The following is a 144179-nucleotide window of genomic DNA, read 5'->3' as shown; positions in this document are numbered from 1 at the left end:
AAAGGGAAATATTCATGACATATAATAAACATTGTTTCATCACCCAAAAAGATCCTACGAGGTGTACTTTGTAGTTGTGAAGAAGAGTAACAATGGGTGCGTTCGTAAATACACTCGAGAAATCTGATCAGCACTCATGGAATGCCACTTGTCCAATCAAATTACTTGGTCGCTCTATGTTACGTTGAACCCAGTGTGCGCTCCGGCGCTCGTATTTACGAACGCACCCAAAGAAAAAGGATGAATTTTAAACAGGCTGAAGGCCAGCCCAGCATGACTATCAACTGTAGTCTAATTGAGATGCAGGCAGCTTCTTTCTTCTTGTCCTAGACAGCGATTGTGTGAACTTCTTTCTAACCCCAACACCATCACCCCCACAGCGTGGCGAGTACAGTGAAGCACGCCATGTCCATCTGGTTGAGCATCCTCGTGTTCAGCAACCAGATCACCATGCTGAGCGCCGTCGGCACCCTCCTGGTCGTCGTGGGCGTCCTGCTGTACAACAAGGCCAAGCAGGTCCAGAGAGACACTTTATGGGCCATGGCTACCGAACAGCAGGACCAGAAGAGTCCACTACTGCAGGACCAGAAGCGGAAGCCTTCCCAGTCGTAATAGACTCCATAGGAGCGGGCGTGGGAGGGAGGAGGAGGAGGAGAGGGCGTGGGAGGGAGGAGGAGGAGGAGGAGAGGGTTGGGGGCAGAGAACAAAGGGGCACAAAGGAAACAGCGTTTTTTTTGTGTTATTCTGTTTCGGTGTTTGACACTGTAAGGTCTCGGTCGCGCTCGGGAGCCACTCTGACTGATGTTGTTCTCCGGCATTCCGTCACGTTGGTTATCTCCATGGATACGGTCGTAGGATCTTCTTCTTCTTCTTCTTCTCCAGCGGGCTGCTGTCAGTGGAAACTTTCCATTTGAGAGGCAGTTCTTTTTTTTCTTTTTTTTTCTGAGGTGTCACTTCAATGGCCATCAATATTCATCTTAACGGTCTCAGAATAGCCCGGTGTCTGGTGTGTTTGAACTAGCACTCGACTGAATGCAGACAGACCTGTGGAACGCTTTCTTTTTCACGATTATCTCACTTTGTTTATGTTATGACATTCTTTATTTTCTATGTTTGAAAGGAAAGAACAAAACTCAGGATTTCTCTGTCGGTTATGTTTAAAAGAAGCGGTTCGGTTGCTTATCCCGTTCCCACACACTTCTTCTGCCTGATATGCTCAGAAGGTCTGGCGGAGCAACTCTGTGGGTCAGTGGGTAGAGCACGGCGCTAACAACACTTAGGTTGTGAGTTTGATTCCCGCTGGGACCATATATACTGAAACATGTATGCACTGCAATGTAAGTCGGTTTTGGATAAAAGTGTCAGCTAAAATGGCATATATTACTATATTTTAAACTGCATTTGTTTACCCCATCCAAATTGGGGGAAAAAACTCCGTACACACATAGCCATTGGCTTTACACCGCATCAGTCATCTCCCACAGCACATACATGCCAGTGCTAACGAATATTCTTTGTTTCTGATTCACTATTTGCTCAAATATAATAATAATAATAATAACAACATATACTTTACTCAGTAAAGTGACTTGTTGTTATTCCAGGCTAATACATGCTGTGGACGAGGTCAGTTTGAGGCCTAAATGTTGGGTTAAGGACACTCCTTTACAAAACATATTTTTTCTTGCTTTTATTTTGTTATTTTCTTGCACAATCACGTTGACTGAATTGGCATTGACATTAGCTTTCCATACCCATGTCTTAATCAATACTAGTGCCACATTCAATACTATTGTTTTCGAAGTGTCTGTTGAGCAAGCGACTTCCAAAGGGACTCTATGGTAAGGTGCCAATAATTTAAACCGGTCTTTCGTTTTTTTCAAGTGTAAACATAGCCCATTGTACTGTCAAGTGTCTTAAATACATTCCTTTAATTTCGTTTCGTCATGTTGTTGATCAACAATGAATGTATTGTAGTCATTTCAGACTGAAAGGTCCCAAGGCATCATCCATTTCTATAAATCAACATTTGATTAATGTATTTGACATTCTCCTATTAGCATGAGAGCAATACAGACTCTCTTCTGGGATTTTAAAAAGTGGGAAGGTTTTTGTTCTTTTCTTGTAATTAGACTGAATTCTACTTGACCCTGGGTAATGAGGTGCACCAAACACCAGAGACCCCTGGAGAACTGGAGTTGTGCACCCCTAAAATAGACTAATGTTACAGTACCTGTATGTAGGGCGGGGGGGTCTCCTCCTCAGCCCAATTATTCAAAACTTAATCTGGATCAGAATGATCTTTTGCTATCCAGGACCTGATCTGTCTGGCTGATTTCCCCATTAGGACTCAAAATCGTCCAGATAGATCTGATCCATTCTGATCCAGATTATACGTTTTGAACAACTGGGCCCTGGATATGCCCGGAACCAAATCGCCCAATCAAAGAAGAGTCTCCGTTGAATATTTGTAAACTCACTGGTGTCTGAGAAACTGGTCAATAGGATGCTGCCTGTCACGAAAATAAGACAAATAATTGTGTTTATTGCTTGTAGAACAGTTAGATGACTGACCGGTGCCTTGGTTGATACATTTGTGTAGCATGACTGATGTTTTATTTGTCTTCTTTCCCCTCTTTCACCGTCTCTTCTGAACTTCGGCTCAGTAAAAAGTGATCTTATTATGTTGCCACTAAGATGAATGGTCCAAAGCCTATGTAGCTGACCCCATTACATAAGGGAAGCTAACCTAAAGGATATGCATCTGTCTGCTTGTGTGAATGGTACTGTTATTTCCTTGTTTTTGTTATGCCATGCTTCTCTCAGACCTTAACATATATATATAATATTATATATATATATTTGTAAAATGTTCACATGTGATGCTGTATCACAATGGTTATGTGGCTATTGTAGATACAAATAATGTGATTTTTTACAGGCATATTGTATTTTCTGACAATTGCAATCAATCACTGTTTATTGACATCAGTTGTAAGTTGAAACACTTACTGTGCTGGTTTTAAATTTGTTACTTGTGCCACTTTACTGGGGCATGAGTTGTACCTCCTAGGGCTTTTTTCTACATTCATATACTTGCCAAAATGTGCTCTTCACTGATGGTCTGGTGGTGTTTGGACTACGGTGATCAAGGTATTTATTGTGGACTTAAAAATGTTAACCAATGAGGTGCATCTAACAAAACAGTTCTAATCGATGGCAAGACAAACTTTCGTAAATATTCTTAGCAACTACTGATTTGTTCAATGTAAGCTGGACCAGACTTCTTTTCTTTTTTTGGAATGAGAAAAAAAACTAAACCTGTGGTCTTTCGATTCATGTCGTCGTTTTTACACTGTGACCCCCCCCCCCTTTTTTTACATATTGGAATTGATATAGGAATATGTATTGAGAGGCAGATTCCCCAAAATGTAATAATTTAATTGTCTGAGACACCACAGAACATGAAAGGGATATGTATTTAAGGGATGGTAATATATAATTATTTACTACTGGAAATGGGAATGTTTGATTTAAGTCATGCAGTTCGGATCTCTTTAATTGTATATTTTGGAAAGTGAATGTGAATTTATTCCGAATTATGTTTAATGCATAATGTAAAACATAAACTTGATTTATGAATAAAATGTTTATTTCTGTGATTACTCTTACCTGAAAGTGACTAATTCTCTTTTTTTTTTCTTGTAAAGTTGCCTTCAAGAATGACTTTTCACTGCGTACTTGTTTTATTTAGAATCATCATATACCATATACTGGAGGTATATATGGAAAGTGGAAAGTATTTGGACACACTGTGTGTCTCTCTCTCTCCTTGTCTCCTCTCCTCTCTCCTCTCTCCTTGTCTCCTCTCCTCTCTCCTTGCCTCAAGGAGCAGGAGAAAAACACTGGAGATGGGAGGGGTAGAACACTAGAGAAGGGAGGGGGGGTTAGAACACTGGAGATGGGAGGGGTAGAACACTAGAGAAGGGAGGGGGGGTTAGAACACTGGAGATGGGAGGGGTAGAACACTAGAGAAGGGAGGGGGGGTTAGAACACTGGAGATGGGAGGGGTAGAACACTAGAGAAGGGAGGGGGGGGTTAGAACACTGGAGATGGGAGGGGTAGAACACTAGAGAAGGGAGGGGGGGTTAGAACACTGGAGATGGGAGGGGGGGTTAGAACACTGGAGATGGGAGCGGTAGAACACTAGAGAAGGGAGGGGGGGTTAGAACACTGGAGATGGGAGGGGTAGAACACTAGAGAAGGGAGGGGGGGGGTAGAACACTGGAGATGGGAGGGGGGGTTAGAACACTGGAGATGGGAGGGGGGGTTAGAACACTGGAGATGGGAGCGGTAGAACACTAGAGAAGGGAGGGGGGGTTAGAACACTGGAGATGGGAGGGGTAGAACACTAGAGAAGGGAGGGGGGGGTTAGAACACTGGAGATGGGAGGGGTAGAACACTAGAGAAGGGAGGGGGGGTTAGAACACTGGAGATGGGAGGGGTAGAACACTAGAGAAGGGAGGGGGGGTTAGAACACTGGAGATGGGAGGGGTAGAACACTAGAGAAGGGAGGGGGGGGGTAGAACACTGGAGCAGGGAGGGGGTCAGAGAAATTACGTCTCCCCTCTCCTTGACTCCTCTCCTCGTTCCCTCTCCTAGTCTCCTCATCTCCTCACTCCTTGTCTCCTCTCTGTTTCCTCTTTCCTTGTCTCCTCTCCCCTCATCCCCTCTCTCCTTGTCTCCTCTCCTCATCTCCTCACTATGTCCTAGCTATGTCACATCTCTGAGTCTACCTTTAATGGTCATTTCGGAGTGATACATATAGGGCTGGTTTCACAGACAAGGCTTAGGACTAATCCTAGACTAAAAAGCATCTTCAATGGAGATTTTACATTGAAAGTGTGATTTAGTCCAGGACTAGGCTTAGGCCTTGTCTGTGAAACCGGCCCCTAGTTATATAAGTCCCAGTGTCATGGAATGCCTCTTGTCCAATCAAATGACTTGGTCGAACTAACTGTTGTATAAAGTGCATTATATAAATGTAAACTGGAAGTATGTGGTGTTGCTTTGTATATTGCAGATCCCGATTGTCTTGACCAAGACTCTCAGCGGTCATCAGTACCCTGAAATCGACTAATATGCATACAAAGTGTTGTCATTTCTGAATGGTGAATCCAGTGTTTGATTTCAAATCCAAACTTTTGGAGTGTTGCGAGACGAGATAAGAAAACGTCCTTCGCTGTCCCATTACTTACACAGTTAGTCGTAATCAGGCATAGGGATGATGGGATAATGGCATAACAACAGACACAATCACCCAGATGTGCAATAACACTATGTGCAATATGACAACCCTTGTGTACATAAGGTTCAGAGATAGGAAATGTTAGGATATTTATAGCATAGCATAGAGTACAGCACAGTGTTTTATTTGTATAGTATAGTATAGTGGATAGTGTATATAGCCTTTATTTATGTAAACCAGCTCTTTTCCCTTCTTGTTTTTAGTAAAAAAATAAATAATAATCCTAGCACCAGGGGAGCCCCCCCCCCCCCCCCCCCCTCCTAAATGTCGTTGTATGGTACCTGTACTATATTAATGACAATAAAGACCATTCATTCATTCATTCATTTGGGAGATGAGAGTCCCCTCCTCAGCCATAACCCTAACGTGGTGGTAACAACAGGAAGTGATCGTATCGGAAAGCGACGGAAGAAGAAAAAAACAAACAAGCGTTTTCCCTCCTGTGTTGCAAAATAGCGCGGAGCATATTTCAGGTTTGTCAAAAAAAATATGAAAGATTCCAAATTTATCAATCGACCAACGTCCGATTTCGAGTCACGATGTCAAAGTATAGGTTAAATATAACTTTATCCTCACATTGAAACAGACGCGATGGTTGACCCGCACACGTTCAGCTAAGCTCAGATTGCTAAAACAGAGTCGGTTGTGTTCGTTAGCATGTTAGCATGCTACCGAGTTAGCTGGCGAGGAGCTACAACGTCAACACGTTTTTGCCAATGCATTAAACCATTTATAAATACAACATATATGTTAGCGACATAACCTCGGAGCGAAGTCTAACGTATGGTTACAACTTACCAGCTAGCTAATAACACGGACGGGCCTTTGACGTTGTTTCCTTGGCGACCTGTTCTTAGCTAGCTAGCTGAGCTACCGTAGAAAGGCGCAAATTGTCGCAAATCATTGGCGTTTGACGTGTGGCATTTCTGTCACATATTTCCCAGATGTAATTGCTAGTTAGCTTCTGGATAGACTAAACGAACTAACTGCTTATTATTGTATCTGTATCTGTAGCTGCCTGGCTAGCTGGCTTACTTGCTTGGTTAGGTAACGTAGCTAAGTAGGTGCAAGCAGCAGGTCTCTCCATTTCATAACTTTGTCAAGATTGGATCTCTCTCTCTCCCCCTCCCTCCGTGCTATCGATCAGAAAGTGTTCCTTCCATCATTTTTGGATTGGTGTTTTGTGTTTATTTCCACCAGTTTGGAAGTTACTGAGCTATGGATAAGATACGAGACACTACCCAGGTAACAACAGACGTTTAGGTTGTCTAACCTTGATCCTCCTTCTCCCCCTGACATCCCCCCTGTCAACTAGATGTAGATGATTGGCTTATCTCTCCCCCAATACGCACACTACCTACCTCTCAAATTAATATTCGTACAACCCTTCTCTTGCTCCCAAAGTCAAGTGCGACATTGTAACTTACAATGTAGTAAGTGTTTGTGTGTACAGTACACCGTTGTCCCAAAAACATTGCATTAAAATCTTAGCACTGATAAAGTTAGTGATAGTCTCAACATGAACCATGAAATAAACAACTCATATTAAACATCTTTGGACAACTCATATTAAACATCTTTGGACAACTCGTATTAAACATCTTTGGACATAATTCCCTAGTGATATATATCACAGCGCACCCTGCGTCTGTCTCTTGTCTTCCAGGCGGTGGCGAGTGGGTGCTGATGGGGGACGAAAAGGGAACCTGGAAAGTGAAAACACTCGACGAGATTCTCCAAGAGAAAAAACGCAGACGTGAGCTGGAAGAGAAGACGGAGCCAAAGCGAGTGAAAAATGTAACTAGCGAATAGCGTGAAACTGCTCTTCTTGTCTTTGTGTCTCACGTAATGTACTACACAGTCAAGTTAACCCACCTTGATAGACAAACAGCAATGCAATCAATCAGTCAGGCTGATGCATTTTTGTAGAGGATGATTACTTGTCTTACATGTAATGTAATACTTGTACTACATTACTGTTATTATAATATATATATATATATATAATTATGAATATTATTATAGAATTCAATTGAATGGGAAAGTGTCCAAACTTTTGACTGGTGCTGTATATATTGTATTATATATGTCATATACGCCACAGCATCAAAGTGGGGGAGAGAGAGAGGGAGAGAGAGGGAGGGGGGAGGGAGAGAGAGAGAGAGAGAGAGAGAGAGAGAGAGGACGGGGGAGGGAGAGAGAGAGGACATTGGAATGGGACAGGACATGTCGACGTCATCGACAAGGGACGACAGCAATGATGAGTGTGAGAAATGAATGATTTAAGCAACGTACGTTTGGTGAATGTGACATTAATGATTGGAGCACTTTGAGCTGCAACGTTTGCAGGAAAAGTGCTATACAAATAAAAAGTTATTATTATTACTACTACGTGTAATGTAATGTAATGTAATGTAACCTGTGTGCTCCAGTGCGCTCCATGCCCTGCGCCACAGACGGATGAACGGGAAGCCAAGCGGGACACTCCGGAGGAAGGAGAACTGCCAGATCAGAGAATGGAAATAACAATTCGGAATTCCCCGTACATACGGGAGGACTCTACAGAAGACAGGTACGGAGATGTGTGAGAGATCTGTGAGTGTCTGGGCCACAGATAGAGATCTGTGAAAGCTTGGGCCACTGATAGGGTTGGAAGTGAGATATCTGTGAGAGCCTGGGCCACAAATAGGGTTGCCAACCTTCTTGCTACCAAATACGGGACAAAAGATGGCGTGCCACCGCACGGGGCGGGGGGGTTTGCTGGAATTGGCGCATTTACGCTATACGTATACATGAGGGGGGCCTGTGATTGGATGATTTACATATTCATCCATCCCAAAATCCACGACATCCCGGCTAATACAGGACAGTTGGCAACCCTAGCTACAGATAGCCCTGGAAGTTTAGCCTGCCTACATTTTTTATTTAAAGATAATACTTTCTCTGTTGTTGCTGCTGCTTAATTTGCCTCAAGTATACATAAAGTAAAGCGTCTACCTGCCTTTTGTTGCCTCCTAGTAAGGACCAGACAGTCTCCGCTAAACCCCCTGTTCTGAATTCCAGGGGAGAGGAGGATGAGTCGCTAGCCATCAAACCTCCCCAGCAGATGGCCAGGAAAGACAAGTCACACCACAGGAAAGAGGAGAAGAGGAAGGACAAGAGACGCCACCGCAGTCACTCTGCAGAAGGAGGTGTGGGTGAGGGTGTGTGGGGGGGGTGTATCTGGGTGTATGTGTGGGTGTCTGTGTGGGTGTCTCTGTGGGTGTGTGGGTGGGTGTCTAGGTGGGTGTGTGTGTGTGTGTGTGTGTGTCTTGTCTGTGTTTGTGTGCGTGTCTTGTCTGTGTGTCTGTGTTTGTGTGTGTGTCTTGGTGTGTGTCTTGGTGTGTGTCTTGGTGTGTGTCTGTGTCTGTGTCTGTGTGTCTGTGTCTGTGTGTGTCTGGGTCTGTGCGTGTCTGTCTGTGTGTCTGTCTGTGTGTGTCTGGGTCTGTGTGTAGAGCACCATGCACGGTACTAAATCTCATGTTTGTCTTTGCCTCCCCAGCGGCGGGGAAACACCCACGACCCAAAGACAAAGACAAGGAGAAGGAGCGGGAGAGCGAGCGCAGGAAGCGGCAGTGGGAGGAGCAGGAGAAAGCCCGGCGGGACTGGGAGAGGCAGAAACGCAGGGAGCAGGCCCGGGCACACTCCCGCAGAGAGAGGTGACCACTGACCGCTGAGGCACACACATACTCGCATACTCACACACGCGCATACTCACTCACACACACACACACACACACACACACACATACTCGCACACATACTCACACACACACACGCATACTCACGCATATGCACTTTCACACACACACACTTGTGCGCATACACACACACACAAACACACACACACACATACACACACATATACCGTATTTTCCGGACTATAAGTTAGCAGATGTTACCATGTAAAGAAATATAAACGTCGAAATAGAACTTAAGAAACTCACTGTTAAATGTCTGTGTATTAGCCTGTCATATCAGAACATGTCCCCTAGAGTTTGGCAGTTTGATCACAACAGTTTGAAGAGCTTTGGCCACCTATCTGGCTTTGGCCACCTGTCTGGGTGGCCGCCATGTTTACTAAACACAGACAGAACAGGAGGGATGACCCTGACCTCTGACCTCAGGGTTTCTCCCTCCTTTTCTCTCTCTGGCTACGTTCGTAAAATACGCTCTGGAAATCAGATCAGCACACATTCAGCGCCCTATTGTCTCGTCCAATCAAATTTCTCGGTTGGTCGCTCTATGTTGTTGAATGAACCCATTGTGCGCCATTGATTCCGGCGGAATTCTCAGAGCGGAATTTTACGAACGCACCCTTTCTCTTGTCCAGGGTTCGACAGTAACGCTTGCCCGCTTGCCCGGAGTAAGTAAAATATTCGCCGGGTTTGTTTGCGAGAGCCCGACGACACTGCTGGATCCTGGATATGTTTACCTGTGTGCAGGAAGAACAACAGACGGCGCAGGCGCCAGACCAGACTAGATGATCGTGGAGTGGAGATATTATCAAAGCGTACGCGATGCGACGGCTGATCGACAGGCACGTACGCTTTAATAATATCTTCACTCCGCGATCATCTAGTCTGGTCTGGCGCCTGCGCCGTCTGTTGTTCTTCCTGCAACACCGATAAACATATCCAGGATCCAGCAGCGTCGTCGGGCTCGCGCAAACAAACCCGGCAACTGTTTTACTTGTTGCTCCGGGCAAGCGGGCTGCTAAGCGTTACTGTGGAACCCTGCCCTGTGATGTTCCCGTCCATCCCAGCAGACATTAACGGTGTGGGGGGGTGGTTTTGGGTTTCTGGAGAGCTCCTCCTGATTCCAGGGTTCCCCCGTGTTCTCCGGACTACAGGGACCGGCTGGAGCAGGTGGAGAGGCAGCGCGAGCGCGACCGCAAGGTGCGGGACCAGCAGCAGAAGGAGCTGCGTGACCAGAAGGAGCGGGAGAGGAGGGCCGAGGAGCGCCGCAAGGAGAGGGACGCACGCAGAGAAGGTTAGGGTGTGGGAAACACATATACACGCACACGCGCAGAAACACACGCACACACACACATACGTACACGCACACACACACACATACGTACACGCACACACACACTTTATGTTGTATTCCTTGTATGTTGTTGTTTTTTAATCGGCTCCTTTTTCTCTTTTTTGCACTGTTAGTTTGTTTTTAGCTAGTTCTCATGTATGAAAGGTGCTATATAAATAAATATTATTATTATTATTATTATTATTATTATTATTATTATGTGTACCTTATGGTGCCCTGACAGTAACATGTGTGACCCTGACAGTGCCGTCTCACCACCGCGGGCTGCCTGATGAGTACGGAGACAAGCCCAAACAGAGCCACCGCAGTCGCAGCCCCAACCCCAACCGTGCTCCCCGGGACCGCCCGGAGCACAGCGAACCGCGCAGGACTGCCGGCGAGTCTCCGTCCAATCACAGCGAGCCGCGCGGAAGTGCTGGTGAGTCTCCGTCCAAGGGTGCAAAAAACACAACGTTAATGATCTTTTATGTTATTATGAGTAAAAATGTAGTTTTTTTTATGTAATTATGACTGACATTTTTTCTTTTTTTATGTTATGAGTGAAATTTTTGTTTTTTTATTGTTATTATGAGTGACAAGTGTGAAAATATTTTTCTATGAATTATGAAACTGTAGCGGGCCTCGACAGTCTAGGTAATTAATGGGAAACACTGTTGAACTGTCAGTTGGCTGAACAAACGTGAAATTCGATGTGCATATAGTGTAATGTGAAGGCAACTTTAGTAGCTAGGTTTTAGATCATACTGCATTGGTAGTGGGTGGGTTGATGTATGAATTCAATGATGTTACTATCACAGGGTTCCCACGGGTCCTTGACATCCTTGAAAGTTTGTGAATTTGAGAAAAATAAATCAAGGTCATAAAAGTTTTTGAAAATAGACTGTCATTGAAAGTGCTTGAATTCCCCTCTCTCTGGGTCCTTGCATTTAAGGGAATTGAGTCTTGAAAGTCCTTGAAAGGTGCTTGAAAGGTGCTTGAATTTGATGTTTCAGAAGGTGTGGGAACCCTGCTATCACTTTTCTCTGCTCTTTGAGTAGACTTTGAGTAGACTTTGAGTAGAATTTGAGTAGAATTTGAGTAGACTTTGAGTAGACTTTGAGGAGACTTTGAGTAGAATTTGAGTAGAATTTGAGTAGACTTTGAGGAGACTGAGTAGACTTTGAGGAGACTGAGTAGACTTTGAGGAGACTGAGTAGACTTTGAGGAGACTGAGTAGACTTTGAGTAGACTTTGAGTAGACTTTGAGTAGACTTTGAGGAGACTGAGGAGACTTTGAGTAGACTTTGAGGAGACTGAGTAGACTTTGAGTAGACTTTGAGTAGACTTTGAGGAGACTGAGTAGACTTTGAGGAGACTGAGTAGACTTTGAGGAGACTGAGGAGACTTTGAGTAGACTTTGAGGAGACTGAGTAGACTTTGAGTAGACTTTGAGTAGACTTTGAGGAGACTGAGTAGACTTTGAGGAGACTTTGAGTAGACTGAGTAGACTTTGAGGAGACTTTGAGGAGACTGAGTAGACTTTGAGGAGACTGAGTAGACTTTGAGGAGACTGAGTAGACTTTGAGTAGACTGAGTAGACTTTGAGGAGACTTTGAGTAGACTTTGAGGAGACTGAGTAGACTTTGAGTAGACTTTGAGTAGACTTTGAGTAGACTGAGTAGACTTTGAGGAGACTGAGTAGACTTTGAGGAGACTTTGAGGAGACTGAGTAGACTTTGAGGAGACTGAGTAGACTTTGAGTAGACTTTGAGGAGACTTTGAGTAGACTTTGAGGAGACTGAGTAGACTTTGAGGAGACTTTGAGGAGACTGAGTAGACTTTGAGTAGACTTTGAGTAGACTTTGAGTAGACTTTGAGGAGACTTTGAGTAGACTTTGAGTAGACTTTGAGGAGACTTTGAGGAGACTGAGTAGACTTTGAGGAGACTTTGGGTAGACTGAGTAGACTGAGTAGACTTTGAGGAGACTTTGAGGAGACTTTGAGGAGACTGAGTAGACACATTGTCTGGTTTTGTCTCCCAGCAGTGAAGGAGGAGAAGCCTGAGGACAAGGACCTGCTGGCAGACCTGCAGGACATCAGCGGCAGCGAGAGGAAGACCAGCACAGCAGAGTCCTCCTTAGGTACACACACACACACACACACACACACACACACACACACACATACACACACACACACACACACACACACACACACGCGCACACAAAGTCCTCAGGTACGCTCCTCACACACTTAGAAGGCTAGGCCCGGTCAGGAGTCATGCTAATGTGTTTTTTTGTGATCTTTACCGTAATGTTGTTGTTTTTTAAAATGGGATTGGTAAAAAATGTGAGAGGCTGGTTAATCTTTTAATCCAACATATTTTAAAATAAATTTAAGAAAATAACCCCAGGATTTTTACAAAATGACCCAAGAAATTAATCAACAGAAAAAAGAAAACGAAAGTATATTTCCAACACTAGGTGGCAGCATTGAGTCAACCTCTCTTCCTCAGGTTCAGGATCGGGCTCTGAGGAGGAGGATGAAGATGATGAAGAGTCAAGCAGCCAGACGGAGGGGGAGGAAGAGGAGGAATCCGCTTCGGTTTCCGGTTCAGGAAGATCTGACCAGAGTGCAGGTCTGAACATACCGTACTGTACATACCATACTGTACATATCCTACTGTACATACCATACTGTACATATCCTACTGTACATACCATACTGTACATATCCTACTGTACATACAGGGTTCCCACAGGTTCTTAAAAAGTCTTACATTTAATAGGCCTTAAAAAGGTCTTACATATGATTTGAAAGTCATAAAAAATGTATTGGATTAGGAAGTTACTTCGATGTTGCGATAACTTGTCTGTATGTATCACGATTCTTTCACACTTTTTTGGCGGTATGGCTGTGAAATGGCTGACCCTGTGCCGAGAGCAAAAAACCCCAACAAATTCCAACAATTGACTGACAAGTCGAGTGCATGGCAAATAAAACATTCTTCTTCTTCTATGGTGGAAATGGTAAACCTGTATCTTTGTTGTTCTTCTTCTTCTGTGTTCCAGATGACGTGAGCGAGGACGAGCCGTCGGGGGAGGAGTTTATTGAGGAGGGGGAGAACGGAAACCACGGCAACCACATCCCTGCTGGTAGGCCTCTCAAACCCTCCTTCGACAGGTGTCAGTTATTTTGCGTAACAGTGTTGTTAACGTTTCTCATAAGACCTTGTAGGGGTTGTTTTTGTCTGGTGTTGTAGCTTGTTTACGATGAAAAGGTGTAAAGTGTAGATGTTTATATAGAAGAATAGAGAAGTACTATTTCTCATTTAGCAGCCAGTGATACGAGACTCTGGTCCCGCCCTTTTAGTGTCCTGGGCCCAGTGTTTCAAAAAACGTTTAATCTAGATCAGAATGATGCAGATACATTTTTGCTATCCAGGATCAGACCTATCTAACAGATTTCGAGTATAGCTTAAATCAGCCAGCTCGATCTGATCCTGGATAGCCAAAAAGAATCCGGTTCATTCTGATCCAGATTAAACATGTTGACCTCCCAGGCCCTGTTGTGTCTGTGGATGTTACTATGGTTACTATGCCTTTCCCAGAATGCCCTCTTTAATGAACCGTCTCCTTCGCTAAAACCCTCACAGTGCCCGAATCTCGATTTGACCACGATACAGAGGAGAGCTGTGAAGAGGAGGATGAGGATGAGGAGGAAGAGGAGGAGGCAGGGGAGAGAGATCGGACCCCCCAGTCCCCGACCCACTCCCAGTCAGCCACCCCTGAGGAGAACTACATCCCTGACTCTCCCCCCATCTCCCCCGTGGAGCTGAAGAAAGAGCTGCCAAAGTACCTGCCCGCTCTACAGGTGTGTACCTGCCCGCGCAACAGGTGTGTCTGTCAGGAAAGGAAACACCTGCACACACTGGCTGGTGTGACTACAATGCAGTTTATTTTGCAACGTTTTGACCAAGGTGTATTTTTTCTTTTCTTTTTTAATATGTTTTTCGGGCATTTCTGATCCATTGGGATAGAGACAGTAGAGATTGTCAGGAAGGATGGGTGAGAGAGAGAGAGAGAGAGAGGAGGATAGAGACAGTAGAGATTGACAGGAAGGATGGGTGAGAGAGAGAGGAGGATAGAGACAGTAGAGATTGACAGGAAGGATGGGTGAGAGAGAGAGGAGGATAGAGACAGTAGAGATTGACAGGAAGGATGGGGGAGAGAGAGCGGAGGATAGAGACAGTAGAGATTGACAGGAAGGATGGGGGAGAGAGAGAGAGAGAGAGGAGGATAGAGACAGTAGAGATTGACAGGAAGGATGGGTGAGAGAGAGGAGGGATGACATGCAGGATAGGTCGATGGCCTGAATCAAACCAGGGACCGAGGGTGCGATTTTGTCGCACCGCCGAATTCGATTCCATTGTTTTGAATGAGACAATGCACACGGCGTGCGATGCGATATTGTCGCACGACAACATTCGATTCTCAATTCACACCAATTGAAAGAATTCAAAGAATTGAGAATCGAATGTTGTCGTGCTACAAAATCGCATCGCACGCCGTGTGCATGTGCCTTAGTGAGCTGCACCCCCCCCCCGCCACCTTGAATGACACATGTCTGTTTCTTTATCTTCAGGGTTGCCGCAGCGTGGAGGAGTTCCAGTGTCTAAACAGGATAGAGGAAGGCACGTACGGCGTGGTGTACCGAGCCAAGGACAAGAAGACAGGTGTTTATTTAGTCTGGCACATCTGGGGCAGCAGCTGGTGCTGTGGGGAACAAGAACGTGCCGTGAATAGTGTCCGTCGATTGACAAAACCTTTGTTCCGTAGAAACTTTCTTTGTGGCTTGAGTCTGATTTCTGAATCATTCCAAAGATGTCAGTACAGTTCCCAAAACAAGCTCTGTTGTCTGCTGACAGTGATGTGGCTGTGGCTGCGTTTGTGAATTCGCTCTGGAAATCTGATCAGCGCTCATGAAATGCCTCTTGTCCAATCAGATTACTTGGTCCCTTTATGACGTTGAACCCAGTGTACGCTCCGGCGAATTTACAAACGCACCCTGTGTTCTGTCTGCCACAGCCACAGCGCCATTGTCCCTTCTTCACCTGACCCGTCAGAACACATACCACTGGAAAACGCCCCCAAACCCACTCGAAAACTAGCAAAGTTTGGTAACAAATTATAGGTAGTTACTGATCCTTAAACTGTTGTTTGTTATATCGAGTGGATACTTCACAACTTCAACTTCAACGAAAAACACATTTTGTTGAAAAGAAACCTTTTTTCATTTAATTTACGAGGTTCCACGGTCAACGATTTGTTCTTCCTTTCACCAGCCGCTGTCACATTTTAGTTTATTTCCCTTCCTTGTTTGTAGACAACACCACTAAAAATGTTTCCATTCCAGATGAGATTGTGGCCTTGAAAAGGCTGAAAATGGAGAAGGAGAAGGAAGGCTTCCCCATCACGTCTCTGAGAGAAATCAACACCATCCTGAAGGCCCAGCACCCCAACATTGTCACTGTTAGGGTGAGGAGCCGTGGTCTGATGTTTGAACCCAACTGACCCAGAGAGCAGTAGATGCAGCACTCACATCCTAGAGCCTCAAATACCCCCTTTCCACCAACGGGAACCTAGTTCTAATTCTGGGTGCTGGTGCTAGTGGACCTAGTTCTGGGTGCTGGTGCTAGTGGACCTAGTTCTGGGTGCTGGTGCTAGTGGACCTAGTTCTGGGTGCTGGTGCTAGTGGACCTAGTTCTGGGTGCTGGTGCTAGTGGACCTAGTTCTAGTTCTGGTGCTAGTGGACCTAGTTCTAGTTCTGGTGCTAGTGAACCTAGTTCTAGTTCTAGTGCTAGTGGACCTAGTTCTAGTTCTGGTGCTAGTGGACCTAGTTCTAGTTCTGGGCTGGTGCTAGTGCCGGTTCGCAGTTGGTTCAACTTGCTAACCTTCTAAGAACTGGTTTGCTTTTCCACGGACTAGAGAGCCACGTCATTATGCCACTGTATATGTCTCCGCTTCCCCACCGATGCGTGAACAGTTCTTTGTTCTAGACTGGCCATGTGTTGGCGCCACTCTGGAACCAGTTTTCCTGGCCCACAGACGGTTCTTTTGCTGTCGAAACGCAGAGAACTGGTTCCAGATGTGGCACCGGCTCCGGACCGGCCCTCAAACTGCCTTGGTGGAAAAAAGGGTTAAAAGTGTTTGACTTTTGTGGCCTGGGGTGGTCCAGTGGTCTAGCACCGCGGTCTACAGTGCACACATATGCCCATGTTGGCATGGGTTCGAATCCGGCCCATGCCCTGCTGACATGCCCTCTCCTTACTTTCCTGTCTATCTTCACTATCTCTATCCAATAAAATGAAAAATATGAGTGGGACTGCCCCACTCTGAAAAAAATAACCTTTAAAAAATAAAAGTGTTCGACTTTTTAATCGGTTATTAATCAGTTAAACTTTCACTAAATCATCTTACCCTTATTCCTTCTACTCACGGTAGGAAATTGTCGTCGGAAGCAACATGGACAAGATCTACATCGTGATGAATTACGTGGAGCACGACCTGAAGAGCCTGATGGAGACGATGAAACAGCCCTTCCTGCCAGGTAAAACAGGGTCTGATGTGTGCTTGTGGTTATGTATTTGGATCCGTTCCCCCCCCCCGCCGATGTAATGAAGGGGAAAAGGTCTGCGCGTGTGGATTGAAGTGGTGCTCTGTTTCTCATAAAACTCGCTCCGGTGGGTTTCTCTTTGCTTACCGAGCAAACATAGTCATGCTCCTGCGGTCGCCACGCTACCGCGACGTTAAGTCCTGTTTTTCAACGTGGTTTGGGGTTTGAATGCCTTTGACTGGCTGGCTGGCTGGCTGTCTGGCTGCTCTCTCTCAAGGCGTTTTGATGTCATGTCTCTTCTCTCTTTTATTTTTAAATGTTTTCGTCCTTCCTTCGCAGGCGAGGTGAAGACGCTGATGATTCAGCTGCTTCGCGGCGTACGCCATCTCCATGACAACTGGATCCTGCACCGCGACCTGAAGACGTCCAACCTGCTGCTCAGTCACAAGGGGATCCTCAAGGTACGTTCCGGAATGTTAAAACCACGACGTTCACTTCCTGAATGTCCCCCTCTGGGATCAATAAAGTGTCTATCTGTCTATCTATCTGCCTGTCTATCTATCTATCTATCTATCTATCTATCTATCTATCTATCTATCTATCTCTCTATCTATCTATCTATCTATCTATCTATCTATCTATGTATCTATCTCTCTGTCTCTATCTCTATTTCTCTGTCTCTATCTATCTATCTATCTACCTACCTACCTACTGTATCTACCTATCTACCTATCTACCTATCTTCCTACCTACCTATCTACCTACCTATCTCTCTCTCCCTCTCTCTGGTAACTTCAGTGTGAGTGCTCCAGACTTGCTTATGAACAGAATAATCGCTCTGAGTTATGTGCCTTTGTCTAGTTATGTGTCTCATATTCAGTCTTTGCCTCCTGTGTGGTTGCTGTGCTGTAGGTGGGGGACTTTGGCCTGGCCCGGGAGTACGGCTCTCCCCTGAAGCCCTACACCCCCGTGGTGGTCACCCTGTGGTACCGCTCCCCAGAGCTGCTGCTGGGAGCCAAGGTGAGGCGTGATCTAAGGGGGTAGTGAGTGGTGGTGATCAGAAGGTCATGAGTTCCAATCCCAATTGGGAACACCACCACTAGTGTGCCCTAAGTTGGGTTGGGCTAAGTTACTCCTAAATTACTCCCTGTAATATCAAATTCTAAGTCGCTAAATGGTTAAAATGTAAAGAAACGTAAAATTAAATGACACCATATCATCCAAATACCTCCACACAGAGACACATTACATTCTTTCAAGTACGAGCTCAGACGACGCACTTCAAGCACACTTCAGTCACACTTCAAGCACACTTCAGTCACACTTCCTATTCCACACTCGAAACGCTTCCACAACCATCTAGAAACCTTAGAACCTTCAAAAGTACAAAGCATCAAAACATGTATTTACCCAAAGTCCTAAACAACTTAATTCCCTAATCCCTTAATTCCCTCGTCTAAACATTTCCCCCAGCTAGACTACACAATCCTCCCTACTCTGTCCAAGTGTATCCACATCCAGACCAGACGATCCAAGGGCTGTCTGGTCTCTGCAGAAATGTGGTCGACGGCCTTGGCCGCAAATACCCTGGTAGTGTGGACAGGGGCCCTGAGGCTGTGTGTGTGTGTGTGTGTGTGTGTGTGTGTGTGTGTGTGTGTGTGTGTGTGTGTGTGTGTGTGTGTGTGTGTGTGTGTGTGTGTGTGTGTGTGTGTGTGTGTTCGTTCCCACAGGAGTACTCGACAGCGGTGGACATGTGGTCGGTAGGATGCATTTTTGGAGAGCTGCTTACACAGAAACCACTGTTCCCTGGAAAATCTGAAATTGACCAAATTAACAAGATATTCAAGGTAAATGCCCTCATTTGCCCTCATCAAGCATTAGTTGTAAAGTTAAAAATACTTTTTTTATGTATACATATGCATGCTTATTTATTTTTTTTATAACTTTTTTTTCCAGCATGAGTTTTTTTTGATGGTTTGCAGTTCTGTTTCTCTCCACAAGGTGGCGTAACCAGGAACGGCACACAGTTATACTGTATTAAACCCACTTTGACTTTGCTCAAATGTGTTTTCCTGAAACAGACTACATTTCTGAAACCCAATCCTACCATACGAAATGTATAGCCGTCATATTTGTGGCAGGTGGTTGTCTGACAGGGATGGAGCTATTAAAATCAAACATTTTAACTGCGCTCTTGACTTCACTCAAGTACTCAAGTGTGTTCCTTCTTAGTTAGTTAATAAAATCCCAGGGAACCCCCACGCTTCTCCCCCCCCTAACCCTAACCCCATTTGTCTGTGTTGACGTGCGTGTTCACGACAGGATCTGGGGTCGCCCAGTGAGAAGATCTGGCCTGGCTACAACGAGCTTCCAGCTGTGAAGAAGATGACTTTCACAGAGTACCCCTACAACAACCTCCGCAAGCGCTTCGGGGCGCTGCTGTCAGACCAAGGCTTCGACCTCATGAACAAGCAAGTGGTTTCTACTTCTTCTTAATCCACCACCCCCTAACCCCCTGATTGATAGATAGATAGATAGATAGATAGATAGATAGATAGATAGATAGATAGATAGATAGATAGATAGATAGATAGATAGATAGATAGATAGTTCATAGATAGATAGATGGATAGATAGATAGTTCATAGATAGATAGATAGGCTTTGACCTCATGAACAACCAAGTGTTTTCTACTTCTTCTTAATCCCCCCCCTCACTACAGGGCCCCCCAACTACAGCCCTGTGTGTGACCCCCAAGTCAAACCACAACATTATACCTAAGCTATACACCACAACATCTTAGCTGTATTAGAAAACCCAGACTATGATTGTGCAATTATGCATTTCAGCTAATCCTCTTACTGACTTAGGCCTTTAGTGTCTGTCTGTCTGTCTGTCTGTCTGTGTGTGCGTGCGTGCGTGCGTCTGTCTTTCTGTCTGTCTGCCTGCGTCGGCCTGTGTCTGTGAGTGTCTGTGTCTATACTATGGTGTTCTAACATGTGTGCACTATAGGGATGGACGGTTTCCAATTATTGAAACCGAAAAACCGTCAGAGAGTAAAACTGCGGTTTTCCGGTTAACCGAAGAATACAGTAAAAAAAAAAAAAAAAAAAAAAAGATAAAAAAAAAAAAAAAAAAAGAGCGCCAATTTCAAATAATTGAGCCCTACTGCTACAATACACTCATGTCGAACACCATTAAAACACCGTAAGCACAGTCGCAACACATTTAGGCTACTTAGTTTCACAAATATAAGTGGAAAGGCAGACTTTTGTAAGCTACACCATACATGAAAACACATGAACACTTAACACACCAGCTCCGCTGATCCAGGGTGCACGCCTGCACGGAAGATCATCTCTTGGAACAGCGTCTTCATTGAATGAACTGCTTTCTCAATATCTTGGTTCTTAGACAAAGTTTCAGCTGCTGCTCAATGTATTTAAATATTTGAATACTGCTCAATAATCACTGAAATATTAGACTTAGAATTATGCAGTGAACATACTTAAAGCTTTTCATAAAAACCACATGCCGCGAGACTGACTCGTCCTGAACTGTCGTAAGTCAATCAACAAAGAATGCCCCATCAAAATAAAAGTGCCCATGGTAGAGCTGTCAAAATAGAGCTTTCAAAATAAATGTACTAATACAGATAGAGATAAATACAGAACTACCTTTGCGTCACTAAGTGACCGCGTATCTTCTGAGACAAGTGTCATCACTTTCAGTAGCGCCTTCACACACAGTGGCGCTGTGCACAAACACTCTTGATCCGTATAGCTCTTGTTTTATTATATTGTGGTTTAGTAAATACTGCACTTGGAGTTACATTCAATGCATGATTTGTGCTATAGAACATAAATAAAGTTTGATTGATTGATATCAAATCAAATCACATTTTATTTCTATAGCGCATTTCTCACAAAAGTGACCCAATGCGCTTTACAGAGAGCAGCGAAAATGATCTTATTAAATGTAAGCGAGTAATTGTAAAAAACCTTTCCTATCTACCAATAACTGAAGGCAACTATCTTTCCCATAGAGTGATTCGTTACCCTTAAATATAATCCCAATTAGATATTAATCCTCAGTTATTCTTCACAACTGACCAAACCTCTCACTCATTGCGCGGCAGATTCAGACTGTATCATTGTTATTTTCACACACGACAAACATGTGACATGTTCCAGTTTTATTCTTATTCTATTTTATTCTTCAAAAAAAAAAAAAAAAAAAAAAACGGTTTCAGACGGTTTTGATAAAAAACCGTTTCTATTTTTATAAACCCCGGTTTTCGGTTTAACCGAAAAACCGTCCATCCCTAGTGCACTAGACAACATATGCTATATCTTGATAATTATCTGCGACTTCCCAGTGATATGCTTTCCAGGTCTTTTTCTTCAGTCACTGCGCTTTTGGCAGGCTGTCTAGAAACAATGACAGTGGGGTAGCCTCTTGGCAATCCATCAAAGTACTTCCATCCCTGTGTTAGATTTCACAGACAGACAGCCTTGCCCTGGGATTCTGAACGCCTCTGTCACACAGTGTTTTATCCCGACCATTGGACTGGATGAACACATTAAAATGTATGTAGAACTTAGAATAATTGGCCATTTTAGCAGACGCTTTTAATCCAAAGCGATTTACAATTACAAATTTACTGGGACAGTCCCCCCTGGAGTAACTGAGGGCTAAGTGCCTTACTCAAGGGCACACTAGTGGTGGCGTTTCAGGCAGGATGTGAACTCAATGACTAGTAATTTAAAAAATATAAAATGCTAAATTATACTTGACACAAAGCTCTAAACCAAGACTATCACACAGCTTGATTTAAAACCGTATGGTTGTTATGGCGTTAAACAACGCCCTGTTTACATATCTTCCACCTCTGTATGCCAAAACCTTTCCAGTTTGTCTATCACACCTGTATTACATCAGCACACTAACGCGCATACCACATCATCTCAAGGTCACACTGGTTCGAATCCGGCCATCGACATATCCTGCATGTCATCCCTCCCTCCCTCTCTCTCACCCATCGTCCCTGTCAATCTCTACTACTGTCTCTATCCCAATAAAGCAGAAATGCCCTAAAAAACTGATTTAAAAAAAGAAAGAAAAGATTGTATGCCCAGTGTATGCCCAAAAAGGGGCCGTTCTCTCAGGCCAGAATCATGGTATGCTAGTCTCAGGCCCCCTGGGAGAAGCACATGACCTCTGGTCCTCCACCCACCAGGCCCTGACCCCCCCTCCTCCTCCTGTTGTATATGCTTGGATCTTCCTGAGCTGTAGCAGCTGTAGTTGAAGGCCGCCATCCGGAGCGTAGTGTTGGCAGACAGAAGCGGTCCTGTTTGGAATATCACACTCCTGTGCGGCTCCGGTTTGTAGGTCAAGGTCTGACGCTGTGAACGGCCGTGCCCTTGTAGATGATTTAAGACCACCGGCTGATTTACGATCGGCAACTTTTAGAATTAAGTGTGTGTGTGTGTGTGTGTGTGTGTGTGTGTGTGTGTGTGTGTGTGTGTGTGTGTGCGCGCATCTCAATTGAAAGTGCTTACCCTGTGTTTTCAGGGGGGGTATTCCTTCCATCAACGCCGCTAAAGGGAAAATCCAGGCTTATTTTCATCAAATCTGAATCAAAATAAGCCTACATTTTCCTTTAAGTGACGTTGATGGAATACCCCCCCTAGTTTAGGAGAAAGTGAGGAAGCCACTGGTAAACTTTTGAGACGTATCCCCCCCCCCCCCAGCACACACGTACCCCCCCCCCCCCCCCCCAGCTTTAATCCGGATGTTTGGCCATCTGAGTGACCTCTGACCCCCCCCCAGGTTCCTCACCTACTGCCCCAGCAAGAGGATCCTGTCAGACGAGGCTCTGAAGCACGACTACTTCCGGGAGACGCCGCTCCCCATCGACCCCTCCATGTTCCCTACCTGGCCGGCCAAGAGCGAGCAGCAGAGGGTGAAGAGGGGCACCAGCCCCCGCCCCCCTGAGGGAGGCCTGGGATACAGCCAGCTGGTGAGGGGAAACTGGACACCTTCCCTGGTGGTCTAGTGGTTAGGATTCGGCGCTCTCACCGCCGCGGCCCGGGTTCGATTCCCGGTCAGGGAACAACATTTTAGTTTTACTGCATTTTCGTTGTCTGGTACTTTCTGGTACTCTGCAATGACAATGAAGTTTAATCTAATCTAAATAATCATAATAGCGATAATATAGGCCGTTTAGCTGACGCTTTTATCCAAAGCGCATACATTTTTCAGTATATGGTTTTCTCTGTGTACCACATGTACAAAAGAAGAGATTTGGTGAGGCTGCATTCTCATTTTATGCACCCACATTGTGGAATGCACTGCCAGTTTACATTAGGGATGCAACCTCAGCAAATATGTTCAAGTCAAGACTAAAAACCCATCTTTTTAATATTGCCTTTAAATGACTAAATAATTAAATAATGATTGGAGCACTTTGAGCTGCAACGTTTTCAGGAAAAGTGCTATACAAATAAAAGTTATTATTAACGTTATTAATGCGTGGCTTGCTCTCTCTTTCTCTCTCTCTCCTTCCCTCTCTCTCTTTCTCTCTCCCTCTCCCTCTCTCTCTCTCTCCCTCTCCCCCTCCCTCCCTCTCTCTCTCTCTCCTCTCTCCCTCTCTCTCTCCTTCTCTCTCTCTCCCTCTCTCTCTCCCTCTCTCTCTCTCTCTCCCTCTCTCTCTCCTTCTCTCTCTCTCCCTCTCTCTCCCTCTCTCCCTCTCCCTCTCTCTCTCCTTCTCTCTCTCTCCCTCTCTCTCTCTCTCTCCCTCTCTCTCTCCTTCTCTCTCTCTCCCTCTCTCTCTCTCTCCCTCCCTCTCTCTCTCCTTCTCTCTTTCTCTCTCTCTCCCTCTCCCCTCTCCCTCCCCCCCTCTCTCTCTCCCTCTCCCCCCCCCCCCTCTCCCTCTCCCTCTCCCTCTCCCTCCCCCCCCTCTCCCTCTCCCTCTCCCTCCCCCCCTCTCTCTCCAGGGTGACGACGACCTTAAGGACACAGGCTTCCACCTGACCTCCAGCAACCAGGGGGCGTCCGCCGTGGGCCCCGGGTTCAGCCTCAAGTTCTGACCGCAGACGAGAGGACGTGTTTGAGGTCGCATGTGTTGGAAAAACACAGGCAGCCCCACCTGAGAGGGAGGACAAAAGGAATCATGGGACATGTAGTTGTGATGGGGACTGGACTCACTCTGGGACTGTGTTCGTACTGCCCTTTACCGTTCAGCCCTGTGAAGGTAGAGACTTGTAGTCCGACGACGGAAAACAGACGGACCCGCTCAACCTCCCAGTGTTTCCTGTCCGTCGACATGGCTTGACCCTCCTCAACTGTCTACTACAGTGTTCTTTTTGTTCTTTTTTTTATAGGAGTTTCATCAAATGTTCGATATAATGTTTTAGCTTGTTCTGGAGACGGAGCAAACTCTCTACAACTCTACATCCTCTCACCAAATGACACCAAGTGCATACGAGTGTGTGCTTAATGTTTGCTGTCTGTTTTTTTTTTTTTTTTGCATTTTCTACGCCGTCGAATGAAGACCAGATTTTAAGTGGTTGTCATTTTCCTGTGTGTTGCTACTGTATAATCGCGTAGCATTAGCTCTTTATTTCGATCCATCATATTGGAGGGATTTTTACTGTGACCACAACAGGCTTACATACGTACATACATGCATACATACATACATACTGACATGGGACATTGTCTTTTGCTAGAAATAAAGTTTAAAACTTTATTTTTTTTGTCTGCCACTTTCCCTGTATTTTATAAAAAAGAGCGCTGTCTGGGCTACGCAAACACAGACACACTCCCGCCAGAGAAGGGAGAAAGAAAAAAAAAGAAAGAAAGAATGGAAGCTGAACCCAAAAAAAATTCTTGCCTTGAACCTAGCTCAATAGTAGGCTAGTCCAAGAGTGATGTCATTCTTTGCACTGCACAGTTTGTCTCAGTACTTTGTTCTCCCAGTCTAAGAGCCCCAGACTCCTCTCTGTCTTTGTTGTTGAAGTGGCTCGGCCGATATAAGGACTGAACCAATAAATTATATCATTTTCTCGGCCAGAGAAAAATAAACAGTACAGTCTAGCTCCTGTGAGACGGTTGGAGGTTGGCTGGCCGGGCTGCTTTGACTGGAACTGTCGCAACAAAAAGCTCCAACCTTCACCTCTGGACTCCTTGTAATGAAGACAAATGGAAATGTTCATCAATCAAGTTTAATCTTTTGACTTGCCTCTGAACCCCCTCTGGATTATTACACACGTTTGCTGAATAAGCGGGGGCGGGGGCTGATACTGAAACTGCACTGGCCTCTAGGTGTAGAGCACAGACCTCTAGACAGCATTGGCTCTCTAGACACAGTATTGACTCTCGACACAGAGAACAGACTTTGGTGTCTAGACAGTACAGACCTCTTTAGACAGAGCATTGGCTCACTAGACAGAGAGTACAGACCTCTCTAGGCAGAGTACAGACCTCTCTAGACTGAGTACAGACCTCTCTAGACTGAGTACAGACCTCTCTAGACAGCACAGACCTCTCTAGACAGTACAGACCTCTCTAGACTGAGTACAGACCTCTCTAGACAGCACAGACCTCTCTAGGCAGAGTACAGACCTCTCTAGGCAGAGTACAGACCTCTCTAGACTGAGTACAGACCTCTCTAGACAGTACAGACCTCTCAGTCCAGACCTCTCTAGACAGAGTACTGACCACTGTAGACAGAGTACAGACCTCTCTAGACAGTACAGGCGCTCTAGGCAGAGTACAGACCTCTCTAGACAGCACAGACCTCTCTAGGCAGCACAGACCTCTCTAGGCAGCACAGACCTCTCTCGACTGAGTACAGACCTCTCTAGACAGTACAGACCTCTCTAGGCAGAGTACAGACCTCTCTAGACAGCACAGACCTCTCTAGGCAGCACAGACCTCTCTCGACTGAGTACAGACCTCTCTAGACAGTACAGACCTCTCTCGACTGAGTACAGACCTCTCTAGACAGTACAGACCTCTCTAGGCAGAGTACAGACCTCTCTAGGCAGAGTACAGACCTCTCTAGACAGCACAGACCTCTCTAGGCAGCACAGACCTCTCTCGACTGAGTACAGACCTCTCTAGACAGTACAGACCTCTCTAGACAGTACAGACCTCTCTAGGCAGAGTACAGACCTCTCTAGGCAGAGTACAGACCTCTCTAGGCAGAGTACAGACCTCTCTAGGCAGTACAGACCTCTCTAGGCAGAGTACAGACCTCTCTAGGCAGAGTACAGACCTCTCTAGGCAGTACAGACCTCTCTAGGCAGAGTACAGACCTCTCTAGACAGTACAGACCTCTCTAGGCAGTACAGACCTCTCTAGACAGAGTACAGACCTCTCTAGACAGTACAGACCTCTCTAGACAGTACAGACCTCTAGACAGTACAGACCTCTCTAGACAGTACAGACCTCTCTAGACAGTACAGACCTCTAGACAGTACAGACCTCTCTAGACAGTACAGACCTCTCTAGACAGTACAGACCTCTAGACAGTACAGACCTCTCTAGACAGTCCAGACCTCTCTAGACAGTACAGACCTCTCTAGACAGTACAGACCTCTCTAGGCAGAGTACCGACCTCTCTAGACAGTACAGACCTCTAGGCAGAGTACCGACCTCTCTAGACAGTACAGACCTCTCTAGACAGAGTATAGACTAGACAGTACAGACCTCTCTAGACAGTACAGACCTCTCTAGACAGTACAGACCTCTCTAGGCAGAGTACAGACCTCTCTAGACAGTACAGACCTCTCTAGACAGAGTACAGACCTCTCTAGGCAGAGTACAGACCTCTCTAGACAGTACAGACCTCTCTAGACAGTACAGACCTCTCTAGACAGTACAGATCTCTCTAGGCAGTACAGACCCCTCTAGGCAGAGTACAGACCTCTCTAGACAGTACAGACCTCTCTAGACCGAGTACAGACCTCTCTAGACAGTACAGACCTCTCTAGACCGAGTACAGACCTCTCTAGACAGTACAGATCTCTCTAGGCAGAGTACAGACCTCTCTAGACTGAGTACAGACCTCTCTAGACCGAGTACAGACCTCTCTAGACAGTACAGACCTCTCTAGACCGAGTACAGACTCTAGACAGTACCGACCTCTCTAGACAGTACAGACCTCTCTGGGCAGAGTACAGACCTCTCTAGACAGTACAGACCTCTCTAGACAGTACAGACCTCTCTCGGCAGTACAGACCTCTTTAGACAGTACAGACCTCTCTAGGCAGAGTACAGACCTCTCTAGACAGTACAGGCGCTCTAGGCGCAGAGCACGGACCTCTCTAGACAGAGCCATTGGCTGCACTTTAAGGCGAGCAGAGCAAACTGCATGTCTGAGTCGTACCATGTGGAGAACAGTCCAAATGGGTCCCGTGACTGCAGACCATGTTGTTTCTGGCTCTAGAACTCTAGAATGCAAGATTGACAGTTGGTAAATTATTCAAACGGTATTCGTTTAGAGAGGAGTAGTTTTATAAGAGCAAAATATAGCCAGGATTACCAAGATTGTGTCCGTTCAGGCCAAGTTTAGTTTTTTTTCTATCACTAAGAAATGCTTCACTGTCCTGTTTATTGACGCAGGGCCGCTGTATATTCTGTGACAGAGCATGTTACTTTCTCTTCTCTCTCTCTCTCTCTCTCTCTCTCTCTCTCTCTCTCTCTCTCTCTCTCTCTCTCTCTCTCTCTCTTGAAATCAAACAATGATTATGAGCTCAGCTGTTGTTTGAGGGTGTTTGTGTATATCTTGATTTCACCATTTAGAAATGACAACACTTTTTGTATACACGGTATACAAGCATTTATATATGCTTGACAGGTGTTTCTGTTAAATTAGGTCTGTTCCGTCACATCTTTTGTGCAGGCATAAGAGAGCTGTCGATGTCAGTTATTACATGCAAAAGGATTGTCGACCAAATACTAAACATTAGTGCTTAATATTTATATTATATTCATCTGTCTCATTACCCAGTGCCTGGAAATAGGGGGACTGTGTGTACAAACTGTTATTTCTAAATGGAGAAATCTATATTTACACAAATACCCTCAAATAAAAGAATGTCTATTATTAACCTCAGTAATTATTCTATTGAAAATCCCAACTTTTGGAGTAGAGCCAAAATAAGAAAAATTCTTCACTGTCTAATTACTTACGCAGGGTACTGCAGTTCACCAAGTTCAACAAGAAACCTGCTGCTCGTCACAGAACAAACGTCTTTATTGTGTATACAAAAAAATGCATTTACAAAATAACAAAAAAACAAACATGATTGATTTTTAGGGGATTTTCTAGACATGGAATTTACGTACAATGAAATATGTGCCCAAGTGAATGAGGTCCCTTCTTGACAAACCAACATGTTTCTGTTGTGAATGATTGTATGTCTGTGTGGTCATTGTGTAATACCCAGTGCTTCTGTGCGTTCAGAGGGGTGTGGCCTATCCCTCAGAAGATGTGGCCTCTCCCTCAGAGGGCGTGGCCTATCCCCCAGAGGGTGTGGCCTATCCTTCAGAGGGTGTGGCCTCTCCCTCAGAGGGGGCGTGGCCTATCCCTCAGAAGCGCACACGTACTCGCCAGGAGTAGTTGGTGAGGACCTTGTTCTTCTTCTTGACCACGCAGGTGAACGTGCCCTCGTTGATGGCGTTGGCCACGATGCTGATGTGGTCGTCTTTCAGGGAGATGTACCCTGGGTGAGAGTACTGGAGGAGCTCCCCATCCTTGTACCAGCTACGGAAACACAAGTACAATCAACTGGAAAATAGTTCTGTGAGAATCATACTCCTACCTAGAGGACTCAAGGCCTCGTACACAAATTGGAAAATAGTTCTGTGAGAATCGTACTCCTAGAGAACCCAAGGCCTCTGTCTTATATGTGACTTCAAGGACGGACATAAGCTTCTATTGGTGAAGGTCAGTCATGCGTGAGCTCTGGCAATTTTCATGAAAAAATCACAAATTCTTCAGTTAAATAGGATAGTAAGACATACTCACTATACTTTGCCTTTCTTGGCTGCGATTTTCTTCCCGCAGCGGAAGGTGAGCTTCTTGCCCTCGGCTACCAGCTTGTGTTTGGTCCTGGGCGGGGTGGGGGTGGGGGCCACCGTGGGGAAAGGGAACTCTACAGAGAGGTGGCGACGACAACTCTTAGAATATAGACTGCTGTCAACCAGATTAGATTCAACCTTTTTGGTCATTGCACAGAGTACAACGAAATGTGTTCTTTGCTCTAGGCTCAGGGTCATGTCATAGTCAGCACCCCTGGGGCTATTAGGGGTTAAGTGCCTTGCTCAAGGGCACAATCTGCACTATTGGCACCTTAGATATGATGCCAGCAACCCTCCAGTCACCAGCTCACATGCAGCTCCCTCCTGAGGCGGGGATCGAACCAGCGACCTTCCGATTGCTAGCCGGCCTGTTTAGCCCCTAGGCTACCGCCGCCCCCTAAATAATAACCAGATACAATAATGTGTGGCTTTCTTTTACATTGATATGATTTACTAATGTCTTTCTTGGGATGACCTGTTTGGGCGTTTTGTTTATCTCAAACAATCCTAGTCTCGATTGATTCCCATGAATTTCTCACCCTGATATGTGTGCAATTAAGTGCGACTTAATAAATCAACTTACATCATTTACATAGAAAAATGCCAGTGGTAGAAGTGGTCGGTTACATCAACATAAACATCATCATCTGGCATCGAGAGAGGAACCCATCATGACGCCTCAACGGTCATATTTTATAACCAAGTCCCTCGTTAGGGCCACAAAAATCTAAAACGGACCTTCCGTGTCTCAAACCCTCTCTATCCGCAGTCTGAAATTCCAGAGGTTTGGAGTCGCTCAGGAATTTTCCACAGCCCGTAACAACTTCTCCCAATCAGCAATGAGGAACAGATTATTACGAGCCAGGGATCATATCCTCTCCCCTCTTGCCTTGTTACACACAGACAAATCAGACAAAAAACCCCACAACAATCTGGAGGGCTCCGAGGGCTACGGCTAGGAGTAGTCACATCCTGTTGTGTAACCGAAGGCCCTCCATTCCATCCACCACGCTGATGAAACCTACTGCAGCAGCAGCAGCAGCAGCTTATGACAATCCAAGCTGTGAAAGTGACATGGATCAGCTCACATGCAGTACAGTAAAAACCAGGCAACCTCTTGTCTAGCCCCCTTCGGTTAGTTAGGTAATTTCTCCTGAATTGACAGTGTTACGTCACTGCCTTTAAATCAAGACGGGTTGTCATTGATTCTGCATTGCGGGGACCGGACCTGCTGGCTGCAGCAGCTGTGCTATTGGCAGACGGTGAATCTGAACGATTCCCTGCAACGGTGGATTGAGAGTAATCTTTTTTCCTTGGGACTTTGCTCTCTTGCTCTTTTGCCGTTGCTCTTACCGTAACAGAAATCGCAGCTGGAGGGGCAGTGCTTCTGCATCAGCTTGCGCTTGCTGTCGCAATAGCCTTTCCGCGCCCAGGCTGGACAGATAAATAACCTATCCAAACATCCTGGATGAGAAGGAGAAGGAGAAGGAGAAGGAGAAGGAGGAGGAGGAGGAGGAGGAGGGATTAGAGAGCAACTTTCAGTCTTTCAGACTCAAGGAATTTAGGACAACGATCAGCCTTTTTTTACCTTTCAAATGACTTGCCACAAAATGTTCAATGTTCATGTTCAACAAACACCATAATGGCTTTTGAATTCACCATGGAATTGACGCCACCCTCCCCAACCCGAAGGCTGAATAACCATTTAATGAGCCCAAGCAATGTGATACCGTCAGTTCTTTGTGTGTTATTATCTCATTATTTCTTTGTTTACGGGTTGTCATTTGAATAGTTCACCGCCTTTTGTTTTCCCTAGCCTGTCTTGACGCCTAGAAACTCAAGACAATGTCGACCCACACCAGGGTGACGGCTCTGCCTTTGTTCACTCCTGAGCCCTCCCTCTTTACCTTTGTGATACCATGATTCCTCAGGGAGGGCTGAATTCACCCACATCACCTTCCTACCTCTTCCTCATCTGTGACCTCCCCTCAACGTGATTGGTTTGGACCTCACCTGAGGGGGTGGGGTTTGTGACCTGTGTATAAACATCCCTGTTGTCTGTCTGGAGGTCCCTTTTTTCTGAGGACCCTTTCACTGCCAGACTTGTTCTGACATGCTTGTAAACTGTTCTCCTTTTGCGAAAAGACAATTAAATACCTTTTTCTATACGATTTGAAGAAACCAGGGCTACCTATGTTATATTTAGATACTTAAATATTTCCCTAACTGTGCCTGTGTACCGTAGAGTCGGTGGAGTCCCCACACCTCGTCCTGTGTGATTATCTTGTGCCCGGTCAGAGTTGCGTTCAGGTGCATGATGGCCTTGGGGTAGAGGGAGTGCATGAGGCCCAGCGCGTGGCCGATCTCATGAGCAGCGACGTGGACCAGGTCTGTTAGCCACACTCCTGTGAAAAAAAAACACAACAACACAATTGCTTTGACTGCTTGGCTGCAGCTGGGGGGGTATTCCATCAATGTCGCTAAAGGAAAATCCAGGCTTATTTTTGGGATAAATCTCACGAGAGTTATCAAAGTTAAGCCTGGATTTTCCTTTAGCGACGTTGATGTCATTTCCTTGTCTTATCTCCAGTCATTTCTAAAAAATGTGAGTTATCAAAAATAAGCCTGGATTTTCCTTTAGCGACGTTGATGGAATACCCCCCCTGAATAGTCTCAAGTCACTTCCTTTCCGTATCTCCAGTAGGTAATCTCTAAACAAATGTGACCTATGAAAGCAGTCAAACATTTACACTTTACACCCTGTGTGCATATAAGAAAATGTAAAGTTGAGGCTGAATCTGGCTGCCACCGCTAATGAGAAAAATACACATGACAGAAGAGAACTGGCCTTTCTTCCAGCTATAGCGCATGTTTCCCAGAATCCAGTACTCATGGTCGTCGAAGTGGATCTCTCCGGTGGAAGGGAAGAAGGCGTGCGCTAGTTCCCCCGTGATGCCGTCGAAGCAGTGGTGCAAGTAGGACTGCAGACAGTCTGTGTGGTTGATGGGGTAGAAGCCTGCCAAGAGAAGATAGCCGTGTCTCTGAGCCAAGAGGGAAAACGCTCTCTCTCTCTCCAGACCCTCTCATTCCACACATACAGTAACAGTCTAGCGATGATAGAGTCCAGAAGGACAAACTTCCTCAAACCCCCCTCACCCCCCACTCCCCCCCCAAAGGACGACAGCCTCACAGACATTTTTCTCACTTCCACCAAAGAATTTATGCTGGAACAAGAATCCCATAGACCCCGGGACTCGATCCCAACGGGACGCATAAGGCATGATTTAGTACGATTCCAAATTACTACACACATGCTTGGAAGGTGGACAGCTCTTTTTTTTCATACAGAATAAAGGCATGAATCACGCTGGACATTCAACAGTAGGGGGGGGGTGATTTATGAACACATACATTATGCTGACAACCACGCACTAGGATTATGAGCTAATTGCCAATTACAGTGGGTGCGTTTGTAAATACGCTCTGGAAATCTGATCAGCACTCATGGAATGCCTCTTGGGATGTCCAATCATCAAATTACTTGGTCGCTCTATGACGTTGAACCCTCCTGTGTGCGCTACGACGCTCTCAGAGCGGAATTTACAAACGCACCCAGTACTGTTGTACCCACCGATCTTGATGTCTGAGTCTTGGTCAGCTGGTACCTCTCGGAAGCTGAAGGGTGAGACATCGCTCCACATGCCAAAGGCCTTGGCGATTCCCCTACGCGTGTCGCTGGCATTCATCAGGTTATTTGGGAAAGACAGCAGCCTACACAAGACACAACACAACCGTCATCTAGTTAAACCACCACAACAGCAGAAATCAATGGCCACTATTTAGGCAAACCTGGAATACACAAAGCCCTACCTCATGTTGTTCTTGACCTCCCTCCCTGTTTAATGTTTAAGGCCCATCAGTATCTCCACCAAGGGAGTTAACTCCCTTGCACAGCCGGTTTGTAAGCAGGAGGTTGTGAGTTCGATACCCGCTTAGGACAAGCTACTCTACTCTACCCCGCCGTTCACTACAAGTGACACATGTCATTATGTCACATTTGAATATAGCCACATTTGGTATGGTTTACCACTTTCTCATAAGAAGATCACAATTCTAGTTTTACTTACTTTGATCTTAGATTGGTTCGAGCAGCAACACACAATAATAAAAGCAAAAAAACAATGCTTTCGCCATACTTGTATGTCAGCTTGAACTTGTCCCATTTGAGTTTCTCGGGGGTGAGGGTGTAGCGCTTGTTTCTGGAGAGGTGCAGCACCTGGGAGCGGGCGTCTTTACGAATCCCAATCAGCAACACACTGGAACTGTGAGCTTCTTCCTTGGACAAAAAAGATCTTAGATTAACCATCTTTTGCTCAACACACTGGGCACAGACGCCGCTTCAACATAGACACAACACATACACATGGGGCGGCTGTGGCGCAGGAGGTAGAGTCGGCGTCTAATGATCGCAAGGTTGGCAGATCGGCGGTTCGAGCCCCGACTGGCCACATGTCGAAGTGTCCTTGGGCAAGACACTGAACCCTAAATTGCTCCCAATGAGTGGGGACGGCGCCTTGCATGGCAGCTTCACGCCATTGGTGTGTGAATGTGTGTGTGAATGGGTGAATGAGAAGCCATTGTAAAGCGCTTTGGAATAAGGAGCTATATAAGTCAGTCCATTTATATTAGTTGTCAACGTGAGTTCACTGTGATGATAACTGAGGTGCACTGTTGAAATTTGGTTTACAGCTGGGTTCAAATTATATGGAAACTGCAATTTGATCACTTTTTGCCAACCAATTAGTTTTCTTTGGTGATTCAACATAATAATGTAGACAGTGGTTTTTATTTTAAGTGTATTCGTCCACTTTCCATAGCTCTTCCCCAATGTTGTCATCCAAAATAAGTTATTGGACCACGGTGATTCAAACCTGACCACCTGCTTCACATAATGCAAATAAATACAGCCTAAAGCTTTGGGATTTGATTCTTCTGAATTCCCATTGGGAAATGAATGAATTTCTTCCTCATAAATAATATATACAGTACACATTCCTCCAAGAGTTCCCTTTTTTTTTCTTCTTCTTAATCTTTAGGAAAACAGCGGCGGACTTTGCCAAGATCTGAGACACGCTCAACAGAGAAGAAGACTTGAAGAATCCTGCCTCACTGATAACATAGTCACAGAACCCCCCCCCCCAAATTATTTTTTTTAAAGACATTTTTATCCTTGAAGCTGGAGTATGCATTCCACTTAAGTTGGAGCAACACGATAACTGTCCATGTACCCTGGCCCTAAATCATGACTTTTGAAGCTACATGTTGCTCTAAGCGGCCGCCTTGGCAAACTGCTACTCCGTTTTCTTCAGAGGGAAAACAAATGAAAATGGAAAGAGAATTTTAAGTCCAAAACAAGCTCTCTGGAGTTAACCTCAGAACTTGATCACTCAGTGCTCACAAACTCGCTTAGCTGCCTGTATTGTCCTCTGCTGGTTAAACATTCCCGGGTTTTCTCCAAGTTGACTATTTATATATAGGCCATTTAGCTGACGCTTTTATCCAAAGCGACTTACATTGCAATGAGTGCATACATACATTTCAGTATATACGGTCCCAGCGGGCATCGAACCGACAACCTGTTGTTCGGGTCAGGCTCTTCCAACTGAGCCACAGAGGACTACTATTTATAGATTCTGAGTAGTCTGTCCATCTTCCTATGCAGAGAGTGATTGGACAATATTCATTTTCACAATAAAACACCGCCAAAATAAGTACCCCCCCTAAATATCAATACACTTTCTCTGTGTTTTGATGTTTTTAAACAATGTTTATATTGTATAACAGATAATAACAGATTAACTTCAATAATATCAGTCAATACTGCATTCATTATTTTTGAAACCATACACATTATGTCATCTGTGGCATAGGCACACAAACAAATCTACTGTACTTCATACACGGAGGACATTATGTCATTATAACAAGCAAGACGTGTGGGACCAACAGAACTCTTGTCAAAGGAAATTTGTTGAATTTCTGCAACACCCTCCACTTTAGCCTACAGTGACAGAGAAGCTCTGATTGTAACCTACCTTTTCTGGTTGTAATCATATGTATTGCATGCATCAGCAACAACCCACAGCATGTCAAACAATTCTTACATTTATATTGAGCACGTTATGTCTCAGCTTCAATAGGTTAATACGTTTTCCTTTAGGACGTCACCAAGGCAACTAAAAGTCTTTGCTCCAAACACAGAATGAGATTTTCATATATTGACTTATGAAAAATGAATAGGACTTAAAATTGTCAAGAAGCATTAGGCCTGTAAAGCCACTAGATATATAGATGAACTTTGATGCACAGGCAGATGAAAGACTTGGGAAGGAGAAATGTACGTGCGTAAAAGCGCAAAAAAAGAGAAGAAAATAGGGTTTCAAAGTCCATAAAAGCTATATTATTCACGGCGTTATTGGTCTTCTCCACCTATTCGGTTTAATACATTTGAATGACAAAACGGCCCTATTCAAAACCCCGACTCAAAACGGGTCGGTGGAGGAGAGGAATTGAATGGTCCCACCATACCTCTAGTCTCCAGGTAGGGAACGCGGTGGTCCCCTGCATCCCGGCCAACAGGACCCCCAGCACCGTCACGGCCAGGAGCGGAGCGCCCAGGTCACTGATCTGTACACCTCTGAAGGTCTGAAACACCATCGTTGCGATGTCACCGTCCAGATTCCCAATTCCCTCAAAGAAGACAGGCTAAAGAATTTTACCACCATTTAATCCCCAATTTGGATATCATCAGTGGCCGTCCATTGCATCCTTTTTATTTCAAAATGTGTTTGAAAAGGATGTGGTGGTTTAAAGCCCAGTCCAGTGGACTGAGTCGTGGAGTCCTTGGTCACCCGCGCCGCCCGCACTAGGCTGCATGAAGGTTTAGTTTAGCACTTTTCTATTCAATCCTCGGCCCTGCGCAGCGCCGCTATTCCGCGCAGCGTGCCAAACGGTTTCACATTACTTTAAATTGAGGTCAGAGTTTGACAAGTTTAAATGAAAAGGAAACCCACAATACTGATAAACCTATGTTCTCCTTCTCCCCCTATTGGATCATTCATTCAACATAACTGGAATCTTTTTTTTCTTCTTTTTTTTTTTGAGTATTTGTCAAATAGGCCTGCCTGCATGATATCTTCTCTTTCAACAATTCTCCATTCAACTTGACCTGATAAGTCTGTTGAAAAAATCTATATTTTTGCATAGGAAGGAGATTTTACTAATGTTTTTTATATTATAGCATTTTTTATAAAGTAGGCTGAGGTGTGTCTTCAATTAGACAGCCTACACGAATGATTAAAAAGATGGCATTTAGTACGTTGTTTTCTTCATATTGATGTAAATAACACGCATAATATACACTCATGGACACGCACACGCACGCGCACACACACACACACACGCGCGCGCGCGCGCGCACACACACACACACACACACACACACACACACACACACACGCACACACACACACCACCACATGACGGAAATAGATAGCACCTGCCAACGAACCGAAAAATATGAAATGTCTGGCACCAATGCGAATAAGGGTCGAGGGTATGCTATAATTCACATTTTTATGTTACAACATGCGGAATCTAATCGCCTTGGCGCTAGTTTCCGACGGCGCTAAACCAAGTTGCACCAGAGGGTTGGGCCACAGAGATAGCAGGAACCAGAGGGTTCACTCCGCATCCATTTCCGTTCGCAGTCTGTGAACAGAACCTATCGCTGCCAATGCTGGAAAACAATATGAAGGCTGTGAACATGTGTGCACCTTGTCGTTATTGGTTTTAGCTTAACGTGTGTAATGTCTAGGGTCTTACGACCTCTTCGCCGCACAGGACAAAACATGTTAGCCTATCTGTGTGTTAAAAAAATCGTTTTTTTAGGGAGAGTGACGGCTACGCACATGCGCACTCTGGCGAGACCCGCTGACCTCGTGAATAATTGCCGATAACGGCTGAATAAAAAACGTTTGTGTCCATTTAAAATATCTTCCATCTTACTTGAATTCCGTTGCCCAGCAAGTTTCACACATTTATATGACCACATATGAATTATATATCTCTGACAAGCGATTTATAATATTATTTATGATTTATTATGTTCTTTTTACTATGTTTTTAACGTATTATTTTTTTATGCCCGTTTTTTTTCTTCTTTTTGTACTCTGTAGAACTGAGATAATTTTGAAGGAAAATTGCAATACAAATAAAATGCATTACTATTACTATTATTATTATTAGTTTCCGGAGTGGACGAACGACTACGATTGGATTTTGAGACACTCAACCATCTTGTGATTCTAAAGAATCTTTGGTTGGACGAAATGGCGCCCGTCAGGTGCAGCAGGGCGACGGTGTCCAGCCAGTGAAACATCATCATCCAAACTGACACGTCCTGGTCTCGTCTAACGGAGCAGGGTCAGACCCCAACCCGAGACAGCGGTCATAGAAAGATGTTGTTTCATGGCGTGGACTAGTTTGTCATAGAAAGGGATACATAACACAGGTATGGTCTTGACATTTAATTTCTCCCTTTCCAAATGTAGTAGCTAGCAGCTAGCTGGTTAGCATACTGCTGGCTGTGTAAACTGTAATCCGTTAATCTGGGTGATTGACTCTCCAGCCCTGTACCAGTGCCGCTAGCTAATGCCTTTACAATCCCTCTTTGTTAAGACTGTAGGTGCCACGTTATCTTGACAATCAACAGGTGTTTTTGAAAGATTTATCATGGGTTAGGGTAACTAAATGAAATGTAACTAAACTCTAACATGCTTCTACTAGTAGCTATGTTGCAGACTGAGCCAGCGATAGCTCCCTTCTAATCCAATAAATAAACAACTATGTTAATCAATTTAACATCCTACATGCTATTCATAGCTATGTAATAATATGTTTATGTTGTGCTTTAACCTTCAAAGCTCTGGTCCTGATGCTCTTGCTTCCAGTATATGAAATGATTTGACACTTGTTGCAAACAAGGATTCTGTGTCTATGGGGAACATTATAGGATTCAATGTGGGACCATATATACTGAAAAATCTATGCATTCACTGCAATGTAAGTCGCTTTGGATAAAAGCGTCAGCCTAAATGGCCTATGTTGTTATTATTATATGATGTATGTGTGTGAGCTCTTGTGATGTTATCGTTTCAGGTTTACCATCATTTTGCTTATTCTGGACCACCGCTGGTACCCGGGGGTATCCTTGTAGAGGTATGGCCCAGGGGGAGAAACCAAGCAGCGCCGAGACCTTTGTTTTGGCCGGGTCGAACGGACAAACACACAACGGGACAAGGCAGCCAGGCCTGAATGACACCGCGCGGAACCACCACCACCACCACCACACCACCGCCCACCACCACCACCACGGCGTCTCAGCGATGGCCCGGGTCACCTCGGGCGTGAGGTACAAGTGCGCCGCCTACGTGCTGGCCCTGCGGCCGTGGAGCTTCAGCGCCTCCCTCACCCCCGTGGCGCTGGGCAGCGCCCTGGCCTACAAGCTGGAGGGCTCGGTGGACCTGGTGATCCTGATGGTGTGCGCCGTGGCGGTCCTGGTGGTGCACGGGGCGGGGAACCTGGTGAACACGTACTATGACTTCTCCAAAGGGATTGACCACAAGAAAAGTGACGATAGGACACTGGTGGACGAGATCCTGGCCCCGCAGGACGTGGTCATGTTCGGGGCGGTGCTGTACTCCCTGGGGTGCTTGTGCGCCACCCTGCTGTACTTTCTCTCCACGCTCAGGCTGGAGCATCTAGCTCTTATTTATTTCGGCGGCCTCTCCAGCTCTTTCTTATACACGGGAGGTAGGTTGAATATTAACTGCTGTCGTCGCAATCGCTCGCTTGCTGTACTAGCGCTAACCAAACAAACCAAACACAACAGAGGCACTCACACCCACTCACTCACACATCCTCCTCTGATTAAACGCTTGAGGTACAAGAATTTCCATTGTTAAAAATAGGAGTCGGCTAATTTCCCTCATGGACACGTTGATAAATAAAACATAAAATAAAAAATTAATTCTTCCTTTATGACTGCCTTATGACTGCCAATGGCCCCTGGTCTTAGCATAGATTTGTTTTTGTTATGATGACTGATATATAGAAGATTCACTTACTTAGACAAATGTACTTGTTGTAAGTCGCTTTGGATAAAGGTGTCTGCTAAATGTCTAAAATAAATTATAATGCGACCCTGTTGGTCTCTGTCCCCAGGCATCGGTCTTAAGTACGTGGCCCTCGGGGACGTGGTGATCCTGATCACCTTCGGCCCCCTGGCGGTCATGTTCGCCCACGCGGTGCAGGTGGGCTACCTGTCGGTCCTGCCCCTGGTCTACGCCGTCCCCCTGGCCCTCAACACGGAGGCCATCCTGCACAGCAACAACACCAGAGACATGGACTCTGACAAGCAGGCGGGCATCGTCACGCTGGCCATCCTCATAGGGCCCACACTGTCCTACATCCTCTACAACCTGCTGCTGTTCGTCCCCTACGTCCTGTTCTGCATCCTGGCCACGCGCTACACCATCAGCATGGCCCTGCCCCTGCTCACGCTGCCCATGGCCTTCCCCCTGGAGAGGATGTTCCGCAGCCAGTGCTATTCCAAGATCCCGCAAAAGACGGCCAAGCTCAACCTCCTGATGGGACTTTTCTACGTGTTCGGGATCATCCTGGCACCTCAGGGCAGCTTACCGCTACTGTGATTTTTTGTTTTTGTTTTTTTTGCTTTTTATTTTGTTTTTGTTTTAATACAGACTTATAGTTTATGTTAGGCCAACCCCAACCCGTGTTTGTATTGATTTATTTTGACGAGTTCCGAGGCTTTAATTTATTGTCTTATTTATACATTTCGGAGGAAAGAAAGAAATAACAGTTTAGTTACTCTTCTGTAATACTGAAGATATAACCAGACAATGTAATTGTTTCAGTATTTTTTGCGCACACAGTATTGTGTGCTGGTTTAAGTCTGAGGAGTGTTATAAATAGTCTCATTGGGTGCAAGACTACAGTGAAGTGGCCCTGGTACGTCCCTGTGCTCCCTAATGAGGAGAGATGTGATTCAGGGGACAGAGGAGGACAGATAATGTGATTCAGGGGACAGAGGAGGAGAGATGTGATTCAGGGGACAGAGGAGGACAGATAATGAACGGTTGCTGTACATTTTCATTTCCTTGTGTCAGCTGCTCAGACTTACAGTCTGTAATGCCATTGTCCAAAATGTCAATAAACCAAAATCTAAACATATCTTTTAATATATGTGGATGATACACAGAACTGAACAGTATTATGTAAATATTTATTATTTAACATCGTTTTTTTGACTTTTAAAGAGCCACAAATAGATTTTATTGGATTAGAATTAAACATTTTTTGGAACATGATGGGTGCTGTAATACTGAGTCTCTGACTTTGATAAAGTATCGCTAAATGTTTTTCTCAGTGATTTGTAGTGTGCACTCGATTTAATGACATCAGTTGTTTGGACCCTGCTATTTGCATAATGAGAAATCTACAATCTTACAATCCAACTGAATTGGAATATTGACAACCAGATTGTTTATATTTCCCACCCATTTGGGTTTGTAATTCAGATTTCTCCCGATGCACAATGCAGATTCTAAACAGAGTAGATGGTGTCAGAGCTTAATGTACAGTACACCTTTGAGGTATGAAGGTGCATACAATGTGTAGACCTTGTAAAAAACAACAACAACAACAACAACAACAACAACAAAAACACGTTTGCCTCGCCAAATGTCCTGCTGGGTGACGGGTTCAATGTCCATCTCAGGTTTTCAGAAAATGACCAGAAAGACAGGAAATTGCACCCTGGTTTAAAGTCCTCTACAGCCGAGTATGATGAAGTGGAGCAAGGGTCAGTCCATTTAATTCAGATTTTAATGAATTATACAAAAAATGTTCATACATTTCACTCAAATTTAATTAGCATTGAGTGGCATTTTTTAAAATGAATACAGTCATTATCACTTTTCATGAAAAGAAAACAATTGATTTGAGACATTTTAGCCATTTGGGGCGAACATTTTAAAGCAAACAGCTGCTGCTGCTACTAGTAGTTACTGATCTCTGTCAGTAGGGGGCGGTGCACTACAACAATAAAGTCATACTTCACCACCATGAAACCTCTTCTGTCCACATGACCTATCTAACAAACACGAGATAATGTATTTAAAATAATAATAATATATATTATTATTATTTATTATTAATAACAATATACATATTTTTTTAATGTAAGAGAAATTTCGTGCAGCTCCATAGGACAACGCAGACCCCAGAGGGGAATTTCATCAACGTCGCTAAAGGACAATCCAGGCTTATTTTGATAAGTCTCGCGAGACTTACAAAAACCCAGCCTTATTTTGGTAACTCTCGCGAGACTTAACAAAATAAGCCTGGATTCTCCTTTAGCAACGTTGATGGAATACACCCCAGCACTACCACACTACTAACTGCATAAAAAAAACAAGAAGTGACGCAATTTATGGGCGTGTGGGCTGTAGCCACACACATCCAGGCTGGTATAATATATTTATATAGGCTATAGCTGCTTCTGCTCAAATAGCTGAACAGCCTCCGTCCTAAAGCGTCTCAGAAGACATGTCACCCTCGGTGTGACACGCCGGGATGGAGCCATACCTGAACACACACTGAAGGCTCTGGAGAAAGGTACGTACATTAGGACACAAGTTGTGTTTTCGACCTGGTAACTTGCAGGCTAACTTGGAAGTAATGTGTTAGCTTGCTTTGCTACTAGCTCCAATCATTCTTCCAGGGCATGCAAGCATGCAGCATCATGCTTGCATATATGTATGTTTGAGTCATTTGGTGGACCGGTGTGTCTCCCGGGTTGGTGTGACTCAACCACTGCACTTGTCTTGCACTTTCCTGATTAAATTAAAATGATTAAATTCATCAGGGCATATCAAATTGGGTGTCAAGTGAAAGCCATGTGTCTATATTTTGGAGAGATTATTTCTCAACTATCATAAGAATAAGGATAAGCAAAGGCAGTGCAATAGTACAATTCTTTGGCTTTGGTTCCTCAACATTGACATTGCAGCATTCAGATCTAAAAAAAACACAATAATAATCCAAAGTAACCTAAGTAAGTAAAATAAGTAAGCCGACATTGATAAAGTCATCCAGTGGTTTTACAGTGGAGGGATGTTACTATGATTTCCCACAGTTTTTTTGGCTGTACCTGTGGAACAGGTAACCCTGGTAACAGAGGGTTCTACATGGAACTTAAAAGGGTTCTGCATGGAATTTAAAAGGGTTCTGCATGGAATTTAAAAGGGTTCAAAATGCTGTGTTCCACACAGAACTGTGGGAAACCATACAGTATCTCATGCTTCACAAAATGGAGACTTCATTGAGTACAGTGGGGAAAGCAAAGCTAGTCACAAATCACACCTAACTGCCTAACATACGACTGATGACTTATCAACGTTGCACATATCCACAACAGGGATTTGTCTCCTACATTTGTCTTGTCTCCTTCATTAAAGAGCACACTGCACTGACTCACATTTAAAGAAGACATTGACTCACACACCTGACTGATGGTGCGTCTATAAGACAGGTCCGTGGGTTCCCACACTGGGTGCAGAGAGTAAAGAATGTTTTCCATTTGGTGGAGGCTATCTCGGAGGCAAACTGGGAGCAGCATGCATGGGTGTGTCTGTGTGTGTCTGAACATGACAGGCCCTATTTGAATTGGATTTTTTCCCCCCTTCAAAATCAGTTCATTTTGGGTGCCGAAAAGTGTAGGCTATTTTCTTTTGGCACAAGGTAATAAGCGATGCTTCTCTCCCTTCGTCTAATGCATAAAGATGGATGTTCACTCTTAAACATGTGAAGTTTTATTTAGTTTAGTTGTCCAGGGTTGGTGGTAGGACTGTACTTATTGTATTTAGGCTAGTCGTAGGTTTATTGCCGGATTGAGTGCGTAGATCTGCAGTAAGTCACAGACCTAAGTAACTCAGCCCATAGAGAAAAGAGAGGGTCTCATTATTCTGTTGTAGAAACATTTTCGATGTTGGATTATAGTCATTGTGTGCGTTTGTTCTAGGCTATTACCAGCAGAAGCTGTCAACACAATGTCAGTTGCAATTTTCTTTTGCGGACTGTTGGCACATTGTAGGATTACAGAGGGGATAGAAAGAGCTTAGAACGTACTTTTACTGGAAGGCTTTTTTAGCTTGCGCAAAAGAAAGAAAAGCGTAGTTTCACCCGACTAGTCCGAGGCGGATGCCCCCCCCCCCCCCCCCCGCTGAGCCTGGTTCCTCTCAAGGTTTCTTCCTACCAGGGAGCTTTTCCTTGCCACAGTGCCCAAGGAAAGCTTTTGGGGATCTACGGTCGGGTCGATACAATATCTTAATTGGTTCCTCTCCCCAGAAGTTGGCAGTTGCCTCTTTAGGCTTGCTATGAAATGACCACTTTCTACTAATTTGTTTTAATTCTCATCTATGCTGTTGTATTGTATTAATTTTGTTCTTGCCACATTTAGCCTATTTGATCTTGTTTTAATGCTTGAAATGTAAAGCACTTTGAGCTGCATTTTATGAACGGAAGGTGCTATACAAATAAGGATTATTATTATTATTATTATTATTATCCACATTGTGAACTAGCGTACATTTAGTAGGATTTCTGTCAAACCGAGGCGTCTGCAAGGTTGTCCCCTAAACATTGTTCAATGTCGATTACAACTTTACAAGCTATTTATTCCTTTAACAATGGGAACAGAGGTCACAAGAGCAACAATGGGAACAAGAGGTCTTTGAATTCAGATGAATTGAGTGGCTCTTAACTAGGCCTAGGTTATCTCTTAACTAGGCCTAGGTTATCTCTGCTGAGTGACTCTTAACTAGGCCTTCGTTATCTCTTAACTAGGCCTAGGTTATCTCTGCTGAGTGACTCTTAACTAGGCCTAGGTTATCTCTGCTGAGTGACTCTTAACTAGGCCTAGGTTATCTCCACTGCTTGTATCAGGACGTGTCTGGGCCCCTCAGACGTTGTAACACAACAATGTTCAACAACATCCTGTGCTGCTCCGCCTCAAGGCTTTGTCAGTGTTCTGTTCCCTTCAGCGTGCCCTGAGGTTGCCTTGTCACGTAGGCTATAATATATCATATATATGTATGTCATATGTCATGTATATGACATTTTAGCTGAGGCTTTCATCCAAAGCGACTTACATTGCAGTGAGTGGCAACATTTTTCAGTATATATGGGCCCAGCGGGAATCGAACCCACAATCAGGGGCGGCTGTGGAGGCTGTGGAGGAGGTAGAGCCAGCGTTTAATGATCGCAAGGTCGGCGGTTTGATTCCCCCAGCTGGGGGCGGGCCGGCGCCTTGCATGGTAGCTCGCCGCCGTTGGTGAGTGAATGTGTGTGTGTGAACTGTGAACGGGTGAATGTAGGGGCCATTGTAAAGCGCTTTTGGAATAAGACGCTAATATAAGTGCAGTCTACGTTTACAGTCTTAAGCGTTGTTAGCACCATGCTCTACCAGCTGAGGACCACCGGCTGTTGGCATTGATCAGGCCTGTAACTCCGTGTGAGGTGATGGTAGAAAGAATGAAACCATCTGGTGTAAAAATAGGCGGCTATTTATGAAGATAACTAGTGTCCACCAACGGATAACAAGCCAGCTCAAGAACTCACGATGTGAACTTCCTCGTGTTGCGTTGTTGTTGTTGTCATCAGACACTGGCTGGTTTGACCATTTTCTCAGGTAAAGCAATTTCGGGCAAACAAACCCCTATTTGCATCATGCTCTTTGTTGTTATGACGAGTGAGTGTTTCACCTGACACCTCCTCAGGCTATTTTGAGAGCCTCGGGACTCGGGAGTCAGTCTTGCGTGACAGTGTCCTTCCAGAAGAAGAGCTGTGTGGGAATGGCTCCTCTCTCTAGTCCTCTCTCTACCCCTCTGTCTAGTCCTCTGTCTACTCCTGTCTAGTCCTCTCTCTACTCCTCTCTCTAGTCCTCTGTCTAGTCCTCTCTCTAACCCTCTTTCTACCCCTCTCTCTAGCCCCCTCTCTAGCCCCCTATCTAGCCCCCTATCTAGCCCCCTATCTAGCCCCCTATCTAGCCCTCTATCTAGCCCTCTATCTAGCCCTCTATCTAGCCCTCTATCTAGCCCTCTCTATAGCCCCCTATCTAGCCCTTTATCTAGCCCTCTATCTAGCCCTCTATCTAGCCCTCTATCTAGCCCTCTCTATAGCCCCCTATCTAGCCCCCTATCTAGCCCTCTATCTAGCCCCCTATCTAGCCCTCTATCTAGCCCCCTATCTAGCCCTCTATCTAGCCCTCTATCTAGCCCTCTATCTAGCCCTCTCTATAGCCCCCTATCTAGCCCCCTATCTAGCCCTTTATCTAGCCCCCTATCTAGCCCTCTATCTAGCCCCCTATCTAGCCCTCTATCTAGCCCTCTATCTAGCCCCCTATCTAGCCCTCTATCTAGCCCTTTATCTAGCCCCCTATCTAGCCCTATTAGTCCTATCTAGCCCCCTATCTAGCCCTCTATCTAGCCCTCTTAGTCCTATCTAGTCCTCCTATCTAGCCCTCCGCTGCCCCCCCCCCCACCCGGCTGCCTCACCCCTCATATGGACAACACAGGCTTTGTTGTTTACGAGACGTAGAACAGAGCAGCAGACCTCATTATTGGGAGCCTGTCTGCTCTGTGGCGCACCACCACCTCCTGTCCCTCCGTTTCATTGGCCAGTCATGGGAGGGGAGGGGAGGGGGGCGGAGAGGGGGAGGGGGAGGGGGTGGAGGAGGTGGGGGGGCTTCATGTGTCAGTGTCAGTAGAATACAGTTCGTCTGGCTGCGTAGCACACATTGGCCGTGCCTTCCCACAGCTATGCCCACATTAAAAGGGCTGTTGTCGGTCGGCTGTGAAAATGCACACACGTGTGGTCTCTCTCTCCCTCTTCTATTTCGAGGTACCCCCCCAACACATACAGACACACACACACACACACACAGATACAGACACACACATACAGACACACACACACACACACACACACACACACACATACAGACACACACACACACACACACACACACACACATACAGACACACACACACACACACACAGATACAGACACACACACACACACACACACACACAGATACAGACACACACACACACACACACACACACACACAGATACAGACACACACACACACACACACACACAGATACAGACACACACACACACACACACACACACACACACAGATACAGACACACACACACACACACACACACACACACACACACACACAGATACAGACACACACACACACACACACAGATACAGACACACACACAGATACAGACACACACACACACACACACACACACAGATACAGACACACACACACACACACACATACAGACACACACACACAGATACAGACACACACACACAGATACAGACACACACACACACACACACACACACACACACACAGATACAGACACACACACACACACAGATACAGACACACACACACACAGATACAGACACACACGCACACACACACAGATACAGACACAGACACACACACGCACACGCTGGTTCGGGATTGAAAATTAGAATCATGGCAGGTGCTCATTCATCAAGTCCCCCTCCACCCCCCCCCCCCCTTTTCTTCTTCCAACCCCCCTCTCCAAACACACACTCCCCCCCGCCACCCCCCCCCTCATCACCCCTCCCCCTAGGCTCTCTCCTCTCCGCCCGTCTGTTCACTGGCAGCACAGAGAGGGAGAGGTGTCCCAGGGGAAGGGAAAGAGGGGGGCTATTCAACACAGTGTATGTAGCTTGCGGACGTACGTGCGTGTGTGTGTGTGTGTGTGTTGACAAGTGAGCGCATGCACACTCGTGTGTGTGTGTGTGTGTGTGTCACGGGTTCACCGATGGTGACAGGAATAGCAGCCCGAGAGCTGCTCCTCTGAGTGTACAGAAGCCCTTCGGCTGTGTGTGTGTGTGTGTGTGAGGGAGAGAGAGAGAGAGAGAGAACGCGTGCGTGCGTGTGCGTCTATGCGCGCGCGCGTCGACCTGAATGCGCCGCCACTCGGGCCAGCCACTCTCTCCCCCTGCCGTCTCTCTACCCTCCTCTGGTAATCCCTGCTGACGAGGCGCAACAAAGGACTAAACGCCGGCTCTCCCTCCATCATCCTCCTCCTCTTCCTCCTCCTCCTCCTCCAGCAGCAGCAGCAGCAGGGCCCTCCTCTACTACTCTCCTCCTCCTCCTCCTCCTCCTCCTTTCTACACCCCGGCTGCGTCTCCTCCTGTCTCCTCCTCTCCTCCGCCGGCTCTACAGGGGTGAAGCAGCAGGCAGGCGCGATGATGATGCTGCTGCTGTTGTTGCTGCTGCCGCCGTAAACACTGCTGCCTCCTCTGCTTCCTGTGCAGCTACAGCTGCTGCTGGCTGGTGGCATTGTTACTGTTGCTGCTACAGCTACATCATCACACCTCTGGAGTACTGGTGTTCTGCTCCCTCTTCTTCCTCCTCCTCCTCCTCCTCCTCCTCCTCCTCTTTCTCGTGTGGTGGTCTGTTTTTGGAAGCGACATCACCACCACAGGGCTAGATGCTCTAGCATCTCTCCCCCCTAGCAGGATCTAATCTATCCTCCCTCTGGGTGGAGGTGCTGCCTGCTACCCCCCCGGGGGGCTGTTTGGTTCTCCTGCCCCCCCGCTCCCCTCCCCTCCCCCCCTCCAGGGGGGCTGTTGGTGCTGCTGATTCCGGGGCTGTTGGTGGAGGGGACTGCTGCTGGTCCCTCTCTCTCTCTCTCTCTCTCTCTCTTTTTCACCATCTTGCGCAGATCGGAGGAAGGAGCCCTTTCCTCTCCTCCTCCTCCTCCTCCTCCTCCTCCTCCTCCCCCTCCTGTGTTTTTGTATCCTTGGCTGACTGCGCGGCACGCGTCTGTTCCAACAGGTAAACCACGGCTATTAAACCGAGCCGTGATGTATTATATTTCTTTTTTGTATAGCTCTGTGACGCAATATTTCACTGATGTCTTTCTTAGTTTTGGGGGTGGTGTAGGCTATCTATGGGATGCTTTCGAATGTCTTAATTCAGACAGCTATTTCTGACCACATTCAAGGTAACATAATGCCAGTGTATGCATAGTGTACAGTATTGCTTTCGCTGTTGCTGTATTGCCTTCATTGTTTCCGGTCCAAAGGCTCATTGAATACAGGAGAGTGTTTTGTTTTTGGAAGGATGATGGTACTCTGTACATTTTCACTTAACATTTTGATTAGATGATTGGGCCTTTATCTTATTTTAGTCATTTATTCGTGTTTAATGTATTGTTAGATATGAAATCATTGGTGAATTAGAGACACTCGTTAGAGACCAGTGAACTACATGCATGCGCAAATTCTGAGGCAATGTAACCAAGACTGCAATTGGCTACACTACTACGATTGTTGCCATATATCGTTGAAAACTGTAGTAAAGCCCGCAGGTTGTTTAAGGCAGGACTCTGACGACCTCCCACACATGTTGTGTAACCAAACCCGGCTAGATCCCCACGCGTGTACGCGTTTATGCTAAGTCCTCAGAGAGGATCCCAACAGTAATCCTATTCCTAACCATAGAATTCCTCTGAAGGTACTCTTCATTGTCTTTTATGAAGCAGCATTACAGACTTAAGGAGAGGCTGACAGAGTTTAGCATTTGGAGCCTGACTCATCATTTGAGAGAGCTTTGATCCGATGTGGAGAGTGAGGCCTGCGACACAACAGGTAGCCTGTTTCAGTATGACGGGATTAAGTATTAAGTATGATCACCGCCAGAGAGTGGTGACCTCGGCTTTGTTTGGAATGGGCCATAGGACCTAATAGGTGATCGAGTGAATCGATGATTTCCTCAAACATTGTCTGCTGATTTGATTGATTGATTGATTGATTGATTGCCGTTGATTTGAATTGAGGCCCCCACATTTCCAATTCAGAGGGCTAGATAGGGGGCTAGAGGACTAGAGAGAGGACTAGAGGGCTAGAGAGAGGGCTAGAGAGAGGGCAAGAGAGAGGGTTAGAGAGAGGGGTAGAGAGAGGAAGGCCATTCACACACAGCTCTTCTTCTGTAGGGCTTTCTCTTTACAAAAAGCGTCTTGTTTTGGGTCTCTGATAGGGGAGTCCAGCACGTTCTGTCCTTGATTAACGTTGGGTCGGTTTAGCCCCCCACTTCCAAAACAAAGAGCAAAGTTCACACCAAGACAAACAGAGAGAGAGAGAGAGACTGCTAGAACGGGTTCATTCCCCATGTTCCAGGACGTCTGGTCCAGAGTGTCTCGAGCTCTTTGACAGGACAGCTGGTCCAGAGTGCTAGGGCCTCGGTATAGACGCCGGCCATAATGACCAGTGACACAGCACTAGGCCCATGGTCTCCTGTGGTGAAATACAACCGCTGAAGATGTTCAGAAGTGGGCTGAGGATCATGGGAAGTGAGTTTTTTTGTCTCTTTTTTAATCTTTGTGTACCAACAAAAGCCTACTATTACTACTATTACTACTACTACTACTACTACTACTACTACTACTACTACTACTACTACTACTACTAGCTCTAGTCTGGTTAAGGTTTATTTTTGTTGCTTATCGTTGCTGATGTACAGAGTCAGTGTTGTGTGAATTCTGTGTGGATATGAAAAGCGCTGTACGAATTACATTTGGTATTAGCCTGTTTGGAGCACACATCGGCTGAATGTTTGGTACAAACAAGTTGGTTTGGGTGATTTACTTACTTACCGTAGTTAACGTACTTGATTTATTTATTTTGTGACGAGATGTTTTTTGGAAAATGGTTCTGAATGTCTTGTCAGATATGCAATATCTGAAGCTTTCTCTGAACCAGTGACAGTGCAATGAGTTTGTAGTAGTACCATGTTTTTGTTACATAATTACACACCGCGTTGATAAAGAGTTGAGAGTCACGCTGGCCTTCACAGCATCCGCAGAGAGTCAACAAATGTCAAGATATGAGGACAGTTTTTGATTGGGAAGGCGGGGTAAACAAAATGCATGTGACATTGGACTGTTTTTGCAGTTTTTTCAATTGTGTAAACGATTTTGAATCAGTAAATCACAAGACAATGGGGACACAGAGTGGGGGGGTCCACACAATTGTAGCATTTCAACACCACAATGGTGTTGTGTAAAAAAGCAGCACAAAACAACTAAGGATGACGCAAAATCACAACAAATGATTTACACAATCGAAAAGCAGCAAAAACGTTCGTTGTTTGTTGTTTTCGATTGTTTAAACCATTTTTTTACTGTTGTGATTTGTGTGCGCATTCCACTCTTCATTGTTTTTGTGATTTTTGTTTCTTTTGGAAAGCACAAAATATTTTCTTCCGGAAACAATCTCCTGTCAAAGATTCAACATAAACGGACAGTAATTGTCTAATACAGTTAGCCTAGCTACTGTGAGGCGGAAAGATGGAAGGAAGGAAAACAGCAAATGTCCCGTAATGTTCTAGCCAGGGCCAGGTCTGATGATGTAATCTTGCCAAACGGGTTGTTTATCCAGGGTCTATATCGATTCCTCTGAAAACTTTTGGTCACCAGATGTTTCTGACACGCTCCGGTTCCAGCTGGCTTTTTACACACTCACCCCTTTCAGATATCAGGCCAGGAAGCCCTTAAATAAAACGTTGTTCTTATTAGGACCAAACCATGTGTAGCTAAGCGGTCTCAAGGGACTGTACTGTATGTGGAGTGGCTGTGAAGGCTTATCTACACACACATGAAAGTGTGTACTTCATCTACAGATGTGTTTGTTGTAATTAAAACGTACTGTGGTGAACACTGTATTTTCTGCTCAAGGGGCTATGAGTGAGGTATTTAACCGTTGATACGCCAAGCAATACCTCAGTTTGTGCGTCCCTGTGCCCCTGAGTGCAATGTGTGTCTGTGTTCAAGTTTTATTGTTACGTTACGTCACATCAAACAAATATAAGAGAGTAAAATTCTTAGGCTTCGGTTCCTGACATTGCAGCACAGTAAGGCATAATAGGCATAATTCAAGATAAAAAGTGACATTAGTGTGTGTGTGTGTTGGGGGGAGAAAGAAAGGGAGAGAGAGAGAGAGAGGTGACGTCAGGCCCTCGTGTGTGTGTGTGTGTGTGTGTGTGTGTGTGTGTGTGTGTGTGTGTGCGTCTGGCCCATCTGTTGTGAGTAGCTGCTAATCCTGGCGGTCTTAGTCCTCAGACACAGATTGGCAGGGACGGCTCCCTAAGAGGTGGCCTACCCAGGCCTTCTCCTCCTCCTCCTCCTCCCACCTGCCTAGGCCTCCTCCTCCTCCTCCTCCCACCTACCCAGGCCTTCTCCTCCTCCTCCTCCTCCCTACCCAGGCCTTCTCCTCCTCCTCCCTGCCCAGGCCTTCTCCTCCTCCTCCTCCCACCTACCCAGGCCTTCTCCTCCTCCTCCTCCTCCCTGCCCAGGCCTTCTCCTCCTCCTCCTCCTCCTCCCACCTGCCCAGGCCTCCTCCTCCTCCGTCCTCCCACCTACCCAGGCCTTCTCCTCCTCCTCCTCCTCCTCCCTACCCAGGCCTCTTCCTCCTCCTCCTCCCACCTGCCCAGGCCATCTCCTCCTCCTCCTCCTCCTCCCACCTTCCCAGGCCTCCTTCTCCTCCTCCTCCTCCTCCTCCCACCTGCCCAGGCCTCCTCTTCCTCCTCCTGCTCCTCCTCCCCCCACCTGCCCAGGCCTCCTCCCCCTCCTCCTTCTCCTCCTCCTCCTCCTCCCACCTGCCCAGGCCTCCTCCTCCTCCTCCTCCTACCTCCAGGGAGGAAGGACTCCCACCGTGTAGCCCTGTGTAGCCCGCCTGCGTTGCTAAGCCAACAAACACCTCACATGACCCAGCGCAGGCAACCCCTGTTCTCTGTAGGGACTACGAACCATGGACTCAGCAAATAGTTTCAGTGTGTAGATCAGTGGTGGATTTGGGGGGATCTCTCACTCTCTGTCTTGCTTGTTTACACTCTCACTCACTCACTCACTCTCTCATTCTCTCACCCTCTCTCTCACTCTCTCACACTCTCACACTCTCAGTCACTCACCCTCTCACTCACACTCACACTCACTCTCACTCTCACTCTCACTCTCACTCTCACGCTCACTCTCACTCTCACTCTCACTCTCACTCTCACTCTCACTCACTCTCTCGCTCTCACTCTCTCTCACTCTCTCTCACTCTCACTCTCTCTCTCACTCACCCTCTCACTCACACTGGCTTACTCTATCCATCTCTGTTAATCAATATCACTCCTGCTTTCTTTTCACAATCTGTTTGAATACTTTCTTTATTCTCTTTCCCCCCCCCTCCCTCTCCATTCTGGTCTTATCTTGTTATGGATTTGGTCAGTCAGTAACCCTAGTGGTAGGTGAGTTGTGTCCGGTTTCATATTTACCAGATACTTGCCACACACACTGATGGGGATGTAACCCATTATGTAACCGATTGGCTGTAAAGTATTGATTCCAAAGATGTCCCCCCACCGCCCAACGTTTCCCCTTGGCTTCCCTGATGTGATCTGAGGAGTGTTGTGGATTAATTAATGAGACTCAAAATAGGAACTTGCTTTAAATCTAGGTATAGTATTTATTGAAGAAAATTATCTTACAGCTCGAGCGGACAGTCAACTTCACAATGGGAAGTTAAAGAGACTACACAAAACTCTCATATAGTACAATTGATATATTGTTAACATAGTCATAACATTGATAAGGAGTCTGAGAACAGGGAGTTAAGTTCTCGTGGGACCGACAGCGAGTCCTTAACGAACTGTTTATGAACACAAGGCCCAAACAGCTCTGTGTTCACAAACAGGACAGTCAGACTCACAACAATCCCACAGGGACTCCTCATGGAAACATACTGTCACATTCTGTATGAAAATGAATACCACAGGAATACATATAATGTTAAAACATTCATAAGATGAAAAAATCCATTCCAGGTGCAACTCTGCTCTATCAGTGTGGACAGAGATAAGCTCATGCTCTAGTAGAGCAGTAGGGTTCATTTAAAGCCGGGATAAGAACGTGTGGCGTGTAGGTTGTAGAAGTCACCCTCCTCCTCGAGTCCTCCGCCATGCTGTGAGCGTACTTGGCACAGCCAGTCGTCCTAGCCTATTTAATACTGATGAGATATCAGCGCGCCCTAGCCTAGCAGGCTGGTGAAATGAAATCCCTATCTGATAAAGGCTAATGATAGCACAGAGGGAGTTTTTTTTTTTTCCCCCTCCTCGAAATTCTTCTTTTTCCTTATCCCTGTCAGTTTCTCAAGGCCACGGGCGGTGCGTTCAGTTAATGTCAACGATTCAACTTATTTTCCTGGAGAATCAGGGACTGATAATGTTTTATCTTATTTTTATAGATTTAAAAAAATCTCCCAGTTAAATCCTTGTTGCTTCCTCCCATCTCGTCAGTAATGTCAACGATTCAACTTATTTTCCTGAAGAATCAGGGACTGATAATGTTTTATCTTATTTTGATATATTTTTCAGTTAAATCCTTGTTGCTTCCTAGTTCCTCCCATCTTGTCTGGTTGTCGACACATGTGAAGAAGGGGGGAGGCAAGGAGAAGAAGCTGCTTTACTTAGTGCTTCACACTATCGGTATGCGCGTCACGCCAACCCTCCCTGTTTAACACTGACAACACGACCTGTTGTCGACAGTTAAGATGGAGGCTCCTTTGGTCTCTTGCCTCCGGCGGCCCCGGGACCGTGTCATCTGGAGCGTAGCGCTCTAATGGAGCCGTCATTACGACGGCGGCGGCGGCGGGGTGAACGATGCGCTGCTGTCTCTCCCTCCTCAGAGACGAAACGCTTCTCTCTATTATTGAAACTGACAAATGTGAGGCCGGAGCGTCTCCGTGGTTACCGGGCTCCCTCCTTGTTGTAAGTGAGGCTGTTGGGTTGGCAGGCTGTTATTTATGGAGGTCACATGGAAGCTCCAGTTGTTTATTTCTGTCAGGAACGGGCCGGCCGGGGCCGCCTGGGTGAATGTGCAACGCACTGATACCCACGTAGACACACACACACACATACACATACACATACACACACCCAGACTATACACACACACACACACACCCAGACTATACACACACACACAGACTATGTACACACTAAGTCCCTGAGTCGATCATGTTCTCAGGAGGGAGAACAATAGGATTTGATATCTGTGTTTTCCTGTCAATACGGGTTGCCTTTTTTGCTCTCACTCTCTCTCACACACACACACTCTCTTATGACACATACACACGCCCTGAGTCCCTGAGTCAGGCAGGCGATCGGAGGGAGAACAATGGGATTTGATATCGGTGTTTTCCTGTCAGTAAGCGTTGCCTATTTCGCTCTAGTTGTTCTCACTCTCTCTCTCTCACACACACATACATACATACATACACACACACAGTCATGACCACACGGTAGGCTGGGGGTGGGGCATTGGTGGTGGTTCACTGCCTGAGAGAGTGGTCCCCACACTGACACGCAGGTGTCACATGGCTGGCCAGGGTAAGTAATCCGGTGAAAACAGGCTAAACCGTGATGATTTCTGGGCTGGAAAGCGAGAGTCTGGCAACCTGCTCATCCCTGCTAATCCCCCGTCCTGTGTGTTTCCACGCTTAAGCAGATGCCTTTAATACCGAAATGACATTGAACGCTTTATCTTTGCAAGCATACACATTACACACAAGTATCATCACAAACATATGTTGCTCCAATGTTTTTCTTCCTATTACTGCTGGATTAATCTAGATTTGATACTAAACCGTGTGGCTAAACACCAATATTTAAGGGTGAATTGCGCTGACAACATAATACAGAAAGGTTCAGGGCAGTCTATGGTGTTTGGTAGAATCACAGTTGGTCATTCTGGGGTAGAGGACTGTGTTGTTTGGGAGTGTGAAGCGTCCCAGGTAGTGTGAGTGTCCGTGGGTAGGTACTAGCTGCTGGTTTCCCTCTGTTTTTGGAAACGGAGTGTGAAATAGTCTTGCAGGTGAGAAGTGGCGATAATTAAAAAGAGATTTTAAAACAGTCGGAGCTAGACTACGGGAGAATCAGAACCGTTCTTTTTGCCTTCCAATCCGTTTGTCTGGCAGGCATAGGCCTACATTTCTTATTTCACTCTGCTTAGGACTTTGAGTACATGCATGCACACACACACACACACACACACGACATATATATATATGCTCCATTGTGGGGCTGTTATGAAAAGGCTCCAATCTCAGGGTAAGCTGTAGGCCGTCCAGTTGTTAGCGCAGTGTTTCGTCGACGGGGGCTAGCGGAATCTTTAATTGACTGGTGTAGCAATTTAGCACTAAATCGACGGCAAAAGTGTGGCCCCCTCTAGCGGCTGTGGCCCTAAACAACCACACAGACTGTTTATGCCAGCGGCCGGCCCTGACGATCGCTGAAAAAAATCCCAAAATCCAAACCCCGTAGTTGTTACAACGACGGTTGGAACCCACGTCAGAGTCACGGTAGGCGGGAACATCGCAGAGAAAAAAAACGGCCCTGTCGTCTAACTGACAGTTGGGGGTTATCACGGTTCAAAAACAGTTAATTCCACTTCAGGCTAAAACACAAAAAACGACAGTTTTGACTGTGTAGCATGGATGACTGTAGTCTGAACGTCTGTTCTGACTGAGGCGTTTTTTAATCTCGAGGAAGTTCGAGGAAGTGGATAGACGACGTTCGGTGTGGTCAACTGAACCCACTTCTTCTTCTTCTTCTTCTTCTATGAGAGAATGTCTGCGGCAGGACTAAATACACCACGGGTATGCAGTCTGACTGGCTGGACTGGCCCGGGCCCGGCCACTGTTTGTCACACAGTAGCTCATTGTGAGACTTCCTGCTCTCTCTCTCTCTCTCTCTCCGCCGAGCCACAGACCTCATCACCACATCAATGGCCACAGCAGCAGTGGAATCTAAATAGCGGAGTCGTCATCGTTAGGATGTGTGGTCTGTGTGCTCTGGCTGCTGCTGCTGCTGGGGCAGGGCAGGTCAAGGCTAGATAAGAGCGCGGCGGGGGGGGGGGGGGGGGGGGCGTAGCAGGGGGGGGGTGTAGTGGGCCGTAGCGGCGGTGTCTAACGTCCAGCTGCGCCCTCCTGAGAGGGGCCGCGTCACACAGCGTGGGGGTCAGTGAACACAGTGAACGCTCCGATAGGAAAGAGGGAAAAAACACAGAGCTCCTCCGCAGTCATTTACATTTCTGACATTTCTGACATTTTTCTATCCAAAGCCGACTGACAATTAGAGATTACAGGGGACACAGTCTCCCTGGAGTATCTTGGGGCTACGTGCCTTACTCAAGGGCACACTAGTGGTGGTGGTGTTGTTCCAGGGTGGGATTTGAAGCTGACCTTCTGATCATCACCAGTCCAACTCACTCTCACTGTCCGCTAGGCGATCACTACCCCATTGAGTACATTAATTAAAGCCTTGGCCTACTAGGCTATATTTACCTATTTTGATTTGAATTGTGCGTAATTGTTTGGGGTGGGTAGGTTTTCTTGAAATCATCAGTTATGATTTTTTATAGTTTTTTCCTGATGAAAATGTTAAGTCAATTTCCAAAGTGAGCACCCACCCCAATGCTTAACCATCTCCTCCTGTCTCACCCCCCTCCTCCCCTCCCCCCTACAGTCTCCCCTGATCTGTGCCCGGAGGTGCTCCTGGTGCCCTCCCTCTCCTCGGGGCGGGCCCCCCCCCCTGCCCTGCTGAGGCCCCGGAGGCGTAGTACCGCCGACACCCCCGCCGCCGCCCGCCCCCGCCCCCACCGCCGCTGCTCCGCCCCCCCCAGCCCCGCCGGCCCCCCCAGGGCCAGCATGGAGGTGGGCATGCGCGCGGTGCGCGGCCTGGACTGGAAGTGGGGTAACCAGGACGACGGGGAGGGTCACGTGGGCACGGTGGTGGAGATCGGGCGCCAGGGCAGCACCACCACACCAGACAAGACGGTGGTGGTGCAGTGGGACAGCGGGACTAGAACCAACTACCGCACGGGTTACCAGGGCTCCTACGACCTGCTGCTCTACGACAACGCACAGATCGGTGAGAGACTAGAGGGCAGATTACTGGTTTCAAATGGAGACTTTTTTGGGGGGATTTAATTGGCACCTCTGTCCATGAAGGAAAAGGGGGCGGGGGTGTGCTCCATGATTGCTCAATTTCCCAGAATGTAGAGAGACAGACTTCAATTCTCAGCATGTTTTATATAAAGCTATAACATTACCATTTAGCAGAAGCTTTTATCCAAAGTGACAGGCTACACCTGAACTGTCCCTCCTGAGACATCTACTACCCCCTTGTACTGTTTCCTCAAAGTCATAATAATAAATAAATCTTATTCTAGCACGACGACTGCCAATGGCTCCAGGCCTGAGCATAGATTTCTTTTTCCTGCTATGATCACTGGTGGATAGATGATTCACTTACTTAGTCAAATGTATTTGTTGTAAGTCGCTTTGGATAAAGGTGTCTGCAAAAATGCAAAAAAATATAACATTTAAAGATTACAGGCAGTCCCTGGTGTAAACTTAGGGGTTAAGTGTCTTACTCAATGGCACACTAGTGGTGGTGTTCCCAGGTGGGATTTGAACTCATGACCTTCTGATCACCAGTCCAACTCACTATCCACTAGGCCAGGCCACCACTACCCTCAGCTGTTTATGCAGATGCAGTAATGGGACAGTGAGGCGTTTTTTGCTGCTTTTGCCCCGTACACTCCGAAAGTTAAAACAAGTAGGGTGAATTCTGGGTAATGTGGGACATCTGGTCACGAGGGACAGCTGAGCTCCAGTCCCTTTCTGTGACACCACCCCCATGAAGGGGAAGGGATGTGATTCCAGTCACAAGACACCCACGCTAGTAAAAGTCCTCTTAGAACAGGAAATAAACACAAGTGTCCCACATTATACCCAATGTCCCAGATAACCCAAATCCACCCTACTACGTATGAGGGTAGAGTAGGGATTTCTCTTTTATTTGATGTTATTTGTTTACATATCGGTGGTTTCACCGTTCCTAAAAAGAAATGACAACACTTTTTTATGCATAGTCTCTCACGTCTTTCAGGGTACCCCAAAAGGGACCGATTTAACAAACGACCAAATTAAGCATTCGTGTTTTAGTATTTAGTCGACAGTCCTTCGCATGCAATAACTGCCTGAAGTCTGCGATCCCGCTGTATTCTGTCCACTTCACAACACATTTTGCTGCTGCTGCTGTCAGTGCGTGTTGGCGCACAGCGCTAACAGAAGACAAAATGCTGTTTCCTCTTTTCCCGATTTTATTTATGGAGGGCAGTAGAGTTCTCATTCCGGCCGGTGACTCAATCAAGCTTCTTCTTCTCCTTCAATCGCGTGCTCGGTCAGCTGAGCAGACCAGAGCAAAGGCCAACTCCTCTCTCCATCAGCGACAGACAGCGCAGCTGCGTTGGAATCTAATGACAAACAACTAATGCAGGATTTCATCTGCTCCATTAAAAGCTGTATTTTTCTGCTTCAGAAGAGTTCAGCCTGCAATTAATGGAGCGAAAAAACAGGACAGAGGGAGAAGGAGAGTTGATGAGGGAGTGGGGGGAAGGAGAAAGAGAAGGGGGGAGGAGAAAGAGAGGGGGGGAAGGAGAAAGAGAGGGGGGGAGGAGAAAGAGAGGGGGGGAGAAAGAGAAGGGGGGGGGACTGAGAGGGGGGGAGAAAGAGAGGGTGGAGGAGAAAGAGAGGGGAGGAGAAAGAGAGGGGGGGAGAAAGAGAGGGGGGGAGGATGAGCAGGATCTATTGTATGTACCCTGTATTAGTTTCCTGGTTTGATTTATTATATGTTGGCTATTATTTTGTAATTGTCTCATTGGGAGTTCCTCACACAGCTAAAGAGCAGCTATGATGACAACGGTATTCAAGGTTTCGGTTCATATTCAAATGGGGAATCGTCAGGCTACTGAAAAGTCCCGCAGTGAAACTCACACCAAAGCCTCTGTGGTGTCATAGCATGTTGTTTACAGTCCCCTCACGGCTTGACTTGACCCCATCCATTGACCCCTCTCTCTCTTTCTCTCTCTCTCTCTGTGTGTGTCTCTCTCTCTCTCTCTCTGTCTCGCTCTCTCTCTCTCTCTGTCTGTCTCTCGCCCTCAGGTGTGCGTCACTCCAACATCATCTGCGACAGCTGCAAGAAGCACGGCATCATGGGAATGCGCTGGAAGTGCAAGGTGTGCTTCGACTACGACCTGTGCACGCAGTGCTACATGAACAACAAGCATGACCTGGGCCACGCCTTCGAGCGCTACGAGACGGCACACTCCCAACCGTGAGTCCCATCTTCCTTTCCCCATCCCCCCTTCCCACCTCCCCCTCTTCCCATCCCCCCTTCCCACCTCCCCCTCTTCCCATCCCTCCTTCCTACCTCCCCTCCCTACCTCCCCTCCCCTTCCAATCTCCCTTTCCCACCCTCCTCTTCCCATCTCCTCTTCCCATCCCACCTCCCCCTCCTCCCATCCCCCCTTCCTACCTCCTCTCCTCCTTCCCATCTCCCCTTCCTACCTCCCCTCCCCTTCCCACCTCCCTCCTTCCCATCTCCCCTTCCCACCCCCCTTTTCCATCCCCCCTTCCTACCTCCCCAACCCATCTTACCTTTCCCATCTCCTCTTCCCATCCCCCCTTCCTACCTCCCCCCCCTTCCCACCTCCCATCCCCTCTTCCCATCTCCCATCTCCCCTTCCCATCCCCCTTTCCTACCTCCCACCTCCCCTTCCCATCTCCCATCCCCTCTTCTCCCCTTCCCACCTCCCCTTCCCATCTCCTCTTCCCATCTCCCACCTCCCCTTCCCATCTCCTCTTCCGATCTCACCTTTCCACCCCCCTCTTCCCATCTCTCCTTCCCATCATCCCCCTTTCCCATCTCCCTTTACCACCCCCCCCCCTTCCCATCCCCTACTGACTCCTGATTTACCTGACCTAAATACCTTGAAATGTCGTTTGTCGGAATCCGCTTAAACGGTGGTATTTATGACCATTGTAAGAATCGCTGTGCTTTGCCTCGATTACAACTGTGTTGGGTGGAGTTTCTCTCGCGTTTCTTCTCGTACGTTTATACGAATGTAAGACAACGTGTGGCCTGATTCATTATGAGACAACTCTGTGTGTCCACCTGATTATCCCACACTGTCCCAAATGCATTTGTTGTGAGGTAGTTATGGTGTCATACAGGTCGGTGCCATCCCAGTTGCCAAGACAACAGCATGACAAGCTGTTAATGCCAAACCACACACCTCCTGAATCAAGCTGACTCTTAATTGGGCTCACTGAGAGCTAGTAGTGACCAGGTAGACTCCCGACTACTCGACTCCCAGAGCATTCACTAATGTGGTGCAGGTGGCAGGTCATCAAGTGCGGGAAAACGCAAGCGGTCAGGTTCTAAAAAGAATGAATATTTAATCATTGTTATTAAGTCTTGTTCATTCCATCAACAATGCCCATTAGTATATATATTTTATGTACTGTTGTTGTTGTTGTTGTTACTATGGCTAAATAATGGCTGTAATAAAAATTAATAACAGCCTATACGAATCCAATCTTGGCATCTTTCCCCCCGGCAAAAGATAGCCCAGACAGACCGAATGGCATGAGCCAGAATATTACAGACAAACACACACTGCCAGAATAGGAACTAAAACATCTTCTCTGTTATATACCTCAGGCTGCCGAAATAGGAACCGAATGTTCACGTTTTGAATTTCAAGTTTTGTGGGATAGCTCACAAAAACTCCATCGTTGCGTTAGTTCCTGAAAACCGGCGCAAGCCCGACTCACTAGCGCCATCTAGCAACCCAAGGTCAGTGTGTGTGTGTGTGTGCGCGCCGTGGTCAGTTAGCTTAGCTTGCCTCAAGCAAGCCACTGCGACGCTCTGCAGTGGCATGGATGCACGACTGCTGCATCGACACGCGCAATATATTTGGCTGTAAGTGCCCGGATGCACTGAAGTGACTCCCCTCCTCCTCCCCCTGTCTCCTCCTCCTCTCCTCCTCCTCTCTCCTCCGCTCTCCTCTCTCCTCCTCTCTCCTCCTCTCTTCTCCTCATCCTCTCTCCTCTTTCCTCCTCTCCTCCTCCTCCTCTCTCCTCTCTCCCAGTCTTCTGCCTCAGTTCACAGTATAAAAGCTCTCGTCCCCTGCAGGCTCAGTCTGAATGTCAACTGGGTGGAGCGTTCCTATTTTAATAGGGGGGGGGGAAGTGATACTCGTGGAACACTGCATCAAAATGGGACACTGAATCTCTCTAAGCCATACTACTATACTAGTCGAGAGCCAGCTCAAACCCCTGGTTTTTTCCCCCTATTTTAGTCAGAATTCAGAAACATACACGTCTATATTATTATATATTGTATTTTTTTTTACAATATATATAAAATTGTTATACAATTAGGCTTAGCGTATTTGAATGTAAGCTACTCCCTGCCTGGGAGTTATATAAACCACTATAACACATACATGTACTGTGTATCAGGGAGCCTGGACATCTATCAACCCCTACACAGTAAAACAAGAAGGCAGACTCCATCACTAGGGACCCTTCACACCTCCTTCACCACCCCTTCACCACCACTTCATCCCTCTTCAACCCCCCCCCCCCCCCCCTTCACCACTCCTTCACCCCCACTTCTCCACTCCTTCACATCCCCCTTCACCCCTCCTTCACCCCCCCCCCCCCCCCCCCCTCCACTCCTCTCAGCTACTCCCATCAGGCCTGGGCTTTAGAGCATCTCTGGCCAAAAAGAGAACTTACAAAAACCCTTTCATCCCCACTGCAATGTCCATGTTGAACAATGTCAAACAGAAACCAAACAGTTCTTATTCATTTATGGAACTGATTGTTGATTGTTCCGAACTGGAATTTTATTTTCATTTATGGAACTGATTGTTCCAAATTGGAATTGTATGTCTTTCATGGGTGTATGTGTTTATTGTTTGTAAGCCCCCTAAGACAATTTTCTATCATTATGTGATGTAGACAATAACGTTTTTTGAATCTTGAATCTCACATTAACGATCAACAGTACCACCAACAATATTGTAGCTACAGAGAGGTGTATAGACTGATCATTTGAACGGGCTGCTATACCAACGTGTTACATGTGGGGTAGATACAGCGTCTAATGATCTCGAGGTCGGAGATCGGTGGTTCGAACCCCGGCTGGGGTGTCGAGGGGGGTTCGAGGTTTCCTTGGGCAAGACACTGAACCCCCAAATTGCACCCAATGAGCGGGCCGGTGCCTTGCATGGTAGCTTGCCGCCATTGGTGTGTGAATGGGTGAATGAGAGGCCATTGTAAAGCGCTTTGGAATAAGGCGCTATATAAGTCAGTCCAATTAGGCTACCACTTACATATGATTGTGCCGGGTGTGGTACTGACTTAGAGTCCTGCCTGAACTAAGCTCACTCCATTTGTGCTTGTTGTTGTTGTTGTTGTTGTTGTTGTTGTTGTTGTTGTTGAGTGCTTTTCCAGGCAATCAAATGTTGACACACAACATCTGTATTTTCTCAAGAATTCCACTCTTAGCTAGTAGTTAGTAGTAGCGCATTCAATATATTAGACATGGGGGTTTGTGATGCCAAGAGCTAAAATGCTAACTGGGATAACAGCACTTTAAAAACAAAATATCATTAGTGACGCTACACTAAATATTGTAAACCATATTTTTTATTATAGGACCATAAGATCATGCAATGAAATGTGAAACATTCATTATGCGGAACAAGTTCCTTCTTATCTGCGATTATCAGCCGTTTAATCTCACATTTACAGTTGCCTTGAGTGAGTAGTGATTAAGGCCTACTAATGTACAACGTCAATACAATGATGTAGGCCTAACTAAACTAACTCCAGATTTACGCCACGGGCGTCGGAGCAGCGTCATGTAAAAGTGTGACTCATTTGAGTTTGTTTACCCCTTTTTAGTTTTGCTTTCTCCCAGAGAACGAGGATGAGAGAGAGAGAGACATATTCATCTCACACTGACAACGAGAGCTCAGGGACTTGCACACAATCTCATCTCATCTCCTCATCACCTCACTTTCTCTCTCCCAGTATTGATTTCTCGTTGGGGCTGAATGCAGTTTGGCTCCGCAGTGTCCTTCATTAGAAGAGAAGGTTTCTGGTGGAACAAACACCTCTATGTAAGCCCCCTCCAGACAGTCCCGAGGATGGATGAGTCTCCTGTTTCTATAGGCTTTGGGCCGAGGCCAGCGCCTCCTTGCCGTCAGGGTCATCCATCCTCTTATTGAACAGGAAAGAGCTTTTCATGAGGAAAGAGAGACATTTTAATGACCCTCAATGTAATTTTTGTACTTTCAGTAAAAGGACACTTAAGTCGTTTTTTTTCTCTCTGTGTAATTAGAATTCTGACGTGAATCAATGGAGGTGAGGTTGTTTGATTTTATTTAAACGAGATGGATTGCTCGTCTTAACCTTGAGTAGAATCTGGGCCTTGCGTGAGGTGAAAGGTTAAACGGAGGGCAAGCTTGTTTGTTTACTGACTGACGTTGGAACACAGGACATTCAGTACATTCCTTGGACCTAGACTAGTTAATAATGTGTCCAGCAGCACGGCTATTAGATTCAACCCTCTAATCTGTCATGTTATTTCGAGGTTGTTTACAATCCCCTCTCTCCACGGTAGACGAGGCTAAGCTAACCTGACATGGATGGCTACGTCATGTAAAACAACAACAGAGCGTAGCCTAGTTATAGAACAGAGCGAACGGAGCGTAGAGTGCCGTTATAAGGACTGTTTTTACCATTTTAAAATAGACGCTCGACTTGAATCGCTTTGGATTCGACGGTACTAGGAGCTTCATTTTGCAATGCTGACGGTATATCAACTGGTTCTATCCGAAATGGTAGACAGTCGACAATACACTTTTTGTGGCTCGTGCAGGATCGAACCAACAACTCCAATGAACTCATCCATCAGGATCACGAAAATGACGAAAGCAGAGGAGCAACTTTTGAACCGTGCCTCTCGACTCCCTGAATCCTCTCACGTCAACGCCGACTCTTCAAAGACGTCTCACATAGGCTAATCTAATGCTGAAGCATGCGATTCTGATATTTTGGTTCAAAGAGTGACTCAGCCTCGGCTGTAGCCAGCTAGCCTGCAGTGATGTGAAATGAACCCTTCAGATACCTCTGGCCTTGTCTGAAAAGGACACATGATGAACGGGATGGAGATGTCATGAGGAGAACCGCTTTGAACAGAGACGCGGCGGCCATTTGCAAACGGTCTCTCTCGATCCAGAACTGCTATCACACGAATCTAAACGAAGTTTACCACCACCGTGACTTTTGAGGTGTCTTTGAGACAGGAGTTGTAATGTCTGCTGATACAAAAGACTCATTGACGATGACCCCTTTTTATTCAGTTCAGTTTTAAGCCACCTCACTCTTTCAGAGTAATCTACGTGCCGTTTGTAGTCGACATGTTGGTGAGGTATTAAGCTCATGTGCTTTAGAGGAACCTGAATCTTTACTCCCGTTGGCGTTCTTGGAAGAGGGTTATCCGGCCTTCTCAGAGAACTGAGCTGGTTGGAATCTGAAGGGAGTCGGGGAACCAGTTGGTTTTGGCTGACTTTGGGCCAAACACCCCCACACATGACATACAGCCGTTCATTTACATGTAAACACCTCGTTGTAGCTCATAGCTCATCCATACTTTTTCAGGTCACCCAGGAACATTCTACACATACTTTAGCAGCTTAGACACACACACACACCCACACACACAACATTCCGACCATACCGTTAAAGTGTATAACATTGCATTCATACTTTAAAAGGCTTATAGGCTAGGCTATATCACCTTTCACTCTCACACACACACATATAGACACACACAAACACACACACACACACACACGTATAGATGCACACACACACACACACACACACACACGTATAGACAGACACAGACACACACACACACAAAAACACTCACACACACACACGTGAATTAAATGCATGTAGAACGATACAAAGGACCTTTTGGTGAGGCTCTGGTTTATCGTGAAATGTTTTGCAAAATCAGGGCATGGCGAGACCTGTTTTTCAACAATCAATCAACAGTAACACCCCCCCCATCCCCCCTCATACTGGTTCACTTGTACGCTAGTTGCTGACTGATGTCACACAGAACACATGTTGACGATACTAAACAAGAACATCCAATCTTCCTCCCAGCTCAGCACATCGGGGACGTGTTAAACGGGGGGAAAACATAATAATATGAAAGTCACATCGTCAGCTCTCCCTTTCCCCCCGCTTCGCGGTTATTGTGCATGCATGGTGCAAAAAAACACAGCCCCCCCTCCCTCCCCCCCTCCTCTATATCCCCCCCCCCCTCCCTCCGTGACCTAAATGTAATCCAAAGGCCGGGCCCTCGCTGTCGCACATCTCATAAGACGGTCTTAAAAAGACGAAGAAAACCCCCCCAACACAAAACAAGACAGACATTCAATCTGAGCCAAAATGATATTGAGGTATGGGGGTGGGTGGGGGAGACGGGGGGGGTTGGCTGGCTTCCATGATGAGAGAGGCCTGCGTTATTACGGTGGTCATTTATGAAGAGGGATTGGGTTTGGCTGCGACCCAGCCGTGGTTAATGGGATTCATTTCATGTGTGAGAGGGGGGGAGAGCGTAGCGTAGCGCGTAGACGAGAGCAGGTGGCCAACAGGCGGACGGCTTTATAACAGCGGAGAGAGAGCTTCTACTGTTTAATACACACACACACACACGCGGACGGACAGATGTCGACTCGGGGTCGGTGGGGTCCTTGGGAGTAGAGCGGGACATGTGGTGTTGTGTTGTGTGTTCTGTGATTAACGGATTTAATTGGATTAGCATGGTTGCATTATTGTCTCCTGGAGATTAGCACGTTAGCATTTTCGACTTCCTAGAAATATTACGGAATTATGTCTGCCGTGTGAGGGAGGGCCGACGTACAGGACAGGAGCAGCGGAATGGAAGTCACTAGTATTAATCACTGAGAGAGCCGATAGTATAGGCATACAGTGAATTAGTTCTGTCTGCCATACGCAATCCTTTCCATAGAAATAATTAATCACCTCTAACCTCTATTTCGTGCTGCCTGTCATGTGTATGAAAACCTGCTCGTTTTACAGACGAGTTAACGTGTTAATGTTATTATAGGCCTATATAATATAGGTATAGGCCTATATGCCATTTTAGCTGACACTTTTAACCAAAGCGACTTACATTGCATGAGTCACATGCAATGTAAGTAGCTTTGGATAAAAGTGTCAGCTAAATGGCATATATATATATATATATATATATATATATATATATATATATATATATATATATATATATATATACAATAACATTAACATGATGTGAGTGCATACACTTTCAGTATATATGGTCACAGCAGGAATCGAACCCACAACCTAAAGCAATGCTCTTACCAATCGAGCCACAGAGGACCATAGAGCGTCTTACATATCATATTAACATTATTACACAACCGTTGGCCGCACACAATCGACACGACACAAACTGCACCTAGGTTGCGCTGCACTTGGTCATCTCTGTAATTACAGCAAACTGACTATTAAGCCACGGCGATACTCCGCAACGGCTCTGTCTGTACCAGAGAATGTGTCACGGTCATGTGTGTGTTTTTATTACAGGGGGGTAACAGGGCCATGTGTGTAGGCAATGGTGTGTTGACTAAGCACAGTGTGGCATATGGGCGTCCATATGTCTGCCGAGGAGGACCACGCAACAACAACTTCCTGGTGGGTTAATCGTCTCCCACACGCAGATGCAGGAGAGACCGTGGCTCCTAGTGAACACGCTCAGTGTAATCCGTGTAGTCCTCCATCGCTATGTATCTGGACATTCAGCTCCTCCACCTGACCTCCTCCTCACCTCTTCTCCACACAACTCCACACACTGGTCACGATTCTGCCACACACGCACCCACGCACACACACACATATTTATATCTACATATATTATGCAATGCTCTAAGCAAGAGGTGGCTGAACAAGTAATCTCCCGCTGTTATTGGCTGATTGGTGTGATTTTGGGCTTAAAGAAACCCAGAGTACCCCTGAGTGTGATGTGTCTACTGTCTTTAGACTACGTTTGCATAGTTTTGTTTATTTTACAGTGGGGGGATTTTCAGTAGTTGGTAAAGCGAGGCAATTCGGTTGTTACGTCGTGACGTGTTTCCGGGTCCAACGTTGGCTGAGGCGCTCTCTTCGAAATGCCGCAGTGCTGCTGTGTCCCTTGTTGTATGAATAGATCCGAGTCTAAAAAAACGATTGAACTGTCATTCTACCGCTTTAGTACACTGGTTCTCTGGTGCGGGGAATTTTTTGATTTGGACCCGGAAATTGCTAAACGTCACGCGTGACGTCAGACTTAACAACCGAATAGGCATTAGAAGCTATTGTGACATCATATTTTGCTGACATCACTGTAGGCTGTTCAGAAAAGTGTAAAAAAAATAATAATACTACATTACCCATAATTATCTCTCTATATATAACATTCTGTTGTGTCATAATGGAATCAAGTTAGATATGCAGCAACGTTCCATGGTGTCGGCCTCTCTGTAGATGACCTATGGGCTACAGTGCGTGTTGTTGCGTCCTTGCCCCCAGACACGCACATCCCATATCCTGTTTACCTCAGCTGCTAAATGAACTAATCCCCTTCAGTGCCTACGAGCTTAGTCAACATAACCGCTTGATTTTACAGGAATGCTCAGTGCCCAGCAGCTTTTGATTTGATCAAGAGAGACCTCGTAAACGTGGGCTAACTGAATAGGCGTGAAGCTCTGAGGGCCTAGACCTATAGGATAATGCTCGTTTGGTTTACAGGAATAAAGTGATTTTAAAAAATATTGGTTTCGAATAATACTGTCATTTGAGCTGCTAACAGATAATAAATAAACATTACAGCGTGGGGCTCAGGTCACGACCCCTGACTTGGAGAACGAGAGAGAGAGACGGGATGGGGTAGGATAGGAGGGAGAATGGGTGAGATGAATCAGACTTATTTATGGGGACGGAGGCAGATTTGACCCAAATCAGTGGAGACCGACCGACCCGAGGTACCTCAAAGAGTTACCAAGCTCTGAGAAGGAGTTAGGTAATTTATGTTCTTGAATTTCACTAATGAGGTTAGGTAAGCCGGGAGTTTATGCAGTAGGGCTTTTCTACATAAAAACAGGGGGTAATGAAGAGATCTACGGGACTTCTAGGTCCAGCCAAGCTTTTTTTTTAATAAAGTATCTAATGATGAGTATTAAAACATCACCTGTGATAAATCGGAGGGCGTTAAAGGAGCAGTGGCTGCTGCGTTTTGATGGACGATCGCACCATAATCAGGCACAGGCATGAAGGTCGATTGCACAATCCGCTTTTCTACCGCTCAGCGGAAGGCAAGATCTATTCCTATAAAAGAAGCCCACCTTAAATCTTAGCTTTTTAACAAGCTCCTCTGTCTGTTCGAAAAACATCAAGTCTTTGTCGAACCGAACGCTCAGGTTTTATACGCGGGGACACCACCCAAAGTACATATGCATAAATCAGGTACATTTTTCGGTGATTTGGAAAATAAAGTGGGTTTTTTCCAGCGTTAAGTACCAATTTCAGCCCAACAAATGGTTTCTGTATCAGAATCAGAACCAGAATTGCTTTTATTACATCACAAAACTCTGCTAGCCCCCCTCCACTAACCCCCCCCCCCCCCCTTTGACCAAAACTACAACTAAGGGCCAATCCCCCAATGTTTCAAGATCCCAACAATGTCTCCTTTACCTTGGGTGACCTTCCCCCTCTCTTAACCATGTTAGCGTGTCAACAAGTCTCTGACCCAGATCTGACTGGACATTTGGTGAGGCAGGATTAGACATCTAGAATCCCCCTGGAAGAGCTGGCACTCTCTCTGTGCTCACAGCAGCAATACGTCAAACAGTTGCTGCCTCCGCCTCTTAGCCAATTCCTTCACTGTGTAACTCATCCATCAAATCATCTTGAAAGATTGTTTATAGCTTCACGGGGATGTGTTTCTGAGTTATGATTGTTCTCATCCCACACATCCCACACACTTATTTTGTCTCATGACAAGAAGGGCTTCAATCCCTAAATCCCTTTCTTCAATGATCTTTTTGATCTGACCTCTTGTTGTTGATGCCAGTGCATTTACATTCTCAGAAGTTCGGTAATCCGCAGATTCAGGAAGTCTGTTGTTTTTTTCCTTTCCGACAAGACACATTGTTGTCTAACTATTCGTCCCAACCAATCACAATCTGGCGCTGGAGTTATTTCAAAATCCTCTCGCCACACGTCACGCCTGTCTACCTCTGTATAAATACCATGTCGTCATGGCACAGACCTAGGCCTATATATATATATATATATATATACACACACATGACATGTGTCTCAGTGGTATACCTGGCACGTCACGTACACACACACACTTAGCGTTGCTCTTTGACGGCCTGCTTCCCCATTGCCGTGCTGTCTAGGGATTAGGCCCAGAGCCGCCCTGCTTTTAGATGCTGACCCAGTCTCAGCCCAGACAGGACAGGCCACACCCTGGGATTGGCTGTCAGTCGTCTGCACTAAGCCACTAAAGAAGCACAAGGTGCTGCTAACTCTTACTGCTGTAAGGGCTCTTCTGCCTGCCCCACCAGGCCGACCAGAACAGGACTATACCCCAGGGACGCTAGCTCTGTCTGACCTCAGCGTTTATGGACAACGAGAGGTCCGTGAGAGACTTGGAAGAGTAGCAAAGCCTCTCTCTCTCTCTTTCTTTCTTCGTTCCCTGAGGAAGAATCTTCTTCTTTCATTTCGATCACAGTGTCGACAACAAATGGCATCTCTCTTTCCAAAGCTGTATGGGTTAGAATGACAACTGGATGTTGACCCGTGTCAAGAAAGCATGGGAATAGGCAGTTCTTTCGCACCGAGATCTGACCAAATCTTTACTATAAGGTACGTCTTGTTGTTGTTGGGTGTCGCTCTTAGTTTTAGAGGAGTTCAATGTCGCTCCCTGTGGTTGTCATCCCAGGTCTCAGGTTTTGGCAGCCATTTTCTTTGTTTGAACGTGTTGAAGAAAGACTGACGTCAGCTGTCGAGTGGTTTAAGTTTTCACTACCAGTATGTTCAGTTTGATGCTAAAATCCCATCTAAAAGAAATATCTCTCTCTGTAAGTGAGTTGAACAGGATAATATGTATAATTTCAGCCAATTTCGGTCCAAAAAATGTGCGTCTGTTTCACGTAATCTGTCTGTACATCGAGCTGAGCAGGTGTTATATTGAAACTAGTTATTAGTAGATGTAATAGATACTGAACAGCCATACTATTGACACAGTATGGTATGTGTATGTGTTTTTGCTGGAAGGACGCAAAGCTTTTTAAAAGATTTAAAACGGGGTCATTTTTACCGCGGGTCTTTTGTGACCAGAAAATCCTCTACAATGTAGGCCTATGTATTACAGCTGGCGGTTTCACGGCCGGTGAATGAACAATAATCATGTATTATACTCATACTGGCTATAGCTCCATTTCAAGCCCATTAGTCAAAAAGATCCGGTAGCATCTCTTCTATTTGGATGAACAAAAGAACACCACCACACGTGTACGCCATCTCTGCTTGGCGAGGACCTCCACAGTAAAGCCTCCCCGCTGTCTCCCTGGCCTCCCCGTCTCTGACAGATTCATGGGTCCCCTGCTGGGGGTCATGTCTCTCTTCTCTTCTTTTGCCTCTTTGACTTTGAGGCTTCTGTGTGTGTGTGTGTGTGTGTGTGTGTGTGTGTGTGTGTGTGTGTGTGAGAGAGTGTGACATTGCATGTATCTAAGCCAGAGCTGTTAAATGCGGCATGTTTGCCTGTGCCACTTAGTGGGGGGGGGGGGGGGGGTTAGGGTTTGAAGGGGGGGGAGTGGGGGGTATAATGTAGGCCAGCCGGTTTGCTTACTGTTTCGAGAGAGATCCAGTTCTTCTTGCGCATTTCCCAGAAGCCGATAAGACATGTATCTGGAACAAGCCTGACTGTCAGTGTGGGGTTTTATTGTCCCTCAATGTCTTGACCCATGGTGTGGAACAGAACATTTTGGACTTGCTCCACCCAAGATGTTGCAAAGTTAATAATGAATGCAAATTATTTGTTTGTTATTCGTGTTTTTCATGTTTTATTTATTTTTGTCACCTTTTGTCTTTCACAGAGTGAGCTTGGCACCGAGGCAGAACCTCCCACGGATCATCCTTAAAGGAATCTTCCAGGGGGTGAAAGTGGTACGCGGGCCCGACTGGGACTGGGGCAACCAAGATGGTGAGTGAGTGCTGGGAGTGAGCGTCAACGGAGTTTCCTGGGGGGGTATTTCATCAATGTCGCTAAAGGAAAATCCTGGCTCGCAAGCTGCCTGGATCTTCCTTTAGCGACATTGATGGAATACCCTGGAATGGAATACACTCCCCCCCTGGAGTCCATCATTACCAACCAGGGCCGCAAATTCACCAAATTGCCCCTGTCTTAACAAAGTGTCTCACTACGACCCCTAACCTCATTCTACTGTGTCTAACCCATTACCCCATGGAGTGGCTGTGGAAACTGGCGTGTTTCTGTAGTGTTTTTAAGTATTTTTTCAACCCACAAGTGACTCATTGAGTCTGTCAGATGTTTCTCTAAACAGATGTGTTCACAGTAAGGTTCATTTTCCGTTGCGTACGGGTTCCTCCGCTAGTGTAGTAGGAACACACAAAGAAGTCACATGAAGTCTAATTATAGCATGTGTTGCAACTTAAGGGAAGGAAAACTGTCTTTGGGGGTTATTTACCGTTATGGGACATGGTTTTCTTGGCTACTGTGTTGCCTGTGTTGGTGACTGTGGGTTCACATAACATTGCAAATCAAGAGTCAAGGGAATTTGGCTCACAATCACAAGCAAATCATTAAAGAGGGAAAAAAAAGCTTCTGCTGTATTAAACTATTTGCCAGAGGTTTGAAGAAGATACTGTTTCAGTCTCTCTAATTTCTCCAAAGACACTTGCGTAAGCAGTCTGGGTTTTGGTCCAATCGAATCGAATCAAAACTCTAATACCCTTTAGGGCTTATATTTCATGGCCTCTGTGTTTCCTCGTATGGGGTCAGATGAAGGAATAGCGTTGGGTCCTCTCTGTGCTAGAGCACTGGTGGCGAATGAGTCAAAATGTCCTTTTGGTGGCTTTGAAAGTGATGTGGTCATCAGTCTTTATGCCCTAGCGTGCTATAGTGTGTAGCATCCTTCTGGGCATGCATAGAAGCTGTACCTCAGGTTCCTCCTCTCTGGCATTGAGGTTACCTGTGTAATACTTGATGAATACTTGTAATTGTTCATCTGGTTGTGAGTGGTGGAAACTGAAAATGAGATGTGATTTATGAGGTGAAGCCTATCTCGATGTGTATGAAAGCACCGTAGATGACACGTTGTGTATCCCTTCTGTGTTTGGTAGTTTTCCCCCCACAGTCAGATTGTATTTAGTTAGCATTAGCTTGTAAGTGTACTTTTGGTGTGTTTTTGTTGTCTTCAGGTAGTATGGGTAATGTAGGACGGGAGATTGCTTATTAAGGTGGCGGAGAAACACCAATATCTTCTTCTGTCTTTTTAGATTATCGTCATTATTTAATGAAACAAGAATGGTCAAATCCAGATTAGAATTGTTTTTTAAATCTCCGGTCACATCTCACTGATTCATATCATGATCCTCACTCTTGTTACTTACTCTCAGTATGGGATCTGTTGAACCAGGCAATTATAGAACTGACAGAAAGCTCTAGTCTACAGTATCCAACATGGAGGTTCAGCTGGCATGTTCATTCGGTGTACAAAATGTCCTGTCTGTCTGTCTGTGTGTTTGTTTGTTTTCTGTTTCTCAAACTCTCTCTCTCTCCCTACCCTCTGCCACACAACGAGCACCATGTTGACATAATATTTGTTTCCTGTTTCCAACATTTTGTGTTTTTTTCAGCGGACATTTTCTCCTCTGCAGTCTCTGCAGGCAGCACTAATGCAGATTGTTTGATTCAAGTCTTTTCCCATTTTTTTTTTTTAAGTGTATCTTCCCTCTTGTTCCCCCCCCCACACTCCTACACCGTTGTCCTCTCTCCTGCGCATGTGTGTGCGAGCAGGGGGAGAGGGTAAGGTAGGGAAGGTGGTGGACATCCGCGGGTGGGACACAGAGTCCGGCCGCAGCGTGGCGAGTGTCACCTGGTCCAACGGCACCACCAACGTCTACAGGATGGGCCACAAGGGCAAGGTGGACCTCAAGTACGTCTCAGACGTCCAGGGGGGCTTCTACTACAAAGACCACCTCCCAAAGCTAGGTAGGAACTGAGGGGATTTTTAAATTATTTTTTGGGGGGTTGTTTGTGTCGGTTTGTGTCACATTATTTTAGTGCATCAGTTGCATATGCCTTTTTTCTAAATGTTCTAAAATGTTGTAAACATTTTAATTAATAAAAAAATCCAACGCCAAAAGAGTTCAGATTAGATTAGATTAAACTTTATTGTTATTGCAGAGTATACGTACCAGACAACGAAATGCAGTTTAGCATCTAACCAGAAGTGCAAACAGTGATAAAAAACAAAAACATGATAGTGATAGGTACAATATAACAAGTACAGTACCGTAGTTAGAGGTATTGGTTAAGGTAGTTATGTACAGTATGGTATGTACAGATGTATAAGTAGTGGCTATATCAAAGGAGGTATGTGCAATGTGGTATGTGCAAAGATAGTAAACAGCAGTAGTGCAAAGGATAGCTGAGTTAAAAGACCTGTCTTGATATGTCCCTCCTGTGTGTGTGTGTGTGTACGCGTGCGTGCCTGTGTGTGTGTGTGTGTGTGTGTGTGTGTGTGCCTGCGTGCCTATTTGTGTGCGTGCCTGTGTGTGTGTGTGTGTGTGTGTGTGTTTGTGTGCGTGCCTGTGTGTGTGTGTGTGTGTGTGTGTGTGTGTGTGCCTGCGTGCGTGCGCCACAGGAGAGCACGCGGAGCTGCAGAGGCAGGAGAGCGTGGAGGGGCCGTCCTTCCAGCAGGCCGACAAGGTGAAGTGTCTCCTGGAGGTGGACATCCTCAGGCAGATGCAGGAGGGCCACGGAGGATGGAACCCCAAGATGGCCGAGGTAGGGCCGCTTAGGTGGCGTAGCGGGTTAAGCGTCGACCACGTAACCGCAGGGTTCCCGGTTCGATTCCGGCCGCGGACATGTCATCCCTCCGCTCTCTCTCACCCATCCTTCCTGTCTAAATCTTTACTGTATCTGTCAATAAAAGGAAAAATATGAGTGGGACTGCCCCACTCGGAAAAAATAACTTGATGGCCGAGGTACTGAACTCTCTCCTCTCCCCAAGGCCAATCTCCCTATCTTCCACCATAGACTCAAGACCCTTCTCTTCAGGCTACACCTTAACTGTCCCTCCTGAAGACTTCCATCTCTTCAGGCTACACCTTAACTCTCCCTCCTGAGACATCTACTACCCCCCCCCCCCCCCCGTACTGTTTCCCCCATGTCATAATAATAATTAATCATTTTAAAATCTTTATTCTTCTAGCACGATGACTGCCAATGACTCCAGGCCTGAGCATAGATTACTTTTTTTCCCTGCTATGACTGGTAGATAGATGATTCACTTACTTAAGACTTAAAATGTATTTGTTGTAAGTCGCTTTGGACAAAGGCGTCTGGTAAATGCCCAAAAAATGTAAACGTAAATGCCGACAACCTGCGTCCTGAAGCTGGAGATTCTGGTCATCCTCTGCAGAATTCTTTCAAACAAAGTGTCTGACTTCCCGTCTGTATACTTGGTATACGTGACTAAAAACATTCCCCAGTCGAAGAGTGTTCATTTACTTTGTCGTTTTAGTTTGAGCTGTGAGTCTCACTCTTGTGAAGGGCCTCTGCTCTTAAATGTGTTCACTCACTGTATATAATACATGTGCACTGTAAAAGTGCCTTATATACATTAGCCAAATAGTTATTCAGATGCAAAGTACAGAATCTCCTTTTTCAACCTGACAGCTTTTATATCCCACGGAGTGAAACTAAAACAGTGTATATTACTGACATATAGATTCAGATTACACTAAATTGTCATTGGCACAAATCCCGAGTACAGAGACAACGAAACACATTCAGCATCTAGCCAGATATCGCAATACATTCGCGTAAATTCACTCTGAGAGCGCCGGAGCGCACACTGGGTTCAACGTCATATATTTTTGCTCCCAGTGAGCGGGCCGGCGCCTTGCATGGTAGCTTGTCGCCATCGGTGTGTGAATGGGTGAATGAGAGGCCGTTGTAAAGCGCTTTGGATAAAGGCACTATATAAGTCCATTTACCATTTACGTCATAAAGGGGACCAAGTAATTTGATTGTATGAGAGGCATTCCACGAGTGCTGATCAGATTTCCAGAGCGAATTTACGAACGCAACCAATATGGACAGTGCAGCCCAGTGGACGGTGCCACAAGGTCAGACACAGTTTGCTGAAAGGGTTAAGGGTTACGTTAAGGGTTACGTTGTGTGTGTTTACAGTACATCTGCAGAATCGGGACAGTACACAGAATCACGGACCGGGGAGACGTCCGAGTCCAGTACAGCAACAACATCCGCTGGACCTTCCACCCAGGGGCCCTCACCAAGGTACCAGACTGTTACTGTTATACAGGTTTATACAGGTTTATACATGTCTGTTACTGTTATACAGGTTTATACAGGTTTATACAGGTTTATACAGGTCTGTTTCTGTTATACTGGTTTATACAGGTTTATACAGGTTTATACAGGTCTGTTTCTGTTATACTGGTTTATACAGGCCTGTTTGGTGGGTTAGCATTAGCTTGATTTATTTTGAAGCATTTTACAGATTAGCAGTTTTTTGTCTAGAATATAGCGTGTAGAAAGACTGAGCTGAAAATCATATATAATAATAGTCATATAATCATTCTATTATTATTATTATCATTATTTCTCACTTATGTTTTTTTTTTTTTATTGTCCTCGCACACTTGTTTATTGTCATGCACCACCAGACCAAAGCAAATTCCTTTTGACCTCCATGGCTGACCCTGACCCTGACCCTGTGCCGAGAGCAAAACATACTGAATTCCAACAATTGACTGACAAGTTGATTGCATGGCAATAAAACTCTGATTATTATATATCATCTGTCTTTTCTCCACAGGTGAACACGTTTGGAGTGGGCGAGCTGGTGCAGGTACTGGAAGACATCGACAGTGTGAAGAGACTCCAGGCCGGCCATGGAGAGTGGACCGACAGCATGGCACCCGTATGTCTGCGTAGCTTGATGCTAACTTCCTGTAGCGTTGGTGTCGACTGCCATTAGCTAAGTGCTAACTTCCTGTAGCTAGGCGTTGACTGCCATTAGCTAAGTGCTAACTTCCTGTAGCTAGGCGTTCACTGCCATTGGCTAAGTGCTAACTTCCTGTAGCTAGGCGTTGACTTCCATTAGCTAAGTGCTAACTTCCTGTAGCTAGGCGTTGACCTCCATTAGCTAAGTGCTAACTTCCTGTAGCGTGGTGTGAACTTCATGTAGCCTTCCACTAAAAGTTCATGGCACTAAACTGTCATACTATAAACCGTCTGTGGTAAACGGCCCTCAGTCTGAACTAGGGGGGGGGTGGGGGGGGGGTGACGGCAAGTTGGAAAAATGCCTCCTGTGCCTCTGGGACCGAGCATGCTAAAGACTTCTGCGCAGCACCATGATTATTAGCCTATAAATAAAAGGCCCTGAGAATTGGTGAATTAGTGAGTAAATAGCAGTGAGTAAGTAAAGTAAGCCTTGAGAACCCATGGTTCTCTCGAGCCTAACGGCCCTTAGGGGGGAGGAGCCTATCTCCTGTTTCCGTAGCGTGAGGCGGCGGCTTGGTGTACAAATACACCCCCTGGACATGGCGCTGGTATGTCGCAGGGCCTTACCCCCCAGAGCCAACCCTTAATGCTGAGTGCCAAGCAGGGAGGCATCGGGTACTATTTTTATAGTCTTTGGTAGGACTCGGCCGGGGATCGAACTCACGACCCTAAACCGCAAAGGCCACTGAGCTGAGTAAATAGAAGGGACTGTATAAAAATGGATGTCATTTCCCCCAAAAAACAAAATTAAACCAATATCCAAAGCCAAACTTTTAGGAGGATACTGTATATAGAGAGAGAGACAGACAGAGAGGGAGAGTGGGGGAGGAGGGGAGAGAGACAGAGAAATTGCTTTAGGGATTGTGACTTTAAAGTTGAATGCAGGTTTGTACCTTATTGCCTCTACCTAACGTAGTCACCTCAGGGCCTTGATTGAAAGGAAGTTCAAGTTCAAGTTTTATACTCTCTCTCTCTGTCTCTCCACCCCATCTCTTTCTCCCTCTTCTCTCTCACTCCCTCTCACACTTACTCCCCTCTCTCTTTAACTCATCCCCCCCTCCCCCCCTCACTGTTTACCCCCCTTCCACTGACTCTCCTCCTTTCAACCCTTCCCCCACTCCCTCCCTCTCTCCCCCTCTCTCTTTAAATCATCCCCCCTCCCTCACTGTTTCTCCCCTTTCCACTGACTCTCCTCCTTTCCCCCCCCCCCAGGCCCTGGGACAGGTGGGCAAGGTCCTGAAGGTGTACGCGGACGGGGACCTCCGGGTGGCCTTCGGGGGTCAGACGTGGACCTTCAACCCCGCCTGCCTCTCCACCCAGTCCCAGGAGGTGGACGCCAACCTCATGACAGCCGAGAACCCCAGCGAATCAGGAAGTAAGGACCCGCCCGCCTGCCTCGCTGCTCGCTCACTCGCAAGAGGAGGGATCCATCTATCCATGCAGCCACGCTCATCCAGCCAGCTCGAATTCCTCCCCCCCCCCCCCCTCTCTCTCTCTCTCTTTCTCTCATTTGCTCTCTCTCTTTATTGGTATACCTCCTTTTCGCTTTCCAAGCCATGCTTGCGCTGTCGAAGCTATCGTAAACGGCGGTCATTGATGGCAAGGTTGTTGTTGTTGTTGTTGTCGCTGTGCATGCGTGTGAAAATGATGTGTCATTTTCATGTTGTGATTTTGTCTCCCCCCCCCCCTCATACCTTTTTCACGATCCTGCATGTTGGTGCAGAACGCTTCCACTTGGCTACCACATGTATGTGTCGTTATGTTTTACGGGGTGTTCTTACGGACCTCTCTCTCTCTCTCTCTCTCTGCTCCTGAGTTCACTCTCTCTCTCTTGGTGTGTCTCACACTTAATGGTGGAGGAGGGAGTGGGTACGAGGAGGTGGTGCGTTGGGGACATTTTGACTCATTCCATTGGTTGTGCTTTTGACCTGACCTGACAATTATGCAAAGCTTGGTCTTGGTGCCTTGGTCTGTATGTACGTATGTGTATGTGATCTGGGAAGGGAGAGGTTGCCAGGTGGGCAACGCAGCACACAGCTGTGTTCTCTATGACCTGGAAATGTTAATTAAAATGCCTGTCTCTGTCTCTCTCCCCCCCCACTCTCCCTCTCTCTGCCTGTGTCTGTCTGTCTCTCTCTCTTTCTCCCTCTCTGTCTCCCTCTCTCTCTCTGTGTTTGTCTCTCTCACTCTCCCCTCTCTCTCTGTCTCCCTCTCTCTGTCTCCCTCTCTCTCTCTCCCTCTCCCCCTCTCCTCTCCCTCTCCCCCCCCCCCCCCTCCTTCTCTGTAGGCACGGTCATCTCTGTGCTGGAGAAGCTGCTGTCCCAGTCCACGGAGCAGGACAACCCCAGCCGGCTGGTCATCGAGGCGGCCCACGGCAGCGCCAACAAGGTCCGCGAGCTGCTGCAGAAGTACCCCGACAAGGTGTGTGTGTAGTGTGTGGTGTGTGGTGTGTGGTGTGCAAAAGTACCCCGACAACTAGTCGGGATGGGTAGTTGTCGGAAGGACTGGTGGTGTGTGTGTGTGTGTGTGTGTGTGTGTGTGTGTGTGTGTGTGTGGGGCGTGTGTGAGTGGGTCGGGGGGGTTTCCTGACCCCCCTGACCTGAGTAAAACTATATCCACGTCCTCATTAGCCATGAATACCAGTTAGAGTGTTAGAATGAATGTGACACAACAGCTCAGAACAGGAATGGTGGGATAGGTGAATGAGGTGTGTTTAACTTAATTTTGTGTGTGTGTGTGTTCGTGTCCGTCCGTCCGTGTGTGTCTGTCCGTCCGTCCGTGTGTGTGTGTGTCCGTCTGTCTTTCCATCGTCCTCCTGTTTCTCTCTCTCTCTCTCCCTCCCCGTGTGTGTGTCCGTCCGTCCGTCCGTCCGTGTGTGTGTGTGTGTGTCTGTGTCCATCTGTCCGTCTGTCTGTCCATCCTTCTCAGGTGGACATAAAGAACCAGGGTAAGACGGCCCTGCAGGTGGCGGCCCACCAGGGCCACGTGGAGGTGGTGAAGGCCCTGCTGCAGGCCAACGGCTCCGTGGAGGTGAAGGACGAGGACGGGGACACGGCGCTGCACTACACCGCCTTCGGGTGAGACCAAACACCGACCTCTGAGAGTTGAGAGTTGAGAGTTGAGAGTTGAACGTTACACACAGCAGCAACAGAGGAGAGAAAGAAGTCAAAGTTAGCCGTCTCAAGAGTTTAGTTAGGTTAGTATTAGAGGTGGGACGCGATTAAATAAAATAATCTAATTAATTAGAGACTTTGTAATTAATTAATCGAAATTAATCGCATTTTAATCGCATATCAGTATTTGACACGAGAAGCAACAGTTTTCAATTCAAGTGGATTTGGTATACAAGTGAATCAATATAAATATACATAAGTTTAAAGCAGCAAAATCCTGTTTATTTTAGCTACACAGACCAACAGATCACACAATGTACCTAACCTAATGTTACACTAACATAACAAATAAAAAAGATTGCCTAATGTTTGTGTCTGTGTGTGGTTGTTGCGGTGCAGGAACCAGGCGGAGATCGCCAGGGTGCTGCTGGGTAAAGGTGCTAACGTCAACCTGCTGAACAGCTCCATGTGCACCGCGCTGCACATCGCCGTCAACAAGGGCTTCACCGACGTGGTGCGCGTGCTGTCAGAACACGCCGCTGACATCAACCTGCAGGTGACTACGCGCACACACACAGACACACATACACACGCGCACACACCAGGGTTTCCGTTAACCGGTAATTACCGGTCTTTGTCCGGTAAAATTTGTTGAAGTCCGACAAATTGAAAACTCGTCGGACAAAATGTCCGGTGAAAATTTGAACACAATTCGCTAAAGTTCACATTTTGTATTCAAATTGGCTTCGGGCCACCATCTTCAGCTGAGCACCAAACACACACACACCCACACACACGCAACACCGCCTGAGAGAGAAGGACCCGCCCCCTCCAGCCAGCCTATAGGCTAACCAAAGGGGGCGGGTCCCTCCCTCCCGGGCAGTGCCACGCATGCACGAGTGTGTGCGTGCCCGGCGCCCAGCCGAAAATGGTGGCCCGAAGCGGAGCGCCTTAACTTTATCGCACAATAACAAGGATAACAAACGAAACGGACAACATTTACACTAAGATGGAGACAAACTTCAGCGATATGATCTAACAGCCGGTCTTCAGGACGACATACAGACCCGTATGAGCTTACAGGGCTATCCCCTAAGTATGATTTGACAGGCAGCTAAACGAAATGCCTTCCCAACCAGCGAGACCTGGGGGGTATTCCATCAACGTCGCCAAATGAAAATCCAGGCTCACCCCGACAAGTCCCGCGAGATCTATCAAGGTATGCCTGGATCTTTTTAAGAGTCTCGCGAGACTTAACGAAATAAGCCCAGACCCTCCTCCAGCGACGTCGATGGAACACCCCCCTGGTTATAGAAATGACGTTGTTTTATTGATAAAAAAAAGGGTAAAACTGGAAAGAGAAAATAGAAAACTCACATTAATCCCAAACAATTTAACAAACTTCAGTTAACGTAATGTGGAGTCCGTTCATTGATCGATGCTGTCTGTTCAGTTCCCAGTGAGGCGCCCGTTCAGCGCTGGACATAATGGCATAGCGCGCATGCGAATCATGTTATATTATTATAGCTCGCATCTAATCGTATCGGATGAGAAATAGACATTAAATGGCATATATAGGCCGCTACACAACAGTAATCACCGCGACAAACAGCTATATTAGATTTTTAAAAAATAAATATATTTTTTTTATTTAATTTTTTTATTATATTTTAATATGATGACCGGAATATATCACGTTTGTCCGGTAAATCGAAATCTTCCCGGACACGATGTCCGGCGGAAACCCTGGCACACACACACACACACACACACACACACACACACACACACACACCACAGACATCAACCTGCAGGTGGCTACACACACTCACACGCACACAGAGGCATGGACACACACACACACACACACACACACAGAGGCATGGACACACACACAGAGGCATGGACACACACACACACACACACACAGAGGCATGGACACCCACCCACAAACACACACACACACACACACACACACACAGAGGCATGGACACCCACCCACACCCACACCCACCCACACACACACACACACACACACACACACACACACACACACACACGGTCACAAAACGGCCACATCTCTTAACGGCTCAATCTGTAGTTTGGGGTATTGGGGTTGGGCAGTGTTCCACTTGAGCAGTGTGGCCGCTCAGCTGGGGTGGAGTGGCTGCCTGGAGGGTGTGGGTGTGCATGTGTGCGTGTGCATGTGTGCGTGTGCATGTACACCAGAAAAGAGCAGGCCACCAGAGAGAGTGGCTTAAGAGAGCTGTACTGCTGAACCACAGGCCTCCCTGTCCTCAGCATTACACATGTCTGGATCATGTACTGAGCTTACATATAACTCAGTTTTCCCCCTCATGATTTAGAATCTTAACCTTCACCATAAGAGCAGTATATAGCTACCGTAATTGTACATAGCTTACTGCTATCCATCTCCTGTATATACTTCTAACTACCGTACTTGCGATACTGTACCTAGCACTTATCACTATCATGTTTTATATCATGTTTTGCACTTCTGGTTAGATGCTAAACTGCATTCCGTTGTCTGGTACTCTGCAATGACAATAAAGTTGACTCTAATCTAACCTAATAACACTTAACTGATCCCCCCCCCCAGGACTCCTACAGGGACGCACCTTAGCATTACAAATGATTGAGCTTACATCATTCACTTTTTCCCCTCATGATCTTGAATCTTAATTCAATTAAATTCAACTTTATTCGCCATGTGCAGTGCACTAGGAACATGACTTGGTATTCTACCATGCTGAACAGGCTACAGTACATACAACAACAAGACGACAATACAACAATACTCAGGACAAAATATACAGTGCCAATATGAGTGAATAAATATACTGTACAACTTAGTGCAAGAACATGTAAAGTGCAAGGTGCAATGATCAGTTATTATTTAGTTGAGTTATTGAGGAGGGCTATGGCTTTGGGGAAGAAACTGTTCAAGTGGCGTGATGTTTTTGACCTGATGGCCCTGTACCGCTGTCCAGAAGGGAGTAGTTCAAACAGGCTGTGAGCTGGATGTGAGGGGTCTTAACCTTCACCATAAGAGCAGTATAACACTTAATGTATTTGTTGTAAGTCGCTTTGGATAAAGGCGTCTACTAAATGCCAAACATGTAAAATGTAACTTAACTGAACATAGATGATCAGTGACAAAAAATGGTAAATGGAGTCTGGACTGACTTATATAGTGCCTTATTCCAAAGCGATTTACAACGGCCTCTCATTCACCCATTCACACACACATTCACACACCAATGATGACAAGCTACCATGCAAGGCGCCGGCCCGCTCACTGGGAGCAATTTGGGGTTCAGTGCCTTGCCCAAGGACACTTCGACATGTGGCCAGCCGGGGCTCGAACCGCCGATCTGCCAACCTTGCGATCATTAGACGCCGACTCTACCTCCTGAGCCACAGCCGCCCCCTCATCATCCTCCTCTCCCGCCCCCCTCCAGGACTCCTATGGGGACACGCCCCTGCACGACGCCATCGCCAAAGACTTCAGGAACATCATAGAGATCCTGTCTGTGGTGCCCAACATCGACTTCACCCAGCAGAACAACCGCGGCTTCAACCTCCTGCACCACGCCGCCCTCAAAGGCAACAAGCTGTGAGTACAGTCATACATTTCTATTGATTTATTTTATTTAACCTTTATTTAACCAGGAGGGGGTCCCTTGAGATTAAAACAGGGTTCCCACACCTTCTGAAACATCAAATTCAAGCTCCTTTTAAGGACTTTCAAGACTCCAACACGGCGTAGTTTGAGACAGATCTAGATGAGAATTTATATAATAGGAACTATCCGCTCACAGACAACAATTAAGAAGAGGCTTGAATGTGTAAACACTAGATGGTCTCTTGCCTTCTCTACCACAGCACAGCAAAACAATATATAGTGAAATATGTGTAAAGTTAAGCAATACAGAGACTTATTTACTAGTTGACGAGCTAAGTCAATATTTTTGGAATATAGATTTTTTTTGAGAGAGAGAGAGAGGGGGGAATTCAAGCACTTTCAATGACCCATGTCTATTTTCAAAAACCTTTAAGACCTTGATTTATTTTTTCTCAAATTCATAAACCTTCAAGGCTTTCAAGGACCCGTGGGAGCCCTGTTAAAATCTCTTTTTCAAGGGAGACCTGGCCAAGATGGCCAGACACCAGTACAAGTACAAGGTTACAACGTTGGAGAATAAAACATAATAACAACAGACAAGAGACAACAGATAAATATTATAAAATCCATCTTAGGAAAAGCAGGAATAGCAATTGCACTCATCAGTCACACGATTCTTAATCAGATCTTTGAACTCTCCCAGGGAGACAAGGTTATTAAGCAGTACAATACAACCTTTATTGTCATTTTTATTACAACAGATTTGATCATGTTTCTGTCTGCATAAGTAACGGGACAGTGAAGCGTTGTTTTTCCTTCTTGCGGCTCTATACTCCAAACTTCTGGAGTTTAAACCAAACAATGAGGTTAAAGTAGATATTCTCAGCTTTTATTTAACACTAGAACAGCCATGAGGGGTCATTTGACCTGTGAGTAAAGAAAAATATTATATCTCTGTACTCGATCAACTTTCAGGACCCTCCTTTCATGACTTTTCCTAGATATGTGCGTTCTACCACCCAGTATCCTGACATTGACAATACCCTTACATTTTCACATTTTCACAAATCAGGATGAGCTAATATAAAGCTATTTTGCAGTTTTTCTGTGTAGAAAGCAGGCTAATTTACAAGCGGCTAACTAGTGGTCGTTGTGTGTAAATAGCAGCTTGAGCATTGTAAAGCGGCTCTTTTAGTAGGTAAAAAGGCATGTCTGTTCTAGTGTTAAGGGCTTTTCTGTACATGGTGCTGTCACCATAAAGACATAGTCTCTCACCAGAAGTGATATGACCGATTTATCTAATGGCCAAATTAAGCAAATTGCAAATTGCAGACAGTAACTGTCCCAGACAGTCACTGGGTCTAGGACCCGTACACCCCACCAGATGCTGGGTCTCATCTCTCTTGGATTTACATCTGGTCGATTGGCTTCAACAGTCAACAACTCTCCACTTTCTTTTTGGCCCTGAAAACCTCCCTAGTTGCCATGGCAGCTTGTTTGGGGTCGTTGTCCTGCTGGATGACAAAGTGACATCCAATGAGTATGGATCCAATTGCTTGTACTTTAGCTGACAAGATGTCAGCCTCTGTGTGTGTGTGTGTGTGTGTGTGTGTGTGGGGGGGGGGGGGGTGTATTTGCATGTGTGTGTTCTTTTTGTGTGTGGGGGGGAATCTCGCTGATAAGATGTGTGTGGTGTATTTGCACGTGTGTGTTCTTGTCCTGTGCGTGTGTGGGAATCTTGCTGACAAGATGTGTGTGTGTGTGTGTGTGTATTCCCACATGTGTGTTCTTGTCTTGTGCATGTGTGGGAATCTCCCCATGTGTGTGTGAGGACACGGCGCTCTCTCACTGATCCTCAGCGTGAGATAGGAGGCTCCCACACATCCTCTGCTCCCATGAGCCTCTGCTCCATCTCTGATAACAGCCAGCCACTGATACTCCAGGCAGTCTCTCTCTCTCTCTCTCTCTCTCTCTCTCAGATACCACAGATACTGCAGGCAGTCTCTCTCTCTCTCTCTCTCTCTCTCTCTCTCTCTCTCTCTCTCTCTCTCTCTCAGATATTACAGATACTGCAGACAGTGTGTGTCTCTCTCTCTCAGATACCACAGATACTGCAGACAGTCTCTCTCTCTCTCTCTCTGATACTGCAGACAGTCTCTCTCTCTCTCTCTCTCTCTCTCTCTCTCTGATACCACAGATACTGCAGGCAGTGTCTCTCTCTCTTTCTCTCTCAGATACTGCAGACAGTCTCTCTCTCTGATACTGCAGACAGTCTCTCTCTCTCTCTCTCTCTCTCTCTCTCTCTCTCTCTCTGATACCTCAGATACTGTCTCTCTCTTCCTCCCTGCTCCCAGGGCTACTGACACGCCAGAGAACACCCAATAAATCACACGCATTCACCTACGTTCTCCAAAAGACTTCCTTCTTTTGTTTTGGCCAGGTTAGTGCTATAGCTAACTTTATTAGAGGGGGGTGGCGGCGGTAGACTAGAGATTAGAGCAAGGTCGTAGGTTCGATCCCTGCCTCAGCCTTGAGCAAGGCACTTAACCCCTAATTGCTCCAGGGGTACCGACTATGGCTGACCCTGTGCCTAGAGCAAAAAATACTGACTGACTGACTGACAAGTTGATTGCATGGCAAATAAAACATTCTTCTTCGTTAGAGAGAAGAGGTACATTTCGCCCCAATGCTCAATCTCAGATCAGTGCTTTCAGATCTACAAAGAGACAAAGTTCAAATTGCTCTTCTAGCCTTACCCAGTCAGCAGATGGTTGTGGTCCAGATCTGGTGTGGTGGCACACATGGCTCAGTGCCGGATAACGCAAGGATTACATCATGGGCCAGCTCTGGTCTGAAGGTGGGGGCCAGCCCTGGTCTGAATATGGGGGCCAGTCCTGGTCTGAATATGGGGGCCAGCCCTGGTCTGAATATGGGGGCCAGCCCTGGTCTGAATATGGGGGCCAGCCCTGGTCTGAATATGGGGGCCAGCCCTGGTCTGAATATGGGGGCCAGCCCTGGTCTGAATGTGGGGGCCAGCCCTGGTCTGAATGTGATCAGGCTATGGGCCAGCTCTGGTATGACATTTTACATTAACATTTTTGGCATTTAGCAGACGCCTTATTCCAAAGCGTCTTACAATCGATACATTTGACTAAGCAAGTGAATCATCGATTCACCAGTTGTAGCAGGAAGAGTAATCTAGCTCAGACCAGGGGCCATTGTTGGCAGTTGTCGTGATGGAAGAAGAAAGAAAGAAATATTTGATTTGTTATTTTTTATTAATAGACACTGGAGAGACAGTACAGGGGGGGCAGTAGAAGTCCTACGAGGCATAGTATAGGGGGAAAGCAGGTGTCTTAGGAGACACAGTGCTGGGGGGGTAGTAATGTCTCAGGAGGAGCAGTTAAGGTGTAGCCTGAAGAGATGGGTCTTCAGTCTCCGTACTTTCCGTACCTTCAGAATGAGGTACGAGGCCCTGATACGGTCCTGTGTAGTAGATGTAACTGGGCCATATTTGGAGTGTGGTTGACCAGTACTGGGGAGTCGTACCTGGGCCACATGCACATGCTGGGCAAGGTCTGGCTTTCTCCTGGGGAAGATGAGGCTCAGGAATGTCAGCCAGATCCGGCTAAGGCTCTAAGGTGCCTACCACTGCCGTTGTGCCCTTGAGCAAGGCACTTAACCCCTAATTGCTCCAGGGGCGCTGACTATAGAGAAAAAAACGATCAATTTCATTGTACTTTGTGCAATGACAAAAAGGTTGATTATAATCTAATATCATATTGCATTTTGTAACCTAGCCAAGGTTGTAGGTCAACATGGAGTGTCTATGGGGACGGGCTAGGGCCTAGGGCTCTGTTTGGAATTAGGCCCAGCACTAGTGAGGGGCTAGGAATTGATTTGGTATTGGGCAGCCTTTATATAAAGTGTAACCTGACACACACACACACACACACATTTACACATATGCACACTACACACACATATGCCAAACAGCCCCACACAAACATATGCCAAACACGTCACACACACATATGCCCCACACACACACACACACACACACACACACACACACACACACACACACACACACACACACACACACACACACACACACACACACACACACACACACACACACACACAGGCCATACACACACTGGGCAGAAAGAGCAGAGAAACAGGGACACAGTCAGGCTGCAGATATCAGGACATAAATGGCCGATCTGTTCTGGCGTGAGTCGTATGTGCTGTGCTGGAGTCCTCCCTCCTCACCCTCCTCTCCCTCCTCACCCTCCTCTCCCAGGCCTTCATCTGGCCTGACATCAGCTGGCCCGCTCCAACACACAGACCCTGAGAATCACAGTATTCTTCTGGACCGGTCTGCCGATTCGCCCATATCGTCTGCCACCTCAAATGCAGGCTACTATAGATGGATTACTGTAGTGTGTTTGCATATGTGACACGTTCTAGTCTTTTGGTCGTCACTTCGGCAACCAATCAAAATGTTCAGACTTTTTTATTTTGAAACACGGAACTACGTTTCAACGTTGTTGAGAATCACAACACAAACTCGCTCGTCAAGCCAAAATACTGCAACGAAATTGTTTCGGTGAGTAATCCCCACTACTGCTACCTAGTTAACTACAACACTATTTTACATTGTTAGCAGGCTCACAAAACAAGCTGTGTTAGGTGACTACCGATGTGTCATTGATATTCAACAACGCGGAAAATGTATTTTTTTCCGAAAGAAAAATCTGATGCCGACATGCTGACCAAATGATCAGACTATGTCACATATATGCACACCGGCTCAAGATACTAATGTTTTTGTTTATACATGCATTTTAAAAATGTATTTCAAAAATATTTTTTGCTATTATCTACTTTACTGGGACAGAGACAGTTGAGAATGACAATAAGGATGGGTGAGAGAGAGAGAGAAAGAGAGGAGGGATGACAGGCAGGATATCTCGACGGCCGAAATCTTAACTGCGGGACCTTGTGATTACATGGCTGACGCCTCAGTGTGCTACGCCGCCAAGGGCCCCATACTTTAAATCGTTTAGTTGTTTTTTGTTTTTTTTCCGTGTCCTTCCTTTCCACGCTATTTCCATGGCAGTTTGGAATCCTGGGATTCCTCCGTGGCTCCTCACCGACGGCCCGCTGACAGAAATACACGTTTGTTTATTTGAGTTGATGGTATTTATTTAGTTTATCTGGGGAGAGTGGAAACATCGGGTATGCAGAAGCGCTACTAAATGCGTACTCTGACGTGAACCGTGAACCGCCTCATTCTTGTTGGACGTCTCGAGTCTGAAGTTTTAGATTAGGTTCGGTCATGTAGGAAATCGAATGTTTCTGTTTGAAGAAAAATCCCCTTTTAAATGAGTCAGGAGAGAACAGCTGATGAGAGGCAGACAGACAGACAGACAGACAGACAGGGTGAGGCAGACAGACAGGGTTAGGCAGACAGACAGACAGACACAGGACAGTGGTAGAGGGGGAGGAAGATGAAGAGAGAGGTTGGGTCCTTTCATTTGTAAAGGCTCCCGTGTTTTTATTTCTTCATCTCATCTCTCCTCCTCGCATCTCTCCTCCTCTCTCATCCCTCCCTCACAAAGTGTGACTTTACACCCCCCTCCTGTCTCTCTCTCTCCCTCTCTCTCGCTCCCCCTCTTCCCTCTGTGGTGTAAACACACTGAAGTCCCCAGGCCTCTAGTCAAAACACACACACACGCAAACACACACACAGACACACACACACACCTCCAACCACCACTCATACAGTACACACACGTCTCTCTTGAACACAATTAAAAATGCATCCGTGCTTCTGTCTCTAATCGATTGCGTTCCAAGCCAAAAGTGATGTTTATTTTCCTTTATAAGGCTGATCAGGAAGTAAAACCAACGAACAACAGTAAGAATAACCAAGTGAGAAGGAAGAACTAAATAAAGACATGATGATAAATTCGCTCTCTAGAGAGAGAGAGAGAGAGAGAGAGAGAGAGAGAGTCAACACTACGCCGTGTGTGTGTGTGTGTGTGTGTGTGTGTGTGTGTGAGTCAACACTACGCCGTGTGTGTGTGTGTGTGTGTTCCCGAGCAGTGTCGTGTGACTATGTTACCACGGTAACGCCTCGTACATCAGCGGAGATTTCAATATTCATGAACATGCCGGGGTTGTTATGGTAATTAAGCAGAGATCTAAAACTGAGGGGGGTGGGGGGTGGGGGAGAGGGAGAGATGTGGGAGGAAAGATGCAGTATTGATGAAGGAGAATGGAAAGCAATCGTGACAAACGCCCTATCTATCACACAACCGCCTTTACCACCGCCCCCCCCCAACCTCCCTATCTATCTCACAACTCTCCCTTCACCACCTTCCTATCTGTCCCACAACTCCCTTCACCACCGCCCTCCTCCTCCTTCTCCTCCTCCCCCCCAAGTCCTCCGCACTGCAGGTAGCAATGACCTCCACGTCGCCCCCCTCCCACACACACACACACACACACACACACACACACACACACACACACACACACCAACCAGTATAAATTGCTGCTCAGATCCACAGTTTCAAGCTCCAGCCTGGCTGACTTGAGAGGAAATGATAATGATGATGATAATGACTGCATACAGACTGTACTATGTACACACACTCCTCTACGCAGCTCCTAAGCCCTACTAGTCTAATACAGACTGTTGTATGTACACACACACACACACACACTCCTTTACACAGCTTCTCCTAGTCTAATACAGACTGTTGTACACACACACACACACACACACTCCTTTACACAGCCCTCCTAGTCTAATACAGACTGTTGTACACACACACACACTCCTTTACACAGCTTCTCCTCAGCCCTCCTAGTCTAATACAGACTGTTGTACTGTACGTACACACACACACACACACACACACACACACACACACACACACACTCCTTTACACAGCTTCTCCTCAGCCCTCCTAGTCTAATGCAGCTGTAACGTATGAGTAATGTGTTAATGAGGGGACCACACTCCGCAGTACGTTCATCATCATAAATAATACTGCAGTGAACCCTAATTTCACTCCTCCACGGCAGAAATAATTGGGACCACACACTCCCTCTCGACCGAACGTTTACACCATGTAATAACCGGTCGGATATCAGTCATTTAAGTACTGATCAGTTAACCTTAAGGAGACCTGTTCCTTAACCTTACGTTCAAGTTGATGAAGGTGTTATGGCACTGACTGTCTATAAAAATAGACCATCTATTGTAGTCGGTGAGCCTGTCCAAGCATGTTGCTATGGTATGGATGATTGAGAGCATGGAGCTTTCAGACTGAAGAGCGTGTGTAATGACATTTGAGCTAAGTTCTCGCTTAAGTGTCTCTCTAAATGTCAAAACATTTAAATTAATGAGTCAATTGCAAATCTCCATGTTTAAGTACTTAAGCTGGTAATTGAACAGCATTGCGTGATTGAACACTATGGAAGGAGTTGCTGCCACGTTATTGAGTCTAGGCCTCGCGAAGGATGAGGTAGACTGGAACTAAACAGAGCCGTTCAGTGAAGGGCTAAGTGCTTTTTATAATAATAATAATAATAATAATAATGCATTTTATTTATGGACGCCTTTCAAAGCACTCAAGGACACCTTACAAAGCCTAATTTAAAAACCAGCAACAGATTCAAACAGATTCAAACAGTGATTCAAACAAACAAAAACAAAACATAATATTATATACACTATATATAAACATAATATATAATAAAACAAAAGACTTAAAAACAACCATCAGTTAAAAAATACGGCAGTTTAAAAAGGTGGGTTTTCAGGCAGGATTTGAAGGTGGAAAGAGAGTCAGTATCGCGGATGTCTTGTGGCAGAGAGTTCCAGAGACGGGGGGGCAGAGTGGCTTTTGTTTGTTTCTTTGGTGCCGACCTAGATCCTGTATTAGCACAGATTAGACCAATCAGATTAGACCAGGCCGTAATCAGAGAAACTGTGAAAACACAGACCAGTTTGGCCAAGCTATCAAACCAACTGTAAACAGCTACCAGGATAATGCTACTGTACAAAACTCAAATGAAACCAACGAAATCCTAATATACTAACCAGACTTGGAAAACTAGAAACGGTTGATCGAAAAACATTCAGCTTTCAAACACGGTTTGCCCTCGAAATGACGCCAGAGACAGACAGTGTGATGATGACACAAGTTTGGGAAAGTAAAAGAGGTCGAAACAGTGAAATCCAGCCCTGTCTAATGCACTCTGGGCCGTGGTCTGTGTTTGTGTCTCTGGGGGGGGGGGTGGACATGACACTGTGCCAGACCAGGGAGGGGGAGGGGGAGGGGGGGGCGGTCTGTCAGAGGGCAGCGCCGCTGACTAAAGGCTGTCAGGTTCCATTTCACAGACCATAAAACACCCGGACAAGCGCAGAGGACAGCCCTGCCTCTACAGCCCCGCCTCTCTACAGCCCTCTGCCTCTACAGCCCTGCCTCTATAGCCATCCCCGCTCCGCAATATCAAAGCCCAGCTGCGTGAATAACAATGAATGAGCCGTTAGTTAATAACCCACGCCTGTGGTCCATCATCTGAAAACACAGCTCAGCATCGCCTTCCTAGCTCATATAACCACGGTAACTGCGACAGTGAGTGGTCATAGGATGTGAGATAACAGCACTCACTAGACTAGCGCGCCACGCTCCTGAACAATTGGGGCATCACCCAAACTGCTCTTCAGCTGCTGTTTGTGACTCAGGTCAAACACCTCTTTGAACCTCACACTTGCTGTGTGTGTCTGTTAGGGCGTTCACACCGGCAAAGAACCGTGCCGGTTTGCGTTCGCGAACCAAGTCTGGAACTGGTTGTGGGTCTTTATATACCCTTTATATACGCACTTGTTGTGTGCGTGCGTGCGTCTGCGTCTGCGTCTCTCTGTGTGTCTCTGTGGTTATGTATGTACTATATTAGTATGGTAAATTCTCATGGTACAAGTTGCCTTGAACACAGACATCCAGTGCGACCAGCTTCCTCATCTAAATAATTGCCTTTTGCTATTTGGGGGCAAAATACAAAACCTCAGCTTTAAATAGCTTACTACAATCCTCTCCTGTACATACCTGTACATACCGTACTTGTCATACTGTACCTATCCCTGTCATGTTTTATATCACTATTTGCACTTCTGGTTAGATGCTATTGCAACTGCATTCCGTTGTCTGGTACTTGTATGGTACTCTGCAATGACAACAAAGTTGAATCTAATCTAATCCTAGTCTAATACATTATGGGCCAGTTTCACAGACAAGGCTTAAGCCTAATCCTGGACTAAAAAGCATCTTCAATGGAGATTTTACATTGAAAGTGTGATTTAGTCCAGGACTAGGCTTAAGCCTTGTCTGTGAAACCGGCCCTATGTAGCCTAACGTCATCCTCCTCAGCCTCCTTCTGAATGTTGAGGTGATCCTGTCCTTCCCATCATGCCTTTCTCCCAGGGCCACAGAGAAGATCCTGGCGCGCGCCCGTCAGCTGGTGGACGTGAAGAAGGACGACGGCTTCTCTGCGCTGCACCTGGCCTCCCTCAACAACCACAGGGACGTGGCCCAGATCCTCCTCAAGGAGGTGAGCTGCCTTCTGCTTCTCCTCACTCAGCTCAGCCACTATCTCCTCTCTTGCTCTCGCTCTCTCGCTGGGTCTCTCTCTCTCTGTCTCTCGCTGGGTCTCTCTCTCTCTCTTTCTCTCTCTCTCGCTGGGTCTCTCTCTCTCTGTCTCTCGCTGGGTCTCTCTCTCTCTCTCTTTCTCTCTCTCTCGCTGAGTCTCTCTCTCTGTCTTTATCGCCACTCTCTTGTCTCTCTCTCTCTCCCCACTCTCTTGTCTCTCTCTCTCTCTCTCTCACCCCACTCTTGTTTCTCTCTCTCTCTCTCACCCCACTCTTGTCTCTCTCTCTCTCCCCACTCTCTTGCTCTCTCTTCACTATTTCTCCTGGCTCTCTCTCTCTCTCTCTCCACTGTTCACCAGTGTTATGAAGGAGACCTCCCTCTGGTGGCATGTACAGTTAAGGCAGTGTTTTTAGCAGCTACGTTGGGTTCCACCTCGACCCACGCTGAAGACGCACTGTCCTTTCCTCCATCCCTGGGAGACGAAATCTCTGATCTGACGTGACTTTGTGACGTGACTTTGATGGGGTGAAAGCAATGCAGTGACAAACGCCCGCTTTGGCCAATTTTCACTTCTTTCACTTCACCTCTTTCCACTCTCTTCCCTGCATCCTCCCCCCTTTCTCCTTTCCACTCTCCTCCCTGCATCCCTCCCCCTCCCCTCCCCTCCTCTCTCTCTCTCTCTCTCTCCTTCCTCAGGGCCGCTGCGACGTCAACATCCGCAACAACCGCAACCAGACGCCGCTGCAGCTGGCGGTGACGCAGGGCCACGGGGACCTGGTGCTGCTGCTGGTGTCCCACGGCGCCGACGTCAACGTGGAGGACGAGGACGGAGACACGGCCATGCACGTGGCCCTCAGCCCCACCCGCCCGCAGCTGGCCAACGCCACCCTCTGCAGCCCCGGCGGCCCCAGCCCCGCCGCCGCCCTGACGACCGCTGGCGTCGCTACGACGACCGCTGGCGTCGCTGCTACGACGACCACCGGTGTCGCTACGACGACCACCGCCGCGAGTACCACGACCGCCGCGAGTACCACGACGACCGTCACCCAGGAAGGAGAGGGGGGGTCGTCGTCGTCGTCGTCGTCGTCGTTATATTGCAGGGTAAGGGGGAGGGGCCTGGTGAAATGCGTCATTGTCATGGGGGGCCTGTTCCAGGAAGTAAATGTAGGCTTGCGTGTGTAGAGTGATGTCTGTAAAGGTTGAATGCACGAAAAAAGTGATATGGAGTAGTGATAGAGAAGATATCAAGGGTGGAGTGAGGAGACAAGACCCTGGTATCTAAGCTAGGGTATATTCGACCCTGGTATCCCAGCTAGGGTATATGAAGACCCTAACCCTAACCCAAGCTAGGGTTGCAAAATTCCCGTAAGTTTGGGAACGTTTTTTTTTTTATGGAAAACCCTATGGAAACATTGGAAATTATCGGAAAGTTTCCCAAAAAACATAAGGGACTTTTACAACCCTAATCCAAGCTAAAACCCTCCCTCCCACTATCACAGCCAACCAATCAACCATGGAGCCCCAATATGGCCACTGCCCGAAAGGTGGTGGAAGGATATGCAAAGCATTATTGTAAAAAAAAAAAAATCTAAGCAAATCAAGCATTGTGACTGGCCGAGAAGCGTTCTAGAAGCCGAGAAGCGATATCCCTGATATAGCGCACCCTTCAGTGTTATTGGTTAAATATACGATGTTTGTTGTTGCTGCCATCGCTCCTGGCAGCAGTGAAGGGCGTCCTGGCCTGTGGGCCTGAGCCCAAACACTCTGCAGCTCTCTCAACAGCACTGGACACCTTCCAAGCCTGAGGGGAGGGGAGGGGAGAACACACACACACGCACGCACGCACGCATGCACACACTCACACACACCCTCACTCATGCGCGCACGCACATAGCCACACACACACACACACACACACCCTCACTCATGCGCGCGCACACACACGTAGCCACACACACACTCTCTCTCTTTTTAACTCACGCACGCAAACACACACACACACACACTCTCTCTCTCTCTCTCATGCACACGCACACTCTCCCCCCCCCCCCCCATCTCAAGGTGGCCAGTCTAAGTGCTCTGTATTCACGTTGTCAGCAGAAGAGTTACAGTGGAGTGTCTCCTGATTGGATGGGTTTGGCCCCGCCCATTAGCCCCGGGCCAGGGTGCTGCGGGTTGATGGGTTCAGTTAAATTACCCAGGACGCTTCACTCCAACGTGTAACCGGTGTATCGGTGTGTTGCGAGGGTCACGACTGTCCTTGACGTTTGGAGATTGGTAGTCAAGTGCGCAGTTTGCATCTGAATTGCCACAAATGACTCAATTTACTTGAATAGTACTATCAATTTGTACTTAATTTGCTCTCTCTCTCTCTTTCTCTCCCTTCTCTCTCTCACATCCCATTCCGTTTTCTCTCACACTTCCTCCTCTCTCCCTCTCTTTCTCCATCTCTTTCTCCCTCCTCTCTCACTCCCTCTCACACTTACTCCTCTCTCTCCCTATCTCTTCCTCCCCTCTTTCTCTCCATCTCCTTCCCCCTCTTCTCTCTCACTCCCTCCTCTCTCTCTCTCTTCCTCCTCTCTCCCTCCATCTCCTTCCCTCTTTTCTCTCACTCCCTCCTCTCTCTCTCTTCCTCCTCTCTCCCTCCATCTCCTTCCTCCTCTCTCTCCTTCCCCCTCTTCTCTCTCACTCCCTCCCTCAATCTCCTTCCTCTCCTTTCTCTCTCTCTCTCCCTCCTTCCCCTTCCATCTCTCTCTCTCTCTCTCTCTCTCTCTCTCTCCCTATCCTTCTCCTTCCCCCTCTTCTCTCTCTGCAGCTGAGTGGGACAGGGCTGCTGGGCAGCGTGGAACTGAGTGTGGGCGCGGCCATCGCCTGTTTCCTGGCGCAGGAGGGTGCTGACATCCACTACGCCAACCACAAGGGGAAGAGCCCGCTGGACCTGGTGGCCGACACCGCCGTTCTGCAGCTCATCAAGAGCTTTTCTGACAAACACAGGTACCCGTCTCCTCAGGCTACACCGTGGTTTTATTTCTCAATTGATTGTAAGATGTCCTCCATGTCCGCTTATCTTAGCAGCACCCCCCACCTTTGTTAGCTGTGTCCGACTTAGCCATGCTATGTCGTGCTAATATTAACAATAGTTGTTTTCGTCGATTTTTCTCCTAGTTTTTTAGACTTGATAGATTGATTTCTAGTCGTTCTATCGACATAGGTCATATTCACAGTCTAGTTGGGCGTTCATTTGCCGAGTTTTGATAAAAGTAGAGCAGTAAATCTGCGGAGCTCAGAACTTTGCATCTTACACAAGCCTGGTGACGCTAGAAGTCTCACAGGCTACACTTTAACTGTCCGCCCTAGACCTCACCTACACCCCTGTACATAAAAAGAGGTTAATTAAGAGGTATCTGAGCTAAACAGGCTACAGTACCTATGAGCATGTCCCAGAATGGTTAACTAAGCTATGCACAGGTAACAGACCTAGCTAACAAACTATACCAGAGTAGCTAACTGGTCAGTCAGTCATAGCTAACTAGTCAGTCATGGGCCAAAAAACATAAGCATATAGCATTAGATTAGATTTATTGTCCCCAGGGGGAAAATATCATTTTCACACCACTGTACAGTATACATATACTACCGTATAACACAGACAACAACAGACAGTACTACACATGACAGATACATAAGTACACACACTCAGTGTGGTCTGTTATTTAAGGCAACAATGGCTGCAGGGATCAGGCTTTTGCCGAAGCGAGCCCTTTTGCACCTTAGCGTTCTGTACCTACGCCCGGGTGGCAGTGGGGCGAGGTACAGATTGAGTGGGTGGGTGATGCCCTGTTGTTTAGTGCTCTGAGAAGAGGCGGGAAAACATACAGTCCTTTAAGTTTGCGGATGATGGATGATCTTTGTTGGCTCCCTTTGAAGATACAGTATGATGTAAAAAAGTAAGCGTCACAAAAAAAAAAAAAAAAAGTATAGTATGATATCATACTATAAAAAAAGACATAGTATTATATATTTTGTTTTTTTTCACTTTATTATTTATTTCCTTAGGATGATACTTTATACATAATACAAAAGCAGTGAAATGTAAGAGCAACATGGACACACACGTTTATAATATTACTTTATTATAAACGTGTGTCCATGTTGCTATTACATAGGGGACTGGTGTTTCCCTTTATATCCTAGGTTTCTCTTTATATTGGGAAACCTAGGATAGAGAGAGAAACCTAGGATAGAGAGAGAAACCTAGGATAGAGAGAGAAACCTAGGATAGAGAGAGAAACCTAGGATAGAGAGAGAAACCTAGGATAGAGAGAGAAACCTAGGATAGAGAGAGAAACCTAGGATAGAGAGAGAAACCTAGGATAGAGAGAGAGACCTAGGATAGAGAGAGAGACCTAGGATAGATAGAGAAACCTAGGATATAAAGAGAGACCTAGGATAGGGTAACCCTTTTGTGACGCTTTCCTTAGTATGATAATAATATATCATACTATATCATACTAAGGATATATGCCAATCAGCCAGCGAGCCAGTGAGCCAGCCAGCCAATCAGCCAGTCAGCCAGTCAGCCAGCCAGCCAATCAGCCAGCCAATCAATCAGTCAGTCAGCCAGCCAGCCAGCCAGCCAGCCAGCCAGCCAGTCAGCCAGCCAGCCAGCCAGCCAGCCAGCCAGCCAGCCAGTGATGCTAACGGCTAACGGCTAGCTGGTCACCTCCCCCTCCAGGTTAGCGATGCTAACGGCTAACTGGTCGTCTCTGCCCTCCAGGTTAGCGATGCTAACGGCTAGCTGGTCGTCTCTCCCCTCCAGGTTAGCGATGCTAACGGCTAACTGGTCGTCTCTCCCCTCCAGGTTAGCGAGGCTGCAGGCCATCACGTGCGGCCAGGGCCTGAGCAGCGCCAGCCTGCGGAGGGTCCACACCACGCCCAACACCATGACCAACCTGGCCATGCCCGCCCCCCCGGGGCCCTCGGAGTGCCTCATCTGCTCCGAGCTGGCCCTGCTCGTCCTCTTCTGCCCCTGCCAACACAGCGTCGCCTGCGAAGGTGTGTGAGAGGGAGGGAGGGAGGGAGGGAGGGAGAATGAGAGTGTGGGAGTGAGTGGTGATAGTGAGAGTGTGTGTGAGTGAGTGAGGGAGTGAGGGAGGGAGAGAGAGAGAGTGAGAGACTGACTGACTGACTGACTGTGAGTGTGCAAGTGCGTGTGTGTGACTGTGCGTGAGCGTGTGACTGTGCATGTTGTCATGTCTACGGACTGATAAGTCCCGCCTCTTTCTGCTCTCTGACAGAGTGTGCCCACCGAATGAAGAAATGCATCAAATGCCAGGTCACCATCACCAAGAAGATAAGACAAGGTAAATACCACCGCCTTAACGATGCGTATAGGTAGGTAGGTGTGTCCTGTAGATTTCCCAGTATTTAAGGCGATATGACGTTGACACAAAAGCAGCAGGGCAACTTCTGAGATAATTAGCCTGAAAGCGAGACAATTCACTCCCCAGCCTTTTTAAGAAATGTTTATCATGTTAGGATCATGAGTTCAAATCCCACCTGGGAACACCACCACTTGAGTAAGGCACTTAGCCCTAAATTACTCCAGGGAGACTGTCCCTGTAATCTCTAGTAGTAAGTCGCTTTAGATAAAAGCCGCCTGCTGAATGATTAAAATGTAAATGTGTTGGCGTGCTCGACGTGCCCCCTATGGGATCGCTGGGGAGTGAAATGAATCACGCTTGGAGGAAGTCTCTCCACTTCCTGTCGTTAATGTCAACTCGCTGAGTCTACATGGAAAGAGTCTCGATACTGGGGGCGCCTAGTGCCCTAGCACACGAATGGGCATACCGCATAACCGAAAGGTCGCCGGTGTCGACATATCCTGCATGTCACCACCCCCCCCACCCCCCCCTCTCTCTCTCACTCATCTTTCTTGTCAATCTCTATTGTCTGTATGCCAATAAAGCAGAAACGCCCTAAAAACACATTTAACACTAGAACAGCCATATATGGGTACAAAAAAGTAAAAGTAAAAAAAAATAGGTTATATCTTTGCACTCGATCAAATTTCATGACATTTCTTGTGCGTTTTCCCACCCAGTATCCTTACATTTAAAAAATCACATCAGAATAAGCTAGTATAAAGCTATTTTTCAGTTTTTTCTGTGTAGGAGGCAGGCTAATTCTCCATTGTAAAGACTATGGTCATGACCCCCGAGGCAGCTCTTTTAGTAGGTAAAAAAGGCACGGCTGTTCTAGTGTTAAAAAGTCTCGATTGGGGCGCTACGGTGGCATAACAGGTTAAGCGTCGACCATGTAACCGCAGGGTTCCCGGTTCGATTCCGGCGGACATATCCTGCATGTCATCCCTTCTCCCTCTCCCTCACCCATCCTTCCTGTCAAAATCTCTACTGAAAAAGAAAGACAAATATGAGTGGGACTGCCCCACTCGGAAAAACAAAAAACGTCTCGATACTGACACCTGTGGTTCTCCCCCCTTCCCCCTCTCAGACCAGACGGAGGTGGACTGCAGCCCCAACTCTGAGAACTCTGAGCAGCACAACCTGCTGGAGCAGCTACAGTCGCGCTACAGGCAGATGGAGGAGCGCATCACTTGCCCCATCTGCATCGACAACCACATCAAGCTGGTGTTCCAGTGCGGCCACGCCTCCTGCATCGACTGCAGCGCCGCCCTCAAGACCTGCCCCATCTGCCGCCAGACCATCCGCGAACGCATCCAGCTCTTTGTCTGACCCCCCTCGGGCCTTCACCTTCCTCTTCCTCTTCTCTCCCCCCCCCCTTCTTCACCCCCCATGAGTAGTGAACGGCCCAGGGGTCAGAGGTCACTGGTCGCTGGCTAACTGGTTGTACGTCAGTAGGGTCGTGTGATCATGTGACCCCTCTGTGAGCTGTGATGATCTGCTCACACTCTGCTCATCCTTCATCGCCGCTTATCCCGTTTTTGCGTTCTTCTTCTTCTCCTCCTCTCGCTTTTGCATTGCATTCTGGGAAGGTGTTCCGTTACATGGGGTAACGCCGCCGTGTTTCAGTTTTGTTTTTAGTTGCTTAAAATGCTTTAAAACGGCTTTCTTCTTCTCCAGCAGTCTCTCTCACAGCACACCACAGCACTGGGCTGGATATGATCATGCTGCAACTTTGATTTATTTGTGTTACTGTTGTTGTCGTCGTGGTTTCTGCATGGAAAACGTCTAGCCCCGCTGTCCCAAGGCTCTGCATTGGTTTTTCCTTTTTATGGCTCATTGGGGGTCACAGCTGAGGTGGGGGGTCGTATGACGAGACAGTGACACCACAAGCTCTGCTCTCATTGGTGCACGAGGAAGAACCAACCACCCACACCCTTCCCCCATGAAAGGTCCCCCCCCCCCTCACCTGTGCTGCTTTAAGAGGATGTCGTCTGTTACTTTCCTTTCCATTCCAAGCCCATCACCACCACCACCCCCCCCCACCTAGGGTTGCAAAATTCCTATACGTTTGGGAACCTTTCCGATAACTTCCTTAAGTTTCCATATTGAAACCCATAGGGAAACTTTGGAAATGAACCGAAAGTTGTCAAACTTGTGGGAATTTCGCAACCCTTCCCCTAGCCCCATCCCCACCCACCCTCCCTCCCCCTGTTTGCCGTCTTGCCCCCCCCGTTTACAAAGCTGCATAGAAACCCGACGTGTCCCCTCTTGTTAAATCCTGTGTATTACGTTTTTCTCTCATTTGTATCAAGCTCTTTGTAATCAGTGTTAGTCTCTTGAGAGGGTGGTGGTATAACTAAAGACACTCTGTATAGTCCTGTATGCAAGGGAAATGCACACCTATATGCATGAGTATATGCATATTATACGCTGAAAAAAAAAAAGACTGTGTCCGTGTGTGGGTTTTGGTTACATTTTGTGGTTGAACGTACCAGTAATAATTAGTACAGAATTTTTATTTATGTAAAAAGAAAAAAAGGAAAAAAAAGGTGTTTCTATTTAGCGAAGTTGCTATTTTCGGTGTTTGCTCAGCTTCAATGATTTTTCTGCTGAAATCTCACCCCCAAGCCTGTCTCTCTACTCAGGGTCCTGGTTAAATTGAAAAAACAGTTGCAAGGTTCTAGAACGGTTTAAAAAGGTCAACCCCCGAACAAACCCCTAACATTAGTGCTCGCAGACAACTTGGTGTGCGTTCAACAAAGGAAAAGCAATTCTATGGTTCTTCTCTGTTCACAATGATTTTTTTGTCATTATAAAACAACTACTGTACACAAGTTTAACAGCAGAAGAAACCAGGGGGGTATTACATGCAACGTCGCTATTTAAATTATTTTAATCCAGGTTTTATTTTGATAAATCTTGTGAGACTATCAAAATAAGCCTGGATTTTCCTTTAGTGATGTTGATGGAATACCCCCCAGGCCACCCCAACATACCTGTCCTGCTTAGGTATGAGATGAATGTTTATATGCCGCTAGTAGAGAGTGGTGTGACTGGAGACAGACTTCTTCTCTGACAGCACAGTGCTTACAACTCTTATACCATCACCCAGATAGCCCCCATCCTTGGCTTTGTATCGTCTTTGATTTGTATCAGAAGCATGATCGTCGCCCCCTGGAGGCCTGTTTCTGTTGGTTGTAAAGACAGTCCCAGTAAACAGAGAGTCCAAAAGACGTCCTCAGTTAAGCCAGGAATGTGGGTTCAGATGACGTCTTTCTAGGACGTCCAGATGACGTCTTTAGGACGTCTTATGGACTACAGAAGACAAATCTGTAGTCCATAAGATTTCCTAAAGACGTCATCTGAACGTCCTAGAAAGACGTCATCTGAACCCACATTCCGGCTCACCTGAGGACGTCTTTTGGACTCTTTGTTTACTGGGGTGGCTCTCACCATCTCCTGAGTGGAGCTGTACTACTATACACAGTGAGAATGTTAGCCGCTCGCTAGAGTAGCGTCGTCGCGCTAGCGCTGGTTCAAGCTTATTGGGTTCAGAGGTCAATGAGTATTAGGTCAACTTCGGACTCGTGCAGACAAATGGCTCAACCTGAGGTAGTACTCTGGATTAAAGAAGACCACCAAATTAACAATGAATCCTATACAAAAGGATTACTGGTCAAATAAGGTGTGAACTCCTCCAAAACTGAACCGGAAAATTATCTCTCATTTTCTTTCTTTTCTTTTGTCCAGTCACAAAATGCAGTGTTGGATTTTGGCAGCCTTGGGACTTGGTTCTTTTTTCTTTCTTTTTTTAAACAGATGTATTGTAAAACATTGAATAGAAGGGCAAAAATAATTGTTACGTGTTGCATCTGTAGTTTCCCAGTCAAGCCTATTTAGAAGAAAACTCGACCCGTCTGTATTTTTGGCAAAGTATTTTGACTTGTTCATCATTTCATCCTTTGTAAATGTTTGGTTTGTTTTTCCGAAGGGCTTATGCATTTAAAAACGAAGAATCTTCTCTATTTTAATCTTCTATTTAATTTTTTCTATTGTAAAAACTTCCAGAGAGAGGGGGGTTTTGTAGAATCCCAGATTTGGGGGGGAGGGGGGGCAATTTAATATGTACATTTGAATGTCCAAAAATGTAACCTTGTCCTACTATGCCTTTTTGTGGAAAGGTTGTAAAGCTACGTGAGGAAGAGAGAGAGGGAAAGTAAGGTTTACTCTGAGAAGTACTACTACACCAGTGCCAAATCTGGAAAGGATGAGCACAGGACTGCACCCTAGTTACTCTAGACACACCGCTGTACCAAGCCTAGTAGACGGTTTAACTATCAAACAAACCAATAACCCGAATTCAATCAAATTGGTGACTCCCTGCTTTGACATTGGAACATATTGGTTTGCTTTGTCTCCCAGGGCCCAGTTGTTCAAAACGTTTAATCTGGATCAGAATGACGAATCCAGATCTTATCTGGCTGATTTTGAGTCGTATAGGGGGAAATCAGCCAGCTCGATCATCATTCTGATCCAGATTAAACGTTTTTGAACAACTGGGCCCCCCAGAACTGTAGCAACGATCTATCCTTCTCCTAACGAGAACGAGAGACCAATTTAGAAACCCGTGTGGCTTCTGCTCAGCTAATGAGTTTGATTGACACGGTTAGAAATAGGCTACTATATTAGGTTACCACATTTCATTGTCTAAGTACTTTTTTTACTCGTGCAATGACAACGTTTAATCTAATCTACTCTGTCCTATTAGCCTAGCAGTGTTAACAGAGTCTCTTCATACAGAGTGCTTCCTCCTAGGTTTCTGAATGACAACGGATTATCACAGTTCCAAAGTATTCAATGCAATCAATCCCATTTTAAGGAGCCACATTTTTCTTCATTTTTAAAAGTTCATGTGACGCAGTGAATTCAGATTGTGTCTTATTTCGAAGCAATTAGAGATCAGCGACTGTCCATCTGGTGTTTTTAAGTTTGGTCATCATCAGGTTGGTCATGTACCATACACAGGCAAAGGCAATAATGTTTAGAAGAACTGGGATGTTTCGGAAAAACGTACTAGAGTTTTGCTCTGAGGAGAAAGCAGTACATAAAATACTATTTAAGGAACAAAATGTTACTATTGGTGTTTGTACAGTACAGCACTTAGAGTTCTGATGTTGGCCTTACTGTCCATTCCTCCTATGTTGATGTTTTTTTCAGTTGTATTCTGTACAAAAATATTTTGCAATAAATATGGAACTGTTTTATAAGGATTTGGTGTTCGGTGTTTGTTTATCGTGGTCAGTGGTGTAGTCTAGTTTTTTCTAGTGGGTATACTGTGATTTTTCCCTCCCAGCCTCATATTGTTCATTTCGGAACGCCATAAAAATACATCTGTCTAACGTTATACATCTAACATTACATGTTATAAGGCTGATCTGTGCATGATTGTGCTGCATTTGGACATATTTCATGTTTCCCCACGTTGATGGTATATGACGCTATAGTCAGTCGCAATGGTCCAAAAGTCAAGTGCTTCGTAACACAGACGGGGTGAATTTTATGAATGAAAGTGTGAATGTTCTGTCACAAAATGCTGTTACGTATTCTCGCACATTTTTAAGTGGGTATACGGAAATCCTTGCCCTTTCCTAGTGGGTATACGGCGTAGTCCTGCGTATCACGTAGACTACACCACTGATCGTGGTTATCAGGGTAAACTTTACATTTCTTTATTACAGTCAGTAGTTTTATGTTAATTTTAGGTTTCATGGCCAGTGCCCACTTTGTACCATTACTTCTGCAACTTAATTTGTATCATTGGCTTGAATCAAATATATGTGCCTTGATGTTAAAGATGCAATATGGAAGATTGACATGCTCAGGAAAGACGTGTAACCGTTTCATTTTCAGATTCATCAACGCATCATAAGGACCACTCTCTTTCTAAGTATGGTCACGAAATTGTCTGCTGTAATGTATACATTAGCAATTTCCTGGTTGACAAAATAATGTCTTCCAAGCAAACGCCAGTTCTTTTTTACAATTACAGGGTTAGGGTTAGATTCTAGAGATAAATTATTTATAGGTAGAATGTTTTTTATATCTTGTAATAAGATCTTATCTTGGTAAGGGGAGAGGAGTGACTGCTAATGAGAAGTGAGCTTTGGGGACAGCCTATGAGAATGCAGCACCGCAGATGCACACACAGACCCAATTAGATGCACACAGGCCCAATTAGGTTGTATTATTTAAAACACGCATGTGTGTGGCTGACGTACTACGCAACGTTCAGGTCCACGTCTATTTCACAAGCTTCACCTTTTTAAACTAGTGGTCAAAAGCTGGATTGTGTGGATCTTGATCTTATACACAAATAAATAAATAAACTATTCTTTCCGGTAACAATTTATAGCTGAGTAAATACAAAGTAGTAGTAGTATGCCGTGTTATAGATTACATAGGTCAAGGACAACAACAAAATACTATTATGCTAAAGTGTTGCCTAACGTCTGTTGGTAACACACTGCGAGAGGACAGTGGATGCGATGTTAAATGCTGCTGTGAGCCAGTTCTTAGTCCTAATTGTCTTACGAGCCCAGGTGGCTTTGGCAAATGACTCAGCGCTTTAGCGGTGACGTCCTCTCTGAGAAGGTGATGACAGCTTTGCTCCAGAGAGACTGGGACACACAAACACAAAAACACTTACCCTCTCCTCACTGAACCTCTGGGCTGACGTGATGATGGCCGTGGTGACGTAGACTAGGGAAACAGAAACAGACACAACACATTAAAAAGTACAACACAGTTAAATACAGAAATCAATACGTCATATAGAACCAGAAACAATCACATGCGTCATAGAGGTTCTCAATCCTCAACCACCTAAATTGCAGCACCAGAACATCCATCTGAAATGGTTTCTGTAGATTGTTCCAGCAGTACTTCACTAATATATATATATATATACAGTATATATATATATATATATATATAATCCCTATGCACCATAACTAAAAGCGGATTTACCCAATTCGTTGGAGACGTGTGTGTGTGTGTGTGTGTGTGTGTGTGTGTGTGTGTGTATATATATATATGTGTGTATGTGTGTGTGTGTGTGTGTGTGTGTGTGTGTGTGTGTGTGTGTGTGTGTGGGTGACAAAGCAACAGGAGAGCACCAGTGTTGGGGTAAATTCTGTTTACAACTCTGTTATTGCAGGAGATTAATACATTTAAAATAAAATAAAATTGAATGAATTTGCTTCCTGTATTTACATGAAATTCAATCAACCCTATCTTAGGAGATCAGGGACAATGTTTGTTTTAATTTATTTAAAAAGACAGTTATATGTAACTATATCAGGAAATAAACATGTAATCCTCTCAATGTATTATGTGCGTGTTTATTTAAGGGGTTGTAATTCTTCTAATATCCTAATGACCCTGAAGAAAGACTCCTGTACTTCATAGGGGACACATGGGGACTGTACACACAATACTGTCCAAGGCTCGACATGCTTTTTTTTGTTTTGTTTACAGCAAATCTATTCAGAAGCACTTCTAGTTTACATATCAAGTAGGTTTCAACCATGAGGGGTGTCCATACCGTGGTCTTGGCTCTTTACTGTGGACCAACAGTTCAACGTGCCTCCTCGAGAGAGCATAGTAAGTAAGTAAAATGTATTTACACAGCACCTTTCCCAGACCATGGGTCACAAAGTGCTTTACATAACAAGGAAGAAACACAATAAAACATAATGCAAGAGTGAAAGCCACAGCAGGTTAAAACAGGCAAACAAGTGAAAATAAAAACAAGTAACAGACAACAGGTGTACAACATCAACAGGACACAGAAAGACAGGCCCTTGGGGCTATCCAAAAGCCTGTCTATACAAGTTTTTTTTTAAACCTTGACCGAGCCAGCTGATCTAAGATCCAAGGGCAGAGCATTCCAAAGCCTGGGGGCCACGGTTTGGAATGCTCCATCACCCTTGGTCTTCAGTCTGGCACGGGGGACAACCAACAAACCAGAGGACCTGAGAGACCTACTGGGAGCTGAGAGACCTACTGGGGCTGTAAGGACGCAGTAGACAGATGTAAGCAGGTGCCTGACCATGGGGACCTGACCATAGGGAACACATAACGGACTGGACACAAAATATTTTCTATATGAGAAAAGTGACAGAGGACAACGCTTAAGGACATGTGTGTCCTCTGAGCTCCAAAGACTCCATCTAGTGCCGCTTTCACTGTTTTCTTTAAAAAAAAAGAAATAAAATAAAAGCTGTGGGTGTCTGCCATCTCTGGCCACCAAGGCAGAACTTTTATTTATTTATTTATTTATTGACCAGGGACAGTACACATTAATAAACCAGTTGGTAAATGAGTCAGTGTTAGCCAAATGGCTACTCAACATTTATTTTTAAATAAACATTGTATACAAGCAATATATCAAGCAATTTATCAGAGCAGTTAGGCTTTCATTAACAATTAGCAATTGTTTTAGCAATAGGCTCTCATTAACTAACTAGGCCTACTAAACATTATATACAAGTCAGTTAACAGCAGGCTACTAGCAAGTAAAATAGTGCACATATTTCTCCTTTCTGTCATTTACACTGACAGAAAATAATCTTATTTTGGACATTATCAGTTAACATGTTGTCCAGTCAGGAAACATGGCTATTTACAGCAATGTCATTTTTGCAAGCCTGCCGTATGCACACATGATGATAAAAGTATCATGTCGACTGGATAGTAGCTATCACAGTTACTGTAAGAATGTACTTTTTACATTTATTTTGTAGGAAGTTATTATCCTGAAACGACATTGGAATGTAAGGTTCTGGAAATGAAATATAATTTCCAAACGTTTTTATGTTCAAAGGAGCTCTACACACCATCTAACATAAGTTGTATTGAAAACCTCCATAATAATAAACGTTTTAATGGATAATAATGAATGGATACATTTTCATGATATTATCAACATAGTTTGAGTATAGATCAACATAGTTGAGAGTTTAGATCTCAATATAGAATGAATTATAATTTATGTATATTAATTTATAATTGAGTTTCGATGCAAACATCAACCAATGTGCGCTGCAATAATAATAATTCAGACATTTGTCAACTGCCTTGTGTTTTGCAGTGGTTTGTAAACTGCAGATATAAAAAATGACAATGTTCAGTACCTGTATTAAAGCTTGATACCACACACCAGTGCATTCATCTCATCACAGAAGCAATATTCAGAGGCACACTGTCTGTCTGCAAGATTATCAGTTCATAATTGATGTCAAGGAACATATCAAGGACAGGTGGCGCCCCCTGGTGGTTAGTTGGTGGCAACAGGAGAGAATGCTCCCTGCTCTTTGATAACAGCATGGTACAGCTGTGTTACTTTCATTACTTACTTTGATTACCTCCATCAGGCTGCCGTTACAGAGTTCCACTGGCCCGGAAAAACACATACAAACAATCATTCATCCCAACTGCAACCACCGCCCTGAACATTTTAAAATAAGAAGCGCATTGTTTTTCTTTTAAAACACAACATTTTAGCTTTTTAAATCATAATACTGTTTTTTACTATTATTTTTAAATGACTGGACTTTTTAAATAGGCACTACATTTTATAAGCACTGCTATGTCTGTCTGTTTTTATTGTATGTATTTAATGTATGTGACCTATGTGTGTTTTTAATGTGGAAACTGTATTCATGAACTGCACTTCGGCCTGTCAAAGGAGAATTTCTGTCACTGTGTGACAGACAATAAAGCAATCTTGAATCTTGAATCTTAGTTCTCTATATTATGACCATTTTCTTTTGAACGTATTGCTTTAACATGAAATAAGTTCAAATAACAATGTACACCGAAAAAAAGTGTAGTGTACATATCCATTCAAACCTATTCACTCTAACTCTGACTAACCATTTGGAATCTCTCATTCTGTATTTAGAGACTTACGTGGCTTTATTAAGATTAAGCCGTACCTCATCTCTTCAAGTCCATCCAGGGTTCCCCCACCTTCTGAAACAGGCAAGCACTTTTCAAGGACTTTCAAGACTCAATTCCCTCAAATTCAAGGACCCAACACGGCATAGGAATTCATTACAGAGCACTCTAAACTTATTTCTCTTGGAACATTTAAAAACTTGGAATCAGCCTCGTATTGTTCTTGCCCCTGTTTTGTATGAAAGTCCCATTATTTTATTCTATTTATTCATATTGTTCTTGCTCCTGTTTTATATTTTATATGAAAGTCCCATTGTTTTATCCTGTTGCTCTGATCAAATTGTATTTAGTCTATTTTTTGTTGTTGATCTGGTGTTGTTTTATTGTGTAATTGTGCTGTTTGTTTTGGCTGTTGAAACTTGATGTTGAGCTGCTGTCTTGGCCAGGCTTCCCTTGAAAAGAGATCATTGTGTCTCAATGGGACCGACCCTGGTTAAATAAAGGCTAAATAAAAAAAATAAAAAATAAATAGTTTGAGACAGATCTAGAGAATTTATATAATAGTAACTATCCGCTCACATACAACAATTAAAAAGAGAGGCTTTTGAATGTAGAGGCTTGAACACTAGAACACTACGTAATTGTAGTAGATAAGTCACATTGCTTAAATTAACACAGTAACTTTACACATATTTCACAATATATTGTTTTGCTGTGCTGTGGTAGAGAAGGCACAGCACAGCACAGCAAAACAATATATTGTGAAATATGTGTAAAGTTACTGTGGTAATTTAAGCAATGTGACTTATCTACTACAATTACGTAAAACATTTTTTGAATATATATTTTTTTTGAGAGAGAGAGAGAGAGAGATAGGGAGAGGGGAATTCAAGCACTTTCAATGACCCACGTCTATTTTTTTACGGCCTTGATTTTTTTTTCTTCAAATTCACAAACTTTCAAGGATTTCAAGGACCCGTGGGAACCCTGTCCATCTGAGAGTGGATTTGTAGTTTTTGAGACCTCAACAATAATATTATAACAATAATTACGTGCATTAGTAATTATGTGCAGAAGAATAAGTGACCTAGTGCTTTGTCTTGTGGTTCCAACAGGGGGGGCACTTGTTAGCGTTTGTAGCTTGTGGCAATGGTTTAGGTTGAAGTGGCCAAACATTTGACCCACCCAAATCTCTTAAGCAACTCGCCAAATCTCTTAAGCAAACCACAAGTCTTGATTGTCCTTCATTCTTTTGAAAATCTAGTTTCGGTTTTGCTGTATCCATTACATACTACAGTTCATGAAATCAGCTAACATTGTAAAATCTCGATATTAGTAACATACTTCAAATATATGTAATGTACTCCTGGTGGCTATCTATCCCATCAAACATCTCCCAAAATAGACAGATGATGAAGATTTAAGAAGGATCGATATTTGACAGTTGATATATTTTATCTATAGTACAAACATATTATGATAACTGCTTTATGTAGGTTACCGGTTATGTAGGACATTATGAAGAGTTTGACCTCCCCCCCGCCCCCCCCCCCCCCCCCCTCTCTCTCTCTGATAGGGGTTCTCAAGGCCAATAGATCTTCTGTTGTGAATGATATAATCCAAACAGGTACAATTCAGCAGTGTGATACTAACTGTAGCAGCACTAGTAGCTATGGTTTCATCAGTAGCATCTTGTTTGTCTACCACTCCCTGTTCTGCTCTGCTCCGCTGTATTGGGCGGAGGGACTCAGTTGCCATGGCGCAAATCCCACTGATGTGATGTTGCCCTGTTTCAGTTTCTACTAAATCTTCTAACAGGTTTGACTCGCGTACACACACACACACACACACACACACACACACACACACACACACACACCTCCAGACACACTCTAGACAGCCCCTCCACCTACAGCCATTCTGCAGACCTCACATCTTCGTGGCAGGCGCTCTTTGGCAATGGTGTGTCAACCGCTGGCCAATCCCAACTGTCAACAAAACAGGCATAGGCATAATTCTTTTAAAAAAAACATACTTTCAAAACACACTCCGTGCTTCGCACACAACAATTGCGCAAGAGCTTACTTGGGGATGCGCAGCATTTTACAGTATGCTAATCCCCAGTAGACAAAGCTGTCTGTTAAAGAGAAGCCACAAGCCCACCATTGTAGACCCTGTGTGATCAAACCCAAGCCCACCTTCTCATTGTTGGGCCCTGCTGTTGGGTGGGCCAGGGCAGCCCCCCGACACTCAGGGGGTTAGTTAGTTAAGAAGGTGGTTATTAAGGCCTGCGTGGTTAATAAGGCCCATCTGTACAGGGTCTGCACAGCAGATGGGGCCTAAAGAGACCAATTAACTCAATGTACACAACCAGATCGCATGCTTCGCTCTTTATTCTCCTGCATGTAAAATGGTAAATGGACTGCACTTCTATAGCGCCTTTATCCAAAGCGCTTTACAACGGCCTCTCATTCACCCATTCACTCACACACATTCACACACCAATGGCGGCAAGCTACCATGCAAGGTGCCGGCCCGCTAACTGGGAGCAATTAGGGGTTCAGTGTCTTGCCCAAGGACACTTCGACATGTGGTCAGATGGGGCTCGAATTGCCGATCTGCTGACCTTGCGATCGTTAGACGGCGGCTATACCTCCTACGCCACAGCCGCCACATGTGTAGATCTGTCCCTGCACACCAGGCTAGTGATCGGGGGTTTGGAGGGCAGCGGTGAAACTCTTCTTGATATAGAGAAATGTTTTTCGTTAAGTTGCGTAAAGATGGCACACACACGCACGCACCACAGAGCGACACGAACAGTTGTCAGCGTACCATTTTTTCATTTTAAAAAATGTATTTCCGACGTACAGGAGCAAGAAAGGTTGCTCATCAGATCTTTTTTGAAAATGATGCACTTTAAAACTATTTTTTTAAACAGTGTAACTGACAAAATTCTTGCTGTACACTGCAGAAGTAGGTGGAGGACGCCATAGCCATTCCCCTAGGATAACAGCATTCACCCATAGTTTAGGGCCTGGAGTTTTTCCCGACCAGGTGAACTGACCAAGGAAAACGTCAGGCCTGAGTTATAACTAGTGGCCCTACCTAGAGCAGAAGACTGGTTTATGACCTCATCGTCGGTGGGGTCAGTCGTTGTCCTGGCTGCAGACCTCCTCTGTACAACCAGGGGTGAGGAGGGTTGGTTTAGGGACTTGCCGAGAGTTGCTTTGCATGATGGTTTGGTTTTTACAAGTGGAGTGGAGTCAGCCAGCAGCAGGAGGGTACAGATCATCCCTTGTCTCCCTTGTCTCCCACCCCACACAGAGTTCGCTGAATTGATGCAAAAATGATTTGCATAGGAAAATAAACGTGTAGCCTGGTCTTGAATTGTTTGAGAAAGTTTGCCGGCCCATTCCACAGTTGCTATTATAGTAACCTAGCAACCGAAATATAATTTCTCCTAACGCCGTAGCTCGCGGGTCATACGCAAGACATGTTTAGGTTGTAACTATTCCATCTCATTTGCTGTACAAACGTGTTACTTGTTCTCATCACAATTACTGTATTTATCAAAGTTACATACCTTACACTTAGATTAGGTACTATTTCTACCCAAATTCTACCTTGTTGACACTTGTCAAGCAACCCACTGAATGAGTATTCAGACTTCCTTCCTTTTATTTAGTACATATAACAAGCTACACCCATGATTGTGCCGGAAATACACCACCAGACTTTCTCTCTGGACCAAACCAGACTGATTTGCCTCTGATGCAAATCCCAACTGAAGGGGAGTTGTCGTGGCGACGGAGGCCCAAACTGCAGCAGGGAGGATGATTCAGATGACTGGGAACACATTTGAATCTCAACAATGGGGAGGGATTTCTACACGGGGCTACGAGGGGCCGTGGCTATTTCTCAAACATTTGGTTTCAGTCAGACATACTGTAGTAGAACTTTCTAGAACCATGAAGGATATGAGCGTCTCTGGAGGTGTCAGAACTGCAGAATCACTCCCCATCTTCCGTGGTAGACTGAAGAAGACTTCCATCTCTTCAGGCTACACCTTAACTGTCCCTCCTGAGACTTCTACCACCCTCCTGTACTGTTTCCCCAATGTCATAATAATAATATTTATTTTTCCTTCCTTTCCTCTTCTAGCACAACGACCGCCAACGGCCCCAGGCCTGAGCATAGATTACCTTTCCCTGCTGTGACTGATGATGGATATATGATTCACGTACTTAGTCAAATGTATTTGTTGTAAGTCGTTTTGGACAAAGGGCAAGGGAAGGGAAGGGATTCAAAGCTTGCCATTGCACAGAGTACAACGAAATGCATCGATGCTCTAGAGGGGGCGTCTAGGCAAGGGGGGGACACAGCCGTTGAAGGTGACCCCCCGGAGCAATTAGGGGTTCAGTCAGTGTCTTGGGGTCTCAGGGACACTTAGACACGTGGCCCTCCTCCGGGGATTCGAACCACCGCTGCGAGCTGCTGACTTTGCGATCATTAGAGGCCGGCTCTACCGGTTGAGCCACAGCCGCCCCTTGGCGTCTGCTAAATGCCAAAAATGTCGTATTGCTACAGCTACTGCAAATACTGTAAATCCTCCTGTCCTGTAGTGGTAATAACAGAGGACGGTAATATCTGTCAAGAGGAGACGATCTGCCCCACGGAAACACACACACACACACACACACACACACACTACACACTACACACACACACACACTACACACACACACACACACACACACACACACACTATACACTATACACTACACACTTCAAAGAAAGTTGTGTGTGAGAGAGAGTGTGTGTGAGAGAGTGTGTGTGTGTGTGTGTGTGTGTGTGTGTGATCCTAGTCTTGTGTACCCCCCACCCACATGAATAGACGCAGGGCCCCAGCGCAGTCGGCAGCTGTTTCCTTTGAACGTCCAAAGACAAAAAGCCTTAAATCTACAGACCCCCTTTCATCCTTTCATTTGATATCGGCCTTCCCCACCTCACTGTCACTGCACACACGTCTACGACCCCCGGGCGCAGAGTCATTAAATTACTTCCTGTCAGGATGTATTTTGTACTATTTACTTTCCAATAGGTAATGTGGTAGTGAGCCATGAGGGGGAAATGCTGAAGATGTCAGATGTGAGAATTGATGTGTCCTATGTCATTTTAGTTCACAGACTTCATGCCTGAAGAAGGTCTATGAGTGAAAGCAAGCGCTTGCAATAAACGATGGGTTTTTTGCACAGCGTTTGAGTGTGCGTGCGGATGCTGTTATTTTGCACTCTACTGATACTCTTCAGTTCCAGCACCGTAGCAAAGTTTGATAGCGGTGGATGAGCGGTGGTATTTTCACTATTTGATTTCACAGACACCGTCAAGAACGTGAATAATGTTGCATAACCCGAAAATAAAGATACATTTTTAAAAAGCAGACGTTACGATACAAACTACACACTTACAAAATGCGTAACTTGACGTAAAATGTGTGTAACTGAAAAGTGATTTAATTTAAGACTCTCCTAAGATGTCTGAATATAGTGTGAGACGAGGGAAAGTCCCTGTGTTCCAGAGAACAGTCTTTCCTGGCTACACAGAACATCTATGACTCTCACCCTCCCTAAGAAACATAGATGAAAGCTAAAAATAGTATCTTCTGGAGAAAAAGGGAGGAGAGGGGAGAAGAGGGGAGGATTTCAGAGCATTCACGATAACCCGGTCAGTAAGGAGACCCTCCTAGCCTGCAACCGTCTACCGTTCAGGAAGAGCAATTAGGAGTTCTTTAGGGCAGGATTCCTTGGCTGAGTGTGTGTGTGTACGCCTGTGTGTGTATGTGTATGCGTGTGTGTGTACGCCTGTGTGTGTGTGTGCCTGTGCGTGTGTGTGTGCCTGTGTGTGTGCGCCTGTGTGAGTGAGTGTGTGTGTGTGTGTGTGTGTGTGTGTGCGTGTGTGTGCGTGTGTGTGTGTGGGGCCCAGTACTGTACCAGGCAATGGTTTCCACCAAGCTATTCTTGCATAACCCCCAGTGATAACACCGGTGCATTCTTCTTAACACACATCACAGCTGCCAACATCTTCCCCTGGCTGCTCATCACCGGGCACACTTAACTAATGTTGAATGAAGGAGTAATTGCAGTCTTTTTTTTTGTTCTTGGAGAGTACAGTAATACTAGTAGTAGGCTAGTAGTTCTCAAGGATTTGGGGATTTTGGTGGAGAAAGGAGTTGAGAGCGCTGGCGACGGGGTGGCCGTGTGTCTTTGTGTTTCTTTGTGTTCCTGAGGGGAAACGTGAGACGGCTGAGTCGGTTTCTCTTCCAGAGCAGAGGTCACATCCATCATGAGGTAAGGTCACCTGGGGTTAAGGCTGAAGGTGTTCCCACACCTAGCGAGCGGCTACTCACTACTCGGACTAGGGGTTTACTACTTAGGTTTTTTTTAGTAAAACAAATATGATATGGATTTTGTTTTGAATGAATGAGTACAAACTGAATGGCTTGTTGGACTGCAGCTGGTAAAATAAGGTAGAATAAGTTGTAAAAAGGAGTTTTAAAGTGTTTTGAAAATGTTCAATCTTCAGTTTTAAGAATATTTGGCAAATGTCTCTTGGGGTTATTGGTTACTGTACTTCAACAAGATTAGGTTTGGTCATCGTCCCGTAGACAAGCTGTCTTGTTCTTCCTGTCATAAACCTTATTCCAATAAAGAAGAAGAAGAAGAAGGCTCAACCTTTGTCATTGCACAACAACCTTGAGTACAACAAAATGTATTTTATGCTGTAGACAAGGGGTCAGAGCCATAGAAGGCGACCCTGGAGCAATTAGGAGTTCAGTGACTCGCTCATGGACACTTCGACACGTGGCCAGCCGGGGTTTGAACCGCCGAGCCGCCGACCTTGTGATCATTAGATGCCGGCTCTACCGGCTGAGCCACAGCCGCCCCTAAAGCAGTTGTTTTCTCAAGTTGTGTTTTCTCAAGTTACATGATTTATGATGGCCAACCTCGATGGTGTCTGAGAGCATATTCAGGCCGTACCAGGAGACTGTCTATTCTCTTCTAGTCACTGTTATGAACATTTCAGGATTGGAAATACCAGAATCCTCCTAATTTACCTGACCAAGTTACTGACCAAGTACCATAATAATGGCACTACTTGGAGAATCCGTCAGTTCTGCAGCCTGCTCTTGCAGATTGCGTCGGTAAAGGACACAAATGCGATTGTTGCAATGAAATAACGCCTCTGCTTATGAAGTACTCACTTTGATTATAATCACTAGAGTAATTATATCGTTTTAAGGTACAGTACGTCAATTTACTACACCCTCGGTAATGTACCACCTGTAATTTACCAGTACTTTGTGAACACCCAAGTACAGCATTATTGTTACACCCACAGAGATTCACCACAGAACATCATTCAGGAAACAGCTGGTCTCCTTAACTCCTGCTCCCTCATTGGTCCTTGTGGGACCGTGGGGTCAGGCTGGGTGTGATTGGCTAAGGGCTAGGATGAACACAGCGGTCCTGGGAGAGCCTGGAGACCTCATTGTTGACAGAGTGGCGCCCTGCTCCAAGGAAGGGTGTGTTTGTCCAAGCAGTAAAACCTCGCCTGGGTTGAGCAACCCCTCTCTGTTCTATTAACACTGCCAAATGTGTTAATGTATAGCCCTCTTACAGGCTCTCAGTGTGCGTGGGTGTGTGTGTGAGTGTGTGTGTGTGTGTGTGTGTGTGCGTGTGTGTGTGTGTGTGTGTGTGTGGCTGTACGACTGTACGTGTGTGTGTGTGTGTATGTGTGTGTGTGTGTGTGTGTATGGCGGTGGCTGTACGGCTGTATGTGTGTGTGTGGCTGTACGTGTGTGTGTGTGGCTGTACGTGTGTGTGTGTGTGGCTGTGTGTGTGTGTGTGTGGCTGTACGTGTGTGTGTATGTGTGTGTGTGTGTGTGTGTGTGTGTGTGTGTGTGTGTGTGTGTGTGGCTGTACGACTGTACGTGTGTGTGTGTGTGTGTGTGTGTGGCTGTACGTGTGTGTGTGTATGTGTGTGTGTGTGTGTGTGGCTGTGTGTGTGTGTGTGTGTGTGTGTGTGGCTGTACGACTGTACGTGTGTGTGTGTGTGTGTGTGTATGGCGGTGGCTGTACGGCTGTATGTGTGTGTGTGTGTGTGGTTGTGTGTGAGGCTGTACGGCAGCGTGTGTGTGGCTGTGTGTGTGTGTGTGTGTGTGTGTGTGTGTGTGTGTGATGGAGTCAGATGATTGGTAAAGCCCCTGGCTGGACTTTGATGCCGTGTTTCCTCCTGAATCACTGAAAAAGAATGAAATCTGCTGATCATTGACTTGCATGGGGAGGCTGTGTGTGTGTGTGTGTGTGTGTGTGTGTGTGTGTGTGTGTGTGTGTGTAGACAGTGAGACAGGAGACGCTATACAGAAAGTCTATATAATTCTGTATCATTGCATGGTAGCTTGCTGCCATCGGTGTGTGAATGTGTGTGTGTGAATGGGTGAATGAGAGGCCATTGTAAAGCGCTTTGTAATAAGGCGCTATATAAGTGCAGTTGCAGTCCATTTACCATTACCATTAGGCCAGTATAGAACATATCATTCAATTTCTAGTTCATTCTACAGTATTTCTGGGTGTGTGATAGGATACCTGCTTCTTCGGTTGGTTCTACTGTATCAATGACTGCCATAAACTGTGCTTTTTAAATATTTAGTTGTATAATAAATGGGGGCTTTGATCAATATTGCATCAGTTTATTATACTGTGCCCCGTGTGGTGAATAGCAGAAGTGCAGCTGGGTTGTTGAATGAATGGGCATAATTGTCAACTGTCGTCCAGACGACTGGTGGTTTGAATCCCTGTGTGGTTCTTGTTTTCTAACCTTACGCTAGGGGCAGACTGGCTACCTCTACCTCAGCAGGGCTACACTGAATGGTAAATGGACTGCCCTTATATAGCGCCTTTATCCAAAGCGCTTAACAACGGCCTCTCATTCACCCGTTCACACACAAATTCACACACACATTCACACACCAACGGCGGCAAGCTACCATGCAAGGCGCCGGCCCGCTCACTGGGAGCAATTTGGGGTTCAGTGTCTTGCCCAAGGACACTTCGACATGTGGCCAGCCGGGGCTCGAACCGCCGATCTGCCAACCTTGCGATCATTAGACGGCGGCTCTACCTCTACCTCAGCAGGGCCACACTGGCTACCTCTACCTTAGGCTAGAGCCACACTGGCTACCTCTACCTTAGGCTAGAGCCACACTGGCTACCTCCACCTTAGGCTAGAGCCACAATGGCTACCTCCACCTTAGGCTAGAGCCACAATGGCTACCTCCACCTTAGGCTAGAGCCACACTGGCTACCTCCACCTTAGGCTAGAGCCACAATGGCTACCTCTACCTTAGGCTAGAGCCACAATGGCTACCTCCACCTTAGGCTAGAGCCACAATGGCTACCTCCACCTTAGGCTAGAGCCACAATGGCTACCTGTACCTTAGGCTAGAGCCACAATGGCTACCTCCACCTTAGGCTAGAGCCACAATGGCTACCTCCACCTTAGGCTAGAGCCACAATGGCTACCTCTACCTTAGGCTAGAGCCACAATGGCTACCTCCACCTTAGGCTAGAGCCACAATGGCTACCTCCACCTTAGGCTAGAGCCACAATGGCTACCTCTACCTTAGGCTAGAGCCACAATGGCTACCTGTACCTTAGGCTAGAGCCACAATGGCTACCTCCACCTTAGGCTAGAGCCACACTGGCTACCTCTACCTTAGGCTAGAGCCACAATGGCTACCTCTACCTTAGGCTAGAGCCACAATGGCTACCTCCACCTTAGGCTAGAGCCACAATGGCTACCTCCACCTTAGGCTAGAGCCACAATGGCTACCTCTACCTTAGGCTAGAGCCACAATGGCTACCTCTACCTTAGGCTAGAGCCACAATGGCTACCTCCACCTTAGGCTAGAGCCACAATGGCTACCTGTACCTCAGCAGCGCGTCTGTGTGGCAGAGCTGCTGTGGTTCTGACGCTTGCGGTGTCCATACAGACAGCGTTTCTGCTGCGTTGCTGCTACTGCCAGCCCTGTCTTTGTACATTGAGTTTGCCTTTGATAACGTCCGTCAATAATGGAATGTTTCATTTCACTTCATTATAAATTGTTCTGGGTTCAGTCTCTGCTGTCATCCATCCTTAATGAGCGGGTTCGAAAAGTGAAACGGTTATAACCAGAAAGCAGTCATGTTGTTTTTTCGTTCAGAGCGTGAGAGAGAGAGGGAGAGAGGGAGGGAGGGAGGGAGGGAGGGAGGGAGAGAGAGAGAGAGAGAAAGAGATCACTGGAAAAATACTGCCCATTGCCTGATGTTCTTTTAACATATTAACATATAGGATATAATTATAGCCTATGTGGGGTTTCTGCTATGACTACCATATACGTAGTACACCTAGCTTGGGGATCAATAAAGTACCTACCTACCTACCTATCTATCTATCTATCTATTTATCTGTCTGTGTCTGTCTATCTGTCCGTCCGTCTGTCTATCTATCTATCTACCTATCCGTCCGTCCGTCCGTTCGTCTGTCCGTCTGTCTGTCCATCTATCTATCCATCTGTCTCTGACTGTCTGTCTATCTATCTTACATTAACCCCTAACCCAATCATTTTGATCTCATGGATGGTCAGTCCTTGCATCCATAGCTCCTTCTATGAAATTGAGAGTGGTTACATTTCTCCCATTCTCCAGCCCCTCCCTCAGAATGTTTAAAAAGAGGCAGGAAGATCGTTTTGTTGTTGTCTGAATCGCAGATTTCCCCTTTAACAGCTGCAAAGGACAAGAACGTGAGCAGTAGTAGTAGCAGTGTGCGTTCAAGTTCATCTCTGAAGCCACTGTAACGCTTCTGTTTGAGAACTGTCCTGTGTAATCAAGATGTCTGAACTGCCTACCGCCTCACTCTCAGATTAGATTAGATGACATTCATCTTTAGTATCACTGTACAGACTACAAGTACGGTACTGAGACATGGTATGGTGTGGTACCAGTGCAAAACGATAAGATATTGTAGACAGTGGCACATGGTACAGGGTTCCCACACCTTCTGAAACATCAAATTCAAGCACCTTTCAAGGACTTTCAAGACTCAATTCCCTCAAATTCAAGGACCCAACACGGCATAGTTTGAGACAGATCTAGATGAGAATTTATATAATAGGAACTATCCACTCACAGACAACAATTAAAAAGAGAGGCTTGAATGTGTAAAGTTAAGCAATACAGAGACGTATTTAATAGTTGACGAGGTAAGTAAAACATTTTTGAATATATATACTGTATATGTATTTTTTAGAGAGAGTACAGAGTATATTATGGTGTATTACAGTGAGGTAAGGTATTACAGTGAGTATAAATAAGTGAATATACATGAGATTAATATCAATATGATATGTACAGTATAGTTAGGATATGCGGGGTGGCTGTGGCGCAGGAGGTAGAGCCGGCGTCTAATGATCACAAGGTTGGCAAATGGGTGCTTCGAACCCCGGCTGGCTACATGTCGAGGTGTCCTTGGGCAAGACACTGAAACTCAAATTGCTCCCAATGAGCGGGCCGGCGCCTTGCATGGTAGCTTGTATTTAAGTCAGTCCACTTTAAATGTACAGTATTAACGTAGAGGGTGCCTGGTATTACAGTATAAAGTATTACGTTAGGTATGTGGGCTGGCCACGTGTCGAAGTGTCCTTGAGCAAGGCACGGAACGCCTAATTGCTCCAGGGTCGCCTTCTATGGCTCTGACCCCTTGCCGAGAGCATAAAACACATTTCGTTGTACTCTGTGCTCTGGGCTGCAGATCGGCGGTTTGAAACCCGGCTGGCCACATATCGAGGTGTCCTTGGGCAAGACACTGAACCCCAAATTGCTCTCAATGAGCGGGCCGGTCGCCTTGCATGGTAGCTTGGCGCCATTGGTGTGTGAATGTGTGTATGAATGGGTGAATGAGAGGCCGTTGTAAAGAGTTAGAGTTAGGGTAATAAGGCGTTTCTAAGGTGTATAGGGCGATAAGGCGCATTTGGAATAAGGCGCTCTAAGTCAGTCCATTCACCATTTAGAAGGCTGAGATCAGTGAGGAGGGGGTCGGGAGTGCTCGGGACCACCGCTGACATACCCTGCCTCTTAATACCTCAAGTAATACGTTGGCTTTTGGGAGGATCCCATCAAACGTGTTTGCCTGTGATAGTCTTGTACTGAAAATGTTTGTGTTGAAAAGAACGTAGCGCTAATGGACACATGTGAAGGCAGCTGATGAAACTGGGAACAAGTCGGCAACCAATCAGATCTGTTCAGACTTTTATTCTGGAGAAATTTAAATAAATGTCAACGTTGTTGTTGTAAATCAATGCACACACACGCTAGTCAAGCCCAAATATTGCAATGCAATGGATTCGGTGAGTAATCAGCGTCTTTGAATTGATTGGCTGCTGCTGAACGTTTCACCAGCTGCTGTCACAACATTTAATGTGTTTATCCGTGGTAGTCTTACTACGTACTGAAAACGCTTGTGTTGAAAAGAAAGGAAATGGACACGTGCGTATGAGTCTCACGTTGAAATGGGAGTGTTCACGGTAAAGGGCCTTGTGTGCTAATGACCTGACAACCAGTTGTATATCTTGTAAATCATACTCACTTAAGTGTTGATTTAAGTCAGATGTAGTCTTTGGCTATGGCTATCAGTGTTTTTAAGTAAATCACTTTTAATTGGTAGTTTTAATAGTTTGTATACCCCATATAGAACTAAGAGAGTCCCATCTAGCCACCAACATAAATGTCCTTCATCACAGTTCAGAGATACAGGTACATGTATCTGTACTCAAAAAGGACTTAAAGTACTGAACATTTACTCAAAACATAACTCTTGCTCAGATTTAATTATAAATGTCTTAGAATGGGTTGCATCTGTGTCAGATTAATGTCTACTGTCTACTAGTCAGCAGATAATAAGTTAACATCCGATTTGAGCATTGACTCAATTATTGTTCATACACTCAGCTTGTTGCCAAAATGTGTACGGTACTCAAAAAGATAATTTGAGTGTTTGAGTGGACGTTAACAACTGGACTCACAATATTATATCTTCCATGCCTAAAAGTGGGGGGATTACATATTTAAGTCTATTCAGTATTTCCATTGTCACTTCATGTGACATACAGGATGAGAGATCTTCTACACTGATTACTATAAAGCGCTTTGAGCACCCGGAAAAACCCTACATAAATCAAATCCATTACAACAAATACATTTGTCTAAGTAAGTGAATTGCCTCTCTCCTCTATCCTCCCCCTCTCCTCTCCCTCCTCTCATCTCTCCTACCCCTCTCCCCTCCACTCCCCTCTACTCTCATCTCCCCCCCCCGACCCCTCTCCTCTCCCCTTCTCTCCTCTCCACTACCTCTCCCTCTTTTCTCCTCTCCTCTCCCTCCTCTCATCTCCCCTCCCCTCTCCTACCCCTCTCCCTCCTCTCTCCTCTACCTCTCCCTCCTGTACCCGTCTCTCCTCTCCCCTCCTCTCCCTCCTACCCACCCCCCCTCCCCTCACCCCCCCTCCCCTCCTCTTCTCTCCTTTTAGAATCTCCATTACAACATCCAAGCGCAGTGGAAGGGGAAGTCAGGAGAGCACATTATTACTAGCTGCTCTGAGAGGACTGCGGGTCCCCAACCTGGCAACAGGCCCCACAGGGCCGGGCTGGGACTGGGTCTTCGCATGATGCCAGTCCCCAGAGGGGTCCCTCTCTATCACAAACACATCTTGCATCATGAGCTAGACCTGCTGTTACCTTCCCCCCAAAACACCCAGGATGGATGATACACGATACTGAGACACTCCGAGGGAACCGAGGGTTCTAGAGTCTTACTCGCTGCGACATCATCATACCCTTATGTACTGTAGAGGCAAGGCAAGTCTGTTTGTATAGCACATTTCATACATCAACAGGGGCAATTCAAAGTGCTTTACATAGGCTACATTATTTTAAAAAATACAGTAAGAGGAGGATAGTAAGAAAAATGACAATGAATAAAGGCCTAGATAAAACATTATTTTAATAAGATAATAGTTAATAGTAAAGACATTAAAAGATAATAGTTAAGACATTGATAGAAGTATTAGTGTTTAATCATAACTGCTGCAAAACATGAAGGTTTGAGCAGTAATATACATCCAAAGCGACTTACATTGCAGCCAGGGCATAGATTTTTCAGTACCGGTATACATGGTCCCAGTATATTGTCCCAGCGGGATTCGAACCCACAACCTAAGCGTCGATAGCACCATGCTTTACCAACTGAGCCACAGAGGACCACTAAATAGCGTATTATTATAACATTTGAAATCGTTTCTAGTGCCTGACTGAGTTTGCCGAGTAGTGCAATGGAAGCAATGGAATATTCCCAAATGTGCAAACTCCCCCCATCTGGCATTCCAGGAAGACTCACGCAAACACTCAAAGTATATACAAAGAAAACATGCAAATACTATTCAACCCAAGTCTGCTGTACAGTAGAGGTGACCTCACCATGCTAACATCAAACATATCATTTAAAAGGTCCTACATCTGGTGTTTTTTTTTGCAATTAACTCATCTGTATAGTAGTCATTGTTATGTAGTATGATAATGGCTTTGTTTTAATGAGGAAAAAATCCTCTCTGCTTTTCATTAAAGATGGAACAACAGAGGGGGGCGGGGGGGGGCAGTAATGGAGGAGGCCGGCAGTCAGGCAGGCAGGTGTGTTTGAAGATGGCCACGCCATATAATAACCAGCTTATAGTCCAGCCCAACTGAACACACATACCCTATCGAAAGTCGGACAATACCCAATCTGGCTGACAGGCAGGCGATGCTCTGGAGTGGCGCACCGACAGGAGAGGAGGCGACCTGGGGGTCAACAATTAGCCTCATTTCCTAAACAAACACCACAGGCTCGAGCACGACTCTTTCCCCTTGTTACTGAAACTTGACACAGGGGCGGGCGGGCGGGCGGGCGGGCGGGCGGGCGGGCGGACGCTCCTCTCAGGTGTGTTTGATGGGCTGTGGGAGCAAGGCCCTGCATGGGAGGGATCATGGCCTTTCACGTCAAACCATGTGTGTGGTTTTATGATTTCATAATCACTCTGATTACACGTGATCCTGCGTGACCTAATGCTGTCCTGTTTTTGTTTTATTTCTGCATAGAAATATCACAATTTAATTTTAGAGACAATATGGCCTCATAATCTTTTGAATGATAGATAGATGGATACAGACAGACAGAGAGACATACAGAGACACAGATAGATAGATAGATAGACAGACAGATAGACAGATAGATAGACAGAGACAGATAGACAGAGACAGACAGACAGACAGATAGACAGACAGACAGATAGACAGATAGACAGACAGATAGACAGATAGACAGACAGATAGACAGACAGATAGATAGACAGAGACAGATAGACAGACAGACAGACAGACAGATAGACAGATAGACAGATAGATAGACAGAGACAGATAGACAGAGACAGACAGACAGACAGACAGATAGACAGATAGACAGATAGATAGACAGAGACAGATAGACAGATAGACAGATAGACAGATAGATAGACAGAGACAGATAGACAGAGACAGACAGATAGACAGAGACAGACAGATAGACAGAGACAGATAGACAGAGACAGACAGACAGATAGATAGACAGAGACAGATAGACAGATAGAGACAGATAGACAGATAGACAGACAGACAGACAGACAGACAGATAGACAGATAGAGACAGATAGACAGACAGACAGACAGACAGACAGATAGACAGACAGATAGATAGACAGATAATCTAACATAAGATGTGCAGAAAGCTTTTCATCCCCTGTCAGACGACTGGACGTCGTCAGTGGAGCACTGGGCCAGCCGAACAGGTGTGTAGTAGAATAAGATGCTTTTTTGATCATTGTTATGTCTGATTCCCCTTCCCCCTGTTTCTATGGCAACTACCCCACCGGGGCTTATGGGATGGCTCTCACACACTCTCATAATAAAACACAAGACTATATTGAACACTCTCTCTCTCTCACACACACACACACACACACACACACACACACACACACAGCCTGCCACCCACTCTCCTTTGGGCCCAATTACGTGGTGGTGGTAGCAGGCAGCGTGTTGGAGCAGGGCTGTGGCTGCTAGACCGCTGCTGTGTGGCTGTCCCCAGGTGAATACATGGCAGTTTGACAAAAAAACTCCACTCATAATATATCTTCCTTACTTCTCTACAGTAGTGGTGACTACTCACGAAAAAAGAGGAAATAACAGTGATGTTTTTCCATGTCAAACATGACATTATAGTCATTCATTTTCAACCTCATCTTTGATGAGATAAACTGATGGAGGTGGAGGGAGGCAAACTACCCAGTGAGACAGAGAGAGAGAGAGAGAGAGATCTAATTGGTGAGAGACACGATAGAAATCAATGGTTGAGCGCTATAATGATGATCATTATAATGAGAGCTCTTTTAGCGTCACACCTGGGCATACGTCCTCCAATTTCCTGTAAGGACAGAATGTCAATCTGTAATTATCCCACAGTCACCTGAGCAAGGAGGACAAAAGAGAGACAGGTTGGGAAAAAAAACACACAAAAAAAACACACACACACAGATGCTGGATATTGGGAGTGGAGTGGATGCAACGCATAATACCTATCTCATAAAGTATCATCCTTTGTGAAGTGTCGTTAGACAAATCAGTTGAGACTGAAGACCCGTCTCTTCAGGCTACACCTTAACCGTCCCTCCTGGGTGACATCTACTACCCCCCCCTGTACTGTTTCTCCTGTGTAATAATAATAATATTTCTGTCTTCTAGCACGACGACTGCCAATGGCCCCAGGCCTGAGCATAGATTACTTTTTCCTGCTATGACTGGTGGACAGATGATTCACTTGCCTTGCTTGGGAATAAGTCTTCTAGATGCCAACATTTTTTTAAAAAAGGAAGAAAAAAAAGAAAGAAAAGTAAATGTTTGTCTAGAGCCGCCGGCTAGTGTGGCTAACACCCATTTACACCCAGAGACAGCAGACATATTTAGTAGGGGTGGGCATCGACGATCGATAATTGATCGATAAGGATCTTGGTCGATCACAAAATAAAACATTTGGTCGATCACAAAAAAAAAAAAAAATTTTTTTTTTTTTTTTGTGATCGACCAAATGTTTTATTTTGTGATCGACCAAGATCCTTATCGATCAATTATCGATCGTCGATGCCCACCCCTAATATTTAGGCCTACAACGTAAATAAACACTTTACAGAAATCATGTACCTGTTGGTGAGATCTAAAAACTATGACCATGTGACAACATGGTTATCTGATCTTAGTCCAGTGTTAGCCTTTAGCACCATCTACTCATCTGTTATTTGAAATATTCATCTTGAAAATACAGAATACTCTAAGGAAGGGGTTTTCCATATGTTTGATGTTATTGCAATAACATGTTTCTGAATTACTTTATTTAGGCATTATTTATTAACAACATCACTGCCTTTAAAGTGTTTGTCAAAATGTTGATAAGCAGTTTATAGCCTATAAATGATTGGTTTATTTTTGAACTTTTTACCTGTGATAGCCAAGATGTGAAGAGCGGAACTAAGAAGAACAATCTTATGAAAGCTTCAAAGCTTTGATAGCAAATAAAGGGCAACAACAAAGGGTACTAGAACATAAAGTGGTAGTCCCACCCATATTTCTATCAGCACCTGACATTTTCATAAACCTCCATTTTCCAGACAAGGGACTTGTTTTGACTTGTCGCAGTGCTACAATTTGGGGCATATTTTTGACCTTGTACTGTAAATATTTTTTTAAAAATGGGTTAGTACTTTAATAGTCTGAATTTGACCAAAAGCTTCATAAAACGCAGGTGGAACAGAGGACAGGAAGAGAGGGCCTGAGGGCCAACTACCTGCTAAACCCACCAGTGTCATTATGATTCAGGGATTAACTCCAGGAGGAGGGGCGACAGGGGATCCTGACCTCAAACCGTCAAACATACCAAAGGATCGACAATGCAAATGAATAAGCTTATGAAATCATGAATACCATACATACTGTATACATTACAGGAAACAAAGGTATACCGGTACATAAAATAGTTGAGTTACAGTCGAATGTTTTCAAATGAGTGAGAGACAAAATTGCATTCCGTGAGATTCCTGAGATTGTTGTGTGTACCTGTACAGTGTGTGTGTGTGTGTGTGTGTGTGTGTGTGTGAGAGAGTGTGTGAGTGAGTGAGTGAGTGAGTGCGAGAGAGAAGGACTGAGTGAGAGAGAGAGAGAGAGAGAGAGAGAAAGACTGAGTGAGAGAGAGACTGAGTGAGAGAGAGAGAGAGAGAGAGAGAGAGAGAGAGAGAGAGAGAGAGAGAGAGAGAGAGAGAGAGGAGAGAGAGGAGAGAGAGGAGATAGAGGAGATAGAGTGTGTGTGTGTTTTAGGCTGTTGGGCACTGTTGAAGGATGTTCCTGTAGCCTGCCTTGCGTGACAGGCCTCCCTGATACCCATCAGTACCCAAATGAGTTCAGGTTGTGCCGTAGTGCTTCAGTCTAAACCTCATTTGGAATGCAAATGAAAACACCCAACAAAGCAAACCTTTCAGACCTGGGTAATTTACCAACCAGTCCCTTTGAACACAGTTCACTTCACTCAGGGGGGGTGACGTTAGTCGCTATAGAAAACCCAATAGGCCATTTTAAAGGGACACGAAATGTTCTTACATACGGTTGTTGCTGTGTGCGTCTTAAACCTTCCTGTGCTTGGTGCTCTGGTAACCCGTGGGCAAGATTGTGGTAAAGTAGCGTAGAGCATAGCATCATTATATTACTGTTAGTTATTTAGTTTAACTTTGTTTATTTCTCATTGACGCATGTTCATTGGCAGAATGAGATTTGTTAATGTTATAATCATAACATTGTACCAGTGGTTTCACTGCTTCAGTCGTTACATCAGGGCTAGAGTAAATATGTATTACACGTTTTTTTTAAATGATCAGCTAATTTGTAATCAGTAAAGTGCTGAAGACTGAAGTATAAGTGACTGATTATTGTGCACTGTCCTGACTAAATAAAGATCTATCTATCTATCTATCTATCTGAAATACTGCACAAGACATCATAAAGATAAAAAGGAAGTCCATTCCAGCAATTTGAGCACAATGTTAAAGAAGATACACCTTGGACTGACTTACGCTACTGATATCACTGGTAGCTGAAGATGAAAGCCCGAAAACTAAGCCCATGCAATATTATACACCTGTAGCCCACAGAACTCTGAAAAAACACACCACCTCTCCCCTTCGCCAGCTTCACTGCAACCATGCACCACGCCCCTCTGAAACAGGATCCGGCTCTGGCATTGTGTGCATTGTCAGAGCTAATCCAGACAATTACACCACCACCAGACCTGGAATGGCTGCTTTTGCCCCCGCGCTGCTAGCCTAGCCTAGCCCAGACCCTGGCTCGGGGATTACAGCCTGAGGGGCTCTCTGAGTCTTTAGCCACACCGGTCCTAGTGATTGATAGACCAACATATCCTGCTATCCTGCTATCCTGCTCTGCCCTCCCTCCCTCCCCTTGCCCGACTAGCTGGCTCGCCTCAAACCGTCTGTGTCTCTCTCTCTCTATCTCTGTGTCTTACCTGCACTTTGTTCACCTGTCATGCATGCTATGAACCCGCAGGACCGTCTGGTGTCTGTGACACAAGGCTCAAATGGGTGTGTGAATACAAAGAGAGAGAGAGAGAGAGAGAGAGAGAGAGAGAGAGAGAGAGAGAGAGAGAGAGACTGAAAGACAGACCAAGGGCAAAGGGCAAGTATTTCAGGTTACGACCGTGTCATCATCACATAGTGTACACGGTACAGGTACAGGTGGGCCAGAGTTCACCCAGGTTTTTCTTGTCTGGCGTTACATCTCAGACATAGTGGACACTGTGAGAACTCTGTAGCCTCTCTATGTTTACACTTAACATTTGTATTATTTTAGGTTTCATTTGACATTTAGCAGGTAGCTGACGCCTTTATCCAAAGGGGACTTAGAGATGGGTGTGGAGGGCAGTGTTCCGGGTGGTGGTGGTGTGGTTGTTGGTAGCGTGAGGAAGAGTGTGTAGGCTGTTCCCCACAGAAGCTGCACACTGACATCATAAACACATACAAAGTACCTGGTGGGGTGGATGCGGGTTTGCCGGGGAGGGGGGAGGGCCTGGGGGGGGGCAGGCGAAACCTGCGGGGTGGGACTGAAAAGGGTGGGAGTGGGGTTGGGGGCGGTTAATCTCCAACCTGATTGGTCCGTCGCAGCGCGGGGGACACACCTGTGAGTGCCAGAGGCTAAAGAGATTGGCTGCGAACTGAAAATTATACCTGTCGGGGGAGGGGGGTCAGGGTACATGTAAACCAAGCCCTTTACACACTCAGCCTGTCTTCTTCAGGAGCTTAACCAGGTCGCATCGCCGGCAGCTCCAAAGGAAAAGAAGAAGAAAAACTTTTTTAGCCGACATGAAGATACAAGAGACAACCGACCGACAGGTCAAACCTGTTGATGTTGATCCGAAGGGGTTAGTTTTTCCAACCGTCTTCCGAAAAATTGGGGCGTCTTGTTGGTCGATTCCGAGCGAGCTTGCTTCCTGACTGGAAGCGCCAACTTTTTTCTTCAAGCGAAACACCAAACGGAGGTTCTCCATGTGAGAGGAGAGAGGAGAGAGAAGGAGGAGGAGGAGGGCTTGCCCTCCTATGAGGCGGCCGGTGCACAATGATGCCTCTTGTCTTGGGTTCCTGGCACACTGACCACACCTGGGGAAGGACAGGGTAAATCTCCAATATGATACCTTATTTGTTCCCTTTGTTTCTTGATTTGTATGCCGTCTTCTGTATCCAAGAATTTCATTTGTGAAGGCGTTCATTTTGTCCACGACATCTCGGTTCAGCGCCGGCATGTAGTAGGTAGAGAGTGAAAAACAAGTTTGTTTGTTTGTTGATTTATGTAATAATCAGGAAATGTACTGCAAGTAAAGGGAACAAGGTCGTTCGTTACAAAAGCCTCTGGCGTTCTCATGCCGTTAACGAGATAGACGGGAGTTTCGATGGGAAGCGTATTATAATCTGTATCAGATTCCAGTCCCGTATAAAAGAAAAGAAAAAAGGAAACAATAGAACTAAACGTTCATTCCTAAACTGGATAAACCAGTTGGGGCAGGTAGAGAGAGGCAAACCGCTAGACTAGTCAACGGGTATAAAAGGCAGAAGGCGAGTTTTTACCATCGAAAAAAAGCAGCTCATTCGGTGGGACGTTGGAGCGACAATGGTAACATCAAGACAAGTTTATCAATTTAAGAGATGATGATGAGAAACAATTTGAAGGGAAAAAAATATCATGTAAATTATTTTTTTTCGATCCATGAAATACCTCATCTGTTTCTGATAATATGATAATGCATGTGGGTAATGAAAAGTACGGGAATGGGATGATTTGTAATCGATTAGAAGTCAATATCATCGATTTGTGTAACCTGTTGAAGGACAGGCGGACCGCCTCGTTGTCTTTTGTTGCGATGTAGCCTCCCGTGTTGAAAAGGAGACTAAAATACCATGGAGAGGCCTGTTCTTACTTGTTCTGTTTTGGCATGTCTAGATAGTGATTTGAAAGAATAATCTCTGTTTTTCTGGCCTTTGATGTGGGAAATACAAAGGCTTTCAGGTAGCGGATGTGAGCAGGACGTAAAATGTCTGCTCATCCATTTTACTGGCCCTGCGTGGTTTCAGTTGCGAGTCGATTGCGAGGACTTTTACCTTCTTTAGACACCGGAAAAAGAAGAACTACTATGACAATGACTTGATATTTTTGGAATGTTTTACATTAGTTTCACATTTAATTACCATTCATTCCCCCTGGCATATTTCATGCAGTGAGTGAGACTGCTTTAGTAAAATGGAGGGAAAATGTCACTCAAGCAGCAGAGAATGAATAGAGTGAGGTGGAGGATTTTGATTGGTGGAATGTTTCCCCCCTCGTATGAATACCTGAAAAATCACCTGGGATCTTTGATATTTGTTTGTAGTTTTATAGCAATAGTGCTACAGGTGTGGCATTCATGTAAGGACTTTCAATTGAATGTGAATTGTCAATATTTGGCTGTCATAATAGAGAATGGTCACTGAAGTGTTTAGATAGTTTCTTTTATAGTTTGAAAAACTATTAGAATACTATGGTACAGATTAGCTAACTAGGGTGTTTTCCCCCGTGTTAGCCAGTGAGAGGAAAATGTAATGGTAATCACTCAGGGGAGTCAGGGGGAACGAGAGTTTGTGAAACGAGAAACCAACTGTTTGAATAACTATGCAGCTAAGCAGCTTGTGCCATAACCGGTTTCAAGTCATTCATGTTGTTGTTTGTGGAGTACTATAGATTTTCTCCTCTATCTATGATGGAAGGAATTATTTTTATTTTATTTTTTTACTAATCTTGGTAATCATCATCTATTTTTAGAAGTTAGGTGGCACTATATAGATTTGTTTAGTTTTTATACCTCCCTCGGGGAATAAAACATTTAGATTGGCTAGGATAGGGGCAACAGAATTTTTTTATTAACACATTTCTTGCAAATTACACTCATTCATAGGAAAAAAACACAAAGAATGGATTGTTAAAAGAAAAAGTGATAACTCTCGAATACAGCATTGAATCCTAAAGAAAGAAAAGGGCCTGCACAAAGTATTTTAAAGCTTTTAAAAAAAGAAAAAGAAATCTGAGATACAGCTAAAGATATCAAAAGTACAAGAGTGTATAGCAAAATTAAACACGGCCTAAGAACAATTCATCAAGCAACTAAGCTACCACCCCAAACACACCTTTCCTGTTGTCTTGAGGCCACAATTAGGTGTTGTTGAGATAAGGTCTGGCCTTAAATAAGGTTTTGGGTTTCCCCTGCCATTGTTCTCCACAAAGACGCCAACTATTGATTAAGGGCCAGGCCTGGTTTACCTATCGGGTTGTTCGTTTCATAGTGGAGTCACATTCCAGCGCGCGGGGCAGGGTTACCCGCTCGAGTCCCACTGACTCACAACTCAGACAAGATCGTGGGCAGCCGCAAGCGCTTCAAACAAACAGCCGCTACAACAATGGAATAACTTTACACCTGAGCTAAAACAGGGAACGCATTTAACATGAGGGGGCGGGGGGGTGGAGGCAGCTAAAAAAAAAGGAACAGTTAAAAGAATGGAGGATACTCATAGAGTAACAACCAATTGTCGGTGTAGAGATTCGAGAACTCAGGTAATACTCAAACTAACTAACTTCAATCAAGTCTAAGTGAAGATAATTTGAATTTTTCATTGTTTCTTTTTCTCCATTCTATACCCTAACTTGAATACTTACTACTCCACTTCCCTAATCAGTTTTTTCTCTTTCTATCTCTCTCTCTCTCTCTCTCCCCCTCTCCTCAGAAGGCCTGCTGCACTGGTTTATAATGCTGATGATTAACTAAGTAGAGTTTGCAGGCTGGGAGATCAGGTCTGCTTGGCTTTCTCATTTCATGGGGCCTGACTAACCGAGAGGAGGACGATGGCGTTCTCTGGCACTGGCTGGAAATCCAACATCTTTTTCTCTCTTTTGCTTTTTTTTCTTTTCTTTTCTTCGCCCCCTTCGTACTCACTTTGGTTTCGTGACATTCTTTCCTCTGGGTTCCCATTCACCACGGTAAGGTTACAGGTGCATTCTCCGTTTTCATTCTCCACCTCCCTTCCCTTGGCTTTCCCTCCCTTATGCTCTGTCTGTCTCTCTCTCTCTCTCTCCCTCCTGCTTTCTCCCTCCCTCCCTCCCTCCCCCTCGCTCGCTCTCTCTCACTCGAGCTCCTCTGTTTAGCTGACTTGCAGGATGAGTGGAAACCTATTCTTTCCTTTCAAACACAAGATTGTTTCACCTTTGGTTCTTGTCTCCTGTTCCAGATTAAGGAAAGATAATAGCTCAAACTTACTTTCTAAAGAGGACTACAATATTTCCTTTGTTAGCATATCTATAACCAATTTACCTAACCTGTGTCAAACATATTATTCAATATTCAAAATCAACTATTCTAGTTATTATTTACAACGACAAGGCATGCTGATTCAAATACTTTGTAGAGGAGTCCATTTAATTGTTTCTACCTGTACATGTTCTAAATGCTAATCAAATAGCATAACTTCTCATTTAAGTGGCAATAGTACTTACTTAAACAGCGTGAGTAATTCAGACACCTCATTATAGGCTACTGGATGAGTATTTGTCGATCCAGTGTCTCAATTATCAGCATTAAAGCACTTGAAAGAGGATGAGTGATGTTTTCACGCTGTGTGCCTGTGAACAGCACACGTTACTCAGTAAACGAAAGTCAGCGAACGACCTTCTACACACAATGCGTAGGTACAGGTCAGACCAGTGCAGCATTCCACTGAGCTTTCATCACCGCTGAAAACACAAAGCAAGGCGGCTTCAAGGTCCTCCAACGGAAAAATACTATTGCGTTGGGTTTTGTCAGGCGTCTCATTAAACGTCTGTTGAAATTAAAACGACAGTACATCTTTATTAGTGCTGTTACAACACGGTGATTAAAAAAACAGGACTACCCATTGTTGATGACGTGGAATCAGACGCAACTCCCCCAAGGCACGGTTTCTTTTTGACAAGAGCAGTGGTTGCTACAGGGTGAATTTGTACGGGACGGGTGTTTGAAATTAGTAACTGCCATCCATTGTAGGAAAAGCAGCACTCCCAGCTCTGCCATGCCATTGAGTCAGACCAGTCAGAACAGGTTTGGGCAATCATTAACAACCACTGAGGGCCACTCTTCTGTGACAGCCAGCCCAGGCTAACTACAGCCTAACCAGAACAAAGATCTCGCCTTGATCACGATGAAGGAGATGAGGTCTTGTACTTCATGAGATGTATTTTAATGCCGCCTCTCTGTCATTAGGGTAGGTTGTGGTGTATTTGAATATTCTGTGCTTGACGCCGAAACACACAAGTGTCCACAGTGACTATGCAGATTCATGCCTTAAAAACCGTCATTGAATTTTTCGAATTCGAGAGTACTGGACATCATTATTTACTCAGGTGATGTACTTGTGTGCCATTGTTGGTACAAATCAAAAGTGGTCCTTCCAAGGCTGTTGGTTTAAGCTCAAGTGTGGTTTTAATGGGTAGGCATGAGTTAAATATGTGAGTGGGCAGAAGGGATTGGGATACATGTTTTTTTGTTTTTTTTATTAGTCTCATCTGTGTTAGACATAGGCTAGATGTTGTATAGGAGAAAGGGTGCCTTTGTATCTGTATCACCTATCATGGCTGCCAACCATTCAGGACCCTCCTCTCTTGTGCAGAGTGGAATGTTTCAGAAGCCTAGGCATATACCCATGGGAGGGGTTCATCCATTAGATATTCAAAGGTGCAGAAAGGACTAGGGAGATGTTTCCACAGCAGAAAGTTTGCACATTTTATCAAGTATTCATTCTCAATCTCTCATATATAACGGCGCTGCCTGTAAGATTATTCTCTACCCTCTCCAGGATGGCCATCTCCATCTTACGAGGCAGCATTGGATATAATCACTCTCTCTAATACTGCCTGGTAATGATGATGATAGCCATCCGCTAACTACGGTAAGACATTAGCCTAAATCGTTTGTGACATCAGCAAAAACTACACAAGACTTGATTAGAACACGGCAGCCATTTTGTTTTTCCTCAGCCTTGTCCCCCCCCCCCCCCCCCAACTGAAATGGCTCTCAGGATCCATCTTACTTGACAGTGCTGGATTGTACTTTTGTGTTCTAACACTGTCTGGTAACGATGTTTCTTGGGTGACCAATGTACACCGATACACTCCTCACCTGAAAATGTACTCAAGGCCTATTGTAAAGGATTAGTGTGACGACTCCCTTTGTGGAAACAAACCACAGGTCTGACCAGATTATTTGCAGTGACTTAGCACAGTGTTGGTAGTAGTGGTGGTGACACAAGACTCACGCTACCTTAACTGCCACCGAGTTATTTTAGCAATGACATCGCTGATAAGATTAGATTAGATCAGATTCGACTTGATTGTCATTGACAGAGTACAAGTACTAAGACAAATAAACATAGTTTGGCATCTAACCAGTGCAAATAAAGAGACTTACGTCAAGGCTGTACTCATCTGTGGTATTGGCAGGGATCATCGAGGTGAGTTACACCAGGAAACTGGAAGACAGGATGATTTGCATCGACTTTTCGCCTTTGCTTCCTTTTACTGAGTTTACCTTGTTCAGCGTGGGCAGTGGGCAAACACACATCTTCAAAAACTAGTTTCGCTAAAAACCTACCTATTTGAAAAATGTCCCGTTTTATATAATAGTTTTCTTAGTCATAGACTAACAGGTGACGTCGAATATTACTGAGGACACTGTGGCAATCGAGGAGAGTTATTAGTCGTGTTTTAAGACTTCCTCAGATCATAATCTGTCCGTGAGAATGGTGAGGCCTAGCCTAGCGAGGCGCGACCAGATTCCTTTTCGGAAGGAAGGAGAGAGGAGACAGTTATAGGGACTTACATGCAGCCTTTTGTGTTAGACACTTCCCTGTCCTGTTCTGGGTTTATGGCTGCCCAACCCAGCCTGAGTAAAAAGAATACTGGTCGTCTGTCTGTTCCACCGGTTATGCCGAGAGTTTTTCCCGGTCCCCTCCCCGCCCCCGCAGAGTCACGGCTTTGTGTTGGCCAGCTTTGATTGGCCCAGCTTGCGTGGCACATCCTGAAACTGACACACGAGCTCACCTGAGCACCTATGACAAAAATAGCTTAAACGACATTCTTGACTCCTCCTCCCTCCTCTTACTTCCTCTGTTCTTTGTGGAGTTTTTTTTTCTCCTCATGAATCATTGCCTATTATATCACAGCTAAGTATATTCCTCTGTTATACTTTACATCATTCTATCAATGCCTTATAAGGGGGGGGGGGGGGGGGCGATGCAGATGTTCCTACCGATTATTATCCTAACGATTTACCCTATCTAAATGAATAGATAATAGATGCCCTTTAGGCTGTCTGCCCACCTGTGTCCCAATGGTTCACAGTTCCTTATCTTCCAGGGGGGAAAAAAAGGAAACCCAAAATGAATAGGTGAAGCCTGCCCTTCAAACAGACAGAACAGACATTGGCAAATATGTTTGTTTAAGGAGGGAGAATTACCCCGCACGTATTGAACCACACCTTTATTTGCACCTCTCGAGCCGTTTGCCTTTATCTATGGCACCAAATGGCTCTGTGTGTATGTCAATGTTTGCTCCCCCTCCCCCCCCCCTCCTCCCTTTCATACTGTTAAAAGGCCATTTAGATGTAATACTGAATGAAATGAGGTGTACGGGCTCGATTTCATTTGCTTTGAAAAAAAGAACTTAGGCCTAACCGCTCCCTATTTACCTCATTTTTTACTCGTTTACTTGCCTTGTTCCCTCTGTTTTATCCACCGTCAATGATTTGCAATTTAATGTCACTGTATAATTATCTTCTTTTCTTTTTTTTTTGTCAATATGCAACGATAGAAGGTAGTATCACTGTATCACTGAGTTTGTATACCATACCATGTATGTAGAGTACCAGTCAAACGTTTGGACACACTTTCCCATTCAATTGAATGGGGGGAAGTGTGTCCAAACGTTTGACTGGTACTGTATATTTAAAACAAAAGAACAGTCCTTATTTCAACCTGTCTCTCCCTATAAGTCCTACTGTCTCCTTCAGCTGTCTCTCTCCTCTGTGCAGGTGGAGGTTCAGAGAGCATCCTTCTTCCTCAGTCCTCTCTGGCCTGTTGATTGGCGTCTTACCAGACATGGTTAGATCTAAATATCGGTGTCTAATACTGTCTGGTAATGCCGTCCATTGAACGGCATTACCTCCTACCTCCCTCTCACTCTCATTTTCTCTCTCATTCTCACACAGTAAAGTATTACGTTATGTTTTTTCGGTCGTCCTGCTTTAATTAAACATGTCACCAGCCGCCAGTGTAAGGAGCTACAGTATTATAACACTCCTTATATCGCCAAAATGTGCTTATAAAATGATTTACGAAGCATCTATATACTTGTATGAAGAGTCAATCATTTTTGAAGAAGTGGCCCCATGTTTTAAATAATGTGTGTAGACCACACACAGCCCAGGGTGGTACCGGGAAGTAGCCTGTCGTGTTTGTTGATGTGACAGATGGGGTTTGATCGGGTGGTTATGGTGATGAAGATAATGGCGATGGGAGCTATGAACCTTGCACTGGAGGATTGACTGAGGTCTAGGTATTTTTCCACGTGCCTTGTGTCAGAGTTCCCCCCCTTTGTGCCGCTTTTCCAGGGTTGGTAAAAAAAAAAACACAAGACAAACTGTACATTCTGTTCTTGGCATCTTATGTCAATAAACGTTAAAAATGCTTTTAGGTCGTTTTTTTAATTTGCCTTCTTTACTGTCTGTCTGTCTGTCTGTTGGGTATAATGTACAGTACTACAGTATGAGATCATATCCTATCCAAATAGTAAATTGTGTAAAGAAAATTACATTTGTACATTCTCTGTACAACGATTTTTTTTTTTTTTTTTTTTTTTTTAAGGAGTTGTTCCCTCCCCTCCATTTGTTCTGTGTTGTCATAGCAACTGAATTCCACCTGGGAACTTGGCCCACAGTTTGGCCTCTCTCCAGGTACAGTACAGTACACTGAAGTCAGACTTCTCCTTAACTGTACCATACTATGAATATATATATATATATATACACGTATACAACACTTCTAACTTTGTTGTTTTCGTCGAGATTACCTGCATGACGATGTGACATGGACATTTTCTTCTAATAAAACATTACATTAAAAAAAATAAACCGAATCGACTTTCTGCCTCTTTATTTGATTTCCATCGTGATTCATAACGTTATTAAATGTTGTTGTGAGAAAAAACATTCTCTGTGAAATGAATGCGCATTGTTTTTCCTAAATCAGGTAGTTTCATGTCAAGGGCCTGTGTGTGGTGGTGTCAGCCTGCCCTTGTTGCATCTGTCTGGTCATTGTGTTCCCCGAGAGCTCTTCACTGGCCCAACCGGAATACCTGGGCCCAGTCAGGTGCAGATCAGGTTACAGGTGAACAGAGCTCCTTTTTAAATGCCTCAATTTACCCAGGAGGTCCCCCCCCCCCACCTCATTGTGTGCTCGCTCTAAAGCAGTTCCTAACCTCCCTAACTAAACAGGCAGGCCAGTGTGGGGCCGTGGTGGTTAAAGCGTGAGAGGTTTTCACAGAGGTTTTCACTATTATGAGAGCCAGGCATTCTGTCTAGTCTACTAACCCTGACTTATCCTGCTCATCCAGACATGTTCCATGTAGCCTAAAAGCTAGCCTCTCTCTCTCTCTCTCCCCCTCCCTCCCTCCCCCTTTCTCTCTCTCTCCCCCCTCTCTCTCTCTCTTTCCCTCCCCCCCCCTCTCTCTCTCTCTCCCTCCCTCCCTCACCCCTTTCGCTCTCTCTCTCTCTTACCCTCTCACCCCCCCCTCTCTCTCTCTCTCCCTCCCTCCCTCACCCCTTTCGCTCTCTCTCTCTCTTACCCTCTCACCCCCCCCTCTCTCTCTCTCTCCCTCCCTCACCCCTTTCTCTCTCTCTCTCTCTCTCTCTCTCTCTCTCTCTCTCTCTCTCTCTCTCTCTCTCTCTCTCTCTCTCTCTCTCTCTCTCTCTCTCTCACACAGAAATATCAAACCTATAGGTGTTTAATTAGAGCTAGGTTGGGTTCACTGGGTTCAGTAATGTGCTGGTTCTACCAAGGGGAACACAAACACAGAGTCCATTTGAGCGTCGACGGTAACAGGCCCTTGGTCCCTGGCAGAGGAAGCCATTTTGATTCAAATTCGGTGAAGGTGAGCAGGGTGAAGGCAACCGTCAACCCAAAGTACTGTGATAATGCTATCCTCATGCAAATAAACAGGCGTGTGGTTAAAGAATAAACACACAGCTGTAACTGACCAATGCCGTGCTCAGGTACACAACACACAGCGTAGGCATCTATGTAGAACCTCTTTATGCCTGTATGGTCCTCTCCTGTGTCACGTAATACTGTCTGCGTTTGTAAATTCGCTCTGGAAATCTGATCCGCACTCATGCAATGCCTCTTGTCCAATCACCACCCAGTCCAGTGTGCGCTCCGGCACTCTCAGAGCGAATTTACAAACGCAGCCAGCCACTGTAAAAGAGCAACAATATGCTAATGTTTTCTATTGGCTGCTGATCTCCTACCCAGAGTGCCCCTGTATTTGCCAGTACGACGAACGACAGCAAATAATAATTAGTGCTAAGACTGATCAACTACCTACTTTTTGGAAATAGTGTACATCATATCCAAAGTATTCACAAGGGCAGGGGCGTGGATACATTGACTATATAAAAAAAAAAAAAAGTTTCCAACTCAATCAACGGTGGCCCACTCTGTGTAAAAGTCTGTTAACCCCCTACTCTCGGTACAGAGACAAGCACCCTGGTCACAATGACAAGCAAAATCACGTGGCAAAGAAATCCTGCTTTGTCACTTTGGGAGTGAACAGGTTCTGGGCAACGAGGGATAGCAGCCAGTCAGCCATCTTGGCCTCGCGTGACATCACAGAAGAATTCCAGACTGCTGGTCGCTGCCGGAGGATTCCAGCGCTGGTCTGTGCATGCTCTGGTGCAGTCCGACCAGATTCCTGCACCCCCCCAACACGCACACACACACACACACACACACACGATAGCAGAGTGTGTGTGTGTGTCTATGTGTGTGCGTTTATGTATGTGTGCATCTGTGTGTGTGCGTGTGAGTCTATGTGTGCGTTTATGTATGCGTGTGTGTGTGTGTGTGTGTGTGTGTGTGTGTGTGTGTGTGTGTGTGTGTCTCTCTCTGTGTGAGTGTGCATAGGTTCACTTGGGTTTGCCACTGATGTGGAACGGCGCCACAACAGAGGCATGAGGGCCGGGGTTAAACGTTGGAGACATACCTAGCAGGGCGCTGTCTGACGTAGCAGGGACGCACGAGGAACCTGCACACACCCTCCTCAGGAGGGAACTCCCATCACAGTTAGTCAGGGAGGGGGTGAGGAGCTGTGTGGCTTCATTGCATTTAGTGCTGCTGTGCTACAGTGGGTTAATGTTGTGCTACTGTAGATACATGATAAACAGAATTACACTATTATTATTATTATTATTATTATTATCATCCTAATGCTTTGATTTGCCACAGGATTTCACGTTCTCTGTATCAATGTATCACACAATGTAGTAACGCAAGTCACAATGTAGTAAAGCAAGCTTATACTGTATGTTGGGGTCTGATGGGGTAAGACAGTTGCTCTAAGCTCATGAGGGGTTTATTTATTTATTTATTTATTTTAACTTTATTGCCGCCAATAACAGGCGGAACAGAAAATCATCTTGAGGTTGGGCTTCATTCCACATAGGCTACATATAAATGAAATAACACTGCACAGGGATATGAGGCATTTATAAGTTATATTCTTAGAATCACAGGCTATACAGTGTATTAATTAAAAAATAAAACAAGTAGCCTTGAGAACCGATGGTTCTCTCGAGCCTAACGGCCCTTAGGGGGCAGGTCCTCGACCCCAATCTCCTGTTTCCGTAGCGTGAGGCGGCTTGATGTACAAGTACACCCCCCTGGACATGACGCTGGTATGTCGCAGGGCCTTACCCCCAATAAAACCCTCAATGCTGAGTGCCAAGCAGGGAGGCATCGGGTACCATTTTTATAGTCTTTGGTACGACTCGGCCGGGGATCGAACACACAACCTTACAATCTCAGGGCGGACACTCTAACCGCAAGGCCACTGACCTGGTACAAAATAATAATAATTTGATAAAATTATAATAAAACAATGTATGTACCAATTACAGAGTGGCCCTTTAATCTTGTATAATAGCTACAGAACGTGTGGAGCAGAAAGCCTTCTCTCAAGAGAGGGCGCTTTTCTACAAATACAGTACCGGTAAATCTACAATTACATTAAATCATTTATACAAATGTATTCTCTCTAATATCATTCTCAACATATTTACTTCCACCGCTTTTAAAAATGTCCACGTGGAATTGACTCCCCCACCCACCCCACCCCCCAAAAGAATGCCATTTCAAAAGAAAAACGCGACACACGATTACTACTTTTCAATTCTCACGATTGAGGAAGAAAGCCGGTAGAAACTGGCTCATATAACTGGTAAAGGTTTCCCCATCCTGCGTGTCTCCACTTCAGTTGAATGGATTAGATGCTTAGCATGGGAACACACTTACCCCCAACCCCCCCGCCTGCCCCACCCCCCTCAACCCCACCCCTGTCAACGTAATTCTGTAAGGATATCATGAATAGGGGAGAGAACCCTCATTGAAACAGGCTTTCTTTACACCGTAACTTAACCCCTTCTGTGCCACGATAACACCCTGACAAGGAGAATCCCTCCAGATAATGGGTTGTGTAGCAGGGCCAGCATGGCTGGAGGCTGCAACCCTACAATCGCTGATTACTTCCTGGTGCGAGGAGACGGTTGGGATGACATGGGAATGGGCAGGTCTCCAAACACACACACACACCTTTTTTCACGCAATAGCAGACACTCGTGTGAACACACACGCACACACACACACAAGCACACCCGCATGCAGGCACACGCACACAGGCACAGGTGTGCACGCGCGCCCCACACACACACACACACACACACACACACACACACACACACACACACACACACACACACTTGGCAGATGGTTAGCCAAGGGATCGACTTGGGCTGTAAAACAAACCTGTTCCCTTTGTCCACCTACGCAGCACTTTGCACAGTGTTTCTATCAGACGCCGGTTCTTTATCAAGGCGTGGCCGGCCCTGGCTGTACACCACCCAGCACTTTTACACAACAGCATGGGAGGTTCCCGTGCTAAACTAGGGGTGCATCAGGTGTCTTCACTGCCTTCCTGCCAAGCAAGCAACATTCATGTTTGACCTTCCTACTAAATAAACGACTGCTCTTTCCAACAAACAATGTGTTTTTTGGCCTACATGCACAATAAATTCACAATTCCCATGCTGTTACCCATCCTACACAATCACACAATGCTAAATTGTAAGGTTTCGTTGGTGTTTGATGCTGAGGAGGCACCACTCCCAGTGAATTATCAAGGAGGAGGAGGAGGAGGAGGGGGAGGAGGAGGGAGGTATTGGGGAAGATTAGAGGTAATTACTGACTGGGAGTGGGTGGGGGAGTGGGTGGGGTCCTTCTGTTGTCAAATAATTAAGATGGCCAGTGGATTACTGGGTTTAGTAACAGGGAGGCAAATTCTACAGTTTGAGAGAAAAAAAAAAGAAAAAAGAACGTGTCCTACTGTAGGCCATTTCCTTTTAGGCATTTACCTGTTGACTGTGCAACACGAAAATGTTTAAACATTGCACAATGTGTCTCTCGCTGTACAGAATGTTAAGATTTTGACGTGAGATTAGCGGTTTGCCTTAAGAGATGTGATTGCACAACGTTGAGGGGGGAAATGGTTGGATAACCAAAGGGGGGAGATGGATGGCCCTCTATGGAACAAAGCCTCAAGACAAGGTGTAGGGTACCTGTAGCCTGATAGTAGGCTAAGATGATTATCACAAGAATGAATGAAAAGCCCCTTGGATAGATTTGTCACTCTAATTACTATGACAGTAGGTAAAACGGTGTAACCTCCCAGAAAATATTACTTTACACGACCACGGACAACTGGTAAATCCATTTTGATTAACAATCTGCTCTCATATTACTATTGTTGTCACACCACAGGCTTACTGGCAATTAATATTGAATGACGCTAAATTTAGAGGTGGGGCAGGATGTGGGCTTCATGTCCTTGAGCTGGTTATCTTGTGATGCTGGTATTGTTGTAAGAATCAATTCTAGAATTAACAACTGTTGCCAAGGCACCCATTTCCCTGGCAACCAGTGGCTGTTTACACTTTCCTAGTAAGTTTGCTCTGCATTGAGCAGTGTGCCAGTTTGCTATTGCACTGCTGAAGAATTACATGAACTAAGACTCACTTACACCACAATGTATGATACTGGTTATTGACTTCACACTGATGTTTGAAGATCTGTTATTTTTGTATTTTTTTGTTGTATTTTTCCTCGTGGACTATTGACTATAAAATGCACCTAATGGGTGTTTTGTGGACATAGAACATCTATTCTTAGCAGCTGAAGTTGGACCCCTGCATTTCTGCAGATGTCAATGTACACCAGCACCTAGAGGTAAGCTAAACAGTACTCTCACATACACATTCTGCAACACATTTTACATAGTTGCTATAGCATAACGTGTTCGTTTGGTGGTTGTGTGTGTTGCGGTTGAGATAGAATTACATGTCGTACTGTAAATTAATTAGTATCAGCATCAAGATTGAGAGCGTTGCAAAGTACAACACAGTGGAAATACAGAGAGAGCACGGTTCATTTTAACACGACCTAACAAATTCCTCTCTAACGGAATCTGACTATAGCCGTCAGTTGTTCACACTCCATTTAGCAGCAAAGTGCACGTGTACTCAAGACAAGAGAGGCACACTGAGTCAGCTAACTCATGTCTCCAGTCTTCGACAAGGGTCACAGGGTATGAGGGGAGGAGGTCCGGAACTCCAGGTGCATCTCCTGATGGAAAAAAAATCCCAGTTTTGCCCCCGACGATCTGGGTCAGCGCCGCGGTGAGTGATGTCATCAGAGAACTGGGTTAAGCCCCGCCCCCCTGGGGGTGAGACGAGGCTACAGCAGCAGGATGCTGAGCTCGCCGCCGTCGAGGACGACCAGCCCAGAGAGAGACGGAGCCAGGGGGCCAGCCAGGACGGTCCTCCTCCCCAGCCCAGGTCCCCGACCCAGGATAAGACACAGGAAGTGACATCAGAGCCGAGGGAAGGGGAAGGTCAACCACGGGAGGACGGGAAGAGGGGGACGTCAGTGCGGAGGAGGAGCGGGGAGCCAGGGACAGAGACGCAGCAGCAAGATGGAGGGCCAGGTGTGTGTGGGGAAAGGTGGGACGTCATTTTGATTTGTCTAGGATGTTAGGTATCTGTAGTCGTTTAGCGTGATAAGAAAAATTGTACTGGAAATTAATTGACTTACAAGGTTCATCACCGTTTCTATGTATGCTTCAGTGAACAGTGAACATAAGATAAGATAAAGATTGAGTTCTCATAGAATGTAAAGTAATGATCAAAATGAACATTCCGGAAAACAAACCCCCCCTACGGTTCAGAGGTTTTCTACTGCCCACTAGTGTGGTTACCCATTGACCATTTGTTGAAGTTACATTTGGACTCGAGTCACCCAAGCATGTGCACTTGAGTGATACAGTCTACCACTGAAGTTGAAATTAGATCCATTGTGCCCAACATCGGTCTAGCTTACTGTAGACCGAAATTCATATGAATAAGACCCTTGGGAAGAATAAATACAGATATATTTGACTATGTACTTCAGAGTTCTCCTACAGTCTACTTGGTTCGACACCCTAAAGGCATCTGCTAAATGCCAAGAATTTAAGTATGAAAAGTCGTTGGGCGGGTGAGGCCTTTGCCGTTGTCCTGAATTGCCACTTTCACT

General features: G+C 45.7%; 6 protein-coding genes across 11 annotated transcripts in view; 5 read left to right on the top strand and 1 right to left on the bottom strand.

Annotated features, from left to right (window-relative positions):
• LOC308159707 (solute carrier family 35 member E2A) overlaps positions 1 to 612 on the top strand; it is a gene marked incomplete at its 3' end in the record, with an annotated part of 13869 nt that extends 13257 nt beyond the window's left edge. Inside the window, exon 9 of the mRNA XM_080533522.1 lies at positions 381 to 612. Within this exon, the coding sequence (XP_080389648.1) occupies positions 381 to 612 (232 nt within the window). The remainder of the gene's footprint in view (positions 1 to 380) is intronic.
• A 5842-nt stretch (positions 613 to 6454) lies between these two features.
• Positions 6455 to 24651, top strand: cdk11b (cyclin dependent kinase 11B). Of its 6 annotated transcripts, none has more exons than XM_080535128.1 (20): positions 6455 to 6553; positions 6975 to 7105; positions 7741 to 7880; positions 8372 to 8499; positions 8850 to 9006; positions 10155 to 10339; positions 10644 to 10817; positions 12421 to 12519; positions 12894 to 13016; positions 13450 to 13533; positions 14034 to 14251; positions 15023 to 15113; positions 15794 to 15915; positions 16882 to 16987; positions 17333 to 17454; positions 17906 to 18013; positions 18724 to 18840; positions 19316 to 19464; positions 22826 to 23015; positions 23992 to 24651. In XM_080535128.1, exons 2-20 carry the CDS (start codon positions 6995 to 6997, stop codon positions 24082 to 24084), a joined length of 2517 nt encoding a protein of 838 aa, XP_080391254.1. In that variant the 5' UTR covers positions 6455 to 6553; positions 6975 to 6994; the 3' UTR covers positions 24085 to 24651. The 6 variants fall into 6 exon arrangements, with proteins under 6 accessions (XP_080391254.1, XP_080391253.1, XP_080391252.1 ...); XM_080535127.1 differs by having other exon boundaries at positions 8372 to 8505; XM_080535126.1 differs by having other exon boundaries at positions 8372 to 8511.
• A 3685-nt stretch (positions 24652 to 28336) lies between these two features.
• mmp23ba (matrix metallopeptidase 23ba) lies at positions 28337 to 38317 on the bottom strand (the record flags this gene model as incomplete). Its single annotated transcript, XM_080533521.1, has 9 exons — positions 28337 to 28769; positions 29034 to 29160; positions 30440 to 30550; positions 31327 to 31491; positions 31935 to 32102; positions 32718 to 32857; positions 33283 to 33422; positions 35675 to 35851; positions 38312 to 38317. The coding sequence occupies 9 exons, from the start codon at positions 38315 to 38317 to the stop codon at positions 28595 to 28597; spliced, it is 1209 nt and encodes a 402-aa protein (XP_080389647.1). The 3' UTR covers positions 28337 to 28594.
• On the top strand, positions 37478 to 40245 carry ubiad1 (UbiA prenyltransferase domain containing 1). Its single transcript, XM_080534971.1, has 3 exons — positions 37478 to 37658; positions 38306 to 38959; positions 39371 to 40245. Exons 2-3 carry the CDS (start codon positions 38368 to 38370, stop codon positions 39856 to 39858), a joined length of 1080 nt encoding a protein of 359 aa, XP_080391097.1. The 5' UTR covers positions 37478 to 37658; positions 38306 to 38367; the 3' UTR covers positions 39859 to 40245.
• Positions 40246 to 49488: 9243 nt separating this feature from the next.
• Positions 49489 to 103779, top strand: mib2 (MIB E3 ubiquitin protein ligase 2). Its single transcript, XM_080533709.1, has 19 exons — positions 49489 to 49651; positions 56866 to 57270; positions 59349 to 59520; positions 71471 to 71577; positions 73414 to 73608; positions 74264 to 74406; positions 75817 to 75924; positions 76466 to 76570; positions 77866 to 78028; positions 78941 to 79074; positions 79582 to 79730; positions 80166 to 80322; positions 83249 to 83403; positions 92919 to 93045; positions 93780 to 94184; positions 95899 to 96077; positions 97945 to 98138; positions 98381 to 98446; positions 99597 to 103779. The coding sequence occupies exons 1-19, from the start codon at positions 49588 to 49590 to the stop codon at positions 99836 to 99838; spliced, it is 3270 nt and encodes a 1089-aa protein (XP_080389835.1). The 5' UTR covers positions 49489 to 49587; the 3' UTR covers positions 99839 to 103779.
• Positions 103780 to 143291: 39512 nt separating this feature from the next.
• Positions 143292 to 144179, top strand: part of ttll10 (tubulin tyrosine ligase-like family, member 10) — a gene marked incomplete at both ends in the record, with an annotated part of 12719 nt that continues 11831 nt past the window's right edge. Inside the window, one exon of the mRNA XM_080533520.1 lies at positions 143292 to 143592. Within this exon, the coding sequence (XP_080389646.1) occupies positions 143292 to 143592 (301 nt within the window). The remainder of the gene's footprint in view (positions 143593 to 144179) is intronic.

The sequence above is a fragment of the Nansenia antarctica genome (genome assembly GCF_963989245.1).
Source record: "Nansenia antarctica genome assembly, chromosome: 6".
Taxonomy (NCBI): domain Eukaryota; kingdom Metazoa; phylum Chordata; class Actinopteri; order Argentiniformes; family Microstomatidae; genus Nansenia; species Nansenia antarctica.
Note: the sequence above shows the minus strand (reverse complement) of the source record. Positions and strands in the feature narration are given on the sequence as shown.

Bases quoted from the DNA above. Each gene is read 5' to 3' on its own strand.
- cdk11b (XM_080535123.1), top strand. From the start codon at position 6,995: ATGGGGGACGAAAAGGGAACCTGGAAAGTGAAAACACTCGACGAGATT. The intron at 15,916-16,881 runs GTGAGGAGCCGT...TACTCACGGTAG, and splicing joins CCAACATTGTCACTGTTAGG to GAAATTGTCGTCGGAAGCAA. The intron at 19,465-22,825 runs GCAAGTGGTTTC...ACCCCCCCCCAG, and splicing joins GGCTTCGACCTCATGAACAA to GTTCCTCACCTACTGCCCCA.
- ubiad1 (XM_080534971.1), top strand. From the start codon at position 38,368: ATGGCCCAGGGGGAGAAACCAAGCAGCGCCGAGACCTTTGTTTTGGCC. The intron at 38,960-39,370 runs GTAGGTTGAATA...CTCTGTCCCCAG, and splicing joins CTCTTTCTTATACACGGGAG to GCATCGGTCTTAAGTACGTG.
- mib2 (XM_080533709.1), top strand. From the start codon at position 49,588: ATGGTCTCCTGTGGTGAAATACAACCGCTGAAGATGTTCAGAAGTGGG. The intron at 57,271-59,348 runs GTGAGAGACTAG...TCTCGCCCTCAG, and splicing joins CTACGACAACGCACAGATCG to GTGTGCGTCACTCCAACATC. The intron at 94,185-95,898 runs GTAAGGGGGAGG...CTCTCTCTGCAG, and splicing joins CGTCGTCGTTATATTGCAGG to CTGAGTGGGACAGGGCTGCT.